Consider the following 137512-nt stretch of genomic DNA (forward strand, 5'->3'; position numbering starts at 1 on the left):
TCCAACCCAGGCTCCCGTCAGCTATCTCCTGATGCTTGTTTGGGACTCCACTCCTCTAATAATCCACTGTTCACAGAGCAGTGGGATCATGCCTCTCTCTTGCTTAAAACTCTTTCTCAGCATCTTGTTGACCTTAGAATGAAATTTAAAGGACTTTCCTGACCCATAGGGACTGCATGGCCTGTCTGGCACCTGTTTCCCTTCAACTTCACTTTCCATTGCTTTCGCCCTCTTTCATTACAATTGCAAATAATGGGCTTTCCTTTTGTTTCTTAAATCTGTCCGTGTCCTGCCTCAGGGCCTTCTACCTTGTTAATCCATTTGCCTGACACACCGTTACCCTGCCTAACTTGTCTGTCATTCCATTCTCAGTTCAGATGCCACCTTTTCTTGGAGAATTCTCTCCATCATCCTTTATAAAGTACCTTTCCCAAGTCTATTACAAAGCAGCCTGTTTTAGTACCTTCATAGTATTTATCTCTCTGATATTAGCCAGTTAATTTTTTTGAGGATAGTGTAGTTTACACCATGGGTTGGTAAACTTCTTCTGTAAAAGGGAAGACAATAAATAGTTCAGGCTTTGTGGGCTATACGGTGTCTGCAGCAGCTATTCAACTCTGCCTTTGCAGCAGGTAAACAGCTACACCTGAATGAACTAGCGTGGCTAGGTTCCAATAAAACTTTATTTGTGGACACTGGAATTTGAATTACATGTAATTTTCACATGACACAAAATACTATTACTTTGATGTTTTTCAATAATTAAAAATATAAAAACTATTCTTAGCTCTCAAGCTATACAAAAACTGGCCACAGGAGAGCTATAGCTTGATGATCCTTGGTTTAGAGCACAATGGACCCATATTGCCTGGGTCTGTAATCTTGGCTCTGATATTTACTAGCTGTGAACAAGTTACTTAACCTTTGTGCCTCAAGTTTTGCAACTGTACGATGAGAACACTATAAAAACTGCCTCATTACATTGTTATTGTGAGGGCTAAATGTGTTAATTTATATGAAGAATTTATAGACACTTAGAACTGTGCCTGTCACATAGCAACCACAATACAAATATTTGCTATTATTTGTGAGTGTATCATTTGCCTCCCCCAAACAGCAGAAACCTTGTCTTTCTTATTTAAAGGCATAGCATTATGATCAGCTCAATAAACAGCTGTGAAATAAATGAGCAGCACACTTACAACCCCCTCCTATGGGGAAGACAGGATAGGAAGGATCTCTGAGTAAGGTGCCTAGACAAACAGAACGCTGAGGAAGACGGAGGGGGTATTCAGTGGAGGAGGCAGGAAAAATCAACCCGGCTTGGAGATGGAGTACCTGGTCAGCAGGAATGCTGCCCAAACCTAAGGGCACTGTTACCTGCCTTGCAGTGCCATTCCTTGACATCAGAGCCCCAGATAGCTCAAAGCTCCAGATAGCTCAAAATCTGCAAGAACTAGGAGACTGAAAGGACAGCAGAAAGGATGGAGAACAGACATAAGGACAGTTAAGATCAATGACAGCAAGAAATGGCTGAGGAGCCCCAATGAACACAAGACTCTTCCCACCCTTCCCACACTTTCCAGGTCCCCCCAACCAAATGATGAGCAGACCCAGAGCAAGGCACGGTGTGCCTTTATTTCTCTCAGTTATGCTTGCGGCTGGCATGGGGGCGAGGGAAGAGCCCATGGCCCGGGCTCCCTGGAGACCAGGGCTGATGATACCAGCTGCCATAGGTGAGGTACCAAGCAAAGGTGCCTACTGCAGCGCCCACCACCTTGTGAGTATACTGGTGGAAATAGATAACTGTACAGAGCAGCAAGAAGTTCCAGAGGCCCAGCAGCAGCACATTGAGCAGGAAGACAAGGCGCAGCGGCGCACCAGCAGGCAGCCCATGGGCCAGGTACTTGGCGAACACTGCCGCTTCCTCAGCCATGAGCAGGCAGCAGAAGGTGAGCAGGAAGGTGTGGGAGGAGACTGTGTAGCCCCGCCACTGGTGGCCGGCCGCCAGGCAGCTGCGGCGGTCGGGCAGCTCGTGGAGCAGCAGGCCTTGGGGCAGAGGCTCGAAGCAGGAGCCGGTCAGGTCCTCAATGAGCAGGAAGGCGCGGCCGGCTCCCCGCCACACTGCTGCCCCGACTACCAGCCGGCTCAGGTGCCGGGCAGTCACTGCCACACGCCGTGTAGCCAAGAACACCACCAGCAACACGAAGCCCCCCAGGAAGGTGCATGTCCAGCCCCATGCCGAATTCACAAACTTTCTGTGGCAGAGAAGAGGGGAGGCTACTGAGACCCTTCAGCTCCAGCTCCCCACCCTGTTCTGTTTTCCCATCACTGCTCTGTGCCTGGTTCTGTTTCTGTGACCTCCACCCTTCAGCCCCATCCACTTAAACTTTGCCATGTCCTTAGAGGCCCATTTGGTCTTCTGGGGTCCATATTTCCTCTTCAGCCCTGCTCCTGACTTCCCCTGTACCCCATGACTCTGTCCCCTCCCCCTCCTGTGACTTTCTCCTCAACCTCCTAGCCAGCCTATTTTTAGTGTCTGGACTGGCAGGAGGACAGATGCCTGAAAGAGGAAGCTGGGATCCCAGAGTACAGGGAGCGGGTGCCCACGGCCTTGAGTGGACTCACATGTTGAAGAAGTTGCTGTGGCTGGCGAAGATAGTCCGAGGGTTGACATGGAACTGCAGAAGGGGCCCAAAGATGACCACTGCTGCCAACCAGGCGTGGTAGAGGCGCCGTAAGCAAGGGCTACCCAAGAGGTGGGCAGCCTGTTCACTTCCAAAATATAGCAAGGCAGAGGCCACCCAGAGCAGCACCTTGACCAGGCAGCCCAGCAGTACCTGGATTCCGGCTCCGGCACCCCGCCCTGCCCCCACCACCGGCCCCCGCTCCATGTTCCCTCCCCTTCCACTAACCGCTTGCTCTGCTGGGCAGCTGAGGAGGGGCTGATGGGGCCCCCTCGGGACAAGGATAGGCAGTGACAGGTGTGGTAGACACAGGGCAGAGCCCTGTTGGCAGCTGGCAGGCAGGGGAGAGGGGCGGGGGGCAGTAAGGGGCCAAGACGGAGGGGTGCCACGTCAGCAGGGTCCTAGTCTTGGTGTGTCCTGACAGTGGCCTGTGTCCTTTCCTGTTAGCTCTCTGTCCCTTTGACTCTCTAGGTATGTGTCGCCAGCTCCAACCATGTTCTAGTTCACGTCTCAGGGCCAGGCGCGCTGTTCTGGGTTGTCTTTGTCCAGAGTCTGCTTGGTCAGTCTATTTAGTCACCAGCACCATACCCCACCCCAAATTTACCATGTGTTTGCTCCATGGGGAAATTAGGGGTCATGAAGATTAAAACTGACCTAATCTTGGAAGACATTAAAAAAATCTCTCTGCCTCATCATCAGTGTGGTAAAGCCCCTCTTCTGAGTTATGAGCACAAGAGCCTCCCACTACAGGACGTAGCACAATGGCTGCACACAGCACTGTGTCCAACTCAGGCCCGGGGAGGCCTATCAGCAGGGGTACCCACTTTAGTGTGCTGTGACCTCAGGGGCGGTGCCCAGCCCCAGAGGTATCTGTCGGAGGGGCTCAGAGGGTTAATTTGTCACCAGGGCTGAAGTGTAATGGCAGTGGCTGTGAATGCATAAGACATCAGATCTAAAGGGGACCACTCTTTGGTATGTTTATTATGATGGCCAACAGATGAAAGAAAGTCAAGTGTCCTGAGGAAGGTGCACTGTATGAGATGGTGCAGCCTGGGTTAGACTCTCAGAGCCCCAAAGATTAAATTCTAGACACTGGGCAGGTGGGGCCAGAGAAGACTCTAGAAGGAAAACCCCCAGCCTGGGGTCCATCAAAACTTAAGATTGTGTTCTGCAACCAATTAATTACTTTGGGCCTTGGCCACATGAGACTTGACCTCACAGCTGGCCACTGGGGCTGGAGCCACAGGGCAGAGAGCAATATACCCACGGAAAGGTCCTGTTATGAGGTAACTGTTCTGAAATCCCTTTTTCTCTTCCTCATTCCTCAAAACTGGTAGTGGGATTTCAGAGCACAGTAGAGGCCCAAGAAGTAGTGAAAGGAATGATCAAGTATACCTAGGCACTGGGCCAACTGTATGACTTTGGGAAAATCAGCTAACTCATCTTGGTCCTCTGTGTCCTCATCCCTAAACAGATCAAGATGGATCAATCAGGCTCCTTCCAGAGCCTAAAGCCCACAACTCAGCACAGTTCCTGCTAATGGACTGTATACATGAAGACCTGCAGAACACCACATTAGGTTGACAAAAAAAAAAGCTATTTATATCACCCTTTTAAATATATTCCATGGATTTTAACAGTACGGTGATGACATATCTCATCATTATGCATTTAAAAATCATTTGACAGGATCTTAAAGTCAGAAATTAATTCCATTCTACTTCTCTCCCAGAATTTATCCTGTTTTTATGCTTTGAAGTCTTTTATTGATCACACTTTTCTGCCAAAAAAAAGTATATATAATTTTCAAATACTGCCTGTAACCCTAAGGCCCTAAAAGTTAAACTTTTTTCTTCTGAATTGAATTTTCAAAATTTTTAGTACAAAATGTATTACTAGTACAGCAAACGTCTCACACATTTTGATGATATTTAAAATTGTATTGGACATGCATCTCTTAATGTGAATGGTTGGTCCTTGGGGCCTTGATTAAATGAGGCTTTGAAGATACTAATAATTTTAATTTGCTTCTAACTTTGGTGCCCTGGGGATATGCAGGTTGTGGGTGAGATGGGTGGCATCCCTGGGGTGAGGTGGCAGAGGGGAATGAAAGGGGCCGATGGAAAAGGACATCTGGCATGATAGTCTCACATTAGGCAGATCAAGTTGGAGGCCAAACATTTAGACAATTTATTCTTTTAAAACTACCTGTTTCCCTGTGGAACACATACTCCTTTTACCCCTTGCTGTGTCTTTGAGAACCCTTGGAGGTGTGTATCCCAGTTTGAAAACTGCCTTAGTGATAATGAACTGTCATGAGGAAAGTTCTATCTGAGCTGGATGTGAACATGTGTCCCACTGACTGTACCATCAGTTTGCTCTAGGGCATGTTGCCTGACCACTGCTTGTCTCTACTTCCTCACCCACACAAAGGGTGGCTCTAAGGGTGATGAGGTCCCAAGTGTGGAGCACTCAGATGGTGCCTTGGCTTCAAAGCCCACCAGATTCTCTCTGGCTCCAGGTTATTTCTTCTTGTAGACCAGACCAGGTCCAGTGCCAGCCCCAGAGCACAGCTGATGCAGTGTTCTGGGCTCTAATCTAAAATGTGCTTATTTCCTGCTATCTCCATTCTGACTTCCTGGGAAGTTTCCAAGGTCAGTGAGGGAGTACCTGTTACAAAGCTGAGTAAACAACTGATTTTGGTATTTCCCTTCATCTTGGAGCATCCCAGGTATGTTTTCTCCCACAGAGGAGCATATCTGAAGGCTCTGTTAATACTATGTCCTGTAAGTAAGAGGAAAAAAGATCTCAGACAGACAAGGGAGAATGAGATGGAGACAAACACTGAGCCAGGTTCCCACAGAGAATTTATTAAGGGAGTGGAAGGACGGAGTCCTGCTCCAACATCTCTCCTTGAGGCTGGTGGTCTCCAGCATGAGGGAACTCTGGGAGGGGAGCACCTGCTCTGTGTGAGGTCACATGGAGTCTTTCACACCACAGCCTGTCCTACCCCAAAGACCCAGACATAGGAGAGAGAAGACATAATTCCCTCCCCAGGAGCTGCTGAGGACACACCTTAACCATCCCATCCTCCCCTAGAGGGGTAGGGCTCCAACCATCAGGACCTCTGCAAGAAAAGCCAGGACACTGATGCCTGGCCCTTTGAATGACCAGTCTGTCTAATCCTCAAAGTGAAGGCCTGGGCAATGGGTCTGACAACTCAGTTCAGACCTGGCCCCAGGCAGCTACTCTAGGAGCTAACACTTAACATCCAAATATGATTAAAAACACTCAGGGGAGCTCTCCTGCTGACAAAAGTCACACTCCAGACAAAGACAATCCTGCCAGGCTCTGGCCAGAGATAGAGATCCAAGCCAATAGGGTATGAGCACGTGAGACCACTCTGTCCCTGGGGAGGCTCTGCCAGGGCTCAGCCAGGGGTCTGAAGCCTGGGCTTTGGCTTCTCCCCATCCAATGCCAGTATTCCCCAAAGATCCCCCCAGGAGGGAGAAAGGGAGGCAGCGGATGGCTTGTCAAGAGGCTCACCATGTATGGGGCTGGAGGGCAGGTCTATTGGGGTGAGGAAAAGGTTGTAGAGGGGTTGGGCACCGGGGCAGGGATGCTGTGGTATTCCTTAGACTTCGGCATGTCATCCTGGAAGTACTCAGCCTGGCGGTACTGCCAAAGACGCAGGTTCCCATCCCACTGCAGGGCAGAAGATGGTAAGTAGTCAGGAGTGCTGCCCTCCCTGCCACCAGATCCAGGCTCTAGACACACACTGGGCCCCCAACCCTTGCAACCTCACCGAACTGCTAACAATCTTCTCTTCAAAGGGGTGCCAACTGACATCACGCACACAGGCCTTGTGGTTGGTGAGCTTCTTCACAATGTGACCACTGAGAAGGTCGTACACTGTCCAGGAAAAGCCAAGTGGAGAAAGGCTGCCAGAGGACCTCCTAGCCACCACTCACCTCTTCCCAAACAGCACCACTTCCCTGCCTTTCAGGCACCTTCCCACTTCCCTTGGGGAGCAAAGCCCATACCAGAGGATGGTGTTATTCTCAGTTTCTTTTCCCTTTTCCCTACCTCAGGTTGATCTAGCAGAGCTTGCATATTTCTGGCCCTTGGCTAAATTTGACAGAATCTGCAGTTAAGAGGATGCAATGTGGCTTTAAAGCTTTTAGCAGCCATTTTCTAAAAGGCCCACAAGAAATGGATGATCTGACCCTGCTATTCCTTATCTGGTTGGTGTTACACCTTTCTCTCCCTCTGGATGGGTCTCCATCTGAGTGTCTCCTGAAGTAGGGAACTGTCTTAGGTTCCTGTGTCTTCTTGTACATCCCTCCTGCTTCAGTGGCTGCATGTCCTTCACCACTAGCTGCTATCTTTTTGTGATGTTCTTTTGGTCTATTCCCTGCTACCTGTCATCTGCAATCTCTGTCCTTGACTGGCTAAAAAATAGAACTAAGTATATTTTTGGTAATCTATTATATTTACTGGCTAGAATCTATGTTCCTTTCTTAACTTAAAATTCTGATGAGTAAAATGCTTCCTATTTGTTTAAGCCTCTTCTGCTCCAAGCTAAATTAAATTTCACTTGTAGCCACCCCTGGCTTTTTTTTAAAGTGGTCACTGGTAGTTACAGGTAGAAGGCCAGCGAAACATTCCTGCACCTCCTGAAGCCCCCTGTTCTAACACATTCCTTACCAACCACCTTGCCAGTAGAGCAGCCACTGTAGATGAACTGCTGGCCGGTGCTATGGGTAGGTGAGAATCGGCAGCGGATGAGGGTGTGCAGCACCCCATGGCCCCGGTAGGTCATCAAGGAGCTGTCCCCTGGCAGCTTCAGCTTCCGCCAGGCTGGCCAAGAGTGCAGGGAGAGCCCTAGGTTAGGGAGTCTAGATTCTCCTGTATGACCAGTCTTTAGCAAAGACCAGTGCTCACACACAATTGCCTTACCAGTCCCCGCCTGAGGGCTCTTTCCCCACCTCCTAGTCAGCTGATATTCACTAGTATGGCTCTGTTGGTTATTAAGATACTGAAATACTTTTGTATTGGTTGGTTCTGAGTGATCCCAGCCCCCAACTCTGAGAAGCCCTGGCTCTCCCAATGGTTCAGCAAACAGTCGAAGCTTGGCAAAGAGTTGCTGAGGGGAGGCTCCAGGACTCAGCTCCAGGCTATCGCCACATCTACTATGCCCACGTCAGGCCTTATCAAGGGATTAAATATTTTAACTACCACCCCTCATTCTTCACTCCCCAGATCGCAGATTCTATCTTCCACTCTCACCTTTTTTGGGTACCTGCTGCCAGCGGTAATCCCAGTTTTGCTGTGTGGCAGCCTGGCGTGAGGCTTCCATGCCTTCCCGGCTGGAAAAGCGTCGGATATCCCAGAGCTTGATGGTCTGGTCTTTGGAATTGGAGATGAGATATCGGGCATCACCCTAAGAACACCAGGATGGATAATGAAGCATCAGAACTTGGAAATGCCAGTGTGTCAGTACAGCTCTCCTGCTCCAGTTGGAGGCTAAAAATGCCAGTCTTTTCGGGTAAGATTCCTCAAAGGAGGAACAACCTAAGACAGGCACAGTCGCAGGGGGGCCATCAGGTGAGAAATTGGGGATCAACAGTGGTGAAGCTTAGAACCTCACCCCCCCTGTTTTGAGAGAAATCTTCTGCATCCATGGATGTTTTAATGCCCTTGTCTAGCTTGGATTAACACATAGTCTACAGGCACACACCTGATCATCTACAATTGCTCTCTTACAACACTAAACTATGTTTTCTACCTTTATCTTGCATCTACCTACCACTTTGCATTTTATTAAAAATAAAAATAATAATAATAATAATAAAGGGAGAAATGTGGGATCCACATACAAATCAAGTATAAAAATCAAATGAATATTCATATTTGACCTGATTGTTTATAGTTAATAATGCATGATCAAAACCCAAAGTTTCTGTGATGACTGCCCTTGTACTGTTCACCATGTAAGAACTTATTCACTATGTAAGAATTTGTTCACCATGTAAGAACTTGTTCGTTATGCTTCAGAAGATTGGAGACTGACGAGAATTAGGCTTGAGATGGATTAATGATTGTGCATTGAGCATTGACTCCCCTATACAGAATTTTATTGTTGTTAACAACCATTTGATCAATAAATATGAGAGATGCCTTCTCAAAAAAAAAAAAAAAAGCCAGTCTTTTGACTTTGCTTGCCTTTTTCTTCCTCCAGGTGAGCTATCAGTTTTCTACCACAGATCCCACCCCACTGGCTAGGTTTCACCTTCTTTGCCCAGGGCACTGACTGGGCCTTTTATTCTTTCCTGGATTAATTGTCTTCTCCTTTACCTTGTACAGACAGCCCCACCCTGCTCCTTAAGAACTGGTGGGTAGAAATGATCTCATGTTTCCTGGCTTAAGCCCCTTCCCTAAACTCGAACTCTGGCAAACTTTGGCTAATAAGGAGCTTGGTGAGTTGACACGCTCCTGGACAACTGTAACCTTAGCTGCCTGACTGTGCAGTCCTGCCTTCCTGCCCACCTTGCTGTCAATGAAGGTGATGCCATCCTGGTGTCCAGCCAGTGCACCCACAGGCTTGGGGTCATCCTCCCGCATGGTGCGTCGATCCCACACTTTGCAGATGGCATCGTCACCCCCAGAGAATAGGATTTGGGAACTTATGTCAGCAAAGGCCACTGCATTCACATCATCCTCATGGGACTCAATCTAGGGGAGAAGGAAGCCAGGGAGCATCAGAGCTTGGAAATTTAGGGCCTCTTTCTAGGCCTTCTAAAAGGGCAAGGACCAGGATGCAGAGGCTTTAAGTCTCAGAAGCAATACCTGAAGGGTACGTCGGTTTTGTTCCCTATCAAAGACATACAGGCAGCCATCATTGGCCCTGAAAGAGAAGGGATAAAGAGGATCCTGGAGTGCAAACTGAGAGGACACTAATGCCTGGCCCTCTGCATGTGTGCTCTGCAGAGTTCCTGTTGTGAAGTCCTGCTGACAGGCAAGCTCTGGTCTCTACTTATATGGGAGATGGAAGAAGAGTTAGTTGTGCTTGCAAGAAGATTTGAGACCTCCCATTTCATACTGGGGAAATAGTGGGCAAGAGATGAGGCAACTCATAAACCTTGATCTTGGAGAAGGGCTGGTTGTTCTCCACAGCTGCCTGGGTAGGGGTGTCCAGTGCAGTCCCTGTAATGGCAGAGCTGGTCTCCAGGAGGAAGCCCCCCAACCAACACACTCACCCTCCTAGCACTTCTCGTCCATCTGAGGAGACAGCAATGGAGAAGACAGCAAAGCGACGCTCATCTGGCCTGAAAAGAGCAAAGGAAGAGCTGGGTTTTATGGACACTTATGAGGGGAAAAAGAAGTCCTGCCAACACGTGCCAGAATGGAGATCACATCATTGAGAACCCAGAAATAATCTGTAACCATCTATTCTACCCTGGTCTCTGGCTGACAGGATGGGTGGCTCCCTCCCAGGCATTCACACAGAAAAACTTGCAACTAGTACACTTTTCCCTCCAAGCAGGAATTGTAGTTCAAGAAGTTTGCTCCTGGAGAGGAAGTTTCTTATGAGTCCAATCAGGAAAGGAAACCAGTACCTTAGATCCAAGGCAGTATGTGTGTCTCCTTCCCCATAGATGTTGCAGATATGAACTAGGAGATGCAAGAGAAATAAGAATCTTTCAGGGTTGGGGGAAGGAGAGTGGAAGCGAAGCTAGGTATGAGATCTAGGTATAAGGTATGAGATGACCTTGAGAAAGGTCAAGGATATCAGCCCCTGGGAGTGAAGTTCTGGCATAGAGGAGATGGGCGTTTAGAGCCTGCAGGTCCCAGGCTGGAGAGGCGATGGAAGTCTAGAGTATACTCACTGTAATCAGACCAGCTGGAGTATAAGAAGTGGTTCCCATCAGGGGTGAAGGCCACATCCAGGACACTCCAGCCTACATCCCGGGCCTTGATGCTCTTGAATTTATGGAAGCGGCCAAAGCGGCAGTCATACAGTCGGATTGTCTGGTCTGTGTGAGGATCAGGCAGAATTAGGGAATACCCCCCACTGAAACCTCCCTCAAGCAGACCTTTCTCCCCCAGTGTTTCTTTGGTATCATTCTTTGATAATGGGAAACATGCTCTGGCTAAGCATCTCTAACTCAGGCTCTGAGCTCCCTTGGTCTGGGGCTTTCTAGCTTCAGTTGGGGGCACGTTCCTGTTACAGAGAGGTACACAGGACCACAGTCAGGTACCTTGGCAAGCAGACATGAAGATTTGACCATCTTTGCTGTAGATGCCACAGAAAGCCTTCTGAGAGTAGGTATCAGTGAAGCCCAGATCATTGGGCAAGAAGCTGGGGAAGCAGAGGGAAAGCAAGGATACGGGGAGCTTAGAAGGAGGAACAACCCGATTAGTAGAATCCTAGCAGAGCTAGATATGAGCACAAGGGACTTCTTCCCTTTTGGTTTTGGGTACAACCCCCCTTCTTTCATTCACTCTAGCATCCTCTCAATTCCTACACTTTTCCACTTTGCTTAAAGCTTCAACCCCATTTAACCTAACCTTAATATCCCTGAGGATCCTTTAACACCTACCCCTTCAAAGTTTAGGGGATAAAGCCTATCTGGCCCTTAAGAGTCTCTCCACCAAGCCCCATACTCACTGAGACATCACTCGAGACTGTTCTCCGAGGGAGAAGCTTCCATGGTGGCAGAGGCCCCGTTCTCTCTAAAGGAAGGGATTGGGGAATATTGCTAGTAGAAACAGAGGGCCACCTCAGCCACACGAAGCCCCCTCCTCCAAAGATATGGCTCTTGCTACTGAAATGGACAGCACACACAGTACTGTGTTCCATAAAACTGATGCAGGCAAGCTAAGAACTCTCCAGCTGCAGCATGTGAGGCTTCCTTGGAAAGTTTACTTCCCTCTTCTCAGGGGCTGGCAGAACTTCTCCAGGCTGGCTAGAGGTAGAGAGGCCTACCTGGTGCAGCATTTGAGGAAAGCTGTGCTCCTGGCTTGCTCGCCTAAGTCCCAGCTGCCCTGTGGCCAGTTCCACTTGTGTCTTGATCTCATTGCATTCCAGCTCCCGGGTGTCAGGGGTTGCATCCACTGTGAGTACCAAGGAGAAGGTTCACCCTAGGTCTTCCAGCCCCAGAGGACAGCAGAACTGTGCTCAAGCCCATTCAATGTGGCTGAATATACTGGGGCTGTAGTATACTCATTCTCTAAATTATCTCATCTTTTAGTTTAACCCATTGTTCTTTACCAGAATAAAAAGAACAGTTTTCTAGTGAAAGTCTCCTGAAGTTAGGGTCTCAGTCTGCTTTTCCTCTTACCAGGTGGGTTGTATCGGTCCCCAAGACGACCATCCCAGGCACTGTCATGCTCTTCCTCTGAGTCTGAGAGGGCCTGGATGAGCTGTAAATTTGCTGCACCTCCTCCCTGCACCAACCTCACTTGGCCTCTGTGGAGAGACCCCACGCCCCCACATGATAAAGGGGAGGATCCCTTCCCCAAACGAACCAAATTCAGAGTCAATGGCTATCCAGTTCTTGGACCACCTGCTACTCAAACCCTCATACTGTCCCCATTTTGAGGCTGACAGGACTTTTGCTGTTACTTTCAGTCTCCTATAAGACACAGTAGCAAACTAATTCAGACTCTTACAATTGAAGTAGAGAACCCCAATATTCCATGGTGGTTGACACACCTACTCCGTTGACTTCCCAGAGAGCTAAAAATTCTGAAAGCATTTCCTTCTGAGCCTCTTCCTCAAGAACCCAGCATAGAACACAGTATTCTGAGGGGATCCCCAAACATTTCTTGTTCCCAAGTCACAGTTAAACAAAGACAGCTGCACCCATTTCCAGTCAATTCCTGGTGGCCACATCCTTCAAAGCATTCTTTCCTCAAAAACAGGGTTGGAGTTAGATTACTTTAAACTTGTTTTTCAAGGATATTCACGTGGCCTTGGATCACGTGTCAGTAACTTCACTAAGTTCAACATCCACCTCCCCAACTCACCTTTTTACATCATTTCTTTCCCACCAGAGCCGTGAGTTTTTTTTTTTTTCACTTATTTGGAAAATAGATTACATCTGTGTAATCATAGCTAGAGAGGCTCCCTGAACAGTGCCTTCAAACACAAGAGTTGTCTTGGTGACCCTCCCTAGGCAAGAACCACTCTTATCTGGCATGGAACTGACAGAAGGGAAGGTTGTACTGCTCAAATAGAGCAGCTGTCCTGGGCTAATCTCATTCTCTGTCCTCTTTAACTTTCCTGCCTGGAGTTGGGATCAAGGGAGTGTGTTGGTGCCTGGTGGAGACACACCAGAGGGTAAGTTACCTGCGGAGGAGATAGGCCAGTACCTGGGCCAGATCCACATCTTCATCCTCCTCTACGTCTTCCTCACTCCGACCCAGACCAGCACCTCTTCCGGGTAAGCCCTCGGAGGGGTCTCCGGACCCAGTTCCTGCGCTGCTGCTATTCCGTGATCCCATCTTCTGGTCACAGCATCCTTAGGTCCTGTACGGGGACTCCTCCTGTCACCTCCTTGGGTTTGGCGAAAGCAAAGCCTGCTCTACAAATACCAGTGTCTCCTGAGATAGGGCAGTAGCTATCTCTAGGAGGGTGACCCTTCCTAGGAACTGAGGTCCCTTCTCTTTAGCCTGTGACAACTCCCAAAGCTTCAGGAACACAAACCTCCAATCCTGTGAAGCAAAAAAAGCACAGAGTGAAGCCTAAAGCGCTACCTTAGATCACCAATGAGAATCCTTTGAAGAGGAATTTCTTACTTTTCTACCTCAAACTCACCTATCAAAGTCCGGGGTTCAGGGTCGTTGAATTACCAGGCAACCTCTCTGGCCGACCAATCAAAACTCCTCGCGGAAGAAAGCGCCTCATTAGCTTATCTCATCTAACCTATCAGATACCTTAGGACTCAGAGACCCCACCCGACACCCCCTGTACCGACCAATCAGAGCACTACCTTGCGAAAGCGGCGGCAGCGACAACCAATGAGGTTAGAATTCGGCCCAACACCCCTTCCTGTCCAGCCTCACGCCCACGTGGTGTGCCGGGGGTGTGTACGTCAAGGGGAGAGGCAGAAGGGAAGCCCTGTAGTACCTCCCACTGAAGCCAGCGGTTACCGCCCCGCGCAAGACCACCCACCAGACAGGAGCAGTGGCAGGACCGCAGCACCGCTAGGCCTTGTTTACAACGACTGCTGCAGCACCGTCGGCCTACCGCTCCTCCGTCACGCGCCTCCTTCGCCACGCCTCTCCCGGCTTTCCTGCTAGCGGACTTCAGACGTCACGCTACGTCTCTGTGGCTCCGCCCCCTTGGTCCCCTAAATGGACAGCTGAGCATGGTGATTGACAGGTGGGCGGGAGAAAGTGTGTGCACGGACTGTTAGGGGAGGAGAAAGTGCGCGACAGAAGGCGTTCGCTCCTTGTTGGGAGAAGTGGGAAACTGGCGGTTTCCTGAACCAGAGACGACGGAACTACGCTTACTGTGAGGGGCGGGGCTTATAAAATAAGTTGGTAGTTCGCTACCGAGGGGTGTCTTCTCAAGGGGAACTGTGTGCTGTCGATATCTATAGTCCATTTGGCTTCGCTCTTCCAGACGATTTGTAAGGGCCTCCTCTTTCCTCCCCGCCTTCCACACCCGGCTCCAGCCTTATTTTACTTGTCTGCAGCTTCAGTCAACCCTGCCGTAAGGGGTGCCTGGCGCCTTGCGGTTGTGTTCATGTCACAGATGGGGACCCAGGCTTCCAAACCCTCCCTTCCGGGTTTAGCTCTCGGAAGCCTTGTTTTTGAGGGAACCTTCTTGTACTGACCTCCCTTAGCCTCTTCGGCAACTTTTCAGATGACCCCTGTTTTCCCTCCTCGTTTGGAGACGCTCCTTAACACACCAGTGAATCGCTACGGGCCTTTCCGGTTCCGTTAGGTACCCTGAGACGCTCCCCTGGCGCTCCAGGATTTGCAGATCTTCTCTAGACCCTCTGTTCTCGCGGTGCTGCCCCTCCGCGGGTTACTGGTCCGGGGAGGGCACGCGCGCCGCCTCTTTTACCTTACTCCAGGCTTATGGGTAACCCGCTGAGTCCAAGGTTTGTCACGTGTCGGGACCCTCGCCCACGCTGCAAGTTGAGTGATCTATCTCCGCTGTTGCAAGGGCCCTAGGTCCAAGTTGCGCTTGAGGTCTCTCAGCCCGCGCTGTCTTAGACGTGCTGTGAGCACTCCCTCGCGAAGGTGTGGTCCGACCTTCGGGCGACGACTCTTGGTCTCTAGACCGCTAGACTGGAGCCTATCACCTCTGGTCGCGAGGGCAGGTTTCCTGTTGGCGTGCGACCTGTAAAGGCTCCCGGCGCTTGGTTTAATGTGCTGAAATCATTGTCTTGAAATTCTTAATCGTTTTTTGAAGGAGCACCCCGCATTTTCATCCTGCTTAGGGCTCTCCTAATTATGTAGCCTGTCCTGCCGGTCACCCATCTTTGTCCAGATTACTATCTGTACCCTGTAACGTTTATTGAAAGCTTAGGATTCTGTGTTTTGTGGGTTATCCAACCTGGAAAATCTGGAATCACTTAAAAAGTGACCATTTCCTCCTCTTTGCCCTTTAAATTGAATTCTTCAAGTCCTGTACATAAACGTCAACTTGTTGACTTCCTGCCCCAACTAGCCTTGGGTTGTTTCCTGCTCATTAGCATCTCCACTAGATGGCGGGCTGGGCTAGAGAGGACAGAAGGAAAGGAGGTTTGCTTTCTCCTGCTCTGTCCTCCTTTTCCCCACATGAGCAACCAGCCTGGTGACTGCACAGAGCTCCTGGGACACGTGTACAGCTTTGGGCAACACAAGGGAAAGTTCTGTCTTCTGAAGTAACCGATGACATGTGTTCATGTTATCTTCTTGTAGTATCCTCTGTAGGAGGAAAGGGTGAAGTATGCTAATTTACCCAGTACTTAAACGTGTTCACTATAAAGCAATTGAGTAATTATGGGATTTCTAATATTATCAAGTCCTGTATCCTGAGAACCTGATTTTTTTGTGTGGCAGATAGGAGGCACAGCTGTGATATAGAAGTTAAAAACCCCTTAGCCCTGAGTTTGAATAGGACTATCAGTATGAATTCATGAGGTATTTTATCTTCTTACCCCATCCACCAAAAAGGTCTAGAAACTGCCCAATCCAGTAGCAATATTTCTCCCACCCAGATCTTAAAATACCTTTACCAACAGAAAGAAACTAGAGCTTGGAGAAATGACTGATTATAGGTCTGGGGCAGGAAATGTACAAGATGAGCAAGGAACCAGATAGCAAAGACGCCAGGAGACACTATCAGGTTAATGTCAAAAGGCCTCAGGAGTCAAGCTTTCACGGCCAACGATGGGACAACTGAGCATTAATAAAGGTAATTTAATAAACACTAAGTATGTTAAAATCTATGAGTTCATAATAGGGTATGTAAGTGTATGTGTAACTAATTGGTCACCTTTATAGAAGATTGTAGGAAACCAAATGATTATATTGACTCTGTATCTTTATGTGTAAAATGGTACCTACTCAAAGAGTTGTTTTGTAATGTGCTTAGAACGGTGCCTGGTGCACAGAAGGTACTATAGAAATGTAAGCTGTGTTAATATTGAATAAGCTTTCATGAGTACTCTCTGAGTCTCAGATTCAGGTCAGGCAGGAGGAAGAAGAGGTTTGAGAATCGACTGGAACTGTGTTACCAGGGAATGGGGTTATAGAGACTTCTGCATCTCTGAATTAGAGCTCAGGAATTTTAGGTCTGGAGGCTGTACTGAGTGGCTTTTCAAACCTCACCTTTTAATACCTCAAGACACAGAGTAGACTATGCCATCTTCCAGCAATTCCTACTTACATGGTACAATGGGAGAACTTCCTGTGAGAGAGATCCTTGATACCACCAGGCAGCACTAGGCCAGGCTGCACTGGGGATCCAGCTGCTTGTATGTGCTGGAGAAGATGACTGTGAAATTGTTAGAGGGAGGTCTGTGAAGACAGGCAGGAAATGAAAACAGCACAAACGTTACGTAAAATAAATGAGCATCTCATTATTGGACAGTGTGTTGGAGAAGGTTTGTGGCCTGGTCTCATGGCACTCAGAAGATATTAGTTCTATCAGATTGCTCATATTTTCTGCAAGCCTGGTGGCTCTCCTATTTCTAGATGGGGGGCAGGGTGCTGTGCTCTCTAGCTTTCCTGGAGCCTCAGGTCACATTTTGCGCACACGTGCCTCCAGGGCCTCCAGCTCAGCCAACACCTCCTTGGGCAGATCCTGGTTGACCTGCTCTGTCAGGTAGCTCCGAATGTCATGAACCTCCTGTTCCCAGAAGTCCTTGGGGAGTGAGAACAGCTGGGTAGTGTCTATGGCTCCCAGGCCTCTGAGATCCAAGGCACCTTCCTTTGGCACCAGCCCGATGGGTGTCTCTCGGGCACTGTCTTCTCCCTCTAACCGCCGGCAGATCCAGTCTAGCACTCGAGCATTCTCTCCAAAGCCTGGCCACAGGAAGCGACCTGCCTCATTACGCCGGAACCAGTTGACATGGAAGATGCGGGGTAGCCGGGCCCCCTTGTGCTCCTCCATGCTCAGCCAGTGTTCTAGGTAGCGCCCAAAGTTGTAGCCGAAAAAGGGCCGCATGGCAAATGGGTCGTGCATAATGATCTTCCCTGGGGAGAGTAGAAGAATGGGTAAGGAATCTTCCTCCTCACTGGAGAAGGGCACCCTGTATCCAGCTGGAGGAAGTTGTGAAATGGTGGTGGTTCTGGCATCTCCTCAGGTCAGGGTGAAGGAAAGAGATCAGGAAAGAAGATACATGTGGAAAGGGGCAGCAAGAGGTTTGGCCCAGGAAGGGAGAGGAGGCAATGTGGGCACATGGGAGGGGCAAAGGGAGGGCGCTCACCTTTGTGTTCAGCTGCAGCAGTAGATTCAGAGCGCATGGCGCTGCCCACAAACACTCCATGGCGCCAGCTGAAGGCCTCATATACCAGGGGTACTCCTAAAACACCAATGAACGGGGTCTCAGGCTGCTTTTTTCTCTAGACCCTCACTTCATGCCTTCTGGTGATCTTGACTCCTAGTCTCTCCTAGGACCTCAGCTTCCCTCCAATTTTGTGTTCTCCAGGGGACAGCTCTAGAGAGAGACAGTGGGTCATCCGGGCTGAGGCTCTCTGAATTTTAAGAACAACAGGGAGGTGGGTCCTGATACAGAGCCAGACCCTCTACTGAGAAGGCATGGAGCTCACTTGATGTTTACCTTTGGGTCTGCGGCCTCCAAAGATGATGGCATCAATGGGAACACCCTCGGGGGCCTCCCAGGCTGGGTCCATGATGGGGCACTGGCGAGCCGGGGCACAGAAGCGAGAGTTGGGATGTGCACAGGGCTCCTTGTCACCTGGCAGAGGAAATACAAATTCCATCACTTCCAAGGGCATGTATATGACCAACACATACATACATTTGTTTGTACTCTTGCACATTTATTTTTGCCTTATCAGTTCCCTGCAATCTCATGTGTTAAGGAGCAGGGAGAAAGGAGCCAGGATATTTCCTCCAAAAGACTAAGTTATTTATTGAGAATGGTGCTGCCAGCTGAGCTATGTGAGGAAAGAGTGGGAGAGGAATTGGAGTTCAGCAAGATACTAATGTGTATGCCAAGCTATAACCACTTGGCACTGACTAGTGCCCAAGGGAATAGGGTACATACTGGCATAAGGTTATAACAGAAATTTTCCCCCAGAAACTATTTCTTTATGGGATTATTATTTAAATACTCAAACCCAAAGCAAAAACTGAGACCATCAGGTCAGTATTTCAGACAATTGACTTTCTATCAGCAAATGGGGGAAGACAGAATCTCCTGAGCTATCAAAATGCAAATAGGAATTGATTTTAATCCTAGCAGAATTCTGGTGATTTCTCTGGGTCTGCTCAGACTGATGGAGTGCGAGTGCTTAAAGAACTCAGACAAGGATGTAAACTGAGGAGCCCAAGTCATCTGGCCCCTTTAGGTTACCCTGGAGAGGGGATGGGACCAAGTCAGTGGCATAAGTGTAAAGCACAATCATGAGGGACCTGAATGGACATGGTACCTTCTCTGCTGGAAGTTGCTGGTCAAACCTAGGGGCAAGGGAGTCAGAGCCAGCCCCCCAACCCCACTCCTGTTCCTGCCTCCATTCTCATATAAGAGCTGTCCCTTACACTTCTCTCTCGCACTTTCATCAGCCCCCAATCCAGGACCCTAGCACAGGGTATCTTATTCTGGAAATTGAAGCTGGGCAGGACACACCCTAGTCATAGCCCTGAATCCAGAAATGATGAAAGGGTTGGGGAACGAGCCTTCAGGGAAATATGAACACTTCTTGGATTTCCCAGTTGGGTGGGGAGGCTGAGGAGGGTTAATGATGGTGTAAGAGAAAATGAAGGGTGTTAGATGAGGAGGCTGACTGCTAGGCCAGTCCGGAAAACTTGAATGTAGGCTTCAGTGACCACATTGACCATCCCCTGCCATGTTCTTCCTTGTTCCCATCCCCAGGTCTGTGGGTTCTCTGGCTGCCAAAGGCCAATGAGAGCTGAAGGTCCAGAGTGCAGGGCAAGGGGGAGGGGCAGGGCAGCAAGGCACCAGGGGTAATGACAGGGTTTGAAACTAGCTTCTAGAAGAGACTAAAGAACTGGCCTGATTTCATTTGGAGAAGAATGGGGGTGTATTATTTTGGAGGGACAGGGGAAGGGTAACAGTAACATCACCGACCTTTAGACGATGGCTGTTAGGTAGAAGGATGGTGGAAACCAAGTGGCATGGGGAGGGGCAGGCTTCCTCCTTCCTAATGGGTTGAAGTTTTATGGATTGTGCTTGGAGCCCAATTCCTTCTGTAATAACTTTCAAGTTATTCCCTTTCTTTTTCCTTTTTAAAAAAATATCCAGCTTATTGAGGATTTACCACCATTTGGCACTGTGCTAAACCCTTTGCATGCACTATTTAATTAAATCCCCCAACAACCTGATGAGATAGGTACTATAATAACCACCCAACCCACTGATGGGGAAACTGAAGCTCAGGGCAGTAAACAACTTAGCCAGGTCACAAAACCAGTGCTTGGTGGAGTTCGGTGGTGAACTGAGATCTTGCCTGGGAATGGAAGCTGAGCATTTATAACTTCTTGTGCTTCCCAGTGTCCCTGAAAGATGGCTGCAGATTGTTGAGAAGGCTTTTACATCATCAAGGTGCCAAGCCCTGGGGGCAACGTCATGACTCCTGTACCCCACATACCAGGTTTCCAGGGTTTGCCCAGCCAGGAAGTCACAGTGATGCCAGGTGGAAGGGGCTGGTCAATGCCCTCCCAGTACACGCCGCCATCACTGGTTTCAGCCACATTGGTGAAAAGAGTGTTACTCTGGATCGTGGCCATGGCATTGGGATTGGTGGTGGCAGAGGTGCCAGGGGCCACTCCAAAGAAGCCATTCTCAGGGTTGATGGCCCGGAGTCGACCTGTCAAGAGAAGTGAAAGAAAGAAAGAGCCAACCAGGAAGAGTTGAGCAACGTGGAAGGTCCTGTTGTGCCCCTCCCTGCCATGAGCTGGACTCTGTATCTGATGATAAAGGCTTTGTGTCTCTAGGGCAGCTGGGCTGCCAGGAGGGAACAGGCAGAGTCAATTGTTTAGGAAAAGGTTCTTACTGACAAAGTTCACCATGAGCAGTGGAGAAGAGACTCCTATACCCTGATAAGTGTGGACCCAGGGCCTCTCACCATCACTGTCAAACCTCATCCAGGCGATGTCATCCCCCACACACTCCACTTTCCAGCCTGGCAGTGCTGGCTGCATCATGGCCAGGTTCGTCTTGCCACAGGCACTGGGGAAGGCAGCTGCCACATAGCGCTTCTTTCCCGTGGGGTTGGTAATACCCAGGATCTGACCGTTAGGAGAGAAAGAACGAGGAGGTCACTAAAGGTCTGGCATCTGATTCACTGAACAGGTGTGCCGCCTTGCCGCAGGGCCTGGGGTGGTGGGCAAGGGGAAGCCCCTGACATTCAGCCTAGGGTGAAAGCTTTGGGCATTTGGAAGAGTCCCTGTCCACCAGCCTGGCCTGGCAGCTGGCAGTGAGGAGGCAAGGCTGAGGCTGAGTGGTCAGGCCCCGCCCCTGCCCTGACCCCACAGCTACCCAGATCCTCACCAGGCCCTCACCAGCATGTGCTCTGCCAGCCAGCCCTCATCCCGGGCCAGCCGAGAGGCGATTCGAAGGGCAAAGCACTTCTTGCCCAGCAGGGAGTTGCCACCATAGCCGCTGCCGAAGGAGACGATCTCCCGCTGGTCAGGCACGTGGCCAATCAGGGTTTTCTCTGGGTTGCATGGCCAATGGCTCACTGGCTCCCCTGGGGACAATGGGGTATTGGGGCTGCTGGCAGGAGCAACAAGAACTGGGGTGTCAGGGGCCCTGAAGGGATCAGGGGTTGGCAGGAGAGATACTAGGGAGCAGTGGTGGTGCCAGTGGGTGGCTAACCCCCCCAAAACATCCATCAGTTTCCCATACCCCTATTCCTGGACATAGTAATTGATTTTTCTCAGTCTTGTTCAAACTGTCCTACCAACACAGCTTCACCCCCAACCCAAACTACTGCCCTAAATCTTGGGAATTAGGTGTCTCACTAATTGGGATGGATAGGATTTGGGGTTCCCTCTGAAAGCAAGCAGACCTCTGGGTCCTCCCCTGGGCAGAGCAGGCACTCACCTTGCCCAGTGAGGGGCTGGCCCACGGAGTGCAGACACTTCACAAAGTTGCCATTTCCCAGAGCCTGAAGGATAGGCGTCCCCAGCCGGGTCATAATACGCATGCTTGCCACCACATAGGCTGAGTCAGTGAGCTGCACTCCGATGCGGGACAGTGGGGAGCCCACAGGACCCATGCTGAATGGAAGCACATACATGGTTCGGCCTGTGGAGGACAATGCCATCTGGATGAGGGTTCCAACCTGTTCATTCCTTCAGCGCCCCTGCTTCTGTGTCCCTGCCATGGTTACCCTGCATGCAGCCTGGAAACCTCTCATCCACAGCTTGCTGGAACTCAGCTGGGGACATCCAGTTGCCCAGCTGCCCACGGGCCCCACCAGCCGGGAGGGGCACTGTGTCCCGTTGAGAAGGAGTTACAATCACCGTCTTGCTCTCTACTCGCGCCACATCCTTGGGGTCTGTGCGGGCCAGCCAGCTGGGGGAGAGGAAATTATCAGGAAGACATGGCCAGCAGATATGCCTCATGCCCAGACCCATCTTCCAAATCCAACTTTGACTCTAGGTCTTATGTTGGCCTTATTTTTTCCCATTGTTTCACCTCAGCTGCTTCCTCTAGGTTTTGTCCCATCTAAGGGGTACAGAGGGGTACTAGGCCTGAGTTCCCTCAGCTCTAGCCCTCCAAAGGCCTTTGCCCCTAGCCAAAACTCCCTGAACTTGTGAGTTTAAAAAAAATTAAAGAAAAGAAAGAGCAAAGGCATTTATTAGTAGCTTCTTCACTTAACATAAAAATACAAAACAACCCCAACAATTCCTTATTCTGTTTCCTCCCAAAGCTCCTACTTTGCTCATTCCATTGGGATGGCCTAGGGGGGGGATCTGATTTTTTCTTAGTAAACCCAAAATAGCCTCAGTCAAGGCAGCTGCCCCCACCTTGTGGGACACTGGGCTCAGGGCTTACCAGTTATTATATTTGGGGAGCTTTTGGATGAGTCCCTGCTGCTCCATCAGGGCCAGTGTGGCAGTGTTCTCGGCCTCTGTCCCATCACAGATGTGGATGCCCTCTGGTTGGCACAGGCGGGCACTGCGTTCCACAAAGTCTCGAACCCCAGCAGGCAGCTGGCCCAGATTCCCATTGAGTACCTGCAGGGTCTGGACACTGCGCTGTGATGACCAGCCCCAGGGGCTTAGCCCATGCCAGCTAAGCCTGCAAGAGAAGCAGCAGAGTGGTAATGAGCCAGGTGTTAGGAAGGATGAGCAAGTCAAGGGGATAGAACACTTGGGCTGCTGGGGAGCATGCTAAAACAGGTCTGGGTGCAGGTGCCATGAAGAACAGGTTGGAGAAAGTGTGTGGGATGAGTTTAGGTATATCCTGTGGCCTCGATGAGGCTTCATGAGGGAGTCTCCTAGTTAGCAAGGGACAGGTATTGCCAAATGAGGGTAAAGGCCCATGCATGGCTGTGTGGAAGTTTATGTGCTGGCATGCTGATGTTACTCTTAGCTTAGCCCATGCTCATTTTTAACTATGTCTGGTCAATTTTGGAAATAAGCAGATGCCCTATGGCCCAGTTGTCAATAAAACTGTGCCCAGGTGGCAGTTCATGTGTCCAGTGTTTGAAGTTTTCACCCCTGTTCTTTCCATTCTTAAGAATAGTTTTTACAAGCTAACAAGGCATCAGTTTTCATTTTTCCTTCTGGTGTCTATGCTGTAAGCCTATGAAAGCCTCAAGCAAAGGACCCAGTCTTTGAAATGGTACTGTCCCAGGTTTCTAGATTAGGACTCCTGCACAAAGGGTAGGTGATTGGATGTTGAGGTTCCAGGCATCAGATTTGCTGCTGTCCACCTGGGCCAACAAGGATTGCATGAAATGTCGTTGCTGGATAGGTATTTTTGAACCCTGTAGAAGGGTGACTGTTGGGGAATGTCACTGGCTGAAGTTCATGCCCTGGTTCCCAGGAGAGCAGGGTCCCTGTTGTCTATTCCCTCACACCCCGGGAGAGGGAGAAGCTGAGTCTGCTCTGATTGGCCTGGACCCAGGGTGGAGTGACCCAGAGAGCAAAGGCCAAGGGACAGAAGTTTCTCTCCTCCTATGCCAGGGCCTTACCCACAAGAAACTGCTGCACACACCCAGACCACGTGATCCTGTCCCTCCCCTGGCTCTCTTTCCCAGAGGACACATGCCTGGAGAGCTTTGGGTGTCCATGGTAAGGTGGACCATCGGATTGCTGGAAGTTCAAACTCAGAGGGTGTAAGCCTGGGGAAGGGAGAAAGCTCAGGCCATGGATGCAGGAGCTGGAACCTGGCTGGAGCGGGAGCTGGGGCAGCTTCCACCAGGCAGAGCTGGCCCCAGGGAACGAAGAGGAGGGCTCCTAGGACTTGCTGCGTCAGACAGTTTTCCCAGAGCATTAATTTTAAAGGCATACAGTCTTGGGGAGAGCCTCTCTCCACAAGGGGCTTGGCTCAGGAAGTCTCTTGTGAGGCTCCTCCTCTCAGCTTTAGTTCCCTAAGAGGGCCCTTCTTCTTTTCCTCTGCTCCAGAGACCACCCACAAGGGCTGGCCAACTGGAGCCAGTTGTGGTGTTAGCTCAGACTATGGGATAAAAGCTGGGGAGAAGGGAGGCTACAGAGGGAAGACAGGAAGCTGTGAAAAGGGGCAGAGGGCAGGGCCTAGGGACTACCGTCCTGGACAGGGGAGGAAGTCAGCCATGTAAGAACAGAGGGCAACTTAGCCCTCTCCCCCACCTCGCTCCCTCCTTCCCCTAGCCCCAGGTTCCTAGGGCTGCTGCCCGGCCTCCCGCCAGACTTCAGTCTGCGGGAGGCCAGAATGGATGTTTACCTTCTACCTTCTTTCGGGAGCTCTGAGCTCAATACCCCAGGGCCCTACTGCTCCCCGTCGCAACCTGGGGCACAAGAGTTACATCTGTAAAGGGAAGGAGACCCAGAGCTAGGGCTCAGCCGGGAGCGAGAGCGGAGGGGGAAGGAAGTTCTGAGAGTGGCAGACAGAAACAGCGCGGTCAAAGACCAGCAAAGCAGAGTTGGGGTGGAGGGACGGAAACCGAGAGACCCGGAGCGCCTGAGGCCGCCCCTGATCTCCGGAGAGACGCACGGACCGAGAGGCCTATGATCGAGAAACACTCGCCCCCTGCCCGTCTCCTCCTCGGCTGACTGGCGAAGGCGGGAGCGCGGGACAGCGCAACTGGCAGCCCCGAGGGGGCGAGCGCGGTGGAAGGTGCGGGTCGGTCCCGGGCTGGGGATCACTCACCGCAGGCCGGGGCGGTACACAGCGGCCATGGCACCTGGGGCTGCGGGAAGGCTACAAGAACCGTGCGGAGCCGGGTAGATGTGGAATGCGGGGAAGGAGGGAGAGCGGCGAAGCGAGCGGGAGCAAAAGGCACGGCGGGAGGCGCTTAAAAAGGAGGCGGTCGGGCAGGCGCAGGGGCGGAACCTAACAGGGACCCTCTCCCCGCCCCGCCAGCCTGCTAGCTCTCTCCGCCACGGGGCTCCAGGTCCCAGGTCCGCCTGGCCGCCGCCCCAGCCCCCCAAACCATCTCTCCCATTGGAGAACTGGGTCCTGTCCTCTGCTCCCCCTTCTCCAGGCCCCGCCTCGCCCTTGCACATGATGTAACTTTGAGGACTCTTGCTCCTGGGAGATAGTAACAGGGAGACATTGGGTGGTAAACAAGCTAGGAATGAGGGGGAGGCCAGGGACAGAGGACCCCCGGAGGCTGGAAGTCTAGAGGCCCGCGTTTGGGCATTGCCTTTCCCCTTCTTCCTGGGACCGAGCACTCGGAGCCCCAGGCTCTTCTGTTTTCAGGCCCCCAAAGCTAAGGTCCCCTCACTCCCCAGCTCCCACGTACTCATTTCTTCACTGCCTGATGAGGGCTCCCTTCTGCTTGCCATCAAATGGTGGTGTCTGTCCACCCCAGAATCTCCTCTTTGGGCTTCTCCCTTGGTGATCCTCTGCCCATTCTACTGAAGAATTCACCTGCCCCACCCAGCCGCCACCATAAAGTTCTCAGGTAATTAATTACTCAAGTATGTCTCTGTCTGGACATCTTGAGGCAACTGGGTATCACTCCAGATGCCACAGCACTTCAAACTCAACTTGTCCATGGTAGGCATCTGCCCAGCATCCACTTCTCTTTCCTGGTAACGTCACCCTGATGTTCCTTCGAGCAACCACCTCTGTCTGTGTGGTCTTGTGGGCCTTCTGCAGGCAGAGGCTCTGTTTGGCCAATGTTGGCAACAGCAAGTGGGAGTATTTGGGGATGGGCATGAAATACCACTCTGGGAATTTTTCTGCAAACTTTCAAACTGAGCTCTTTTCATGCCATAGTTGCTGAGCTGGTAGTTGACAGGCCTGGAGCTGCTGGGTGTCAGCTTGTCAGTGAGATGCAGGAACCTGCCTGAGATGCCTAGAAGAAGCAGAGCAGAGGGATAGAGCTAGCCACAGATACCTGATTTCAGTTAGAGGAATCAATACATATCTTCTCTTGCTTAACCTAATTTTCAGTGAATTTCTGCCATTTGCAACAGAAATGATCATGATTCTTAGATTTCTCAGAGTTCTGTGCTGAAACATAGTAGGAGGAGAACTGGCATTCAGCCTTGGGCTTGTTGCTGGCTCTTATCTCTTCCACCCAGGCTCCATCCTGGACTCTTCCCTCCAATCCCCACATCTGAACTGTCACCTACTCTGCTACAAACAGCTACCTCTGTGGCTACCCTTTGGGATTAGAGGTGTGTACATCACTTCCATAATCCTGTACCTGCTTCATGACTCTCATATCTCAGTGAATGGCACCATAAGCTACCCAATTGCCCTAAAGGAACCTGAGTCAGTCTAGACTATTCCTTTCTTACATTCCAATGACAGTCAGACAACAGGACCTTTGGATTTGTACTTCATAATTAGCTCTCAAATCTGTGTCTATACCCATGGCCACTGCCTTAGTTCAGGGCTTATCTCTCACCTGGCTTTAGGTGATAGCTCCTGTCTTGCCAATGGGTTTCAGCCCCAGGCAAGTTCACTATGGATTCAGTGTGACCAAAGAAAATGACAGCAAAACATTCTTGGGGTGAAAGGGTTATACCCAACTTTATTTCCAGGTGGCAGGTCAGTAACTAAAATCCCGTTCACTCAAGCAAGTCTGTATGCAGCAAGCCGGTTTCTGCCTCTGGGCCCCTCTGTCTGCACAGCCATCCCACACAGCCATTCTCCGGCCTCTCTGCACGGTTGTCCCACACAGCTGTCCTCTGGGCCTCTGTCCTCGGCGCTGCCACCACTCCAGCCTCTGCTCTGCTCTCCTGCAACCTTGCAGCCCTGCCACCGTGTTGCGCAGAGCACTGGGCAGAGCTCTTTTTATAGAGTCAACAGCTGTGTATTGCCCACAGGTGTGCAGTGAGCTAGTCAACCATGGCCAGGTGAGAATCCTGGCCACAGGAACTCTCATTTTATCCACAGCTCCTAAGCCCCATCTTGCCCTCCTGCCTCTCCAAATGGTACCCCTCCCCTCCCACCAAGCTACAATGCAAACTCTGCATGTAAGTTCACTTTGTAGAGTTAAGAGAGAGGGATAATGTTTCATGGGTAGACAGTAGGTGGCAGGCTCTGCCAGCAGCTTTACATGCATCATCCCATTCAGTTTCACAATCATCCTGTTTTACAGATGTGGACACTGAGGCTTATAGAGGTTAAGTCATTTACTCAAAGTCTCATAGTTGGTCAGCAGGAGAAATGAAATCTGAATCCAAGTCTTTCTGATTCTAATTACCAAGTTACTATTTTCCTTGCACAATCCTGTACTGCTGCCTTGGTTTGCCATTGAAAAGAAAAAGATCATATCACTCTCAGGCTTACAGTCCCTTCCCTGTGAGGCTTCCTATCCCATAGGAGCTGATGTCCTTCATAATCTGGCGCGTATTTATCCAACATTATCATTCCACCTCCCTACTTGCTGCCTTCTCTCCTATATACCAAACTCTGCAGTGTGCAGAGCACTTCTGTGAGTCCTTTCAGTCCTTCAGATTTAAATTAAACATCACCTCACAGGTGAAGCCAGTTTGCCCCTTAGACTTACCTAGCTCATCTGTATTGCTTCTATGCTGTGTACATACCTGTACTTTTGGACTTACCACACTTTCTTATAATTGTTTTTGTGCCTTCAACACTTGAGCGTTAGCTTCTTAAAAGGACCCAAAATAAGTCTTGTTTTTATCCCAGCTCTTAGCAGAATCTGGCCTATAACAGGTAACTAATAAATGGTGGTTGAATGAAAGAATGAACAAGTCGCACATTTCTGAATCCTTCTTCCCTATTCCAGTCTTCCTTAACTTTAGGCAGAGTGAGCAAGACTCCTGTGAGGATTCCCTGTGGCCATATTTTTGTTCAGTTCCCTGGTGCTCCTCCCCCCTGGCCTACAAGCTGGCCCAGTGTCCATGGCACACCACCAGGGGGCAGAGGGTGGCCAGCTTCGGCCAGGTCTTCATTTTCTCTTCCCAGGCCCTGCGTCTGGCCCTGTGGTGGGTGCTGTAGTGTGCTGCCGAGATCCCTCCTTCAGGATCTTGGTGCTCATTGTCCCAGCCACTGAGTGTTGGCAGCTGATGGCTCACAGCTGAATACTTCCCTGAGAACTACCTGTGGCTGAAGGCAACTGTCTTGCCAAATGCAACACACCTTTCCTGGGGTAGCAGGTACTCAGTGACTGATTGATGCAGGGGTACAAAGGCCTTGACCCTTTGCCTCAGTTTCGGACAACTCTGAAGGTCTCTCCCAGCTCTAGGGCTCCTGTGAAATCAGTTGAAGCCTCTGTTGCAACTGAAATGCATTTCCACCTGCCTCGTTCTGCTCTTCCACTCCTTTGGAAAGTCTGCTCCAATAAACAACCTGTACACAAGTTTTCATCTCAGAGTTTGTTTCTACCTTAAGATATTCCCCAAACTCAACATGAATACTGTATTAGTGCCCCAATCTGACTCTGATTCGATTTTTGCCTTCCTCTGTACTAAATCCAAAGTGATCTTTTCTAACACAATCTGATCATGTCACATCCCGTCTGAAAATCCTTCAGTAGCTTCTCACCGCTCTCAGAATAAAGCGCAAATCCTAACCTTGGCCTACAAAGTTCTGCATGATCTGGCCCCTGCTGACTTCTCCCCGCTTTCCACCATCCTTCCCACTTCCTCGGTTCCTACTCTCTGGCTATCCTGGTCTTTTTTTATTTTGTGAACATGTCTGTCTCTTTCCTGGCCAGAGCCTTTACATACATGCTTTGTGCGGCTTGGAATCCCTGCCTTCTCCAGACCTCCAGATAGGGTCACTTCGTACTCACCTGACCAGTGTCAGTTAAATGTGACTTCCTTAGGCAAGCTGTCCCTACAGTGCTACCCTCTCCCATGCCCCCACATTAGACTGGGTCTTCATGAAATAAAGTCTCATATGCAGCACCCTGCCCTTCTCCTTCATAGCACTCACCTCAGTTATAATGGTTGTTTCCATGTAGGCCCATCCCTAATACATGTAGGGCCTGGGGTAAGAGTACAAATAGAGGCTTGTAAATCTTGTGTTGAAATATTTAAAATGCAATACTCAAGCTAACAAACTTAAATAAAATATGTTCTATTCTACCTTGACAAGTACATACGTAATGGTCTGGTTCAACTCTGGATTCAAATTTGGAATTTATTTGGACTCCTCAGGATTTTACAGCAGAATGTGGTGGTGTGGGGAGAGGCAGCTTTGGGCCACTGGCCCTCAAGTGTACTTCTTTTCCCACCCATCATACCATCTTGTACCACAGGGACATACATGTGGGACTACATATCCCAATTCTGTCTGCAGCTTCCTGCCACTGTCAACAGTCACCCCTTGGCCACCCTTTGGATCCAGAGATATGTGTACTAGTACTGTGGCCCACCCTTGGGAGGGTTGAACCCAAGGAAGGGGTCCATGTGGACCTTAGAAGTGGGCTTGGGGTCCTTTGGACAGGGAATTTCTGGGTAGTTGGAGTGTGGTCCAGAAGCAGATTGGCTGCGGTCAGAGGCCTGGACTCTTTTCCCCAGAGGGTGTGCCACAGTCACAGGAGGGCCAAAGTGGAGCCTCCAAAGCACAGGGCTCATGGCAGGGACCACTCTTGCCCAGGCCTAAGGGCAATACATTGATGTTTCTCTGTTTCATCAGCCTGTACACTCCACGGAGGCAGCCTGCTTTACTGAGTCTGTCTGATGTACTGGGATATCCCTAAGGCCTAGCCCAGAGCTTGGTGCAGAATAGATGTTGAATAACTATTCATCAAATGAATGTAAGTGGTAGACCACAAAGAGGTTTGAGGGTTTGGATCCACTACCAAAAGCCAGAACTAGGAATGAGATTGGGTGGGTCATACAGGGCTCCAAAAATGGGTGTGCAGGGCAGAGGAATTAACGATGATATGTAGGAATACTATATCCTCTCTTCTCCTTCTTTTTAGTTTACTAGCCCACTTCTCCAGACCCTTTGCCTGCCTGGCCCTCTCTCCTCATGGCTTAACATCCTTCTGCCCATATCTTTCTACCTTTTTGTCCTTTGGCCACTGTTCTTCCTGTGTGGTCTGACCAGCTGTCTATCTGTTCCTCTGTATTTGTTTCTAGTTCTCAGTCTCCAGTCTTACTTTCCTTTGTTCCTTTCTTTTTTATTTTATTTTTTTAATGAAGGTTTCACATGAACAACAACATGGTTTCAACATTCACTCATATTATCAAGTCCACACCCACCTCCACCATTGCAGTCACTGTCTATCAGCGTAGTAAGATGCTCTAGAGTCATTACTTGTTTTCTCTGTGTTGTACTGCCTTCCCCATGATCTGCCTATATTATGATTGTGAATTACAGTGCCCTTAATGCACTTCTCCTTCCCTCCCCACCCACCCTCCCAAACCCCTTTGGTAACCACTAGTCCCTTCTTGGAGTCTGTGAGTCCACTACTATTTTGTTGCTTCAGTTTTGTTTTGTTGTTATACTCACAAATGAGTGGAGTCACTTAGTACTTGTCTTTCTCCACCTGGGTTATTTCACTGAGCATAAAAACCCTCTAGCTCCATCCATGTTATTTCAAATGGAAGGATTTCTTTTCTTTTTATGGCTGAATAATATTCCATTGTATATATATATATATATATATATATATATATATTCCATTGTATATATATATATATATATATATATATATATATATATATATATATATACACCACGTCTTCTTTATCCATTCACCTATTGATGGATGCTTAGGTTGCTTCCATATCTTGGCTATTATAAATAGTGCTGTGACAGTGACTGTAGTGGGGTGTGTGGGGGGGACTTGGTGAGGGGGGGAGCCTGGTAAACATAGTGTTCTTCATGTAATTGTAGATTAATGATAGCAAACAATAAATAAAAATAAACAAACAAACAAATAAATAAATAGTGCTGTGATAAACATAGGGGTGCATATGTCTTTTAGAATCAGGGATCTGTTTTCTTTGGGTAAATTCCTAGGAGTGAGATTACTGGGTCAAATGATATTTCTATTTTTAGTTTTTTGAGGAACCTGCATATTGCTTTCCACAATGGTTGAACAAATTTACTCTCACCAACAGTGTAGGTGGGTTCCCCTTTCTCTGCATCCTTGCCAGCATTTGTTGTTTCTTGTCTTTTGGATGTTGGCCATCCTAACTGGTGTGAGGTGGTATCTCATTGTAGTTTTAATTTGCATTTCCCTTATTATTAGCAATGTGGATCATCTTTTCTTTGTGCCTATTGGCCATTCGAATTTCTTCTTTGGAGAAGTGTCTGTTCAGATCTTCTGCCCACTTTTTAATCTGGTTGTTTTTTGGGTGTTGAGGCGTCCTTTGTGCCTTTCTTCTACCACTTTTCCACTTGTAGTCCTGTGCTCCTATTACCTATTTTGTTACCACTTCCGCCCTTCTTGGTTCCCTCCCAGAAGCCTTCATTTCTCTTAGTCCCCCATGGCCTTTTGGCCACCTCGTCCATGTGCCTATATCCCTCTGTCTCCTTTAACACAAATCCTTGGGGATCTCCGGACTTGCTCCACTCTCTAACCCAAGGCTACTACCTCCTTAGCTAAGTCTTCTTTCCTCCTTTCCTCTGCCTGTCATTCCTGGAGTCCATCTAGCTTCATCTTCTTCATCCCCAGTTTCCTGTCCCCAGATGTCCTTGAACCAGTCAGTCTTTGTATGTATTTTCTAGCCTCTGAGTTCAGCCCTGCCAAGAGGACCCATTAACCCCCTCTACCTCCCCACTGGCTGTCACAGCCTCTCCTTTCTGCCCTGGGTCCTTTTCTGTGGACCAGCCCTCACTTTCCAGACTTCCTTCTCTGGTCAGTGGTCCCTGATCTGGGCCCTGACCGGCTCAGCTTGCCTGAGCTTGTTTAGTCTGACTCCTTTAGCCCATTAGCAGCTTAGCCCTCCCGCCTCTCCTTTGAGCTCTCCAGTAAACAAGAAGATCAATGTAGACCTGACAGCTGCTTGGGGGCAAGTGTCTGGCCAAGCCAGACCAGGCATGAAAAAGGGCCTGTATTCAACATTTCCTGCTCCTTCCTCAGCTAGGGAAGTTCTGGAGTCTCTTTCCTGACTATTTGCCTCAGAGATACAGTTCATTGGCTTGTGTGGGGGATTCTGTGTCTCCATGATCCCTATTCCCATTTTGTGGCCTTATTCCTAGGGCTTCATTCTTCTGTAAAATCAGCACCAGATCCAGGCAATCGCACCAAGGAGCCTTTCTACCTGAATAATGACAATGGTCTCTGCTTGACAAAATGCAGGCCAGGTGTGGGAAGAGAATGATGTCATCTGATCTAGGTCATCTTCTATGTGTGTAGAGAGCATGGTAGGAGAGACCACTCACGTACACACACACATCCCCCACAAGGGAAGCTGAGTTGACTGTAGGCATTCTGTAGACCAGTGGTTCTCAAACTTTAGTGTTCATCAGAATTGTCTGAAAGGCTTATTAAAACATAGATTTTTTGGCCCCATTCCAGACCTTCTGATTCAGTAGAGGAGAGGCCAGAGATTCTGCACTTTTAACAAGGTCCCAGGTGCTGCTGGTAAGGCAACCACACTTTGAGAACCGCTGTCTTATCTGACTTTACTACACCCAACACCTAAGGCTGGGACCAGGTTAATTTTTTTTTTTTTGAGAGGGCATCTCTCATATTTATTGATCAAATGGTTGTTAACAACAATAAAATTCTGTATAGGGGACTTAATGCACAATCATTAATCAACCCCAAGCCTAACTCTCAACAGTCTCCAATCTTCTGAAGCATAAAGAACAAGTTCTTACCTGGTGAACAAGTTCTTACGTAGTGAATAAGTTCTTACATGGTGAACAGTGCAAGGGCAGTCATAGCACAGAAACTTTCGGTTTTGATCGCGCATCATGAACTATGAACAATCAAGTCAGATATGATTATCCATTTGATTTTTATACTTGATTTATATGTGAATCCCACATTTCTCCCATATTTTTTTTTAATAAAATGCTGAAGTGGTAGGTAGATGCAAGATAAAGGTAGAAAACATAATTTAGTGCTGTAAGAGGGCAAATGTAGATGATCAGGTCTGAATTTTTTTTTTACTGTGAAATTATTGTGTTTAATAAAACAAGTTAGAATTCATATTAATTTCATGTTTAACCAATGAAAAATGTTTAACTAAGGATAGTTTTCTCATTATACTTCCAGTTTCACACAGTCATAAAGAAAATTACAATTTTTTATACATGTTTTGTTTTAATCTGAAAATAGCATGAGTCGTTTCTAGAAAAGAACAAACATTTTTTACAAAAATAAGTCTTTCATTTCTCTTTTATACTTAAATCAGGGATTGTAGTTAGTTTCAATATATGATGCTAGCTATATTAAAGGTGAGAAAATCAAAAGTACATATATTTATTAAATGAGAATTTTTTTAGTTCACTTAACTATTAGAATTATTAGAATCACATTTAACCACATTTATTTTTATTTTTATTTTGGTATCATTGATCTACAATTACATGAAGAACATTATGTTTACTAGGCTCTCCCCTTCACCAAGTCCCCCCCACATACCCCTTCAGTCACTGTGGGACCAGGTTAATTTTTATAATTGATGAACCTTGGGGCTGATGAACACCTAGCTCCCTTTGGGTGGGGAAAGAGGACCCATTAGCCCCATGGGAATGTTTGGGTACTCTCAAAAGGTAGGGTAAAGCCTTCAACTCCTGGAGTTCTAGTACAGACCCTATTTAAACATCTTCAGACAGGTTTAAACATCTCCGTGGCTAATTCCTAGTATCCCTGTTCCTACTTCCACTTGGGGATGACAGCTCTAAGAGGTGTTAGGGGATTAGGCTGGACATGTAGGTCACCCCCCAGCCATCTGGGAACCAGGAGGAGTGAGAGAGGAAGAGAGAGGTACAGACACACACACGGGGAAAAGGCAAGAGGAAGCAGAGGGCATGTGAGGGCAGTCTTCAAAGTGCCTCAGATGGATTGGTGGTGATTAGATTTCAGTGTCCTGCGGTGGCCTGGAAGGAAGGAGCAGACTTGCCCATTCTCCCTTTTCCTGTTTCTTCTCCTAGCTGGGATACCTGTCCTGGACCTGGGTCAGCAAGTATGGGAGAGAGGCTGAGGACTGGATGGCCATGTCTGGAGATTCACTGTGGGGATGGTTCCTTATCTTTCAGATGCAATAGCTGTGAGAGGCATGGGGCTAGTCATGGTGGAAGTAAAGCAGGGGACAGAATGTGTGGGATGGGAGGGCTTCTATCCCCCAAAACACTGACAAGGGGCTCCAGAGCCTCAGCAGGTGAGGGCTTGGGAGCTTTTCTGGCCCTCTTTTCCAATCTCAGGCTTTCAGTCTCTGAGCCCTGAGGACTGTGTTTACATGCGGGTGGCAGTCACTGTGTATGAAGCTCTCTGTACTGGGGAACTGAGCTCATGAGGGTGGGACCATCTGGGAGGAGCTTTATTGGGGAGGACGTCCCCTCTCCTTCCTTGAGAACAGGTATTCTTGTCCTCTCCTCTCATTCCCCTCAAAACCCCAGGCCAATGAGATATGCAAATGATCCCCTTACCTCATTGGTTGGAGGCCTGAGGCCCACAGATGACCTCAGAGAGCCAGTTCTTTAAGAGTGTCCTGGGGGCTCTGTGTCCACAACCCCTTGTTCTGAGCACTAGGGCACTAGGCCCTGCTCAATGGGGCCTCCAGTCTCTGGGGAAGCTGTGCCTGCTGGCCTGTGACACTGACCACATCATCTCTGCCATCCCTAAAGTGAGTATGTCTGGGGCCTAGCTGGGTGCCAGGCCTTTCACCTAGAGCTCCCTCTGACATCTGCTGTCTGCTCACTGTTGTCTGTTTTCAGGAATTCTCACATTTCTGTCCCCTGCCCCACTCCCACCCTGACTGGCTTTTTGTCCCTCACTGCTGTCATATCAGAAAGATAAACTACTCCCCCCGCTCTCTGGACACCCTTCTCAGTGTCTTACCTTCTTCCTTCCAATAATCAGTTCCTTCTATCTGTGTCTTTCTTCCAAACCCTCTGTCTACTCAAGGGTGAGCAACCTTTCCATGTGGCAGGAAGAGCAAGAGAATTTGTCCTTCCTCCTGTCTCTCTGGGCAGAGCCTGAGGGTCTGAGGTGTGGTTGGAAAGAGGGCTACCTAGGCTTGGAGCACCAAGATGGAGCTGAAGTCTAAGCCCCACGATAAGCATTCTCTTTCTTGCCCCTTCTGGGGTTTGGTGGGGGCGAGGGGAGAGAGGGGTGCTTTTGGAACTGGGAGCTGGGCTAGGGCTTGGGACATCCACACTGGGAAGGATCTTTGAGGTTATCTAGCAAGAGGTTCTTCAGGTGAGCACATGCTCCATGGTTGATAACACGAGAGGAGAGTTCCTTGGTGACGTAAGTTTGGGACACCCTGTATTGAAGTTGAATGTATGGTCTACTGAAGGACTTCTCAGATTGATATGCTATGGTGCTTTGTGAATGTGCAAGAGGTGGGGATGGGAGGCAACATTTCTCAAAATCACCTAAACACAGACCTCTTCTTGGGTATTTCTCAGACTTAGTGTTTCACAGAACACTCTTTGGGAAATGTTAAAGTCTAACTGCCTTCACTGAACAGAAGGGGAAACTGGAGTCAAAAAGGGTCAGGTGATCTGCTGAAGTTCACATAACATGGCAGGTGCTGAACAGAAGGAGAAAAACCAGTCTTGGTTGGTTCCCATTGGAGAGATTGGCCTTGGGGAAAGATGGTCACCACTCAGTCCTGATCTTTCTATAACTAATTCTAGTATCATTCTTGTTTCCTTGGGAAGTCTTTTGCTTCTGTAAAAGGGATGAATTGATTGATTAATCCATAGGACAGAACACTGAGGGTCTTCTATGTGCAAGGCACTGGACTGGGTGCTCTGAGAGACAGGTATAACAGTTTGTTATCCTTATATTTTAAAATTCACAGCATATATGCCATTGCATTGTCCTAAAATATACACATGCTCTGCTACAGTTAATTAAGCAAAAAATTGTAATTGCTTAGAAATGGAATGATGCCTCTTGAGATAACAGAGCCTCTCAGCATGTCCCAGTGCTGGAGTTGGGAGCACTGCCACATTCCTCTTGTTTTTCATAGGTCCCAGAGGCACCAGTGGGGCCAGAGGCTGTGCTATGTGCTATCCTCCCCCTCATTCAGGCCTTTAAGCTGCTAGCCCTGATCAGGAGTCCATGCCACCTGTAATGTTACCCCCAACCCAGAGGTGAATATTCAGGGAACAAGGCTTAATAATGACCCTGGATTTCCAGAACTCTGACTCCCCAGGGCACTTGGGTTTTGGGGGGAGCAGTTGTTGGTGAAGAAGGCAGGCAGGCAGCCTGCAGGTGCTCCAAAACTCTCTTTTTTTGCAGGTGCACCCCACCCCTCCCAATCCAGCCCCAGAATGGCACTGTCTCCCAGCCCCCTGGCCATGGAATATGTCAATGACTTTGACTTGATGAAGTTTGAGGTAAAGCGAGAACCCTCTGAGGGGCGATCTGGCCCCCCAACAGCCTCAATGGGCTCCACACCTTACAGCTCAGTACCTCCTTCACCCACCTTCAGTGAGTCAGGCATGGTGGGGGCTGCAGAGGACCCCCGAGCAGGCCTGGAGGAGCTGTACTGGCTGGCCACCCTGCAGCAGCAGCTGGGGACAGGGGAGGCTCTGGGGCTGAGTCCTGAGGAGGCTGTGGAGCTGCTGCAGGGTCAGGGCCCAGTCCCTGTTGAGGGGCCTCACAGTTACTACCCAGGGAGCCCAGAGGAGACAGGAGCCCAGCATGCCCAGGTGAGTGATCAATGAGCTGACCTCTGGGCGGTGTGGTGAGGCGACAGCCCAGGAGAATGAGGAGCGTTGTTGCCGGAGAGGGTTACTGACTGGAGACAGAGGGCAGGAAAAAGAAGGGCCCTTTAAGAAATCAGAGAAAACTGAGTTCTGTGCCTCCCTTTTTGACAAATGGAGGGAAATGAATAGGTCAGACCCCAAGAAGAGGGAGAAGATAAGGTTACAAGAGGATGGAAATGGAGGAGTTGAGAATTAAAGGGCATCAGACAGCGGCTGACTACGGGGAGGTAAATAGCCGAGGAAACCAGGGAAAGGCTTGTGTGTAGAATGGGGTGGAGTTAAAGCTGGGAACGGGAATGAGGTTGGCCTTTTGGTGACTTCATGCCTCCCCAGCCCCCAACCTTCTCAGGAAGGATTGGGGCTCATCGTATTAATTATAGACACAGATGGGGTTGTTGAGGACATTCGGACGTAATCCAAATCCTCTGGGGTCACAGGATTCCAGCCTTCCGTACAGGGCAGAGCAGAGAGGTGTGTTGGAGGGGCGGGGTCTGTCTGGACCCGGGTCCAGGGCCACGTGGGTTCCTGGAGCCGGATGCTAGCACTGCGCAGGGGCGGCGAGGGGCTCAGGTGCGCGATTGGCTCACCTGACCGCGGGGGGCGGGCATTCAGTGCGGGGCGGAGCAAAGGGGCTAGGTTCCGCCGGCTGGTACCTGTGGAGGTGCCCGGGCGAGTGAGGGTCTAGACTGCGAACTACTTTGATTGGAGGAGCGAACATTCAGGTCCAGGTGGGAGCCGGGGACCGGCGCTGGCCCGGACTCTACCTGCTTCTTCTGCAGCTGGCTGAGCGGTTTTCGGACGCGGCACTGGTGTCGATGTCGGTGCGGGAGCTAAACAGGCAGCTGCGGGGCTGCGGGCGCGACGAGGCCCTGCGACTGAAGCAGCGGCGTCGCACACTGAAGAACCGCGGCTACGCGCAGGCCTGTCGCTCCAAGCGGCTGCAGCAGCGACGCGGGCTGGAGGCCGAGCGCGCCCGTCTGGCCGCCCAGCTGGATGCACTGAGGACCGAAGTGGCACGCCTGGCGAGGGAGCGGGACCTCTACAAGGCTCGCTGTGACCGGCTGGCGTCGAGCGGCCCCGGGTCCGGGGACCACTCCCACTTCTTCCTTTGAGTCGCTTGGGGCCACGGAGTGGTGGACTGGTGGCGGGGGGTGGGGACCACCCAATAGGCACCTGTACCATTCTCCAGATGGCTACTGAGTGCCTTCAGGTGCCAGGCGCTCCCTTGTATGACCACGCGTTTCCCCAAACTACCTGGACTCGCAGGGCATGGTCCGTAGGTTAGGTGCTGGTTATTTTCTGGAAGAGGGGTCTCGTCCCTTCACCCTCCACCTCCTTCCCCACCCCACATGATCGGGACATAGATCTGTAGGAGCCAGTGCCAGGCACTTGGGTGGAGGGTGGCATGGCTGGGTGACTGGTGATTGGGAGGTGAGGGAGTGGTGCAGCTCCTCCCTCAGTTTAGATTTTAATTCAAGGTTCTCAACCTATAGTGCATTAAGGTGGTAATTAGCAATGAAGCTATATTTTCATTCCCAGGCTTGTAACCTCCCCATTTTAAGATTTTGGCATTTTCAAGATTGCAGTTGCCAATAGCAATACAGACTAGAACTCTATCCAAGAGGCTTTCTTTCAACCCAACCCAGTTACCTCCAGGGCCCAGAGCAGCAAAGGCCAGAAGAGCTTGGGTGGTTGGTGTGGGCTGGGAGAGAACCCTAGGCAGGAGTCTGGTGACCTGGGTGCTAGTCCAGCTCTGCCACAGATACCTTTGTTACCTTGTGCAAATCAGCTCCCCTGGTCTTGGTTATTTCTAGTCCTCATTTTGATTGAATGACTTCTGACACCTTTCCAGTGCTGGCATCTCCTTAATGTGCAGTCCCAATGGTCTCCCCAAGATAACCTCACCAAAGGGACTTTTTGTCCTACTCCAGCTTTCTAACTGCAGTCTAGGCAGGGGATGGGGCCATGCACTGGGCTCTGGGCTGCCTTAGCCTCCAGACCTGAATAGGGTGCCTCTGCTAAGGGCTGAAGTGAGACTATTCCCAGCATGACAAGGAGCTGAGAGAATGCAGCTTTTGTGAATTAAACTTTAAGTCCAGGCAGAACTTTACACTATTGGTTAAATGTTCCTGCAGTTTAAGGATTTTTCATTTTTTATCCTTGCTCTGAGCTTGTGTGTGTGTGTGTGTGTGTGACAGAGAGGAGAGAGAAAGGGAGGGAAGGATGGAGAGGAAGACAGGGAAACTGGGAAGTGTTACCTGGGCTGAGTGGTGCATCTCAGTTCTGGAGGCCCAGTGAAAATGGGGTTGGGGGGTGGGAATTGAGCCACATGGAACACCCCCTTCTTCCCCCACCAATGCACTGAAGCCCCGGAACAGCAGTGACGAGGCCAGGCCTGCCTATGGCTGTCCTGAGGTCTCACAGTTGCTATGGTTACCAGCCCTCTCCGTTCATCTGCCTAGGGAGAGAATGGGTGGGGGCTCTGGGAAGAGCAGAGGCTTTGAGCTGGGAGCAGCTACTTCACCAGCCACTGTTGTAGGTCGGCTATGGAACATAACAAATGGGGAGAAGCAGTTAGGGGTAGGGAAGAGGCTCCCATATGTCTTCCTTTCTGCCCCCTCTATCTACCCTCACCCCATCTGCCTCTTCCCATCACAGTTCTCATTCTCTCCCCCTCCTATAGCTCATCCCTCCTCCACTCAAGAGCCTGTGATGGGAAGCCTCTCCTCAGTATCCCCCAGGATTTTTTTCCCTTCTCCCTCTTTCCCACCACTGGCCACTGGCTACCCTTTCTGTCTCTGGCTTATGGCACCTTTAGCCTCTTCTTCATCCCCTTCCACATGCATAGTTGAAGGGAGAGGCTGGGGCAGGGAGGGTCAGTCCAGGAGCTCAGTTCTTTTTCCTTGACTCTGGACATCACCTGTGTCCTGCTCTCTGGAGCTGTAATCCAGACCCAGTACTGCTCTTGCACACCCTCCTTAACAGTTACACACATGGGCAGAGACGCCCATCTACAAGGCACCTACACCCATACATACAATCAGCCACATATACATACACCTGGGTCTCAACATGAGGGTTACACCAAAGTTGCACAGAAGTGGTTAAGAGTGTGGGTACCTTAGTCAGATGGGCCTGCACTCAAGTTCCAGGCCTACCAGTTCTTTGACCATGGGTGAGTTTAAATCAAATTTCACTTGACTTGTCAGAAAAACAGGGAAAATAATGGTAACTACCTAGTGACAGCAAATGCATTTAAAGCACTTAGCACAAAGCATCTCAGATGCTAAACAATGTTTGTTTCTGTTGTTAATGTCCAGTCCACAGCTGACTTGCTGAACTGAGGCCATAGTCATGGAGAGTCAGGGAGGTGCAGTGTGTAGACATGCACACACATTCACATACCCAGGAACACCAGGCTGCACAGACCTGAGATTCATAATTAACTGGCAGGTCTGCTGCCCTCCTTCAGTGCCCCAGCACCTTTCTTGGCCTGCTCCACAGCTGTGTGGGGGCTGGAGTTCAGCCTGTGGGGGACTCAGCTGGGCTTCTCTGGAGACAGCTGTGAGAGGCATCAGCCTACCCCCCTGACAGCCCCTTATTATCCCCTCATCTCTGGTAATTAAGCCCCATGGTGCCTGCGCCCCCTGGCGTTGAGAGGTGAGGGCAGACTCCTCAGATCCCAGTGGTGTACGGTTCGGGTGAAGCTGGAACATAGAGACATCAGGCTGCCTGGGAGCTCTGACTGATCTGGAACCATGCTGGCCTCCTTCATTAATGGTGTCTATGGGGGTGCTCTGGACTGCCGAGTGGGCATCTGAGGCATGATAAGTGCAGGCTGAGGTGCTAGGAGTGGGTCCCTTTATTAACTGCCAGGAATTCAGGATCATTGATAAAGTCACTGAGGGGCCACACGGCTGAGGGGTATGGGGCCTGGAGAGATGGGCAGGGCTCACCACTCACTTCTGGGACCCAGGGCACACAGCTGGTCCAAGAGGGAGAGGCACTGGTCACTCGAGTCACAAGGGTCAGGACAGGCACCTGGAAGAGGGTGGGATATTCATAAGCACTCTTCTTTACGCTAAACCCAGCCAAGATGGGTTCCACCAAACCCCACATGGCATCCCCTAATGTCCACCCCATTGGTCCGCCAAGGACTCACTGAGAGGCTGAGGGAATGTCTGGTCCGGTGGGAGGCAGTCATGGGCTTGGGCTGGGGGTCGTGGCCGGCGTGCAAGGCCTCGGAGCTCCGGGACTGATGCCCTGGCTGGCATAGTACTCCACCACCTGCCGCGGCACCTCGGCCAGGACGCACTTAGCTAGCGCAGAGGGTGCGGCCTAGGGAGTAGGGGAGGACCCAGTTAGAGGCGGGAGTGGGGGAGGCGGAGTCAGGTAAGGGGGCGGGGCTTCGGGGTGGCCCGCTGGGCTCCGCCTGAACCTGGTGGCAGAGACGGCAAATTTAGGGGCAGTAGCTGAGGAGTCCTTTGGCCTGGAGGGGGACTCTGGACACTCACATCCTTAAAGTCCCGGAAGGGCACGAACTGGACGATGTCACGGGCTGCCGGCACTCCTCGTGGGCAGCGCAAGGGACCGTCGTCACCGTCCAGCAGCCGCATGTCAGAGAAGTCGGCATTGCCAACACCCACGATGATGATAGACATGGGCAGGCGGGAGGCGCGCACGATGGCAGCGCGGGTCTCGGCCATGTCGCTCACCACACCATCTGTGAGCACCAGCAGCACAGAGTACTTCTGCCGACAGGCAGAGGGGAGGAAGGGTTGGCTCTGTGTACAAGGTGGTTGGTACCCACCCCAGCCCTGCACCCTAGCCCTGGCCCCACCCAAGGACACCCAGGGCAGCGCCTGATTGCCTGCTCAATTTCCTCACAGTGGCTTGGCCGGTGCTCTGTTCCCGCTGGGCAGGTCCCGCCACACGGTTGATGATGGGGGCCACATTGGTGGGGCCATATAGCTGGATCTGGGGCAGGCAACGACGGTAAGAGGCTATGACCCCGGATATCTCTGTGGGCAAAAAGGTGAGGCCGGCAGAGATCAGGAAGGAGCCCTTCCTGACACCCCTTAAAGCAATGAAGGAGCTTCCCTTTCTCAGGACTGCCCCACCCACTTAGTTTTCACTAAGCAGGACAGTTGGATGGTCCAGGCCCTGGGGGAGTTGAGGGAACAGATGCTGGCTGGAACCAATTGAAGACACGTGCTGGATGGGTGAAGGGGCAGGGAGCTGGGCCTGTGGGAGTGGAGTCTGTGCTTCTGCCTGACTTGTGCAGCAACCTGTATGGGGAGAGGTGGGGCTGGTGGGGATCTCCCCTCTTACCTTCACATTCAGGATTTTCTGGGTCAAAGTTGATAGCAAAGTCATGGGACACCTTTGAGGGGAAAGTGAGGACGGTGAGGGGATGTCATTCCTGTCTGACTCTCCCACCATCTCCTCCCTTCCCTTCCAACCCAGCCTACCTCGAAGTTGGGGGGTATTCGAGCCCCAAAGCCGAATGCTGGGAACCGCTTATCACTGGGGAGAAGGAAAGGCTGTGAATGGGGAACCGATGGGCAAGGCCTCCCTGCCTGTCCCACTCCCGCCTCTCACCTCCTACCTGTCATAGTCCTGGCAGATGCCTCCCACTGCCCGAAGGGCTTGCAGGTAGTGGTTGGGCTGGCGGGGGCTGAGGCAGTGTAGGGACTGGCTGCTCCTCGGGTCACCGTTGGAGGCGGTGAAGTCGATGGCCACCTGGTGGAAGTGGGGAAAGGGTGGTGCTGCATCCATGAGAACCAACAGAGAGGCTAGGCCAGAGCTAGGGTCTGTAGGACTAAGATGAATCTGGGGGAGTCCCCAGGTGGCCTCCTCATGATGGGTTGGTGTTACAAGCTGACAATGTTAAGGCTCATGAGAGGCCCAGGTAGGGGCAGTGGAGAGTCCAGGCTTCTTCTGTTCACTTTGTATTCAGGCCCTCCCTCTTGCCCGGGTCCCTATACCCTAGCTTACCGTGAAGCTGATCTGGCAGCCACCCATGATGTAATCCAGGAAGGTGTGGACCTTCTCCACCTAGCAGGAGGTGGGTAGGTAAAGTGGTTGGGTGGCCCTTTGAGGAGGGAGATGGGTGGGACTTCTGTGGGGTATGTGTGTGAAGGGACCAGAGTTTTTGAGGTTGACATTCACAGTGGGATAGGGCAAGGATTCTCATTTCCCAGAAGCAGTGAAACAAGGACAGGGCTGAATTAGTTTATGGCAGGGGATGAGGCTGGGGCAGGGCTGGAGGCTGGCACTGGGATTTACCGTGCACTGGGCCAGCACGACTGTTCCTGAGCTCTTGTAGTTCTTTTTCTTGTCCCGGTACTTGGGGTTGATACAGTCCCACTGCATCTAGACCCCACATAGTTCACAAACCAGGGTCACAATACCATCAGGTGACCCCTTGACCTCCTTCCAGAGGAACCTCCCGGAGCAAGATCACCATGGCTCAGTCCTTAGGCCGAGCCTGGGTGCTTTCTACCCTGTCCACCTCCTATCATGTATAGTGGTCTCTTCAGCACCCTCAGGATTCTCCCAGGAACCTGGGTGGGATTCTGGGGGTGGGGCAGGGCCTTTGTGATACCTCCTGCCCAGGACTTGCTGTTCCTTCCTGCATCTCCTGGAAGCTGCTGGTGAACTCGCCGATGAAGTCATGCTTCCCACTCGAGTCATAGTCATACACCAGGAACTGAGAAGGCAAGGTGGGCTCAGGGTCAGGGCTGCTTTGCAGTGACTTCTGAGGGTTGGGGGGAGACTCAGGGAGGTTGGGGCTTCGCATTCTCTCATGCTAAATAGATGTTCTCAACCTGTCCAGAGGCTACCTCCTGAACTTCATACTTTGGCTCAATCTGGCAAGGACTTTAGCTCTTTAGCTTCTGATAAAGGCACGCAATGTAGGAGCATTGAGCTGTGACCCCCTCTTTATCCTGTGGTGGGAAGGGCTTATCACATGGGGGAGAAGGAAGGGGCTTGCCACACTCAGGGGGGGAAGGTCTCAGACAGAGGCGAGGTGCTCCAGTCGGCTGCCTGTGCTGTGCTGGGCTTTACCTTGAGTGGCCGGTGGACGTCACAGCTGCACAGGGAGTGCAGGGACAGGCGGAACGGCTCCCAGCTGGGGTTCAGGTTGTTCTTCACCACCTTGAGAAGGCCCCAGAGAGCTGGTCACTCTATTAGATTTCCCCACTCTGCTCTCCCTCTCGCCTTGTCCATGTCCCCAGGCACCAACCTCAGTCCTCCAGACCAGCTGGTCACTCTGGTCCCCGTTGGTCTTATAGATCTCCATGAAAGGGTCAGACTTGCTGAACAGATCCTGGGACACAGGAGAAAGAGCCCAAGAGCCTGGTGAGGTCTGCAGGCAGCTCACACTGACAAGGGAGCAGCACTGGGACTTTGGGGTTTGTCTTGAGCTGGGGGGCCTAGGCTCTCTAGTGGGAGATTCCCAAACTCTGGGATTCCAACCTTGTTGTCCAGCTTGTGGGCTCTGAAGGTGAGTTGCACATAATCATTGGTGCCAGATACCTCCTCAGCCACGATCTGCAAGGGGGACACAAGTGGCAGGAACCCCCCTCTCCCCTCTCCACCACTGGGCTACCCTATGCCCCTTCCCTGAGGTGAGAGCCAGTCCTGGGCATGATGTCACCATGGATGTCGATGCAGGAACATTGAATGCCCTACTCAAGGGTGAGTACAGGTGACCTTGCCTACCGTGATGGTGGACTTGCCCGCCGTCTTCCCGTTCTTCAGCAACAATGGCTTAGTGACCTTGGTTTGTGACACAATCTGGGAATGGAAGTGCAGGGAGACCCAACTGTGAAGTCCCCACCTGTTTTGGTCAGGGTACAAGGGATGGGGTAATGAGTGCCCTTTTGAGTGCCCATAGGGGCTGCACCTGGGTTAGGGTTGGACTTAATTTCAGCAGCAACCTTGAAAGGTAGATGACTCCCATTGTTTAGACGAGGTAACTAAGACTCAGAGAGGTTAAGTTTTTTGTCCAAGGCTGCCCAGCCAGTGAATGATGGAGATGGGTTCCAAACCCAGACTGACTTGCTCCAGAGCTCATGATCTGCCATGTTGGCTATCAGAGGCAGAAGTGGATGGGGGTGGGTTGGGAATACAGACCTGACCCAAGGTGCATTCTGTAGAGCCGAGGAAGGTGTCATTTCGGGGACTGGTGGCTCCATCCTCGGCATCAAACACATGGAACTGCAGGGGCTGTTTCTCCTCAAAAAAGTACTCGAGAGCCAGCACCCGGGAGAAGACAGGACTGGAGCAGGAGCGCAACACCTCCGTGCGCTCCACCTGTGGCAAGAAGGGTGAAGGCCCTCTGGGAACCCAGGCTACTTTTCTCTGCCCTGGCCTGCCCCGCTCGTGCCAGGTTTCCTTGGTGCCCATCCCGAGCAACTAGGTCTTCCCTCCCTAGGCTGAACCCTGAGATCAGGGTGCTACCAGCCCACAAGCCCAACAGCCCCCTGGGGTGCTCTTAAGGCCTTTGGGAGCTGTGCTGCTGCTTCTGGGGTGATCACAGGACCCTCTGGGATCCTGTGGGCTTTAGAAGCTTTAAAGCAGTTTGTGTTTGTAGTGATGGCACACGTGTCTCCAGGGTTACCCTCGAAGAGGTCCCCTGGAGTCTTCACATTCCCCAGTGAGGCTTTCGTTGCCCCACATAGCCTCCCTCCTTCTCAGGCTAGGAGGTTAGTTAAGATAAGACCAGAGTTTACTCTTACCTCTACCCACTGCTCGTCAGAGTAGAGCTTGAGCAGCACGCAGGGGTAGGGCTTGGTGAGTGTGTCTCTGTCCAAGAGGCCATGGCAGGACACCCGAAGCTCCACCCGCGAGGCTCCCAGTGTCATGGTTGGGGGCTCAGGCACCCATCCCATCTCAGGGTCCGACATGTCACTGAGAGGACAGAGCAGATGGTCTGGACACTGGGAAGGGAACACCTGCTAAGGGGGGGCTCTGCCTTCTCAGAGCTTGCCCCCCAGTCCACCTCTGCCCTGCTTTCAGAGGCCCTGGGATCTCATGGACCTCCTGCCCCCTCCCCACGCCCCGCCCCAATCTCTGCTCAACATCCCTGGAGCTCTGAGCAGTGGAGGGCAGAAGATCTGAGGCTCCCACACCTGCACAGCCCTGTGGTTCTGTCACTCCTGCTGGCCTGGTATGCATGGATGGGGCTGGAGAGGGCTGGAGGGCTGAGGGGGTTCCTGGCAGTCTCACCTTCTAGGCCATCTATTGATCCTTGCTTTCTGCTGCCTCAGCACCTTCTGCTATTTCCCAACTGATGTTTGAGCCAGCACTGCGCTCAGTCTTGGCACAAGGGAGCTGAACTGGGGCGAGGGGGTGGGGAAGTGGGTAGGGGGGCCCTCGGAAGTCATAAGAGGAAGAGCCTTGGAATGGAGTTAGGCAGGAGGAGGCCGGCTGTAGGGTGCCCTGCCAAGCTGTCCCCTATACAGCCTCACTCACCCTCTGGTTGGCTGACAGACAGGGAGGGGTGGTGGGCTTGTGGAGTTAGAGGCAGAGCCCCAGCCTGCCGATAGCTCCTTCAGGCTTCTGGCAGGGACTCCCACTAGGACAGCTCTCGCTTCCCGCCCCACCTCCCCTGTTCTTACCCTTCTTGGCAGCACTGGCATTGTCTCTTAGCGACAGGATTTTTGGGGATCCTCAGCCCCCTCCATGCTGCCTGTGGGCTGCACACATGCCACCTTCCCCCAACAGTGGTACCAAGTCTCAGGCAGCAGCAGGCAGGGGTCCGCTGGCCCGAGTTCATGGCTGGTCTGTCCATCTATCTCTGTTTGTCCACATCTCAGGGTGAGGCTGTCTGATCCCATGTTGTGCTTCCCCCAGCAAGTGTGCGTTGGTGTGTCTGAATGCCCCACCCTGTGTGTCTGTCCCCTAGTTGTGTGTGTTTCTCAAGGAGGATGTGACAGTTCCCTTACCTCCCTCAGAACTGGAACCCTTCTGTGGCTGGGTAACCCTGTTATTCACCTCATGTGCCTTTCCTGATATGCGAGGGAGGGTAGGGGTGGGGTGGGGGGTCTCTGCCTTCCAGGTACGAGTCTTCCAGTTCTTGTGCGTCCCCTGAGATGGGCAGGGGCATGTGGTGGTGAGAGGATGGGGCAGGACTGGAGACCTCTCTGGGGGCTGGGGGACAGATTGTTATGGAGACTGGGCCAGGCAGGGCTGGGCAGGGCCTGGGCTAGGAAGGCAGGGTGGGCTCACCTGGGCTGTAGTCGGGAGCTCCTCTCTCCAGCTCTCTGGCCCTGGCCCTTTCTCCCTCGCTGCTCCAGCCGCTGGCGCCAGCTCGGCTCCAGCTCTGGCTCCGGCTCTGCTGCTATTTATGGCCTGGATGGGTAGGGGTGGGGGGGCCGCAGCACCAGCTCCCCCCCCACCCCGCACAGACCAGTTGGGAGGGAGAAGAGGGGAGGGCAGGGCCACCGCCTGGGAGGGAGCCACAGAACTGGGGGAGGAGGGCGGGCAGGGGGTGTGGCTCAGAAGCAGGACCCCCACAGACACAGTGACACACATCTTCCCCTGCATGCCACACCCACATGCAGCATCAGAAAGATGCACACATTGTGGTGGTGCGTGCGCACACACACATTCACACCAGGAAATGATGGAGACACATATACCCATGACTCACAGGCTTGCGCATGTCTTGACATGCACAGGTGCTGCACATAAACCCACCATGACACCACAGATCCATATGACAGTTCCAGCTCTGCAGATCCATATAGGGAAACACGGTCAGTCTCTCAACACTCTCCACATCATGCTTGTTAAGGATATTCGCAGGCACGTATAAGAGAACACTGGGCTGTACTTGTCACACACACACACACACGCACACACACACACACACTCCTCACTTATGCCAACCCAAGTACAACAGAATGGAGATCTTCACGTGCTCCTTAGAAACTGTCATGTGCCATGCTGAAACACAGAGCTTTGAGAATGAGGTCCATTTCCCCAGCCACCTTGTAACAGGGAGACAAGGAAATGGACACAATTGTTTAAGGGCACACAGCCTCACATTCTGATCACGTAGCCCCCTGAAGACAGGAGCTGCTCAGTGGGGGCAAGTGGTGAAGGATGTATTCATGAGCCATCATCCTAGTGCCCACAATTCACCCCCATCCCTGAGATCCAGCCCATGTGATCACAACCTTGTGGGAGGGGCCACTCACAGATCTTAAGGAAACAAGATGTTAGTCATTCCCTAGTGAGACCAGGGGAAGTGAGCAGTTGCCTGGGGAGCTGGACACCACATGTGAAGACATCTGGGTACATGGTGATCTGGGATGAGTATGCAGGAGGGTCCAGCACAAAGGCTTCACCCTCCATCCCCTAAGCACTCATATATTAAGGTAGCAGCCATTTATTGAGCATCTCCTGGGTGCCAGGTACTGTGCCAGGGGCTGGGGCTATACAGGTGATTTAAGACACAGCTCCTATCCCTGGGGGAGGTGCACATATGTAGAACAGACAGACCCACAGAGAGATGATAAGCCAATACACAAATGCAATTTAATGTGACAGGTGCCAAGTTATGGACCTGTACAGGATGTGGTGGGCCACAAAGAGGGAGAGTTCAATGTAAATATGTTGGGGGAAGGCATCAGGAAGGGCTTCACAGAGGAAGAGGATCTTGAGCAGAGTCTTGAATGCCAAGGTCATACTTGTGCACCAATGGGAACAATTATTTTAATCATTGATCTTTTCACACCACAGATACTTCCCTTCATCTTCAGGTCCCTTTATTGCTGAGATTTCTAACTATTGATGGTGCCCCCAGGATGACACACCACCATCTAATTCCACCATCTCTGAGCCTGCCTGTGTGTAAACATATACCCCCAACCCTAGAACATTGTTCCCCAATCTCCTGGGACACTGGTGTCTTCTAATCCTACTGCACCTGCCAAAACTGGACACACACTGGTGTTGTTTCTGTCATTTTTGTCCCTTCTCTGGCCAGCTCAGATCCTGCAAGTAACAACCACCCTGGTGTGGGGACTTTTCAATTCCCTCCTGTAAAGCAGTTCTCTGGTCTTTCCCTTTCTGCTCAGGGCCCCAGCCCCATTTCTCTTCTCCACTGTGGCTGAGCACTGAAGGGGAGGAAATGGTGGGGCACAGGACAGTGAATGGGAAAGATAGCAGAGACATGAGGCAGGCAGTGATTTTGTTTTTTTTATTTTATACAAGTGGGGAGAGAGCCTCTGGTGATAGAGGGACAGATCTGCCCTCCCAGGAGAGGAACTGGCCCCACCCTGAAGCTCTCTACAGAGCGAGCGAGGCATCTCTCCAGATTGCTCCCTCCCTTCCTGTCCCCCACCTCCTTCCCCCCATGCCCCATCCTGCTGTCCTGCCCCTGTGGGACAGGCTGGCAGAAGGGCCTGGAGGTACAGAGGTGGGTGGGGGTCAGAGTCCTTGTGAGGCACATATCAAGAGGAGGCCTGGTGAGGGTGCCGAAGCAGCTGTCAGTCTGTTCCGGGCTCACTGGTCCCTGCTGGGGACAAATCCAGGGAGCCCTGTTTCCTGGGCAGGGAGAGCCAGTCACCCGGTGTGAGGCATGCCATGTCAGACAGATGGGTGGGAAGTGGGACCGCCCTCTTGTCCACCCCACTGGCACCTGTAGGGTCAGAGAGCTGTCTTCTGTCAGGCTCCAGCTTGTCACAGGACTGTGCTCGTCGTGTCCTCTTGGGCTTCAGGGGAGCAGTCCGGCGGCCTGGATCTGGGGGCCCTGAAATGACAGTCAAGCCAGGCCTGGCACATGAGTGGAGCTCACAGGCTGGGTGCTCATCCGGGCTGTGATTTGTTCCATGCCCGGAAAGGAGACCCGATGTGGGCAGCAAGGTCCCAGAGGTGCCCCGAACCCCCTCCAGTCAGGTGGCAGACCTTGGACCTCAGGCTCCTCTTGGTCCTGCTGTGAGCCCAGCCTCAGCCAGGGGTTATTCATTCCTAGGGCTGCACCCCCAGCCTCGGCCTCCTCCCTGCCCCCTGGCTCATGGGGGGGATGGCGGCCCCTGGGCACAGCCACTGGCTTGGGAGGCCGTGGAGCTAAAGGAGGGTCCTGCAGCTGGCAGAAGAAGGAAGATGCTGGGTCACTTAGTCCTTTTGCCTCATCAAAGTACCTTTCCCATCTGCTCACTGGCCCTCACCTTGGCATTCCTGGCTGGAACCGTCCTTTCTGGGAATAGGCCCCTCTCCTTCTCCCCATCTTGGGAAGCTGGGCTGGGGCTCTGGCAGCTGTGGTTGGGGGCACTTTCCTCAGCTGTGGATGAGAAGAGAGGAGAAACTTCAGGAAAAGGCTGTGTGTAGCTCTGTCTCCTATCCCTGTGAAGCCCTGGAGGCCAGGACTTCCCCCTTCCAAGGCCATTTGCTCCTATGTTCTGCCTTGCATGGCCCCTCTGCTCCCACATTTCCTTAGCCCTTGGTCCCCAGGATTGCCCTAAGCCTGTCACCTTGAGGGAGGTCTGGCCTGGCTGCTCCTCCTGAACATCAAGGCCAGAGCCCATTCCTGCCAGGGCGAGCCAGGGCCCAGGGCCTGCTGGGTTCATGGGCAGGGCTGCCCATCCAGGGCTGCAGTGTCCCAGGCTCCTGCCAAGGCTGCGGACTGGCATTCCCAGGACTCTGCCTGCCAGCCTGATTTAGATGGTTTAAGAGCCTTGAGGTGAGGTGCCCTGGCACTCTTACTTCCCCCTTCTCCTTCCAATGGTTTTATGCAGCCTGAGGCTGAGGGGATGTCACCTGGAAGGTGTTGTCTGTGTAGGGATCTGTGAGATGTGAGTGAGAGGGACCTGGAGGGTGCTGGCAGTGGGAGTGTGCACAGTGGAGCATCTGACTATTGTGGTTTCCTAAACGAAGGGCAGAGGCCCACTTTAACTAGCTGTGTGGGATGGCACAGAGCCCCCAGTGGCCTTGGAGAAGGGCCAGGCAAAGGCACAGGGCTGGCCTGGCTCTTACAGCCTCCTCCTAAGCTAGCCTTGGGGTGAGAGTGGGCAGGCGAATAAGCATCAACCTTGACAGGGAGATCAGTCCATGTCTATTGCTGGAGGGTCATAGTCCAGGCCTGTGGGCACTTAAGTTGATGTGGAGCTGACCAGCTTTCCTGCAGAAGTTCACTAAGTGAAAGGTGCTCTGAACTCAGCAGAAGGGAAGCGTCATATCATAATCCCCTCCCCCCTTTATTCCTCCGGAGTCATAAATGACTTGGTAAAGGTCAACATACACTGGTGGTGACTGAGCAACAGGGAAAAGGCCATGTGTAGCTCTGTCTCCTATCCCTGTGAACCCTCCAAGAAAGTGTTCTTGCTGCTTCTTTGTGGCACCTTTCTGAGTGAGCTAAGGATGGCTTAGTGAGCTATTTGTGGAGGAGCCTGGAATGTTTGAGGTGGGCCTGATATGGCTGTACTTGCCCATCCTCTCTCCCAGTTGAGGTGCAGAGGAAGGCCATTTTTGTAGCAGTGCTCTGCTGGTAGCAGCCCCAGGGCCTGCCCTAGAAGGTTCCCTGGAACTGACCACAAAACATTGTTTCTGTCTGCAAACACTGGTAAAGCCACTTTCCTTCTGCAGAACATTTTGGGCTGAGTTGTCTGTTATTTTTTGGATGTAGCTTTGTAAATATCTGTAAGCATTTTCACTCTGGTGACTTCTCACTGCCCCGCCTTGCTTATAAATTCCCCAATGTGGGGGCGATGGCTTCAGTTCCTTTGCTGCACTCCAAGCCTTCAGTGTAGCTGTCCGACAAGAAGTACTCCATACCTATGTGCCATGTGGCCTCTGCTCGGCGCATGGCACTGAAGCTTGGCTTGGTGCTCTGGGGCGGTGGTGGGGGCTTCCAGGCTCCAGGTCCTGGAGTGGGGAAGGGATGGGAAAGGAGGAGGAAAGGCAAATTAGGAGGGACTCCTGAAAGAGGGGCTAAAGGAAGGAGGTGAGGGTGACCATTCTCACCTGCATCATCTGAAGAGCGCCGCTTCTGCCAAGCCTGGACACTGCCCTCCAGGTCTGGGCCCAGGCCCTGAAAGGACAGCCGAGTCAGGTTGTAAGAAAGTCCCCTCCACGTGAACAAGGGGCTTCTGCCATGTCATTGGTTCCCCCTTGGGCCATTTTTCCCAAGAAGTCATACCCATCCCACTCTGGGACCATAAGAAATGGTTTACATTAATGAATATACTGTCATTTTAATAGTTATGTGGGTAGGAAAAAACATGACTAGCATGACAAGCCTGTGATTTTAAAGGTGATAAGGCTTAAGTCCAGACTAAGTTAAAAAGTGAGTTGACTTAAAAAAATTATGTAAATAATAATACAGGTGGTATGTGGAGAAGGTAAAAATCAGCCAGGAAGGTGCTAATCAAGTCCCTAGAGTGTGCGAAACAGCTCTAGCAGTATTGTTATGACCACCCATTTTATCACCCTTCCTTCCTTTACGGAAGTAGAGGCTCCAGGAGGTTAAGTAACCCATCCAGGATTCATGGCAAGAGTGTGGTTCGGGCAGAAGGGCAGCTAACATCTTCAAATGGTAGAATGTCCCTCTCCACGGATCCACCAGGGAAGGTGGGAGCGGGAGGAGAGGGTGGTAGACAGGGACCCAAAAGACCCTCAGTTCACAGTCCTGGGTGCTCTCACCTCCTGTTTCCCATCGAAACTCCAACCCTTGGCTCTTCCCAACCCAGGGAGGGCAACACCGCTGTGGACCCTGGGCTGCTGTGCTGTCCCAGGGGTCTGGCTCCCCTCTCCTGGCTCTGCACCATCGGTGCCCTGGATAAGGTCTCAGGTTTACAGGCAGCTCCCATGGAGGAGGGGCTCCACAGGCAGTAACAGAGTCGGGGAGGGCTCCTGCTCCTCGGAGCCCCTGGGCCTAGGGAAGGAAGCCCTGCCCGACTCTCCTATGCATCCTTCCACTGCCCTCCCTGACATGCAGCACTCCCAGCATGCTCTGGGTCACCAGGCATCACCTGCCCCTCAAAGAGCAGGCAATTGGGATGACCTAGAATCCAAGCCCTAGCACTCTCCCATTAATTGTGTGGGGTGTGTGGGTGGGCTATGTGTCGGACAGAAAATGGGGAGGATGCAGCACCTGCCTCACTTACCATTTTCCTGTGGAAGGAAGGCCCATGGCCCCCTCCAAATCCAGGGAGGAGGCTGCTCTCCTCTTTTGGGCTCCAGCAGGGGGAGGAGTTAAGGCCGAGGCTGGGGAGGTCTGGACTGGGGGAACTCTCCTGAGTCGGGGGTGGGGGTGGGGGTGGAGGGAGGAGGAGCCCGGTGGTGGGGGACCCGGGCCCCCTGTCCCCCTTGAAGCTCCGGGGTCGGCGAAAGTGAAACAGGCCTCGGCGCCTCTTCTTCTGGAGTGGAGGCAGCGGCGTATCTGAGAGGCCTGGCCGTAGGGTGCGCAGGGTCGGAGGGTAGCTGGGAGGGCCGGGGTAAGTTAGGGACAAAGCCCAGGGGATATGCAAATGCCAGATGCAGAGGTTGCTCAGGGTCAGGATGATGCTGGCGATAGTCCTGACCTGGGTCTAGTATACCTCCCACCTCTCTGTCATCTAGTCTCTCCTGCTGCTGGGGAATCCTTTCCACCCTTTCCACTCAGCTCTCAGGGACAAGGGCCTCGTCAACTCCCATGTCATAATCCTCTGGCAGCCTCTTTCCCCCCATCGACTCTTTCCTCCCAGGCACCCCTCCACTCCTCTCCTCCTAGTCTCTCCAAGTGACCATCTCCTCTGGGCAGATGATGGTGAGTCTGTGCAGGACAGTGACAGAATATGCCTTCCAGGCCTCTTACCACTCACCCTCATCCCACCCCAGGGCCTGTGGCCACCCCGCCCCACGACTGTGGGCCCCATTGTTTCTAGCAGTCCTCAGGAGATTCAGAGAACATGGGAGTTATGCGCTGGGTGGGGAAAGATGAGAATGTGGGGGAAATGTCCTGAGAGGCTGGCTTTGAGGCACCGCCATTGGAGAGGCCCCCATGATTGCCAGAAGGACACACAAGCCCTTCCACAGTCTCAGGGCTGCTGAAAATGGGAGTGTCTAGATGCTACACCTGGAACTTTCATCCATGACCCTCCGGGTGAAGAAGTCCTCCAGCCCCTCGTCCAGGCGGGTGGCCGCCCCATTCTCCTGGCGAGTCCCGGAGACCGGCACCTGCTGGGGGTTAAGTCCCACAGGGCATCCCACGTGGGTCAGGGGGCTCCATTACCCCACTCGGGGCCCCCTCTGGACTTGGACTTGCCTCTTCTTGGCCCCATGGAAATTAAGCCTTCAGTCCACGTGGGTATTTCCAAAGCTTGGTGGCTCTGGCTCTGTCCCTCAGCAAAATGACAGCTGCCACTGACTGGCAGACAGAGGTTTCCCATCTGTGACATGGTCTAGCTTCCATCCAAACTGGCTAGTCCTTCTTCGTTTCAGTGGCCTGCCTGAGCCCCTGCCCCATCCCCCAAGGTTGGTGTCTCTGGCATTTGGGTCCTAAGGCTGGACCTTCTGGCTCTGGTATTGCTAAGTGAAGTCAGTCCTCTTGTGAGACCTTAGGGACTTACACTGGGCCGACCAGGTCCTGGAGGGGTAGTCCTGGGGGGTCGTGGCCTGCCTTGTGTTTGATGCCGTAGTTTATAGCCATGAGTGGGCAGCTCGGATAGACCTTCCCAGGAGCCACTAGCTGTGGGTTGGCTGCTCCCAAGTCCTGAGAACCAGCCAGGGGGGATCCCCAGGCTCCCCAGCTGGCTTTCCATGTCCTGAGAGCTCCCACCTGTGGGGACAGCAGCATTAGAAGGACTAGTAGGAGGCACAGGGAGACCGAAAAAAGAAAGGGTACCAGGGCCTGGGAAAGGTGTGGGAGCCTGAAGGACACTTTGAGGCTGGGGACTCACTAATGAAGGCAGACACTGGCCGGATCTTTCGGCAGCGTTTCTGCTTTTTGATGGCCATGGTGTCCTGCAGAAATGGAGACGAATGGTAGGGCCAGTCTGTGAGTCTCAGGAAGCTCACCTAAGCCTCCCACTCCTAATAATGCCTTTTCTTTAGAGTCCTTCCTGCCTCCCTCTCCTCAGGTGGCTGATGTACTGGGATGAAGGAGGAGGATGGGCTAGATTGGGGTTGGTGGGATGAGACCAGGCCCGGTGAGCAGGGAGAGTGGAATCCAGAGAAGTGGAAGGGTATGGGGCTTTGTGGATTCAGGGGCAGGACCCAGGTGAAGGAGGGGGTCCAGGTGGGGACGCTCACAATGTTGGTCCCCAGTTCATCATCTGTGGTCTCCTCATGGTCATGGTTCCGGCCTTGGCCCTGGGAGGACAGATCCTGCCCTTGGCCTGGCCCCCCTGCTGGGTCTGATAGTGTCCTTAGCTGGGCGAGGTGTCGGGCCTGGGGAAGGACAGGTGTGAATAGCATATCAAGGAAGCTGCCCACATCCCAGGGCCTTTAGGGGGGATGGCTGATTGGGGTGGAGGGCATGTCCGAGCCTGGCCAGCGTGCAGAAGCCTTACCAGGCTCTTGTGGGAGTGGTACAGCTCCTGCAGGATCTCATCCACTATGGAGTTGGTCAAGTAGGTGACGACTGAGAGCTTCACCTCACTGTGGGCACAGGTTGGGCTGGTCAGCCACTCCCTCTCTGGTTCCTGAACCTTGGCCCCACCCTCCACACATGCCTGAGGGAGTGGGCCAGCTGGCCTGGCCACCCAAGGAGGCACTGTGGAGCCACCACACTCATTTCTCCATAAAGGCACGCCCAGGCTCCCCCACCGGTCCCCAGCCTGGGTGTGCATGCATCGGGGGTGGGCAAAGAGGACTGAGGAGGAGCAAGGGAGCTCCAGGTCAGGCCCTGGGGCTCTGGTGGGTTGGGGGCAGGGTAAACTAGGGCCCTGGGTAAACCCTGCTGGTCTCTGCTGTGGGAGCAGGAACCAGTTCATCCTGGGCCTGGCATACTACTGGTGTGTGTGATCATTTTCCTTTGCTTTGGTGAATGGTGACACCCAGCATGAAAGAGCCTGAGAGCGATGAGAACTTCGGGGGAGAAAGTATAGTTCACACACACCTACTCACAATGATTTTCTTCATCCAAGCCTCCAGGGAGGCTGTGCTTTGATTCTGGGAGGTGATTCTTGGTGTATGTGTGTGGCTGTATGTGTGTGTACACATGTGTATGCACTGCCCTGGCTCCTAAACCCAGGCTCAACAGTTAGATTTCTAGGACAAAGACCAGTCAGACCCTAAATAGCAAGGTTGCAATTGGTTAAAGATTTACCCCATGTAATGGAGATTATGCCATTCATTATTCATTGCTGATAGCCAGGCCCTGAGTCCCTAAGTGCGCTGGGACAAATCCGGCCCTGCCCCCAGCCCTGCCCCAGCACTGCCCCGCCTCTCACTCCAGCTTATTCTGAATGTCCTGCCCCGCCTGCTCCAGCAGAGCCCCTCGAATGAAGTTCCGGGGCACGGTGACGCGCTCTGCCACATTGCTCAGCATCTTATTGTGCCCCTGGGCCACCCGCATGGCCACGGGGCATAACTCCTGTGTTAGGCTGACCATTGATTCGAGGATCACCTAGAAGGCAGGGAAAGGAGGCCAGAGCCCAAAGGGGTGCAAGATTAGGACTGGCACCACAGCCGAAGAGACTCTAGCCTCTACATTCCAGCCTCCAACGGTCACACTGAGGTCACAGGGCCAGTGAGCAGCAGAGCCTGGGACAGGCTTTCCCACGTCTTGGTCAGTGCCCCTTCCACCCTACCACAGTGAGTCAGTCGGAGGATCAGAGCCCCAAGTTGAGAGATCAGAGTTCAGGGACCAAGATTGAAGTTAGCAGAAAAAAAATCCGAGCCTGGTTTTCTCGCAATGCTTCGGCACAGCAGAAGTATGGGTGATCTCGGTTCTGCATTTCCTTCTTGCCCCCAGTAATCTCCCTGTGCTGACCTCAGCCCTTGGCCTAGGGGCCTGGTCAATACTGGGCTCCCTCCCCCAGGACTTGCCTGCAGCTCCTTGTCCACAGCCTTGGACACCTCACTGGCTACTGACTCCAGCCTCTGCCTCACAGGCCCGTCATTGGCCAGCACGTGGCCCAGCTCATAGAGGCTGGGAAACAGCTGTGGAAGGAAGGGGCTGTCATCAGAAGGTCAGAATCAGCCTTACTAGGTCTCTAAGGCGCCTAGGCTAGGAGGGCAGAGGCATGGGTCAGGGCTCGGACCCTCCTGGGTTAGCATGGCTGCTTTCTTGGGGTCTCTGGAATGTCTGTGAAGGGTCAGGCTGTGGAGGGCTTACTGCTCTGGAGTTCTTGGCGTCCTTGATGAGGTCCCGAGCATAGAGCAGCTCATCCTGCACGGGCTCTAGGGGGCACAGCCTGAGGGCCCGTACCTCCTCCTGCACTCTTCCACACAGCCGCTGCAGCATCTGGAGCACAGCCCACAGGAGTGTCAGGGGCCACCCTGCACCCTCGTCTTCCCAGATGGGACCCAGGCGCCCTGCCTCTGGGTCCCCTTGGGCACTGCAACCTGTGTGGCACTGACAGGGGTAGTGGCGATGTCTCTGGCTGGCCTGTTCTTTTCTTTTGGGGTGACCCTTGAATGCCCAGTGGAGCACCCCTTGTCTGGGGGCCCCCACGGTTTGCCCATATGTTCTCTCCTGTTTGGAGACCATATATATGAATGTCCTGTCTTTCTGTTCTCCCCAACGTTCTGTGCAGTTAGGGACACCACAAGATGCCTCTCTCATGTACCCTTGCATGTGCATGCTCACTCTGACACATCCTGTCACATTTGTGCCCTGCATGCCCCAGGCGTGCCCCACGTGTCCCAGAGGGAAGTGTTTACTTGCTCGGCGCTGCTGGTCACCAGGCCCTGCTGCAGCCTGAAGGCCTGCTCCTGGGGGCATGTCTGGGAGTGGTTGTTCCTCACCAAGCACCACTGGATCTGCAGATGATAGGGTGGAGTGGGGGTCAGGGCTTGGGGATGTGGGCTGGCCCCTGCTACCACTCCACCCTGCTCAGGCTGCCACCTTCTGCCAGACGTCCTCGGTGCGCTCAGGGGCACTGCGGTAGGCTTGGGAGATGTCACTCACAGGGAAGGACATGAAACGCAGTGTATGGTTGCTGTAAGATAGAGCAGCACAGCTGGGTGGGGGAAGAGGTGAAGAGGAGAGGCCCCTGCTCCCCAAAACCCACCCCCTGCTGATTATTTTCTTCTTCCATGGCCCTTCCTAACATTTCTGTGCAAGTAGGGGTGGGGCTGGCATAGCTCAGGCTTGGTCCAGGCACAGGGGTGCTGGGGGCTTGGGTTGGGGTGGGGCCTTGGTCCACTCACCTCTCTAGGGCCCTTGCAATGTCCAGAAAGCCCAGGGCAGACGTATTGTTCCGATCCCATAGGATAGTTCTGGGGAGAGAGGGTGAGCACCAGCTGTCACCCTTCCCTCGGGGTCCCTGTTAGGTGCACACAGCTCTCTTCTGGAGCCCTCCCCGCCTTTCCTGGGTAATGAGGCTAACTCAGTAATGATGGCTCTGAGACTTAGGGTCTCCTGGAAGCTGGGATCCAGAGCAGTGAGGCTAGCAGGCAGAGCATGTATGCATGTGTGGGGATGGTAAATCAGGGGTCCAGGTGTGGGCCTCACCTGAGGGAGGAGTTTATCTGCAGGGCCTTGGACAGCATCTTGGCTCCGATGTCCTCCATGCCATTGCCGCTCAGATCCACCTTAGCCAGGCAGGTGTTGCTGCCGAGGGCGTTGATGAGGATGCTGGTGCGAAGCTTCAGCCGGGAGTCTGCCACTGAGAGTGACTGCAGGGACTGTGAAGGCAAGCGGGGGGTTGGGCCCAGGACCCGCAGCCCCGGCCGCTGCAGGTCCCCTCCCGGGCCCAGTCACTCACACAGTCCTCTTCTTGGATCAGCAGTACCAGCTTGTGGAGGATCTCCTCCAGGGTCCTGTGGGAAGTCAGGGCTCAGAGTAGGAGTGGAGGGGGCTGGGGTCGTGCTACTGGAGGAGCAGAGCGGTGGCTTGAGCAGGAAGGGGCCAGAGGTAATAGAGTGTGCCAAAAGGATAGGTGGATGATGGAGTGAGGTCTGTGGGTATGGGGAGGGGGCCTCACTTGGCCTTGACATTGAAGTTCTTGCCCAGGAACAGGTGCTTGAGGGACTTGTTCTTGCCAAGTGCGGGCACCAGTGTCAGGAGGTCTGAGTCGAACCCTGGCCAGGAGATGGAAGAGGCCTGGCCTTGAGGCTTGAGGCTCATTGGAGTCTTTTCAGGGCTTCTCCCTATGCTCCAGGCCCGTGTCCCCACCTGGCCCCAGGAAGGGAAGTGCCCCCACTCACCATTATCTGACAGATCCAGGCTGCCCACACAGGTGACAGCCCTCAGCTGCTCCTGCAAAGCCTGGGCTCCTGCTGAGCGGAGCTGCAAGGGACACAGTGGGGGTGGGATGGGGGAAACAGGGTTTGGGTGGGGGAGGTAGGGCACCATTAGGAGGCATGCCAGGACTCAAGGTCATACCAGGTTTCAGAGTGTAAAATCAGGAGGCCCCTTCTCCACATTAAGATCCTTCCCTAGGGTTCTCTCTCCCCGCCCTTTAGCCAGAAAAATCTCCAGACAGCTTGCTCCTGCCCTCTGGTGGGAAAGCCTGGTATCTCCCACCCCAAAGCTTTAAGAGGAGAGGTGTTGGAGATTAAAAATGACCTCTGAAAAGAGGGGCAGGGGAAGAAGGGAAATGGGGAGGTGTGGTCAGGTTAGGGGTGTCACAGGGGTAGTACAGGGCAACATGAAACTAGAGTTTGACATAGGTCAGAGAAATGAAAGTAGCGGATGGATAGGGACAGGCAGCAGAGCTGGGGGACGGAGGGCTCACCTCACAGCTGCTGAGGTCCAGGTGCAGATCGTTGAGGTGACTGTTGAGGGAGAGGCCCTGGAGCAGTGCCCTGTGGGAGGAAGGTCAGCAGGCCCACCTTTACCCCTCACTCCTTTCTTTCATGGTTCCCCCTTGGACGCCCCCCAACCCTGCACACACCCGACCTGAGGGCCTCCAGGGGCAGCCTTGTGGTGGACAGGTTGACGTGGCTCAGTGTGTAGGCACTGCTGAAGAACTGCTTGAAGGCTGGTGGCATCTCCCGGCCCTTCCTATGGAGACCCCTGGGGTCAGCAAGAGAAGGGGGAGCCCTTGGCCTGCCCCATTCCCCCCTGCACCTCTTGTGCTCCCACCTGTGCGAGCAGCTGTTGCGCGCCAAGTTGAGGTAGGTTAGGTGGGAGCAGCAGCCATGGAGCAGGGCGCCCAGAAGCTGTGGGGAGAGTCATGGTGGGTCTCACAGGGCCTGGGAGGGGCGTGTGGGGGCAGCCAAGGACTGCTCCTCCTTCCCCATTAAGGTCCTGGCTCTTTACCTTCTGAGTGAGCCCCACTCAGAAGCCCCACTATGAGCCCCACTATGAATGCCCACTTTGTCTATTACTGCCTCAGTTTCTCTGTGTAAAGAAGGTCTACTCCCTCCCTGGCCCCAGGGGTGGTGGAGAAGCTCACAGGCAGTGGATGTGTAAAGCCAGGTCCACCATGGGCTCATAAGGTGCCTTGTTCAAGTTAGGGGAAGCATTCTTTACTCCTGGTAGACTCAGCCCTGTGCCAGGGTGCACAGCCAGGGAATGGAGCAAGGGCTGGATTTGAGGCACAGACCGCATAGCCTTGGGCAGTGACCGGGATAGAGGGCCACACAGGTGTGAGCTGCGGGCATTGCTGTATAATTCCGCTGAACCTGGACTCATCCCACCAGCTCTGTCCACCTCCATGCTCAAGGTGAGGGGCGGTGAAGCAGGGACTCCCTATATCACCTCAGGTTGGCTTCCCCATCAACAAGCCCTCACCGAGTCGATGGCACAGTCAGTCCCTGAGAGGTCCAGGTGCACCAGAGCATTGGGCTGGGCCAGGAAACTGTAGAGAGCCTGGAACAAGCACAGAGGGGCTGCAGGGAAAGGAGAGATAGAGCCCCTCCACCTCGCACTACAGGACAGAGACTCCCAGGTCCTGAAGCCCGAGTGTGTTCCTGCAGGACTCAAGGCTACGTTCCGTGGACTCACATTGGCCTCGTCTGTCGTGAGCAGCCCAGGGTTCTTGCTTAGGTCCAGGTATCGAAGGGAACTGGCAAAGGCCGGGTTGGCCCCGAAGGTCTGGCCCAGCGCCTGGAGCCCTGAGGACAGCGGGCACTGGGCTGGGTTGGCCCCCATCTCCACCTCTTCCCCTTCTACACAACTTTTCCCCACTCCCCAAATATGGCTCCTTTCTCTTCCTTGATCCCCAGGATGCTGTGTGAGTATGTGGATACACCTCTGGAACTCAACACCCCAGAGAGGACTGATGGAGGGCCAGAGGTCAGGGGTCTTGGTGCAAGTACCTCGAGGAGAAATGGCAGTCTTGGCCAGGCACAGTTTGGTGAGGCCAGTGGGGAAGCAGAGCAGCTGCTGGCTCAGACTGAGGAAGCCTGGGGAGTGGAGAGAAGCAGGTGAGTGAGCAGCTGGGCTGGGGCACAAGTAGTGCAGAGTCAGAGCTCAAGCAGGGTACAGGCCTGGGGTCAAGGATGGCAGTATTGGGGCAGGGGCTGGAGTTAGGTTGGAGAGCCCCTGTTCAGATCTGGGTTGGGTTCTAGGCTGGGGCAGGGGTCTGCATTATGGTGGAGGTAGGATTCAAGGCTGAGGCTCACCCTTGTCCTCGATGGGGTTGTGGGACAGAGTGAGGGCATGCAGCACACAGCTCCCGTTCTCCCCAAACACCCCGGCCAGCTTCTGGACAAAGTCCCTTCAGGGAAGGGGAGGAAGGATTTGTTTGTCCCAGCCCCTGGCCTCCCCTCTTCCTCTACCTGCCTGCCTGGCTGAGACTGCAAAGGTCAGAGGCTTCCACAGGTGGGGAGCAGCTAGGGGCCTGCCAAGGAGCCTGTCACCACTCCATAGTACCTGGGAAGTTTGCTGAGACAAAACCCAACTTAGGCTCTTTGAGACTACAGCAGCCCATCCTGCTCAGGAGTTGATGAGGAAGGGGATGTCATGGAGCTGGGGGTCAGGAGACTTAGGTGTGAGTCCCAGCTTCATCACTGGCTTGATTTATGCCCTCTCTGGACCTCACTATCCTCTTCTGTTAAATGAGGAGCTAGAGGAAATAGCTCAGAGACCTGAATCGTGCTCTGAAGTTTTGGGACCCTAAGACTACATCAGGGGGGGCACCACTGCCCAAGGAGGAGGTTGGCCTCACGTCTTAAGCCCGGCATTGTCCAGAACCAGCTCTTCCAGGCTCCCCGACTTGCTCAGGGTATGCAGCACCTGTTCTAGAACTTCAGAGCCCTGCGGACAGAGCCGGTGCTGTGATCTGGAGCCAAAAAGGGTGCTACTCTCTGTCCCCCCTGCTCCTCCTAGTCCCTACCAGCCGCAGGTCCTTGCAGTAGAGTTTGGTGAACCACTGGTTGTAGGCCAGAGCTGCTACCATTAGGGCCAAGTCTCTGTGGGGAGATGGAAGGGGGCAGGGAAGTGGTGAGCAGGTAGCTGGAGCAGGGGTGGCTGGGGCTGGGAAAGCTGAGGTGGGAAGAAGGCGGTGGAGGGTGGGGCTGGGGAGTTAATACTGGGGCTGTGTGTGGGACTAGAAGGAAAAGTTTGGAAGGGCCAGGGTTGGGCTGAGGTTGGAATGGGGCAGTTGAGTCTCTACCTCATCTGCTTACCGGCTCTCCAAGTGGCTGAAATCCAAAAGATTGAACTCCCGGTTATCCTCAGCATGATAGATGGTGTCCACATCCTTGGAGAGGTGGAACTGGCTCACACCTGCTCCCCTCCCGACCCTGACCCCGACCCTTCCCTCTAGGCCCAACCTGCCTGCCTGATAGGGTCCTTGCCCAACGTACCCATTGCACCTCATCACGGCAGTGCAGCCCATTGTAGTCACACAGGGCAGCGTAGGTCTCAGAAAAGCCACCTGTGGGACAGGAAATGGGCTGTCTCCAGGAGGAGTAAGGGGTGGGGAATAGGCTTGGGGTTCAAGGAAAGGTCAAGGTCATTTTATGTGCCAGTGTCCTGGCTTCCTGCTACACCATGAACCTCTGAGGTCAGGGAGCTGTGAAGTCTTCAGGGCAGGCAACGCCCGTACACAAAGGACTCTGGACAAGGGGCAACAGAGTTTAGGTCCCAGTTCCTTTAAGCCTGCCCCTGCTCACCACAGACACTGTGAGTGGTAGAAGTGGAAGTCTCAGAGTTGGGGGATGTGTCTCGGGGCCCTTCTGGGGTATCCGCATTTCCACGCCGGATTAGACACCTGGAAAATGAATGAATCCATCCCAGAGAGGGGTGGAAAGAGGCTCTCAATTCTTCCCCTCTCACAGCTTCTGGATCCCCAAGAAAAAGCAGGAGTGGGGACAAGAGAGCTCCTCTCCTCAGTGTCTCAGGAGCTCAAGTTCAGGGGAAGGAGGGAGGGAGGGAAAAGTGTCCTTGTTGTCTAACCCCTTGAAAGACTCCTCCTTTGCCACTCACCCAGGGCCAGGGCAGACCTTGGAGAGGGCAGAGCTCACGTGCCGTGTCACTTGGTCCACGCTCTCAGCTGACGGCAGCCACATGCTCACCATGCCACGCTCTGTCTCCACTAGGATCTGGGGGAGAGTGAGCAGCAGGGCCTTGGATGTCAACTCCTTCCTCCCCTGGCCCAACAGTGGGGCCTAAGCCCTGGTGCTCACCTGGTTCTGACTGAGCGTGTTGAAAGCACGGATCTCCAGGACATTGAAGGAACTCTCCACCTGGAGGGGAATGGGGATGCTCAGCTCAAGGTAGGACCTGGCTGCCAGGCTTGGGAGGGAGCATGCCAGGTATACTCCTGCTCCTCAGCTCTACTCACCTTGGCTGGGAGTTTAAGGGGGAAGAGGTGGAGGCGCCAGGAGGTCAGGGCCTTCAGAAGAAAAGAACATCAGCAGCAAATGGCAGCTTCCTGGGCCCTAGTCTCCCTGCCCTCCTTTAGCGCCCTCAACCTATGCACAGTCCCTGCCAGCAGCAGCCTGCTGCTCTGGGAGTGCTCCCCCTCTCTCACCCCAGCCTAGGCTCCTGGGCATCCTCCCAGTCCTGCCTGCCTCCCGCCTGGGCTTTGTCTCCTCAATTCTCCCCCAGCCTGTCTCCCCTGCCCTCAGTCTTCTGGCCCTCACCAGGCCAGCTGTCCCTGGTACCTCCCTAAGCCCAGTGCCCTCACCAGCACTCGGTCCTCAAACTTCTTGGGCTTCGTCTCCAGCTTCACGCGATGTTGTTGGAGCACAGTCCCTTGGCTCAGGCACCTCCGGATGCTGTCTACAGGTGGTTGGGGGCCTGCTCAGAGTTCCCCTTACCCTGGGCAGCCCCTCCTCCCCGGGACTCTCCAGGGGCAGGGGCAGATGGGAGGAGAGAGAAAAAGAGAGACAAAGGACAGGGGCAGAGACCTTTCCTTCTTGGGTGACTTTTCTCTCCCTATTTGAAAGGGAGGGGAGTGAGACAAAACTCTGGCTCTGGATGTCCCTGAGTCAGGGGACAGTCGCTGAGTGACACTGTCTGTGGGAGGGTATGTCTTACACCTCTGAGTGTGGGAAGGATTCTTCCAACCCATGCACTCCGGCAGCCGTCAACACATACACAGTGAGTCAATGTGTGGGGGTGTGGGGGTGTCCCTTTGACTATATTCTAGGTAGTCTGGGTCTGCCTTTTACTATACGTGTGTGCATACCTTCTGACACTGATGGGGATGGATGAGTGTGAATGAGTATGCTGTGCTTGCAGTTGTGAAAGGGTCACAGAGCCAGACAGTTCTGGTGTGTGTGGGGATTGGGGGAGGGAAGGAGTTAATGTTTAAGTGAGCTCCATACCAATCTGCTGGCAGAATCATCCAGATATCCCAGTGTGTGTGTGTGTGTGCGTGTGTGTGTGGTGGGGGTGCAGTTTCTGTAAAGATGTGTATATACACATCTTATGATTGTGCTCGTGTGGGAAATCACCACGGTGCAGTATGCCTCTGATATCCTTGAGAGGCCTGGGCTTCGCGTGGGGTAGCCTGTGCTCCCGCCTCTGCGGGTCAGGGTTGTGGTAGTGCTGGGGGGGGTCGGGTTTGGTTCGGGCTGAGTCTAAGAACCATGCAAACAGGAGACGCCTTGAGGTATTGGCGTGAACAGCGAGGAGGGGCAGGCTGGCATGGGGCGGCTGCGGGAGGCGAGCTGCTGAGACCCTGCTCTTCGTTTTAGCTCCAATCCAGTTCCTCTTCCCTAACTCCCTTCTTGCCCCACTGGCTAGTAAAGGAGCTCTCCAGGGTCAGTTCCGGGGCGCGGCTGGAGAAGGAAGGGTATTGAGCCAAGACGCGGTCAGGACCGGGGGCAGCTCCCATGGCCCCGCCCGGTGGGGGAGCCGGAACTCTCCGGAAGGGAGCCTGGACGCCTCCCCGAGAGGTGGGCCAGGATCGCTGAGAGTCCCAGGGAGAACAAGGGGACTGCACCTGTCACCGAAGATCGGGACGAACGGCTCCGGGACGGGAAGGTCCTGACAGGGTGAGGCGCGGTGGGCAGCGGAGGATGCTCCGGGGACAGCAATGCCCCGGGCTAGAGTGCAGGGTGGCGGTGGGTGCCTTGGAGCCGGATGCAAGGGGGCGGGAGGCACCGGGGCTGGGGTGTACCGCGAGGAGAAACGCACTGGGTCTGGGATGCTACCGGACGCGGCGTCCCGGAGACCACCGTAGCCTCGTACCTTGCAGCTCGCGGGTGAGCTCCGCGCTGGGCTTGGCCATGGCGGCCGCTGCTGCCGCCGTTGCTGCAGAGGAGCCACCGCCACTGCGAGCCGCGGCACATGCTAGACCCGGCTCCGGCAGGGCCCGGGCGGTGAGCGCTGCAGCAGCCAGGAGCCCGCTCCTGTCAGGGGCGGCTGCGCGAGCGCTCCTCCCCCCGCCTCGGAGCGCCGGGTCTCCCGCCCCGCCCGGATAGGTGCTGGACTGAGCATGCGCGCCGCGCCTCGGAGCCGCGTGAGACCCCGCGCGCTCTCGCGCCCACCCCTCCCGCCGGTTCCCGCGTGCGTAGCCTAGTGCGCGGCGCCTGGAACCGGGGTCGTCTCCCGGGTCGGGGACAGCGTCTCCGCTTTCCGTGCCACCCACTCCTTTGGCACTGTAAGCAGAACCCATTCCTTTATTTTTGTGGGCCTGGGTACCCCTTCTAGGGTCATCTTTGCAAGACCCCTCTCTTTTCCCCCGCTTGCTTGCGGCCAGTCCGGCTCGTCCGCCCCGTGAGGAAACTCGGGGCCAAGGCCAAAGTCAGGAGAGGATCTGGCCTGATCTAGGGAGTTCGTCCTTCCTTTCCCGCTGGCCCAGTCGCGGGGATCCCCGGGGCGACCTTGGCACCATCCCCTCCAGTATGAGGCTGAGATTAGCACCTGGGAATTCCCCTGCCACCTTCTCTCAGCTGCCAGCTCTGCAGACACCTCCGCCCTTGAGCATCACGCTCAGGTCCTGGAGACAGGGAGTACGACTAGGGGGATGCGAGATCCAGCCCACTGACTTACTATGCTTTCTGCTTGACCACCACACCTATGCACCCCACACAGAAAAATGAACACATTGATCCAAAGCAACACAACCACCTACATTTTATTTGTACCTCATTTGCAAGTTGTTCATTTCCAACCCTGCTTTTTCCACTGAGGTTCCTTTTCTCCCACCTCCCTCAGATTCCCCATGCACAGGAAAAAAATGTTAGTTGGTCTTTGCTAAGGTAGACTCAGCCCTTCTCACTGGACCTGCCCTGTTCTCAGGGGAAGTCTTTTTCCAAGGCTACAGCAGCAGCAGGAATCCTTATGGGACCACACCTTGATTGCAGAGAAGGCTGGATCTTTTAACAAGGCAGAATTGATTCTAGGGGGTGGGGTGTAGGTGAGCGGTATGATAAACAGAGGGGGGAAAGTATAGTTCAGTGAATGCTAGAACAGGACCCACCAATTGGAGCCCAATCTCTGCTCTGGTGGGCTCTCTCCAGGTCCTCAGAGGTGGGATGGGGTCCCTCCCCCTACTACCACTGTCTCTCCAGTGATGTAGCTGGCGTCTTCTGAGCACAGGAAAGACACGATGCCGGCACACTCCTCTGGCTTGCCCATCCTAGGGAATAGGGGAAACAAGGAAGGGAGTAAGAATCAGATGGCCAAGCCTATTGACCTGGCCCACAGGGAATGAAATTTGCTTAATCAAAAAAATATCACAAGATTTTTCAGGACGAGTGTACAGGTTTCCAGTTCATCAAATAGGGTAACAATGAAGGTAAGCTGTTAAATACTTAACTGCAAAAACCACTACACATCATATTCAAGTAATATAGAGGCACTTTGTTTTTTAAAGACTCAGGGCGCCAAAATCCAGTTTTATAGATAAACTGGTGAGCAGCTATTTCACACTTCAAAGAATGTTTCACATGTCTGTGAGACAGTAACGGTTTAAAATGATTCCATTTGTATAGCTTAAATTCACAGACAACTTTTCCAAGAGTCTATTTTTGTCCCTTAAAGTCAGGTTCAATTTGTGAGAATATGCTAAGTCTCAGTGTTTGTGTTAGGCATTGCTTGGTTATGGAACACGTTCACCTAACTGCCATAGAATGCTCTAGAGGTGGGCTGAGTGGGTGCCTCAAACCCAGAAGGTCTAGATTAGTTCTCCTTTGTGACTGCACACTCTAGTCATCTAGGAGGCTCAGCTTCCTCTCTCCCCATCCCCTTACTCCCTGCCAAAAAATGGTCCAAAAAATTGGACCAATTAAAGAGGAATCTCTGTAGGCAGGGCCTAAGCGTCTGTAGTTTCATAAGTGCCTGGCTGCTTCTAATGCACCTCCAAGATTGAGAAGCATGGGGCTCTAGAATGACATTGAGGCTCTATCCACTGGGACTCTAGGATGACAATACCCTGACTTAGTGAGTTGTGAACTAGGCCTGCAGCTCACATCTTAAGTCAGAATGGCTTTGGGAGCACTTGAGGGAGTCCGGGATGGTTAGATTAATAAAGTAGGCACTGATCGCATGTGTCCTTGAGGGGACAAGGTGAAGAAGCTAAAGACAAGAGTTCCTAGAAGCCGGAAGCTGGAGACAGGGAACTCAAAGGAAAGGAGCCAGACGAAGGTGCTTGAACAGTTCAGCCAGCCCGAGGCTAGTTTTCTTAGTAGCAAGGGGAATTTTGGGACTTAGTAAAGCTCTTCATTCCTTTTATTTGGACTGTAGGATCACCTACCTGAACTTTGAAAACATGACTCTTTTTATTCAAGGGGCACTAAAGAAGCATGAATTTGCTTTCAGTTTCAGTCCCTGGAGACTAAGGATGCCCAGAGGTGGGGGCAAACACCCAGGTAGAGAGAGGAGTCATGGCCCAGAGCAATGCTCTGCTGAGGCCTGGACACCTGCGTATGGTTTTGCAATGGGAGTGGACTCTGTGCACATGCCTCTGTAGTGATGGCAGTGTTCATGAACTTATGAAGTCTGTGTGTTTAAGGCAGAGGAGAGAATGCCCATGTTGTCTGTGGGGCCAAAAGACAGTGAGCTGTGGGCTGTGTGAGGGACCAGACCTATGGTCTGTATCTCTCCCAGCCCTCCCCTGTGACGGCCTTACCTTCTTATCTGCATGGTTTCTTTGATGCTCTCCTCTTTTGCCTTGTCCATCCACAACTACAGAGAAAGGGAAACCTCTGTATGTGAAAGAGGAGGAAATGGGGATAGAGAGGGGAGAACTGCCCACCCCAGGTAAACTCAGAGGAAGGACAGATGGAGAAACACTTCACTACCTAGTTCTTCCTGGCTACCAGTCCTTCCCTATCGCTACCTCTGTTTCTAGTGAGGCATTTTGCTGGGTCTCTGAGATTCTCATTTGCTTAAGGTGATATGGAACAGCATGCATAGAGTCTGAATTTCTCAGTCTCTACCATACACCTCAAGAAGGGAGCATGTTGGGGTCTGGTCTGGATAGGGCTGGGATGGAGGGGGAATACAGAAGAGCGCAGGGAGTGGGTGGAAGTGGGCTTCCCCCTTCAGGAAGATGCCCCTTGGGGTCCCAGAGGGAGGCAGGACTCTCCTTCCTCACCACACGGCTGAAGTTAGTCTTGATGAGGCCAGGCGCCAGGCAGTTCACCCTAATGTTCCTTTGAGCCAGCTCTAAGGCCAGATTCTTGGTGAGGCCCAGCAGGGCTGTTTTACTGACATTGTAAGGGCCCAGGCCCTGGGGAAAGGAGATGATGGGTTAGTCTCTTCATTTCTAGTTCATTCTTACTTTTATTTGAAGACAAAAAAGGCAGTGGATAATAGGGCATCTCCTGTAAGGGAGTGTCTCAGCTGGAAGAAGGTGGCTAAACCTTCCCTAGGTTAGGGTTCCTTGAGGCAAGGGAAGGGACTCTTTTGTGGGAAGGGACTCAGTGGTGTGATTCCAAAAGGGGACATAAACTTTGTAAGGTAACTGGATGGGGGTGGAGGGAAGGTCAGGAAAGAGGAGGGGTTGAAGGTAACAGAGAAAGGGGTTCTTACAGGAAATGCATTGTAGGCTGCTATGGAGGCCACTATCACTACTGAGCCACCTCTGGAAAAAGAAGAGAATTACCCTCTTCCAGTGGAGCCCCCCGCCCTCAGTCCATGTGGGGCCCCTAACCCAGGCCCCACTGCACTCTCTGTACCCTCGTTTCTCCATCTCTGGTACCACTGCCTTTGTCATCAGGGCGGCGGCCTTCACATTAATGCTGAGAATCTGAAAAGTCAAGAAGAAGGGGAGGAGCATGAGGGGGTTGATGGAGAAGGTGGCGCCGAGGAGACACTGTGGCATTCTTGTTTGTTAGGGTTGGTGGAGGTCTTAGAGGTGATTTACCCACACCTGACAAGGCAGAAACTGTGGCCCCGGGAGAAGTGTCTTTCTGCAGCACATTCTCCTAGGGAATAGCAGGATCAGGTGAGAAAGAAGGGGGCCTGCTTCCTCTTATTTCCCAACAAGCCAAGTATGATTTGGCTCAGCATGGACCTACACTCTCAGGGTTGCTTTGGATTTGAGCTGGATTTTCTGTGTTTCTTCCAACAAGGGAGAGCCTAGAATAGGGCTGGTCTCCTGGACCAGCCTGAGTGACTTGTGCTTCTCAGGGAAAATGTAGCCTGACCTCAGGCACCGGAGGTTGTTCCAGCACTTCTCTGGCTTCTGAGCTTAGGGAGCAAGATGTTCTTGGCCCTCCAGGACAGACCGTCTAGCTGGACTTTTATTGGAAAGTGAATCATGAGGAGGCACTTTTGGGGGAGCTAGGGCATAGTCTACAATCAAAATCTGACAGTCATAATTTAAAACAAGTGCATGACCCTTGTTTACATTGTTCTGGGCACTGCTGGGATGTTCCCTTCCCAGGCTCTCCATGACAATTTCTTATTTTGAAAATTTTCAATCTTACAGAAAAGTTGACATGAAAGTACAATGAATATCTAGATATTCTTTACCTAGACCACCAATTATTCACACTTTGCCCCATGGGCCCTATCTATGTATCTATATAGTGTTTCCCTGAACCAGTGCAGATGTTATAAGGTTCTATCCCTAAATACTTTAGCATTATTTACAAAGAATAAGAACATACTTATATACCACAATCCATTAACACCCTAAGAAATTTAATGTTAATAATGTTGATTTTTACCTAATATGCTATCTGTAATAAAATTTCCCCAACTGTCCCCCAGATGTCCTATTTAAAAAACCCAGGGTTCAACCAAGGGTCAACCACTTTATTTAGATTTGATGTACTGTGATACTTTTAAAAAATGTAAATTAAAAAGACAAATTACTTGGTTTAAAACTGATTTTCATGTGTTCTCTGTACACACTGCTCATGAATGATGTCTCTCTACTTTAAAGAAATCAATCAGGAACTGATTCATTGAAGAGCATTTGTCACTTAAGTCTTTACGGTCTGTGAAACACTGATAAACTTACTACAGTATTTTAGTTTCCTTAAACTTCAGTGTTGAGAAATTACCAATGACATCAAGAGTAAAAAACAAAACCAGGGGAGATCATACAAAATTTAGCATTTCCAAATCATGTGGGAACATTAACCTCAGTAAACAAAGATAGATATTTTAATTAAGGCTTTATAATTAAAGAGTGTAGGTGCATGAACCGTATTATAAATAAAATCTAATTACACATGCTCACATAAAAACCAATACTCCACACCAAATTTAGGCATCTGGGTCTCAGACTTTCTTGACACTGCAGTTAAGAAGAAAAGAGCACGGGTCTTTTACAAAGGCTGTAAGTTATAAAGCAGCAACTTAGGTCATTTCACCAGAATTAGTATTTCACTGAACTAGCAGCTATTAAAGTTTTCCAACAAATGAGAAGTCATTCTTTGGCAGCTGAAGAGAGGATGGGCGATGTGTCAGTTTAAGTGTACTAGTTATTCGCATATTAGCTGCCATGTCTCTGCTGGAAATAAACCAGGAAAAGCCTGGATAAGCATGTGGGGGGAGAGAGCTGGGGAGGCATGCAGGAGAAGGGTAGCAGGGAGCAAGTGGAAGACATGGAGCAGAGATGAGAGAGAAGGGCAGGGATAGAGAAAGCCACCTCCCGCTCACCTTTTACCAGGAGCATTGCAAATGGCAAATTCCTCCCATTTACATTGCACAAAGGCATTCTAAAGACCGAGTTTGTGCTGTCTTCTGAGGTCCGTCCCTGCTGCTTTAATCCCTTCTCACCTTGTCCCACACATCCTCAGTGGCATCCAATAGGTTTCCAAAGAAAGGGCTGACAGCAGCATTGGAGATGAGGATGTCAATGCCTCCATAAAGGTTCAGAGCCTAGAGAGAAGAGGAAGGTCTGAATTATGGCTGCAGGTCGGTAAAGGAGGTGCAATTGTAAATGTTGATGAACAATTCCTTCTTAGGAACAAAATGTCAAATGACTTCTCTTTTTCCTGGAATGGTTCTCTCCAAAGCTACCCTACATTCTGCTGCTAAACATTTAGGGTTGTCTAATTTTTTTTTCTGTCTTTTCTTCCTGCCCCCGCTTCTTCTCAGGCTGTTCCTGGCCCTTTGCTCTTTACACTTTCCCTTTAGGGAGCTCCTCTATTCTCATGGCTCCAGATCCCAGCTCAAATCCACTTCTAGACCCTTCCTCTTTCACACCGAGTTGCCACCCCCCATTACTGCCCATTTCTCCTTGATGTAGTTTCCATTATTTCAGAACTCAGCCTGTCCACACCTACCTGAATGGAGAAAATGGTTTAAATAGGCCCATAGGAAGTTACCACCTTACCAATTTACTTTCCTGAAGGAGGAGTCTTTACATCACCTAGCCCAGAGTCCTCAGGGTGAAGGGGATGAAACAGGCCCAGAGAAGTTATTTTCTCAAGGTCATACAGCTTAGTAATGACATATTAGGGCTGGCTGAGAACAGAAGGCCTGCTTATTCAGTCTTCGGGAGAGGAAAATTGATGTGCTCAGGGCACAAGCCTACTTAGTGTGGCAGATCTGAGGTTGATCTCCTTTCTAGCACAGAGGCAATCCATAAGAGCTCTCTGGAAGTGAGCTGGTCAGTATGAAACTGGATACCGAGAAGCCATGATGGGGAAGACATTAGCCTTGGCTTAATGAATTTCCACTCTGATTGTGATGTAATTTTTTCTCCCCTCCCCACCTTTATTTGGCTTGGAGGTATGGAAGATTTAAGGCAGAAACTGAGATTTAAACTGGCAAAGCCAAGAAAGGCAACATCTCACCTCTTTAATAAGTTGTAAGTAGGAGGTGAAGACATGTGCCCGAGTAAGAAGTGGCCGAACAGAATCTGCCAATAACATGGGACCTGAAAGCAGATTTTTCACTTGCCCAGAACTGGCAATCTGGATGCTGTGGGCAAGCAGCACTGAACGGGCCCTCAGTCAGCTTTGTGCTTCATGATTTGGCGCACAGAGAGGTGTTTTTAACAATGTGTACCATCTGCTAGCTCCTGTTCTAATTATTTTTGCTAACTAGGTGCTAAGCTCAGTTGCTTCTACAGGGCTGAAGGAATGCCTGGGCTGTCAGCAGGGAAATTTGATAAAATTAAAACCACATGATCTTTGAAAACCAGTATCAATCCTTTTTCATGCTTTCTAAATGTTGGTGTCTTGGCACAAAGATCCATCACCTGCCGCGGCTCTGCATCTGTCCTGTGACTTATGACAAGGAAGGTGCAGAGTAAGATAGAATGTGCTGTGTGCTGTGTGTGTGTTTGGGGCTGGGGAGAAGATGGTGGCTTGCACAGGAATCACCCAGACTTTTTTTCATTTTCGCTGTGCATCCCATCTGGCTTTCTTTCCAGGCCTGTGGAGAAGGGAGGAGGCTGGGTTTTGACTGAACAGAGGCAGAGAAGATTAATGAGAAAAGTTCTGTGACTACTCTGGCGTCTTCTTTGCCTTGCTCTAAATTGTGTGTTTGCTATGCCAGAGTGGTTAGGAGTTGGTTGCTCTGTTTTCAGATAGGTATATTTTTTAGCAGAAGTATAATCAAGTGGAGATGTGGCAGTCTGGTTTCTGCTCAGCATGCCTTTGAGAAGCTCTGAGGTGTGGATCTGGAAGCCACTGAGTGGAAACCGTCAGGGGGCAGCAGCCTTCCTTGTCGCAGGGGAGGCCTGGTAATAAGCAGAGCACATCTCAGACTGTCAACAAGCTCTCTTCCAGTCTCCACCCTGACATTGGTCATACAAATTACCTGGAGTTGTTTTAGACTAATCTCTCCTACTTCCCATTTATTGACACCAGTTAGACAAAAAAAAAAAAAAAAAATCTTGGTTAGTTCCCACTAAATGTCTCTTGGGTATATCCATTCTGGTCCCACTGCCGCTGCTCTAGACTTAAATGACAGTAACAGCTTCCTCCCTAACATCCTTGGCTCAGAGCCTTCTCTATTCCAGTATATCCTTCCTATCAGTGCCAGATGACCTTTCTTTAATATAACCATTTTCATCTTGCTAAAAACCTCACATGGCTGATTTCCTCCAAGAACATCTAAACTCCCTTGGGAGGCCATAGAGGTCCTGGCCCCCTTCCTTCATACCCAGCCCCTTTCCCACCAGCCCTGCTGAGTCTGTGCTCTCTGCCATGGCCTCACAGTGCTCCCCTCTCTAGTTCAGTCCCTCCTTGGCTGTCTGCTCATTTTGCACCGTTATGTGGAACCCTGTCCCTGCTCCATCTGTCCAGTTCCACCCACTCCTCAATGTCTAGCTCAAGCCCCACTTCTGGCCAGGGCTGCAGGACAGGTTATGGGACAAGAGGTTGTTTTCCCAGCAGAATTTTGACATTAAGTTGCTACATAAATTCCATATGGCTAATCACTAATTGGCCCAGGATCCCAGGTAGCTCCCTGCACCCTCAGGATTAAGGTCCCAGTCTCATGTTCTGTCCAGCAGCCTATGCAAGGTGACTTTCTTGCACTCATATTTGGCTCTCTCTGATGCACATTTGAGCATCTGCCAAATGGTTCCTTAAAAAAGGAACAACTGATACCATCTCGAGGAGGAGCCAAGATGGCAGCATGAGTAGGGCAGCGGAAATCTCCTCCCAGCTCACATATATTTTTGAAAATACAACAAATATAACTGTTCCTAAAAGAGAGACCAGAAGATACAGTACAACAGCCAGGCTACATCTACACCTGCAGGAACCCAGTGCTTCATGAAGGGGGTAAGATACAAGCTGCAGCCCAGCGGGACCCGAGTGTGCTCCCCACCCCAGCTTGCCGGCAGAAGGAGAGGAGTTGGAGTGGGGAGGGAGTGGGAGCCCAGAACTGCTAAATACCCAGCCCTAGTTATCCGCACTGGGAGTGCAGACACACAGTGCATGGGGTGCAGGATACTAGGGAAACGGGACAGTAAAACCTTTGAGCAGGTTCCCACAGCTGGAGCCCCTGGGACAAAAGAAAAGCGAGTGCTTTTTGAAAGTCTTAAAGGGACAGGAGCCTCACAGCTGGATGGAAGTGTCCCAGCACACTCAGCCCAGCAGCTGGGAATCCCAGGGAACTCTGGGTGCCCTAACCCCCTGGGCGGGAGCACAGCTCTGAGGCTCCTCACGGCAATAAACAGCCTCCTGCCCATTCCCCCTCTGGCATGGTCCAGCCATAGCAAAGCAGCAGCCTGAGACCAGCCACGCCCACAGCAGCCGTGCAGAGCCTCCTCTGCAGCTGCCCGGGCCAGACTCAGAGGCCCTGTCAGCGTGCAGCTGCCCAGCACAGCCGCTAGGGGTCGCTGTTCTCACAGGAAGGGAAGGTGACAGGTAAGCAGGAAGGGACTTTGTTCTCCCAGCTGACACACGTGCCAACTGCCTACGACTACTTCTATCACCATGAAAAGGCAGAAGAATTTGATACAGACAAGGATAACAAAGATCCCCTGAGAGGGAACCTGGGGTGATAGATTTAACCAATCTTCCTGAAAAATAATTCAAAATAAAGGTCATAACTATGCTGATGGAGCTGCAGAGAAAAATGCAAGAGTAATGGATAAAGTTGGGAGGGATAATACAGAAATAAAACAATCTCTGGAAGGACTTAAAAGCAGAATGGATGAGCTGCAAGAGGCTGTTAATGGAATAGAAATCAGAGAACAGGAACGCAGAGAAGCTGATGCAGAGAGAGATAAAAGGATCTCCAGGAATGAAAGAATATTAAGAGAACTGTGTGACCAATCCAAATGGAACAATATCTGCATTACAGGGGTACCAGAGGAAGAAGAGAGAGAAAAAGGGATAGAAGGTATATTTGAAGAAATAATGGCTGAAAACTTCCCCACAGTAGGGGAGGAAATAGCTGCTCAGACCACGGAAGCACACAGAACTCCCAACAGAAAGGACCCAAGGAGGACAAAACCAAGACACATAATAATTAAAAAGGCAAAGATCAAGGACAAGGACAGAGTATTAAAAGCAGCCAGAAAGAGAAAAAAGGTCACCTACAAAGGAAAACCCATCAGGCTATCATCAGACTTCTCAACAGAAACCTTATAGGCCAGAAGAGAATGGCATGATATATTTAATGCAATGAAACAGAAGGGCCTTGAACCAAGAATACTGTATCCAGCATGATTATCATTTAAATATGAAGGAGGGATTAAACAATTCCCAGACAAGCAAAAGTTGAGGGAATTTCGCTCCCACAAACCACCTCTACAGGGTATTCTAGAGGGACTGCTCTATATGGAAGCACTCCTAAGACTAAATAGGTGTCACCAGAGAAAATAAAATCACAGCAAAGAAAGTAGACCAACCAAATACTAACTAAAGGCAAAAAATAAAATCAACTACCCACAAAAGCAGTCAAAGGAAACACAAAGGAGCACAAAATAAAACACCTAGCATATAAAGAATGGAGGAGGAGGAATAAGAAGGGAGAGAAATAAAGAATCATCAGACTGTGTTTATAATAGCTCAGTAAGGGAGTTAAGTTAGACAGTAAGACAGTAAAGAAGCGATCCTTGAACCTTTGGTAACCACAAATCTAAAGCCTGCAATGGTAATAAGTACATATCTTTCAACAATCACTCTAAATGTAAATGGACCATATGCTCCAATCATAAGACACAGAGTAAAAGAATGGATAAAAAAGCAAGACCCATCTATGTGCTGCTTTCAAGAGACTCACCTCAAACCCAAAGACATGCACAGACTAAAAGTCAAGGGATGGAAAAACATATTTCAGGCAAACAACAAGGAGTGAAAAGCAGATGTTGCAGTACTAGTATCAGACTAAAAATAGACTTCAAAACAAAGAAAGAAACAAGAGATAAAGAAGGACATTACATAATAAAGAGGTCAGTCCAACAAGAGGATATAACCATTATAAATATATATGCACCCAATACAAGAGCACCATATGTGAAACAAATACTAACAGAATTAAAGGAGGAAATAGAATGCAATGCATTCATTTTAGGAGACTCAACACACCACTCACTCCAAAGGACAGATCCACCAGACAGAAAATAAGTTAGGACACAGAGGCACTGAACAACACACTGGAACAGATGGACCTAATTAACATCTATAGAACTCTACACCCAAAAGCAACAGGACACACATTCTTCTCAAGTGCACAAAAACATTCTCCAGAATAGACCACATACTAGGCCACAAAAAGAGCCTCAGTAAATTCCAAAAGATTGAAATTCTACCAACCAATGTCTTGGACCACAAAGGTGTAAAACTGAATTAAATTGTACAAAGAAAGCAAAAAGGCTCACAAACACATGGAGGCTTAACAGCATGCTCCTAAGTAATCAATGGATCAACGACCAAATTAAAATGGAGATCAAGCAATATATGGAAACAAATGACAACAACACAAAGTCCCAACTTCTATGGGAGGCAGCAAAAGAGGAAAGAATATAAGAGGAAAGAATATAGCAATCCAGGCATATTTAAAGAAGAAAGAACAAACCCAAATGAACAGTACAACGTCACAATTATCAAAATTGGAAAAAGAAGAACAAATGAGGCCTAAAGTCAGCAGAAGGAGGGACATAATAAAGATCAGAGAAGAAATAAAAAAATTGAGAAGAATAAAACAATAGAAAAAATCAATGAAACCAAGAGCTGGTTCTTTGAGAAAATAAACAAAATAGATAAGCCTCTAGCTAGACTTATTAAGAGAAAAAGAGAATCTACACACATCAACAGAATCAGAAACGAGAACGGAAAAATCACGACGGACCCCACAGAAATACAAAGAATTATTAGAGAATACTATGAAAACCTATATGCTAACAAGCTGGAAAACCTAGAAGAAATGGACAACTTCCTAGAAAAATACAACCTTCCAAGACTGACCAAGGAAGAAACACAAAACCTAAACAGACCAATTACCAGCAATGAAAGTGAAGTGGTAATTGAAAAACTACCCAAGAGCAAAACCCCCAGGCCAGATGGATTTACCTCAGAATATTATCAGACATACAGAGAAGACATAATACCCATTCTCCTTAAAGTTTTCCAAAAAATAGAAGAGGAGGGAATACTCCCAAACTCATTTTATGAAGCCAGGATCACCCTAATACCAAAACCAGGCAAAGACCCCACCAAAAAAGAAAATTACAGACCAACATTCCTGCTGAACATAGATGCAAAAATACTCAACAAAATATTAGCAAACCGAATTAAAAAATACATCAAGAGGATCATACACCACGACTGTAAGGTTGAAGGCACTGGGGGGAGGGGGGAGCATGTCAGACACTGATGACGTGCCAAAGTCCCCGGCTGCTGCCCCATCCCAACCTGAAAAATGTGCCTTAGGCTAGCCAATTCTCACACCGCTGTAAATCTAAGCTCTGCCTCCCCCTACCTTCTTTAAAATCTCGCTGCCTGTCTACTTTCATGTGACTTCCCTGGCCTGTGACTGCCAGGCCATGGAACCTCGCCCAGGGGCATTCAAATAAATTACCTGGCCCTCTGTTGCCTCTCTTTGCCTGCTTATTTCAGCTAGAATTTATCTTACAATGACCAAGTGGGATTCATCTCAGGGATGGAAGGATGGTACCACATTCAAAAATCCATGAACATCATCCACCACATAAACAAAAAGAAGGACAAAAACCACATGATCATTTCCATAGATGCTGAAAAAGCATCTGGCAAAATTCAACATCCATTCATGATAAAAACTCTCAACAAAATGGGTATAGAGGGCAAGTACCTCAACATAATAAAGGCCATATATGATAAACCCACAGCCAACATCATACTGAACAGCAAGATGCTGAAAGCTTTTCCTCAGAGATCGGGAACAAGACAGGGATGCCCACTCTCCCCACTGTTATTCAACACAGTACTGGAGGTCCTAGCTACGGCAATTAGACAAAACAAAGAAATACAAGGAATCCAGATTGGTAAAGAAGTCAAACTATCACTATTTGCAGATGACATGAAACTGTACATAAAAAACCCTAAAGACTCCACTCCAAAACTACTAGAACTAATATCAGAATTCAGCAAAGTTGAAGGATACAAAATTAATACACAGAAATCTGTGGCTTTCCTATACACTAACAATGAACTAATAGAAAGAGAAATCAGGAAAAAAATTCCATTCACAATAGTATCAAAAAGAATAAAATACCTAGGAATAAACCTAACCAAGGAAGTGATAAACCTATACCCTGAAAACTACAAGACGCTCTTAAGAGAAATTAAAGAGGACACTAACAAATAGAAACTCATCCCATGCTCTTGGCTAGGAAGAATTAATATTGTCAAAATCGCCAACCTGCCCAAAGCAATATACAGATTCGAAGCAATCCCTATCAAATTGCCAACAGCATTCTTCAACAAACTGTAACAAATAGTTCAAAAATTCCTATTGAACCACCTAAGACCCCGAATAGCCAAAGCAAGCCTGAGAAGGAAGAATAAAGTGGGGGGTGGGTGGATCTTGCTCCCCAACTTCAAGCTCTACTACAAAGACACAGTAATCAAGACAGTTTGGTACTGGCACAAGAAAAGAGCCACAGACCAGTGGAACAGAATAGAGACTCTAGGCATTAACCCAAACATATATGGTCAATTAATATATGATAAAGGAGCCACGGAAATATAATGGGGAAATGACAGTCTCTTCAACAGTTGGTGCAGGCAAAACTGGACAGCTACATGTACGAGAATGAAACTGCGTCACTGTCTAACCCCATACACAAAAGTAAATTCAAAATGGATCAAAGACCTGAATGTAAGTCATGAAACCATAAAACTCTTAGAAAAAAACATAGGCAAAAATCTCTTGGACATAAACATGAGCGACTTCTTCATGAACATATCTCCCTGGGCAAGGGAAACAAAAGCAAAAATGAACAAGTGGGACTATATCAAGCTGAAAAGCTTCTGTACAGCAAAGGACACCATCAATAGAACAAAAAAGCATCCTACAGTATGGGAGAATATATTCATAAATGACAGATCTGATAAAGGGTTGACATCCAAAATATATAAAGAGCTCACACACCTTAACAAACAAAAAGCAAATAATCATATTAAAAAATGGGCAGAGGAGATGAACAGACATTTCTCCAAAGAAGAAATTCTGATGGTCAACAGACACATGAAAAGATGTTCCACATTGCTAGTCATCAGAGAAATGCAAATTAAACCACAATGAGATATCACCTCACACCAATAAGGATCGCCACCATCCAAAAGACAGACAACAACAAATGTTGGCAAGGTTGTGGAGAAAGGGGAACCCTCCTACACTGCTGGTGGGAATGTAAATTAGTTCAACCACTGTGGAAAGCAGTATGGAGGTTCCTCAAAAAGCTTAAAATAGACATACCATTTGACCCAGGAATTCCACTTCTAGGAATTTACCCTAAGAATGCAGCAGCCCAGTTTGAAAAAGACAGATGCACCCGTATGTTTATCACAGCACTATTTACAATAGCCAAGAAATGGAAGCAACCTAAGTGTCCATCAGTAGATGAATGGATAAAGAAGATGTGGTACATATACACAGTGGAATATTATTCAGCCATAAGAAGAAAACAAATCCTACCATTTACAACAACATGGATGGAGCTAGAGGGTATTATGCTCAGTGAAATAAGCCAGGCGGAGAAAGACAGTACCAAATGATTTCACTCATATGTGGAGTATAAGAACAAGGAAAAAATACTGAAGGAACAAAACAGCAGCCGAATCACAGAACCCAGGAATGGACTAACAGTTACCAAAGGGAAAGGGACTGGGGAGGATGGGTGGGAAGGAGGGATGGGTGGAAGAAAGAAAGGGGGCATTATGATTATGTATAATGGGGGGGCATGGGGAGGGCTATGCAACACAGAGAAGACAAGTAATGATTCTACAGCATCTTACTGTAAGGTTGAAGGCACTGGGGGGAGGGGGGAGCACGTCAGATACTGATGACGTGCCAAAGTCCCTGGCTGCTGCCCCCTCCCAACCTGAAAAATGTGCCTTAGGCTAGCCAATCCTTGTGCCGCTGTAAATCTAAGCTCTGCCTCCCCCTACCTTCTTTAAAAACTTGCTGCCTGTCTACTTTTGTGTGACTTCCCTGGCCTGTGACAGGAAGGCCATGGAATCTTGCCCGGGGGTATTCAAATAAATTACCTGGCCCTCTGTTGCCTCTTTTTGCCTGCTTATTGCGGCTAGAATTTATCTTACATTTGGTGCCAAAACCCTGGGAAGGAGTGTGAGTGCAGGGCCCTGACCAGCCACCGATGGCTCCGCCCCCTCCTTCCCCGACCCGGGACCTTAGCCTGCTCTCTGCTGCATGGACTATTTTCTGGTGCATCCCTCAGTTTCCCCCGGTCTGCTTCCCTTCCTAACTCCGTTTCACCTGGTCTGTCAGAATTGTATGTACGTCCAGGTCTGGCTATTCAGCCCATCCGTTGCGAGTATCCGGGATACTCGCCTCTGGCCCTGTGGTGTGGGAGATGTCCCTCACCCAGGCTCCCAGGCCATCTCCCCTGACTTGGTGTGCTTGGGATGCTGGGCGCTCCTCTCAGTGGGATTAGTTGGGAAGTGGCGCAGACATGGGGAACCAGCCCTCGAAAGCAGAGGCTCAGACCCTGTTGCAGTGTCTCATTTCTAATTTGGCTACTCTCTGTTTGTTCTGGTAAGTTTGCAAATGGAAGCTAGTCTTTCTTTGCTGAGGCCAGGCCTCAGTATCCTTTGGACAATCAATCTCACTGGCCCCCTGAGGGAACTTTCAATTTTAGCCTCCTTACCACCTTGATTAATTATTGCCACTGGAGCAGAGAGTAGGGTGAAATCCCATATGTGCAGGCTTTTTGGACTTTGCACCCCCCGCCCAAACCTTTATGTAAACATTAAATAACTCAGGTTCTCCTGGCCTGATCTCCAGTTAAATATTGTCAGCCTCTTACTGTGCCCAGTCCTTCCTTTTCAGATCCACCAGAAAACCTCAGTCCCCTGCCTCCCTCAGCTCAGAATCCCCTCCCCCTCTCTCTACCACCATCTTTAAGTCCTTTCTCTTCACACGTGTCGCCTCCATCTTAAAGTCCTACATTCTCAACCATGCTGTTGTCCTGCTCTCCTCTTCCAGTGGCTGCACCACCCGCTCCCCATCTCCTTCCACCTTCACCGCCCTCTTCCCCCACCAGAACACGCTCCTCCCGCCCTCTAGTTCCAGAAGCCACAGACAAGAAGCTGAAGAAAAACAAATCAATTAGGTATCAGTAACTCAAGTCTTTATATCAGTTTGTCTATCTGTGTATATGTTTTTATGTAAAAAGTGTTGCTGACTATAGTCGTCGTGTCTGTTTGTATGTTTGTGTGTCTAGGTGTGTAAATGAAAAATATTTTCCTACCTCCAGATAGTATCAATAAAAATTGATTTAAAAACAAGCGCTTGTGAAAATTAGGCATTTTAAAACTTCCAGAAAATCTAATAAAAATTGTTAAGCATTAATGCTAATTTGAATTTGAATATTAAAAAAATTGTAATGATTTCTCTAATTGTTTTATGAAAGCAGTTTCTCAAGCTTAAAGTCTCAATGAATTGTCAGAATATTTAAGAAAATGAGATCTTAATATTAAAAGGACTAAAAGCTAAACTTTGCTAACTACTGTGCAACCTTCTTTATTTGCCTTTGAGGTATTTTGTTGTCATTCTGGTTAAATAGATAAGTATTTCTTCATGGCAACCTATAATCCTATTTAAGCAAGTGCCAAAAAACAAAAACCATCAAATTCAAAAAGGTACTTTTACCTCTAGTTCACTCTGATATTTTCCACAGGGCCCCTGGAACATGTCAGAAGAATTTTTTCTCTTCAGTGAAGAAAATATTTGGCTAATTTGGCTTATTTACCTGATATATAATTACCTACTTAATTACCTAGAAGGCACTATCAAAGGGAATAATGCTAAACTTTGTTACTGAATATTTTGTGTTACAGCAATATCCAAATTCCCTTATGTCAACTGTCTTACAGTAAGCTCTCATCAGATCTTTAACCATTGTCATTTGTAAGTCTTTTGTCATCTATATTCACTGTTTTATTATTCCTAAACTAGTAAAAAACTAGATTTCAGCAGAACAGGTATTAGTTACATAAGATTAAGTAAACTAAGGAAGATGATTTGGTGGCTTTTTGTTTCAAATGTTGTTGATAAAGTGTTTTAAGCTTTTTCTCTTAAGCTGACAACAGTTTAGTAAATGACTGCCTTTATAAGCAGAATTAAAACTTTATCTTTCTCTCTACCTGATCCCTCCAGAATTTAAAAACTCCTAGTAACTATTTTTATATTTCATGGCAGTATGTTTATTTGCACAAGTTCAATAAGAATCTGCTTTCCTTGTAAGAAGACCAATGAAAAACACTGGTTATATTACCAAGGCTTTGACTGGAACATCATACCAAGAGACACATGCATAAACTCGGATATGAACAGCTTTAAAGAACTAAAGTTAACTATATAAAGCCAACAAAGCCCCTTGGAAGAACTGGCCTGGTACCTTGCTTACAGGGTTCCCAGCAGCCTTACCAGGTGAGTGAGGAAGGTCACTTCCTGGCAGGTGCAGGAACCTCAGGATGTCTTGGAAACCTCGAGAAGAGAGGAATTCACCCAAATCTACAGGTACTGCAGGCAAAACCTGATGGCAAGTCTGGCTTGGCTTTCTGGCCTCGAGAGGCCTTTAAAAGTTCAATCTGAAATTCCTTACAAAAAGTTCCAGCAAAGCACATTTAAAAGAGCCTATGTAATCAATTGCTTTTCTTGCTGCACTTATGCAAATAATAAAGCCAAGTGTTAATTATTTTCTTAATCTAGCTACTTCTAATAAAAATAAGGGTGCTTTTAGAGAAAAGTATTGTTTCAATAATGCAGTCTTATCTATACTAAATCCTAATACTAGTCATTGAAATGTAAACTCAATCCAAAATTTTAGTTTCCCTGTAATACCTAGCTATAATTCTCAATTAAACTCTTCATATTTCTAGTTCTCATATTCAGCCATGCATTCTTAATCTCATCAAATTTATCCTTCCAGAATAAAAGTGCCAACTTTCTGAGGCCCTCTCAACTGACCAGTAATAGAAACCTAGCTGCACCCTTTACTGCGCCTCTTTTCAGCATGAAGCAGCCAGAGCGGTCGTCGCCCCTTTTCCCTAGCAGCAGCTAGAGTCTCTATCTGTAGAAAAGAAAATGAAACAAAAACCATGAGCTTGGACAGAGTGAAGTGAGAGCCTCTAGAAAAAGCAGAGTGAGATGTTTGCAGTCAGAGCAATATAGCTACATGCTACAACCCCCCCTCCCCCACCGCCCCACAACGCCCCTTGTCAGCCAAAAGTAGCCAGATCAGGTCGTTACCCATTATGACCAAAAGGCTGAAATGTTAAGGTTGAAGTCCACGGCTACTGCCCCCTCCCACCCTGAAAAATATGCCTTAGGCTAGCCAATCCTCGGGCCGCTGTAAATCTAAGCTCTGCCTCCCCCTACCTTCTTTAAAAATTCGCTGCCCGGTCTACTTTTGCGTGACTTCCCTGGCCTGTGACAGGAAGGCCATGGAACCTCATTCAGGGGTGTTCAAATAAATTACCTGGCCCTTTGTTGCCTCTCTTTGACTGCTTACTTCGGCTAGAATTTATCTTACACTTACTACGCTGATGGACAGTGACTGTAATGGAGTTTGTGGGGGGGACTTGGTGAAGGGGGGAGCCTTGTAAACATGTTTCTCATGTAATTGTAGACTAATGATACCAAAATAAATCACACCATCTCAAAAAAAAAAAAAAGGAACTATACCATCTACCATTGTTTAAGATATACCTCTTCTAAGATTACCCAAATTAAATTATTTCTGCCAGCCTTCCAATCTGTTAGCACGATCCCATACTTCCCATCTTGGGTGGATTCTCCCTTCCACTCTTGGGAATAAAGTGTGTGCCTTGAGCTTGAGAGAAAAGCAGCTTCCTTTGCTAGATGTTCATATTTTCTTGTGTAGCTGGAAGGCTGGTGCCAAGTACTAATTCTGACCCTGGCTTAAATGGTTTATTTGAGATTAAAGTCCAAGGCTTGGCCTGACACCAATCAGGAAACTCCTTGTAATCTGCAGACAACTTGGCAGGACTGGGATGTTGCTCCAGCTTTCTGAACAGAGTGAGAACAGGAAGAACAGTCCTTGTCCTACTTGGGTTTTTGTCAGGTTTAGAGAAGCCCCATGTAAGGCTCTGAACAAAGTGAATGGCACACAGGAGGTTGAAACATGGTGAGCTGCCTCCTGTAGCTTCCCAGGGATTTGATTCAATGAACTGAAGGACAGGGGATCATTTGTCATGGATGGGAACATCAATTTTGTAATTGTATGTATCCTTCTCATCTGCTCAAGTAGACTGGAAATTACTGCAGAACCAAAGCCAGCTATTTTTTTGGGTGCCCCAAAGGGTGATGCAGAGTGTTTTTTGTTTCTCTGCCTGGGATGGGATGGTTCTTGGGGACATAAGAGAAAGGCACACATACAAATGTGCTGGTGGTCTCTGTGGGTATGCAGAATGCACTGTTATGTTTTAGTGAGTAGTGCTGGCTTGGATCACACCAATGTTGTCCAGGAAAGCAGGGTAGGAGGCTCAGGCTAGATCCCTTCTGCCACCTCCTAGCTCTGTGACCATATCCTTGCTGCTTACCGTGGCCACCAGCCGCTCCCGGTCCTCTGCCTTCCCCACGTGGCACACAGTGCCCATCACGCTCAGCCCCTCCCCCTGCAGCGTAGCCACTGCCCGGTCCACGTTCTGCTGCTTCCGGCTGCTGACCACGACATGCGCCCCGTCCTGGGCCAGACGCCGGGCAATGGCAAAGCCGATTCTGAGGGCAGAGAGACAGACTGCACGGTTGGTGGGGTCGGGTCAGTATAGGGAAAGGTTGAGAGCATGGACTCTGAAGTCATATTGCCCCATTTGAAAAACAGCTCTCCCTCTGTATGACCTCCAGGTGTCTGTATTCTGTGTAAAATAGGGCTAATGGCCCAGACCATTCAGATGGACTTAGCACATCTTTGGCATTCCTTCACTTACTTTTCTTACAGTTTTGGCCTTCAAGCTAGGTTACCTTGTAGGTATTTGACATCTAGGAACTGACATTACTTTCCACAGGCCCCACCAAGGGGCAAAAGGTTCTGTAACTGTAGGGACTGAGGGAAGAGAAATGGCCTAGAGGTAAAGCAGCAGTCACTTCCATGATTGGAGGGTTTCACTCAAAAGAGCTCTTGCCCCCAAATATCTTCCTTACTAGTCAACATCATCTCAGAATTCTATGGCTAGTTATGTTTTGGGGTGCATGTGAAAGAGTGGGTCTCTGGTTAAAAATGTGAATTTTTTACATTACTCCCCTGGGAGTAAGGATTACACATTTTGCAACTGTTAAGCCATTAGCATTTCACATACATTTGTATTTTAGATTTGTATATAGCTGGCATCTAGCAAAGTTCTCTGGGAATGTGAAACAGGATAGATAGACAAGAATAGTGGGTGAGAACTAGGCTGGGCAAGGGGGCCAAAAGGGATGAAGCTAAACAAAAATCTGGACATGGGTCTTGTGTCCCATCTAGGTAAGGGGTGGGGTTCTGTGCGACTTGAAGGGGTGTCCAAATGGGGTGTCTAGAACATTTCCATAATCAATGGGGGCAGTGGGACAGGGTTTTAGAATTCTGGACTGTGTGGATTGCTGGTGTCTGTTCTTTGCAGACTCTAAGTGGAGCCAGTGGATTGGGGAAGCCCCAAGACTTAGACACTGGATTGATAAGGTTGCACTGGGGTGGCCAACTGAGCTAGAAGCAGCAGTGACAGAAAACTGGCAGCGCAGGGGCCGGAGGATTCGGAAGGTTGTAGGCGGACCACGTAATTCCTTTCTTCCGGGGTTGGGCTTCGCCCACGGGCCTGAGTACAAGGCCCGATAGGCAAAGGACACGGGACTAGTAGCGGGGTCTCAGAGACTCCAGTCCGGGCACTCACCCTTCCGTGGAGGCCGTTACTAGGGCCACCTTATTCGCGAGCGGCTCCCGGCGTGCCATCCCGGAGCTGGCCGTCCTCACCGACTTGCACGCCTGGGTATAGCCTCTCAGCAGCAGCCCTGCTTTTTGCATGACGCTGGTCGGCTCGGCGCCACCAAGGGGAAGTGATTGGACTCAGGCGATGGGCGGGCACTTTCCCTCTCCACTCCCTGCAGCCGGACTGCAAATCCATGCTATGGCTAGCGCCGCCCCCTTGCACCGGAGCCGGCTGATAGCGGCTGGGCGCCAACCAGCCCGCGGGGGCGGTTGTGCGAGAGCCCGTGTGTGCGAGAGCGGAGGGTGCAGGTTCTCTGTAGGGTCGCCCCGCTGCAGCAGCCCACAGACTTCCCAGCCCTCTCCCAACCCCTCAACATCTGCTTGCCCCCTTCATTCTTCCGGGGAGAGAGGCAGCTTTGAACTTGTTTTTACTGCCTAGAACCTCAAGATGGACCTCCTCCAAGAAAGTCTGGGTCGACGTATGTGTGTGACAGCCCACAGGAGGGCGTATATTTTGCGATTGTCCGTGGAGGTGAGGCCTGTGGTCTCCACTGAGTCACCATGTGAGGTCTCAGGTTAAAGTGGAGGAGCCTGGGAGAGAGACATGATAGGGAGCAGCTGTCTAGGCCCAGCACTGCCCTTCACTCTGGCTCAAGGTCTCCCCCAGCCTTACAGGGCTGGCAGACAGACTGATCACATGTGATAACCATGTGCAAGGATGAAGATCCAGACTGGACACGACCTCTTATACCGTCTACCCCAAGAGGACTTCCCCATAGTACAGAGCCTAGATGTTAGCAAGTGGACTAGAGGGTCCCCCAACCAGTGGTGCAAAAACAGAGAATTCAGGAGCATTCAATTCTACACAATCACCATGTCCCAGGTCTCAGCCTCCATCCCAGTTCAATAAATATTTGTTGAATGTAAAGGCTCTTTATGAACAGTAGACTACTAAACACAGAGTAATTATTGCTATCATAATTATTATTGCTACCACAGGCCAGGCATTTCTTCCATAAACTGAGGATGTGGGAGTAGATGATGAATTATGACCTCTCCAGCTATAAATTCTGTGTCCAAGGCTTCAACCTCCACTTCTGCCAAGTGGGCTGAAATAATCTCCCTCCTGGGTTTCTGGGAGAATTAATAAATCTGGATGGCTTATGGTACACTGTAGAAAGGCCCCAACAGACCCAAGTGACAGTGCCTGCATTCGTCTAACCCATCCCCCAAATGCCAGACTGAGAAGTAATGCTGATCGATGGCTAAGTTTTCACTAATAGGAGGCAAAATGAGAAAGAGAAAGACAATATAATGTTTCATAAACCTAAGCTTATTTAACTTAACAGATAGGTCTTAATTCTGGGATATGCTTTTGCTCCCCCCCTCCTTTCTTTCTGATGTTAGCCTTTTTGTTAAGAAAACATGATGAAAGCAGAATGGTAGGTCGAGAAAAGCATTGTTGTTGAAATTACCAATTTGGCAACTGTATGTCAGTCCCACAGTTAGAGGAGAGAGAATCCTGGTCTGTGAAATTCAGTTCTGGGGATCTCTATTTAAATAGTAGAATTCATACTTGCTAAAGATGCACCTAGTGCATGTGTAGGTCAGCTGAGCAGCTAAAAAAGGATTTCAGCATTCAAAAGGGTAGCAAGTGGTATAAGAGTCATGCATTGGATTTAGAGTATATCCCTCAACCAAGGAGTTATAGCTGCAGTAACTCAGCTTTGGTACTTAGCACATCCTGATGAGATAAGAAAGCTAAAGTCTAATTTTCCTCATGTCCTAGGAAAACTGACTCTCCGACTGGTGTCCTTCAGTCTGAATCTCATGAATTATAGACAACATAGGCTGGATAGCATGGCACTCCTCTTCCTCTTCCCTTGTTCAAGCTAATGCACTGTGGGAATGTTACCCAGCGCTCTCTCCCCAAGTGTGGGGCTGGAGAGAGGTGTGTAGGAGGACTGACCTTTAGGGCATATCTCTTCTCTTTTCACCTCCTGCCTAGAGGTGGGCAGCCCAGATCCAGGGGCTGAGTTTGGGGTGAGGGTGGGGAATCTGTGAACAGAAAAGGGTAGAGAGCAGGCAAAAAGTGTGGGAAACTCTAGCTCCGACTCCTCATCAACCTGGTTTGTTGGAGATGAGGGTAGGAAATCTTTGGTGGAAATGCATGTGTAGGAGTCTCTTTGAAATGGGTACTCTACTAGGCAATGGGATTGTTCTTGTATGGAGGTGGTACCATGCCTCCCTAACTGAGGACAATGCTCCCATCTTTCCCAAGGGCTGAACTGTGGTCTACCTGGGATGGAATTTAAATATTGCATTTTGCAATAACCATCCCAGATTGGTGATTGACACAAGTCAGGATTAGGCAGTGTGGCAGGGCTGTTTGATATCAGCAACTCTGAACACTTACTAAGTGTGGCAAGTGTTGGGTGCTTTTCATAAATTTTATTAAATTTTTCTGGTCTGGTGAAGTAAGCATTTTTATTTCCATATGTGAAATTGTTTTCAGGCAACTGCATCTGGGGAGGTCTCTCTCTGCGCAGTAACTGAAACCTCAACTTGGACGGGGGAGGGTTCTTGACTCTGAATGACAAAAAATTCTTGAACAGGTCAGACCAGTGTAGATAAGGAAGGAATTCATCAAAGTGAGAGTAGCAACAAATGGCAGCTACTTTGCAGGCAGCAGAGAACAAGGAAGAACAGAGGGAGGAAAGGGAAGCTCACTGAACTCCTGCTCAGCATGGGGAAAATCCCTTGCCAACTCCTGAAGCCAGGGTCACCTGGCATCCGATGTCTGTTTGAATCTGCACAGCCTGGAAACCAAGTCCCTACCACCCCAGGATTGGGGAAGCCATTGAGCACGGATAGAGTGAGATTATGTTCTGAGCACTTCCGCTTCCCTACTGGTCTGGAATAAAACCGAGAGAAAAAAGAACTATGTTAAGACTAGAAAGCTGAATGAAATAGCAGATGGAGGTGAAGGTCACCGAGTTCTTGTCTTTATCATGGAGAAGAGTTCAGAGGCGAGTGCAATCAGCTTATGCAACAAGGAAGTTTGCCAGATGAGAGTGCAGGTGACCCCAGAGAGGAGGTGCACTTAAGGGTTTAGGGTTTTGGGTTTTATAGGGCCTCTTGGGTAGGGGTCAGCATAAGGCATGATGTATACAGGTGATGTGTAATTCCTTCCAAGTTTTGTCTTAAGAATAGGGTTATTTAGGTGACTGTGTTGTGGGGATCCTGACATTCTTTATCCACACAGGTTCATCTACACTTGGGAGGTCATTTCCTGTCCTGGTTACAAAGTTGCTTAATTGATTAAGGGGCTGGTAGAAGAGGAAGAACAGCATATAGATTAAGTTAAAGAATAAACTGGGCCTTTTTCTCAGGCTAAGTAGATTTTGCAATGGCATGACCCTTTGTATCTCAAAATCAGAGTGAGTCATGACAACCTGACCCGCTGTATTTGTTGAACAGGTATACTTGATTTTTCTGATATTCTTAGGGAATGACAGTTTTCATAGAAATTAACTTTTTCTGAACTGGATCTTTACTTTCAACACCAATGCATTTTTGTTTTAATCATTAAATATTGAGTCTTTATAAAAATAGCATATGTTCAAGATTTTAATAAGAGACAGAAGGCTATAAAGTGAAAAATAAAAAAGCACCTCTTCCCTGTGCTTCTTTTACCTGTTTCCCATATAGCTCTTGGTCTCATGTATCCTTCGAGAGGTTTTCTATGCATCTTCATGCTTTTTTCCATGAATTTTCCTTGGAAATGTTTTCCTTAAAAACATTTCCTTAAAAATGTTTCCATGAATAGGATAACATTGTCCAAATTGTTTGCTTCTTTCCTTTCCTCCTTCCCCCATTCTTGCTTTCATTTAAAAAAATTCATTCTTGTAGAATGTTCTGAGTTCTACGCAATAAATCTACTTTATTCTCTCTCTCCTTTTTAAAAATTGGTGTACAGTATTCCATTGTGTGGATATTCCATAATTTATTTAGTCAGTCTTCTGCTGATGAACATTTAAGTAGCTTCCTGTTTCAAACAATGCTATAATGTACAACCTTGGCTACATATATATTTTGTGTGATTGATGCAAATTCATTTGTACTCTGGGTCAAATGTTTTAAATTGACAGCTATGGTCAAATTACCTTAAAAAGAGTCTGACCAGTTCAGATGGATTTGTTTTTCTAAAGTGAACTTACCTGTTGTCCTACTCTCTTATACACACTACATACCATGGTTTAAACTCTGGTTGATGGCAGAAGCTCAGTACTAAATGGCGGCACAATACTTCCTGGCCTCAGTGGCTCAGAGTCCACAGGGACTAGAAGGCCCACTGACCTGCATCTTACAGACCTGAGGCATCCTCAGTTCCACGCTTGTTTACCACTGCAGATGCAGCTCAGTGCTGCCAGATCTTAGGATTTTTTTTTAAAGCAGAAGGCAGAAATCTGGATTTTAATATGAAATATTTGGTGTTAAAATGTTGGCAAATAATTTGCTGAAAGAAAAAAACAATAAAAACGAAAGCAATGAGTGGATCTGTAGGTGCCAAGGACTGATGCCATCCCTGCCTATTTACACACAAGATGTTTTAATTCTGTGACATATTGCTCTATCTAGAATCTCATAACTGCAATGTATAGCTTATTCAATTTCTGTTTTTTCAAGTTTTGTCCCCAGTTGCCCTGTATTTAGGTAATTGTTTATGAACACCATTTGGTTTCATCCATCTGGTCTTTGTACAGGAACTCTGGAGAGCAGCAGGCAAAGGGTTCTATGAAACAGGCATTGGCTTCTCTTTTCCTTCAAGCCTAGGATTGCTTTCTTCTGCTCTATTTAGAAAGGGGTGGTGGTGGTGGTGGCTGACCCTCAGTCTGTTTTCAGGTAATAGCAGGCTCCACCTTGGACCTCTGTGCTCTCTGCTGCTGGTCACTTTGGGGAACTACAGGATTATAGCCCTTGTGTGGCTTCTGCATGGACACTGAGATGCAGGCGTTGGGGCAGGGACAAGATGGGGAAAGTCACACTTCTCCACTGCCTTATCCTTTATTCCTCACTATGCTATTGCACCAAGAGATTCATTGAAGATTTGGGGGTGGTATGAATTACAGTATAGAGGGATAAATACCCTAAATAGAATGCCTAATATGACTTCCCATTGGGTCCCCTAGGGGCACAACCAAATTCCTAGCTCTGTTTTCAAAATCATGGTTCCTCCTTTGCTCCCTCAGAGACAGACATGGAGATGCAGAGTACAGCTCAGATCCTCCTCAGAAGGACTGTGCTGGCTACCAGGAGTGTGATGAGCTGCCAGCCTGTAGCTGACAGTGGGCTTCTCCGGGGGGCCCCAGCCAGTGACTGAGCAGGCCGGTGGTACAAGCCCTTCTCCAGTTCTGCCCAACCCAGGGCTCCTCTGACTGGGCCATCTTTGCCTGGAGCTTCCCATTGGGCTGGCATTTATCAGATCTGCACTGTGTGGTCTAACAGCAGCTCCTTCTCAATCCTGTTCATCCCTTTTCTTTTCATAGCTGTTACCCTAACTAAACCCTTTGGACACCTAACTCCAGCCAGGCATTTGCTTTGCTGAGGACTCATCGACAATCTCTTTTCTTCAGAACCTTTCCAGCCTAAGACTTCGTTTCCAGCACACAGGGGATGTTCGCTCAGAGGATCTGTCCTTTCCCGGGAATCTAAGCATCAGGGCACACTGGAGCTGCAGGCTTCTGTGGGGGCTTTCGCAGAGAACTGCAGGACGGGCACGGGCAGTCTCATGTCAACACTGTTGGATTCTCCCAGAGGAGGACGCCGCCCCAAATCACTCACAAAAGGCGTCTCTTGATGCAACCAGCAAGAGAAATTTATTCAGGAACCAGCTAGCTGGGGTCCAAGTGTTAGCCCGATGCAGCAGGTCTCAACAAGGACCCCGAGCAGTCAAAGTCGGAGGTTTTTATAGCATTTTCTAAAAAGACAGTATTGTTCTACAAGCACGTAACAGGGTTTTTTTTCCAAGGACGCATAAATCTTCAGTTGGCGCCATATCCCGGGGGTTTCACGAGATAAGAACACCCTCAGCCATACAGTGTTTCAGCAAGATAAGCTTGGTATGTATGACTAACTGACCAAGGTTAGCTGTCTGAAGGCCGCAGCTGCCCACCACCTGGTGTTCATGATTAACTTGTTTTTCACCTTGTTTTTCAAGGGCTTTCTGAACATATTCAGAAAATGGCCTCTGGGTTTCTTAAGATGGCTGTGCTCAGGCTAACCTGCTGTCTTCACTGAATGTTTAGGTCCTACAACACAATAGTGCCAGTCTAGTTCTGGAGCTCCGCGTGGTTTTCCTTGAGATCTCTCTGTCAGTATGAGATGAAGGAATGTCCTCTCAGCCCCCCTGAGGTGCTACATTTTCCTGTGAGGAACTTTGGAATCAACTGAACACACATGTGCTCCTTTCCCAGCTGTGATTTTTGGGGACAGTGCAGTCTAAATCTACATTAAGAAAGAGAAGCATTTCCCTAGAGGTGCTAGCATACCTTCTCTGGAAATTACACTTGACATTATTAGGCAAAGCAGTTTCAGTTCCCCTGTCCTATTTTAGAACAGTGTGAGAGGCCAGTGGAATGAAATGAGTAAGGCCCACCATAAACCTTGCCAAAGGAGAGGGCTGTTCACTTCCGGGCTCTCTCTTTGCTGGGCTACATCAACTTCTGGAGGAGAACTTCACCTTTTAAATCTCTGCCATGGAAGTGGGAGTAGCTTGAGAATTATTCTCCTTCTGCCTCCAGCAAACCCTTAGGAGTGGAGTGGGTGGGGCAGTCCAGTTACAGGGCCTCTACCCACGCATTTGAATTTGATGACAGGATTGTTCTTACTTTTTTGACACTTCATAAAAAAAACAAACAAGGAATCACACAATACACAGTCTTGGCACTTTGTTTCTAAAAAACTTTTTATTTTGAAGTCATTATTGGCTCATAGTAATTATAGACTCCCTTTTAAATATAGTTGACCAAAGAGATCTGCTGAATTCTTATTCCTTCTTTTGTTATCTGGACGAACTGTCATTTATCATTTCCCTATTTAATCCCACACTAGTTAGTTACAGCTTTCTCTAATACATATGATGTTGCAATAGTGTCCTTGTACACAGACTTAGGAGTACTTGTACTAAGTCTGGTAAATAGTTGCAGTAATGGGGCAAAAGTTATGTGTCTTTGACATTTTGATTGATTGCCTTTCCAGGAGAGCTGGGCCCTTTTCTAGTTAGTGTAATAGTGTTCCTCATGACACCATTTTGCCAAACATGTTAATTTCTGCCAATCTGGGCGAAAAAAAAAGTTCTTTGATTTACATTTCTTCATTTTAAGAAGCCTGAGTTTTAAGAAGCCTGAGTATTATTTCATATGCTTACAGGGATTAGTATTTTTTGTTTCACGACCCGCTTGTTCATGTTCTTTGTCTACTTTTATTGGGTTGGTTACTTTCTCTTATTTAGTCTTATAAATTCTTTATGAAACAAAATTAACCATTTGACTGTCATGTGTCACAAATGTTTTTCTCAGATGACTTTTGAATTTATGTCTATTTAATATCATGTAGATGTTTTTAAAATTTCATGGAATAAATTTGTTTATCTTTTCTCTATGGTTCCTGAGTTTTATGTAATGCTTCAAAAACACCTTTCTTACTCCAAGAGTCTAAAAGATTCATATGTTTCCACATAATCATTCAGTTTGTGTGTGTGCTTGTTTAAATCTTTGGGTCATCTTATATTTGTTCTTGCACTGCAGTGAGATAGAGATCCAGGTTAATTTTTTCCCAAATGGCTGACCAGTTATCTCAGCACTGTTTAAGTTATCCCCCTATGCCTTTATTACTTTATTATTCTCATATGTATTTGAGCCTATTTCTGGATTCTGTTTCATTCCATTGGTTTGTATCTGTTTCCAAGTCAGGATTTTAATAGATACTGTAAAGAGGAAAAAAAAAAGTAGAAAAAGTACCATAAAAATAATTTCCAATAGAATGGCATGGCAATTCAAAGGAGGGAGAGAGTGTTTTTATTTGGGGTGATCTGGAAGAGCTTCATGCAAGAGGGACATTGAAGATGAAGCTTGAATGAAGAGCAACATTAATCAAAGGGAATTTAAGGGCAAAGGCATGGAGGCAGGAGGTAGGAAATATTTGTGTTACATGCCTGCTGTAAAGGAGCCCATACTCTACCACTTCTGTTTTTTAATGCATGCATGCTTTGAGTACAGTCAAGAACATACAGAAATTTTTTTGTATTACTCTTTTGAGGCATTTTGAGGATACATTTATTTATTTTATTTTTTGTTTATATTTTCATTTTTTAAATTTTGATATCATTAATGTACAATTATTTGAACATTATGGTTACTAGACTCCCCCCATTATCAAGTCCCCCCCACATACCTCATTACAGTCACTGTCCATCAGCGTAATAAGATGCTATAAAATCATTACCTGTCTTCTTTGTATATACTGCTTCCCCATGTCCCCACTCCCCTATGTTATATGCGCTAATCATAATGCCCTGTTTTCCCCCTTATCCCTCCCATCCCACCCATCCTCCTCAGTCCCTTTCCCTTTGGTATCTGTTAGTCCATTCTTGGGTTCTGTGATTCTGCTGCTGTTTTGTTCCTTCAGTTTTTTCTTTGTTCTTATACTCCGCAGATGAGTGAAATCATTTGATACTTGTCTTTCTCCGCCTGCCTTATTTCACTGAGCATAATACCCTCTAGCTCCATCCATGTTGTTGTAAATGGTAGGACTTGTTTTCTTCTTATGGCTGAATAATATTCCATTGTGTGTATGTACCACATCTTCTTTATCCATTCATCTACTGATGGACACTTAGGTCGCTTCCATTTCTTGGCTATTGTAAATAGTGCTGCAATAAACATAGGAGTGCATATGTCTTTTTCAAACTGGGCTGCTGCATTTTTAGGGTAAATTCCTAAGAGTGGAATTCCTGGGCCAATTGGTATTTCTATTTTGAGTTTTTTGAGGAACCACCATACTGCTTTCCACAATGGTTAAACTAGTTTACATTCCCACCAGCAGTGTAGGAGAGTTCCCCTTTCTCCACGTCCTCACCAAGATTTGTTGGTGTTTGTCTTTTGGATGTTGGCCATCCTAATTGATGTGAGGTGATATCTCATTGTGGTTTTAATTTGCATTTCCCCAATGATTAGTGATGTGGAGCATCTTTTCATGTGTCTGTTGGCCATCTGAATTTCTTCTTTGGAGAAGTGTCTGTTCAGATCCTGTGCCCATTTTTTAATTGGATTATTTGCTTTTTGTTTGTTGAGGTGTGTGAGCTCTTTATATATTTTGGATGTCAACCCTTTATCAGATCTGTCATTTATGAATATATTCTCCCATACTGTAGGATGTCTTTTTGTTCTACTGATGATATCCTTTGCTGTACAGAAGCTTTTTAGTTTGATATAGTCCCACTTGTTCATTTTTGCTTTTGTTTCCCTTGCCCAGGGAGATAGGTTCATGAAGAAGTTGCTCATGTTTATGTCCAAGAGATTTTTGCCTATAAAGAGTTTTATGGTTTCATGGCTTACATTCAGGTCTTTGATCCATTTTCAGTTTATTTTTGTGTATGGAGTTAGACAGTAATCCAGTTTCATTCTCTTACATGTAGCTGTCCAGTTTTGCCAACACCAGGTGTTGAAGAGGCTGTCATTTCCCCATTGTATGTCCATGGCTCCTTTATTGTTTATTAATTGACCATATATGCTTGAGTTTATGTCTGGACTCTCTATTCTGTTCCACTGGTCTATGGCTCTGTTCTTGTGCCAGTACCAAATTGTCTTGATTACTGTGGCTTTGTAGTAGAGCTTGAAGTTGGGGAGCGAGATTCCCCCCACTTTATTCTTCCTTCTCAGGATTGCTTTGGCTATTTGGGGTCTTTTGTCATTCCATATGAATTTTAGAACTATTTGCTCTAGTTCATTAAAGAATGTGGTTGGTATTTTGATAGGGATTGCATCGAATCTGTATATTGCTTTGGGCACGATGGCCATTTTGACGATATTAATTCTTCCTAGTCACGAGCATGGGACGAGTTTCCATTTGTTAGTGTCCCCTTTAATTTCTCTTAAGAGTGACTTGTAGTTTTCAGGGTATAGGTCTTTCACTTCTTTGGTTACGTTTATTCCTAGGTATTTTATTCTTTTTGATGCAATTGTGAGTGGAGTTGTTTTCCTGATTTCTCTTTCTATTGGTTCATTGTTAGTGTATAGGAGAGCCACAGATTTCTGTGTGTTAATTTTGTATCCTGCAACTTTGCTGTATTCCGATATCAGTTCTAGTAGTTTTGGAGTGGAGTCTTTAGGGTTTTTTATATACAATATCATGTCATCTGCAAATAGTGACAGTTTAACTTCTTCTTTACCAATCTGGATTCCTTGTATTTCTTTGTTTTGTCTGATTGCCGTGGCTAGGACCTCCAGTACTATGTTAAATAACAGTGGGGAGAGTGGGCGTCCCTGTCTTGTTCCCGATCTCTGAGGAAAAGCTTTCAACTTCTTGCTGTTCAGTATGATGTTGGCTGTGGGTTTATCATATATGGCCTTTATTATGTTGAGGTACTTGCCCTCTGTACCCATTTTGCTGAAAGTTTTTATCATGAATGGATGTTGAATTTTGTCAAATGCTTTTTCAGCATCTATGGAGATGATCATGTGGTTTTTCTCCTTCTTTTTGTTGATGTGGTAGATGATGTTGATGGATTTTCAAATGTACCATCCTTGAATCCCTGGGATGAATCCCACTTGGTCATGGTGTATGATCCTTTTGATATATTTTTAATTCGGTTTGCTAATATTTTATTGACTATTTTTGCATCTACATTCATCAGGGATATTGGCCTGTAGGTGGGTTCTTTGCCTGGTTTTGGTATTAGGGTGATGTTGGCTTCATAGAATGAGTTTGGGGTATTCCCTTCTCTTCTATTTTTTGGAAAACTTTAAGGAGAATGGGTATTATGTCTTCTCTGTATTTCTGATAAAATTCCGAGGTAAATCTGTCTGGCCTGGGGGTTTTGTTCTTGGGTAGTTTTTTGATTACCATTTCAATTTCTTTGCTCGTAATTGGTTTAACTTTTGTGTTTCTTCCTTGGTCAGTCTTGGAAGGTTGTATTTTTCTAGGAAGTTGTCCATTTCTTCTAGGTTTTCCAGCTTGTTAGCATATAGGTTTCCATAGTAGTCCTTAATAATTCTTTGTATTTCTGTGGAGTCTGTTGTGATTTTTCCATTCTCATTTCTGATTCTGTTGATGTGTGTTGATTCTGTTTTTCTCTTAATAAGTTTGGCTAGAGGCTTATCTATTTTGTTTATTTTCTCAAAGAACCATCTCTTGGTTTCACTGATTTTTTCTATTGTTTTATTCTTCTCAATTTTGTTTATTTCTTCTCTGATCTTTATTATGTCTCTCCTTCTGCTAACTTTAGGTCTCATTTGTTCTTCTTTTTCCAGTTTTGATAATTGTGATGTTAGACTATTCATTTGGGATTGTTATTCCTTCTTTAAGTGTGCCTGGATCACTATATACTTTCTTCTTAAGACTGCTTTCGCTGCGTCCCACAGAATTTGGGGCTTTGTGTTGTTGTTGTCATTTGTTTCCATATATTCCTTGATCTCTATTTTAATTTGTTCGTTGATCCATTGATTATTTAGGAGCATGTTGTTAAGCCTCCATGTGTTTGTGAGCCTTTTTGTTTTATTTGTAGAATTTATTTCTAGTTTTATACCTTTGTGGTCTGAAAAGTTGGTTGGTAGAATTTCAATCTTTTGGAATTTACTGAGGCTCTTTTTGTGAGCTAGTATGTAGTCTATTCTGGAGAATGTTCCATGTGCACTTGAGAAGAATGTGTATCCTGTTGCTTTTGGATGTGGAGTTCTGTAGATGTCTATTAGGTCCATCTGTTCTAGTGTGTTGTTCAGTGCCTCCGTGTCCTTATTTATTTTCTGCCCAGTGGATCTGTCCTTTGGATTGAGTGGCATGTTGAAGTCTCCTAAAATGAATGCATTGCATTCTATTTCCCCCTTTAATTCTGTTAGTATTTGTTTCACATATGCTGGTGCGCCTTTGTTGGGTGCATATATATTTAGAATGGTTATATCCTCTTGTTGGACTGACCCCTTTATCATTATGTAATGTCCTTCTTTATCTCTTGTTACTTTCTTTGTTTTGAAGTCTATTTTGTCTGATAGTAGTACTGCAACCCCTGCTTTCTTCTCTCTGTTGTTTGCCTGAAATGTGTTTTTCCATCCCTTGACTTTTAGTCTTTGCATGTCTTTGGGTTTGAGGTGAGTTTCTTGTAAGCGGCATATAGATGGGTCTTGCTTTTTTATCCATTCTATTACTCTGTGTCTTTTGATTGGTGCATTCAGTCCATTTACATTTAGGGTGACTATTGAAAGATATGTACTTACTGCCATTGCAGGCTTTAGATTCGTGGTTACCAAAGGTTCAAGGTTAGCCTCTTTAGTATCTTACTGCCTAACTTAGCTCGCTTATTGAGCTGTTATATACACTGTCTGGAGATTCTTTTGTTCTCTCCCTTCTTATCCTCCTCCTCCATTCTTTATATGTTGGTTGTTTTATTCTGTGCTCTTTCATGTTTCCTTTAACTGCTTTTAGTGGGTAGTTGATTTTATTTTTTGCCTTTAGTTACTGTTTGGTTGGTCTGCTTTCTTTGCTGTGATTTTATTTTCTCTGGTGACATCTGTTTAGTCTTAGGAGTGCTCCCGTCTAGAACAGTCTCTCCAAAATACCCTGTAGAGGTGGTTTATGGGAGGCAAATTCCCTCAACTTTTGCTTGTCTGGGAATTGTTTAATCCCTCCTTCATATTTAAATGATAATCATGCTGGATACAGTATCCTTGGTTCAAGGCCCTTCTGTTCATTGCATTAAATATATGATGCCATTCTCTTCTGGCCTGTAAGGTTTCTGTTGAGAAGTCTGATGATAGCCTGATGGATTTTCCTTTATAGGTGACCTTTTTCTCTCTAACTGCCTTTAAAACTTTCCTTGTCCTTGATCTTTGCCATTTTAATTATTATGTGTCTTGGTGTTGTCCTCCTTGGGTCCTTTCTGTTGGGAGTTCTGTGTATTTCCATGGTCTGTTTGATTATTTCCTCCCCCAGTTTGGGGAAGTTTTCAGCTATTATTTCTTCAAAGACACTTTCTATCCCTTTTTTCTCTCTCTTCTTCTTCTGGTACCCCTATAATATGGATATTGTTCCTTTTGGATTGGTCACACAGTTCTCTTAATATTGTTTAATTCCTGGAGATCCTTTTATCTCTCTCTGTGTCAGCTTCTGTGTGTTCCTGTTCTCTGGTTTCTATTCCATCAATGGCCTCTTGCATCTTATCCATTCTGCTTATAAATCCTTCCAGAGTTTGTTTCACTTCTGTATTCTCCTTCCAGACATCTGTAATCTCCCTCCGGACTTCATCCCTTAGCTCTTGTATATTTCTCTGCATCTCCATCAGCATGTTTATGATTTTTATTTTGAATTTTTTTTCAGGAAGACTGGTTAGGTCTGTCTCCTTCTCAGGTGTTGTCTCTGTTATGTTGGTCTGTCTGAAATTTTGCCTTTTCATGGCGATAGAGATAGTTTGCAGAGCTGGCATGAGTGATGGCTGGAAGAACTTCCCTTCTTGTTGGTTTGTGGCCTTCCTCTCCTGGGAGAACAGCGACCTCTAGTAACTTGTGCTGGGCAGCTGCACGCAGATGGGGCTTCTGATTCTTGCCTGGCTGCTATGGAGTTCATCTCCGCTGTTGCTGTGGGCATGGTCTGCCTCAGGCTGCTGCTCTGATATGGTGGAGCTGCATTGGAGGGGGAACGGCTGGGAGGCTATTTATCTCCACGAGGGGCCTCTGTGCTCCCTGCTGCCCAGGGGGTTAGAGTGCCCAGAGTTCCCCAGATTCCCTGCTGCTGGACTAAGTGTCCCAGGATGCTTCCATCTTGCTGTGCGGTCCCTGTCCCTTTAAGACTTCCAAACAGCACTTGCTTTCCTTTGTCCCCAGGGCGCCGGCTGCAGGGACCCGCTCACAGGTCTTACTGTCCTGTTTTCCTAGTATCCAGGACTCCACGCGTGCACTGTGTCTGCGCTCTGGTGCGGATGGCTAGGGCTGGGTGTTCAGCAGTCCTGGGCTCCCTCTCCCTCCCTGCTCCGACTCCTCTCCTCCTGCCAGGAGCTTGGGGGAGGGGCGCTAGGGTCCCACTGGGCTGGGGCTTGTATCTTAGCCCCTTTGCGAGGTGCTGGGTTCTCACAGGTGTGGATGTGGTCTGGATGTTATCCTGTGTCTTCTGGTCTCTCTTTTAGGAAGAGTTGTTTTTGTTGTATTTTCAAAAATATATATGGTTTTGGGAGGAGATTTCTGCTGCTCTACTCATGCTGCCATCTTGGCTCCACCTCACAGTCAGGGCTTGTAAAGTGGAACTCCTGGGAGAGGTCATGTGTTCATGATCACAGACATAAAGTAGCCATTTGCAAGGATCCGAGCAGACGTTCTTGTGCTGATTCAATTCGCTTTTGTTTTTCTTACTGATTCCACCTCAGTATACTGGCACAGGATGTCTTGTGTTCTGTAAAATCAGCTTTCTGTGTTATCTCTGACCCCGAGACTCAGAAAATACATCACTTTCACATGCATCTTCCTCTATGACAGTACCATTTTAAGAAACTTTTGCTTCATTTATACAGGTGTGTGTATGTGTGTGTTGTCTGTGTCTTTGTATTGGGCTGCCATTTAACATTAATTTTTTTATTGTGAAGCCAAAATATTTGAAAGCCACTGTCTTTCGCGCATTAAACTAGTCTATTTGTGTACAGTTCACTGAGGTGGAAAGTCTCTTGGATACTCCCGAATCAGATCAGATTCCAGGTCTTATTGCCTATTTGAGTACAGCAACTTAAGAATATATCATATAAAAAGGTGTTAATCATGGGTCTAGTGAACACCATTAACTTTGACACAACTAGCCAGGTTGTTCTTCTGTGGGCAGTCAAGCCTGCCAAACAGCTCTCAAAGTCCAGATTTCCCTTTGCTAAGGCTGACAAATGTGGTATAAAAGTCATGATGGTTGATTCTGAATTTTTTGCAGACTAGCAGAAATAGGAAGAACAAATAAATAGCAGGGTAGTCATCCCAGAACTCAGGCCCTAGGCTTGGCTAAGATGGAAAGAGGTGGGTGTTCAGAATTACTCTGTATTTATCCCTCAAGATACTGCAGCTAAAGGAAGGGAGAATAATAGGCCACATCACTAACAAGCAATGAGACCTAGAGGAGAGGTTAGGCAAGTCTCTGTTGGTTGGATCTGTGGTGATCCCTGGGCAGGCCTGGCTGCCAGAATCCACAGGAGGCCATGACAGAGGGCAGAGGGCACTGATTCACAAAGCACAGTGCAGATGGAATTTAGAAGGTTGTGTAAAGAAAGGACAAGATCTCCATCTTCCCAGTGAAGATGGCAGTGAGTCCTGCCATCACAGTGTCAGCTGAAGATCCTTATTTGTCAGTTCTTGATACAGGATTGGTTCCATATTTAGAAAATAATAAAAATCTGTTGAAAATCCAATAGAATGATTAAGAAAAAAGGGAGGAGAGCTCATCGAGTTTAGTATGAAGACAGCTGAGAGCTAAGAATTTATAGGGTCTGTAGTGTTGTCTCAGGGAAGAACCATGCTTTCTTATCAGTATAGTCAAGGTCTGAGTGGGGGGTTCTTCAACACAGGCCAGCTCCCTCTCTCCTGATTCCATGTTCATTCCACTGCTTTCTGGCTTACTCCAGGTAGGAGGTAGGATCACAGACAACACCTTTTCTCATCACTAGAAGGGCATATTCCCCACCAAAACCTAATCCATTGGCTTTTGAGACTAAATCAGTTTCATGTGAGTTTGGCTGTGAGAATCAGTATCCTACACCATGCAATGTGGTAACTATCTAAGTTCCTGGCTGACCAGCTTAAGAGCCATGCTGCGGGGTCAGGACCCTTTGAAGCCCAGCCTAACAGGGACAGTTGGATCTCACAGGCTCCATGCTCCAGAGATAACAGCAAGGCTGAGCTGAGTACCATGGGTGCAGGCAGCACAAGCTTATTCCTGCCTGGGAGCAGCATCCTTTGACTGTTGGTGCACTTTAGAGCTCAGCAGGAAAGGGGAGTGGGTGAGGGAAAACTTTGATTCTAGGGAACAGAGCAGGGGTGGGAGTTGAGGAGGTAAGTTTTACCCTAGTTTCTGTCTTGCCAGCTGCCCCTGGAAAGTTAGATGAGAAGGAGGGTGGTGAGCTCTGTATACAGGGAAGGTCTGCTCAGTTCCAGTGGAGATGAAATGCTCCCTAGCTCAGGATTCTATCTGTCCCACATAGGGTGGGGTGGCTCCTCTGGGGCACAGTGGGGTGGGATATGGGAGAGATCCGTGCCTCATTGTGGAGAAGTATGAAATATTTTAAACTTGTGCTTTCACATAAACCTTATACTGTAATTGTTGCAAGGATACACCACTTTTTTCCCCACAGTACATTTTAATTAATCAATAGTATGCTGATTAAGCATCTGCAGAAGAAGCACAGTGCTGAACACTGTAGGAGAGTACAGATTTACATCATGAACTTAGTCCTTGCACTCAAAGGAGTTTACAATCCAGCTGAGGAGATAGGACATGTCAATGAGACACCTAGAAAACAGTTGCCTAAAAAAAGTGCTAAACATTATTTATCTGGCCTCCTTCCCACCCTTCCACTGCATCTCCCCTGCAAGGAGGCTCTACCCTGCTCAGAGGGCAGAACTCTGGGGGCACAGACAGAGGATACAGGTCTTCCCTCGCATGCCCCACTGACTCCTCATTCCATGGGACAGTATCCTGCCTTCCCACAGGGCAGAGTGGGGGTAGCTGGGAGGGTGTTAGCATGGAGATATCTTCAGAAACTGTACCTTGCAAAGGTGATCATACTAGATAAAAATAGGCTTAATTTTTCTGATCATCTCTTAAAATTGAATGGGTATGGTTGGTTGAATGGGTAAGATATACCTTGATAAATTGATAGGTATCTGCTGAGTCTCACACATTCAGAAGGAAGATAAAAGCCCATCAGGAGACCTGGGTGTGGACTTTTTCCAGGGCTCCTCTTGTTGCTTTTCTATGTTCTCTCACTATGCCTTTATACCCACATTCTTAAACATCTCCCCCAGCTTGTGAGTGCAATCATTTGCATACGAGCCTTTGAGCTAGTCCAGTTCATGAGAGTGACAGAAGTATTATGGATACCAGCTTCTGCTATGGGGCCAACTTTTCTCAACAGGGGCTCCAAGAGAGAACTGAGATCTGTAAAATATTAGTTTTGAGTGACTATTTTCTCATTTCTTCCAAGGATGGTACATAGCTAGTACCATTCCAGAAGCAGAAGAGATATGCATTAACTCCTTACATACAACAGATGCCTTAGAGCATAGGGGCTTACTTCTCTTATGGAACCCAAGCTATACCTGATCTCCCTCTTTTTCGTGGCTTGCCTCATTTGCCACAACTGATCTGTAATGACTTCTGGAGTTAGGAGTTTTGACAGTGTACATCAAGTGTTGCTGGAATCCAAGGGAGAGGCCAGAGCCCCATGGATGGTAATATATTGAGTTACAATGTTATGAGACATACTCAGATCTAATATTAACCTAGACTGGAAGTGAATCTGGAGGGAGGAAAAGACTCTCAAACATTGCTCTCTCCCTTATTCCGTATCAGGCAACTCTGCAAGACAGGGTGGCTTGGAATGGCCATACATTTGAGTAATGACTTTCTCCTGCAGTATGGAATTGGAAAACAGCCCTTCAAAAAAATACTTTGGATCTTGTAAGCAGTGGTTTAAATAGAAAGGTGAAGAAAGCATGCCTGCCCCATCTAATACATAAATTCAGAGCTTTTATGGTTTGACAAGAAGAGTCAAGGTATTGAGTGAATCTGGAATTTGTCAGGATCAAAGGGATAGACAGAGAAGGTAAGGGTGGCTTGTGCTCAAACAGACAACAGAAACATGTTGGGACAAAAGAGCACAGCAGCCAGCTGGCTCTCCTATCCTCATTCCCAAACATCCGAAGCTAGGTTGGAGGAGACCTGGGAAATACTGTGATATCAGAGCTTAAATGTTTGGGAAGGTATTTTCTCAGAGTCAGGCTTGACCTGGACGTTGCCTAACCCCTGTGATATATTCCTCAAAGATTCTGGTTTCTCCCCTGGTGGACCAGGCAGAGCCTAGTTTTCTTGGGCCCCAGTAGGCTGTCAAAATAACCCATTCCCGCTTCTCTGCTGATATGGTGCATGGAATCCTCTTGAAATCCCTAAGTTCCTCCTTTCACTAGGAACCTTTCCTCTCTTCCCTGATGGATCCAGGGAAGATAAGAGGTAGTGTGACAATTGCTGGCTGTAGCCATCACTTGTGGGGCTGTGGCTCTGTGTAAAGACTTGCTTAGTAGGGTTCCTGGTGTCACCTGTGGAACTACAAAATTTATTCTTATTTTAGGTCAGGTCTCTCTGATGTATGTTCTTATGTACTTTCCTTTTGAAAGAGTGATTATTTTTATTGCTAATACTTTCCCCCCAATAGACTAGGAGCTCTGCTGATATGGTGCATGGAATCCTCTTGAAATCAGGATTGGGACCTGAGCTTGGCTTGCTCACTGCCATACCAAAGTACAACAAAGTCATCCTGGGCATTTCAGAGAGGGGATTTATAAAAAGGGCTTGGCTGGACAGGTAATGGAAAGAGGTGAAAGAAAGAATGGGCTAAAGAAACAGCCAGATATTGGTGACAGCAGGAAGCTACTACCACCATGAAGGCTTGAAGGACACAGGGAGGGATGGTGTCACCAGAAGCAGAAGCTGAGGCTGCACCATGGCTGGGACTGCCAAGGACCCTGCAGAGAGTGGCTTTCTGATGAGGGGCTGGAGCCACTGTCGGAAAATGATGCTAGAAATTCAAAGAGAGGGACAGAAAAAATAATCTGGCTTCTCTTATTTTTCTTCCTTCAATCTCTTGCTAGTGCTTTCCACTGGCCATTCAGGCAGACATTTGGCAAGGGTAACTAGGGAACAAGGTTTTGCTAAGGTCAGGGAGGAGATCTGAGAGCAAACAGGCAATGATTGGTGGAGTATGAACCAATGAATATTTGTTACTTGCATCAGTGAATAGGCATACAGACACATACTAAATATTGACTGCTCAGTAATTTAAAGTAGCCACAGTGCTGCATTTACAGCCTGTTAAAACTATTTCATCTCTCACTTCTCTGCCACTAGTTGCCCAGAGGTCTCCTTGAGACATGGGTTTGGAAAGTGAAACTAAACTAAGTGTAATTGAAGTTCAATGGAGAGACAAGAGCTCTAGGGCTGGAAACTTCACTTTGATTAACTTCATTCTGAATTACTTGAATTAAAAAAATTTTCTTCAGCCAGAAGTACCCAAAATATTAGTAAAGATGTAGGACATTTAACATTGTCCAGTTTTAAATCCAGCCTAGCTTTCAAATCTAACAGCTGCAGGGATAACGTGCCTCAGAATGACACAAGGCACCATTTCTGAGGCAAAGACTTAGTTTGTCCCTCACAGGTAGGCCCTTGGTTAGGGTTTTAGGTCACTGTGGCAGAGACACCCAAGCTTCCACCCTAGATGGGCTCAGTACTTTTCTGATCAGAGTACGCTGCAATTCTACAGTGTGTCCACCAGAGGGCCACAGTCTCCTCTCACAGGGTTCCCTCCCCTCACAGGCTCCACAGGAGGCTGACTTGGAGCCTCACCCTTGCCTTGGTAGGGTGCTGCCTTGTGGGCTCTACTGTAATTCATGTGTAGGATCTGTTAGGCAGGAAAGTGGATATGAAACGGTGGAGAGAGAATAAGGCCAGTAAGGCCCACTTGGACTCAAAGAGTTAAGCAGATAAAACTAGAGAGCCAGAAAAGACACACAGGGTTAATGTTGAGCTCCAAAGGCCAGGAGTAACTTGGAATGTCCAAATATTCTCCAGATAAAGAAAAGTATCTCAGCATAGCCTATGTCTTCATTGCCTCAATTAGATCATGCTATTGTAAGATTTACTTTAGCCTGCTAAAAGGCCCAGCTATAAAGAGCATAATAAAGACAGGAAGAATTCCACCTTAAAGGTAAAATTGCATTTTAAAACCCAGTAAGTTAAGAAGTAAGATTGTTAACATACTCTTCAGCAAACAGACAATAACTCAACACAACTTGGAGGTAGGGCAGGCGGTCTTGATTGATACTCTCCCAGACCAGGAAGCTGCTACCCTGGGAAAGAATCAGAGCAGTAAATTTCTTGTGTTAAGCTAATTTTACAGAATTACCTGGAGGACTGATAATAAAAGAGGCTTAATGTCTCATCAAAGATAAACATCTTGAGACCACTTAACAAGTCCACACTTCTAGCCCTTTGTCATATTCCTGAAAAAAATCCTTGAAAGAGGGAACCGCCAACCTTTCAGGGTGCTCCTCTCTCTGGGGTCACCTGCACTTTCTAAGTGCATAGCCTTAAACTTTTTCTCAACCTTTTCAGGGAGTGCACCTCTCTCTGAGGTTGTCTGCACTTTCTGAATGCATAGCCTTAAACAGAACTTTTTCTAAACCTTTCAGTGAACCTCTCTCTGAGGTCTCCCACACTTTCTGTAAGTGTATAGCTTTAAATAAACCTTTTCCCCAACCTTTCAGTGCCTCTTCTCCAAGGTAGCCCACCCTCCCCTTTCTCTGAGTGTGTACTTTCTCTCTTTAAATAAAACTTAAACCTTTCAGGTCACCTCTCCTCCCAGAGGTTGACCACACTTTTTCTCTCTTAAAGTACATAACTTTAAATAAAACATTCACTCTGCTTCACTACTGTGTCTCTGCCCTTCAATTCTTTACTGCAGTGGGGACAAGAACCTAGGAAAATAAACAATGCCCCCCTAACAAATCAGATCTAGGGGAGCAGAGGCTGCCCTGATTACAGAGGGAGGGATTGCCTCATTTCCCTTTCACTGGTTCATTTTATTTTTAATAACAGTTGATATGAAAAATTTACAAGTAGAGAAATCAAAATAAGTGTGTATGCACATGTGCACAAACACGTATGTGCACATTTTGAAGGTGGAATAGCAGGAAGTAGGGATAATTCTGGTCATATCAATAAATGCCTGAGTCTACAGCTTAAGTATTTTTTAATGTTGTAGAAATTCAGGCCTGGAAAAATGAAGGGCCCCCACCCATAAGATGGCGAACTCACCCCTTGCCCCCCCTAATCCCAGCACCTAGCCAATAGCCACCAGCCTCATAGAAGTGACACCTCAATCAGCTCATGCCCCTTCCTATATAACCCAGCACCTTTCCCTAACAAAGCGGAACTCTCCGGTGAATTGCTGCTGTGAGTTGCTCCTTTCCTTTCATTGGTGCCGAAACCCGGGAGACAGGACACCCCAACTGGGCCCCGTCTTCCCCCTGACACCAGTAGCAGCTTGCCCTCATCCTCTTTTTCCAGTGCTGGCTCCTCACACTCACCACTCCTCTTTAGCCTTTGGGTAAGTTTTCCCCCAGAGCGGGCTGCTCTTCCCTGAGCTATCACAGCACCATTGACTGTGATCGTCCGGCAAAGCCCTGATGCTCAGGGACGAGGAGGGAACTCTACCCGCCTCAGGTCTTCACGGCTGCGGCGGACCCTCAGGCCCCCCTCCAACAGCCATAAATCCCCACCATAGGCCTTCACAGCTGCGGCGGACCCTCAGGACCCTCCTCCAACAGCCATAAATGAGGTGACTCCTTTGTGGATGAGAACGCTCCCTTTTTCCCCCTCCTCCTTTCGTTCCTTCCGCCAAAAATTCCTTCCGCTGAAAATTCCTAGTACTAGGTTCCTCGTGACTCCGGCACTCTGCCTTCTTAGAGAAGTCTGGGTGATGACCCACACTTCCTAAGAAATTCCGACTCGTATACGAGTTTCTGCAGACCACCAAGGATCATCAGGGACGCCCTTTGTCTCCTTGCGGTCTGCTCCCAGTCCGAGGATCTCCGTTCATCTTCCCCTGTTTGTCTCCTTCTCTGTCCTTTAGCCATGGGAGCCTCCTCATCCCTCCCTAAAGATTCACCTCTTGAATGCCTGCTCAAGTATCTAGCCACCCTCTCCCTGAAACCTGATATAAAACCAAAACTTCTCCGTAAATATTACTCCCAAGATTGGCCAACATACCACCTAGACAATAACAACCAATGGGCCGCAGGGGGAACTCTTGATCCTAACATTACTCACGATCTCTTTAACTACTGCCAGCGCCTGAAAAAATGGAAGGAAATTCCCTATATCGAAGCTTTCCACCTCCTCCTCCCCCCGCCTCCCCCCAAGTTCTCCTAGCCAGCAAGCTATCTCCCCGGCAGAAGCCTCCCGTTCACTCCCTTCCCCCTCCTCCTCCGGCCCCCCTTGCCGCCGCTGCCTCCTCCTCCCCCCACCTCCCCCCAAGTTCTCCTAGCCTGCAAGCCATCTCCCCCGCAGAAGCCTCCCATTCACTCCCTTCCCCCTCCTCCTCCCGTGCCCCTTGCCGCCACCGCCTCCTCCTCTCCCCACCTCCCCCCAACTTCTCCTAGCCTGCAAGCCGTCTCTCCCGCACAAGCCTCCTGCCCCCCCCCTTCCTCCTCCTCTCCTACAACAGCCCCTCCCCTTTCCTCCACTACCACCACTGTCGTCTGTGCCACCTCCACCCCCTCAGAAGCCTCCACCCCACAGAAGCCTCCGGTTCACTCCCTTCCCCTTCTTCTCCTACAACAGGCCTTCTCCCTTCCTCCCCCACCATCTCCTCCCCCATCTCACCTCCTCTGCCTTCCTCCCCCTCACCTGCCCCTCCCCCGCAGATTGAGCCTGAGCCTTCCAGCCCCCCTTTAACTAAGTCCCGGGGGCCTCCTCTGTCTTTGCCCTTATCACCTGTTTCTCCCCCACAGACGGAGCCAGAACCCTTCAGTCCCCCTCAGACTTGGTCCCGAGGGCCTCCCAAAATTATCGCCCCCCTCCGGGAGGTAGCAGGATCCGAAGGCATCATACGCATTCACGTCCCTTTCTCCTTAGGAGATTTAGCCCAACTTGAGAAATGCCTACGTTCCTTTTCCACTGATCCCATGACATATATCAGGGAGTTTCAATTGACCCTCCAGTCATACAGCCTCACACATCATGACATTTTCATGCTCCTGGCCACCTCAGCCATTGGGGCAGGATTTTCAGGGGGAGCCTTGGGTCACTCTCTATGGGCAATTAGAGATCTCAACACCAAACTTGAGGGAGCCCTGACATCCACTGCCGATTCCCTGGCCTCTCTCCAAAGACAGGTCACTTTGCTAGCTAAGGTTACCCTTCAAAACCGGCGGGCCTTAGATATGCTTGCAGCCGAGAAGGGCGGCACCTGCGTCTTCCTCCGGGAAGAGTGCTGCTATTACATCAACGAATCCGGCATTGTAGAAACTGACATTACCAAACTCACCGACCTTGCCTCCAGCTTCCACTCTGCTTCCAATTCCAACCCATTCTCTTCAATACTAACAAACCCTTTCCTCACCTGGCTCTGGCCCACTGCAGGCCCCATAATAATCATTCTTCTTACCTGTCTCTTCTTGCCTTGTATAGTAAAGTTTATCAAATCCCAAGTTGGCAAAATCTCTAATCAAACTTTCAACCAGCTTTTACTCAGGAACTATCAGCTTCTGGCCACAGAAGATCCCTCACCCTCAAGTAACCTCCTCACCATACGCTGAGATGGACCCCTCTCTCCGTTGGAAACTGTTCCTGGAAACACTGGCCGCAGACGCCTGGCTTCTGGCACCCATATCCTCTTGGCACCACTGGAATCAACAGGTCCTCGACCTATAGTTACAGGGAACCTTCATTGATTTCCAAACCTAAAGAAGTCCACATCTACTCGTCCTTACTGTAGGGAGTCCTATCAACTCTTTCCTCCCAATCCTCAAGCCCTCACTCCCTTCTCCACCCCCGTTCAGCAGGAAGCAGTCAGAGAGAAAGCAACCCCATAGAGGAGAAAGGGGGGAATGAAGGGCCCCCACCCGTAAGATGGCAAACTTCCTGCTTCTCTTCGGCATCCTCGGTTCCCGCCGGTGCCACCTGAAGCCCAATCACCTCTCTCCCCCCTCCCAATCTCAGCACCCAGCCAATATCCACCAGCCCTGTAGAAGTAGCACCTCAATCATCTTATGTCCCTTCCTATATAACCCAGCACCTTTCCCTAATAAAGCGGATTTCTCCGGTGAATTGCTGCTGTGTGTCTCTCCTTCCTTTCAATACATTAATACAGTATTATTAATATGCTTATTTGCTACACTTGTTTACTTATTTTTAGCAACCATGCTAGATTACTTAGAAAACTTTTACTAAACATTAGACAAAGTCAAGCTTTTCTTTAAGCATCTTCTTGAAATGTTTAACAGGTAACATCAACTTAAATGACTTTAAGTAAACTTTGGCAGCTAATAACTATAAGGACATGCACGCCTCAGCCAAACCCAAATTAGCATTAATGCTTAACATTTTTTATCAGATTTTCTGGAAGTTTTAGAATGCCCAATTTTCACAAGCGCTTCTCTTTAAATCAATTTCATTAATACGATCCAGAGGTAGAAAGAGATTTTCATTTACACACTTAGACACACAAACATACAGACCGAGACATAATAAGGTTCCCTCTGGCAGCCATCCGACATTGAAAACTGGCTACTCGCTAGAACAAAAAGTCTGCCACCAACCCTTCTGGACTTCCACACTGAGGTTGTTAGCTCTTCCCCTGATATCTTTAACCTGTAAAAGAGTGGTTAGATTAAATGTTCCCTCCGGCAGCCAGCAAACGTTAAAGGATGGCCACTCGGAGGTGCAGAAAACACGAAATTTTCCCTGACATCCATGCTCAAATTGTGAGCTCTCTCCCTAACGTCTGAGAAAAATGGTCTGTCATGAGAGAGAAGGGGGTTGTCTGAGTCTGTCTCATTTCTTCTGTCAACAAGGCTTAAGACAAACACGACAAACAAACAGGCGCCTGCATAGAAGAATCTGCCACGGCCGCGGAGGCAAAACTGAAAGTAAGTTGAGGGCCTGTCGGACTGCAGCGGCAGCCAACTTTCCTCACAGATGAGGACCTCGTCCTCCAGACGGGGGCAAGGGATGTCTCCCTTGCCAAGACCCCCGGTCGACGACCTGCCAGCGTGTTTGCCTAAGTCAATGCTGACTCTGATACAGATTGGAGCTCCTACTGGCTTATACAGGCTTGTTCGTGAACAAAAACAGTGAGACACAAAGACAGACAGATAACTGAGTGCACTCACCAGCTGGCACAGGGCTGTCTGGGTTGGGAGTCCTGGGGGTCTCTGGGATCCCAGATGAGCCCCCAAATGTTGTGCCCAAAGTCACGAATCCCAGAAGACCACCAAGGAGCCAACACTGATGCAAAAGCAAAGAGCCTTTATTCGAGCTAGCTCGAGCTCAATCTCTCATCTACACCAACGCAGTGGCAAGATGACAGAGAAAGAGAGTGCGTTTTCCCCAGAACAAAGGTTTTATGGGCTCCCAGGGCGGTTTGGGGGGTGATGAGTCATGGATTTGGTCAATTGGCAGGGTCTAGGGGTGGTGGGTGTACTTCTTGCTGACTGGAGGGGAGAGAGACCAAGCTCCAATTGGGTGAAATAGGATCTGGGTCCCAATTGGCTGAGGTAGGATCCGGGTCTCAACTGGCTAAAATAGAATCTGGAAGCTTGCCCTTTCACTTTAACTGGAGATCAGGCCAGGAGAACCTGAGTCATTGAACACAACATTAAGGTCTAGATGGGAGTGCAAAGTCCAAAAAGCCTGCACATATGAGATTTCACTTTACTCTCCGCTCCAGTGGCAATAATTAATCAAGGTGGTGAGGAGGCTAAAATTGAAAGTTCCCTCAGGGGGCCAGCGAGATTGATTGTCCAAGGGATACTGAGGCCCAGCCTCAGAGCAAAGAAAGACTAGCTTCTATTTGCAAACTTCTCAGAACAAATATAGAGTAGCCGAATTAGAAATGAGACACCACAGTGGGGTCTGAGCCTCTGCTTTTGAGGGCTGGTTCCCCATGTCTGCGCCACACCCCAGCTAATCCCGCTGAGAGGAGCACCCAGCGTCCCAAACACGTCAAGTCAGGGGAGACGTCCTGGGAGCCTGGGTGAGGGACGTCTCCCATACTGCAGGGCCAGGGGTGGACCAGATGCCCGCAGACATCCTGTGGCCTGGGGTAGGGACATCTCCCATACCGCAGGCCCAGGGGTGGATCGGATGCCCACAGACATCCTGGGGCCTGGGGTAGGGACATCTCCCATACCGCGGGGCCAGGGGCAGGCCGATGCCTGCAGAGGGTGGGCCACCTGGACGTACGTATGATTTCTAATGGACCAGGTGAAATGGAGTTAGGGAGGGAAACAGACCAGGGGAAACTGAGGGACTCACCAGAAAATAGTCAATGCAGTGGAGAGCAGGCTGAGGTCCTGGGTCGGGGAAGGAGGGGGCGGAGCCACCAGTGGCCGGTTGGGGCTCCGCACTCACACTCCTTCCTGGATTTTTCGGCACCAAATGTAAGATAAATTTTAGCCAAAATAAGCAGGCGAAGAGAGGCAACAAAGGGCCAGGTAGTTTATTTGAATGCATACCGGGGTGATGTTCCACAGCCTGGATATTACAGGCCAGAGAAGTCACACCCAGTCAGGGAGGTGAGGGCTTATAAGGGATTAGGAGAGGGAGGAGTAGGCAAGCTGTCCAAGGGGGTGTGGAGAGGTATGATTGGCTAAAGGTGACATAATAGACAACTAGAAACTTTTTTTCCTTCCAAGAGGGAGGAGGCTGACATCCGGGACTTAGTTGGCACATCAGAAGGATGGAATTCAGGAAGAGCTGTCCCCTTTCCATATAAGGCATGGATTTTGAGGTCTGGTCTGTTCTCCCCCTATGGCATCTCTCTGTTCTGTTTGCATGTCCTTGTTTTTCCTTCCTCCAGCCTAACAGTATCTGCTTCATATATTTGAAAAGAGACTCCAACCACTTTCTGATTTCTGTGTGCAGTTTCCTGCAGTTGCTCTTTCAGAAGTAATTAAAACACAGTTTTCTGTATGTTTTTCAGTCTTTTCTGAGTGGTGAAACTTTTTCAGGGAGCCTGCATTAATTTTTCCAGTTTAATGCATTCTCCCTTAAGCAGTCTTAGTGACTGATCTCTGCTGTACTGCTGAAAATTCTTTAGCAAAATTTGTGATTGATCTTAATAGACTCTGTGATTAGGAGTTTGACTTGATTTCTACTCACTCCCATCTTCCTGGGTAATTTTCCTACTGTGGGTAAAATTGTAACATTTCCAGAATATCTCACCTGGCTTTAGTATATTTGTATGTCAATAGGCATTCAGAGGTGGAAAGAAGTATGGCTTTAGTGCAGTTGCATCTTTCCTCAGGGGTAGAGAAGTTCATCTCCATTATCAATGGGTGATTACCTGGGTAACAGAGGGCCTATCTGTACCTGAGAGGGGAGGGGGAGGGCTGGTGTGGTGGTTGCTGTAGCAGAGAAGAAAGATGGCCTGGTACTGCAATTTCTGAGAAATAAACGGGTTTTAAACTTTATTTCTCCCTTTGACTGATTTTGGTTTTTAGGGGTATTTTGCCCCGGGATTTCCTTTCCCTGCACTGACTCCTACCATGTCAGGTCTTTCTATCCTCTGATTCAATAGAGTCTAGAATGAAACTGAAGACCAAAGATGGGATTAGAACTAGAGAGCCAAACATTGTAAATAAAAAGCTGAAAAAAGTATTTTTGTGCTTTGTTGCTGCTGTTAGAGTTAAAACTGGGCCTAAGAAAGGAGGAGTGTGGATGGAATAACGGAGTAAAATCTTACCACAAACCACTTAATAACTCTATTTATTACCTACATTCCCAGAGTTTCTGAACCTTCCAGACATCTTGCAAGCAATAAAGGCTACATTGGATTCCTTAGCTACAAATGAAGGAGATGCTGAATTATTTCCAAGGTCTTTTTTGAAAGGAAAGGAGCGACACACAGCAGCAATTCACTGGAGAATTCCACTTTATTAGGGAAAGGTGCTGGGTTATATAGGAAAGGGCATGAGCTGATTGAGATGTCACTTCTACGAGGCTGGTGGCTATTGGCTAGGTGCTGGGATTAGGAGGGATGAGGGGTGAGTTCGCCATCTTACTGGTGGGGGCCCTTCATCCCCCCCTTTCTTCTCTATGGGGATGTGGACGTTGCTTTCTCTCTGACTGCTTCCTGTTGAACGGGGGCAGAGAAGGGAGTGAGGGCTTGAGGATTGGGAGGAAAGGGTTGATAGGACTCCCCACAGTAAGGACGAGTAGGTGTGGACTTCTTCAGGTTGGAAATCAATGAAGGTTCCCTGTAACCATAGGTCGAGGACATGTTGGTTCCAATGGTGCCAAGAGGATACGGGTGCCAGAAGCCAGGCATCTGCGGCCAGTGTTTCCAGGAACAGTTTCCAGCAGAGAGAGGGGTCCATGTCAGCGTGTGGTGAGGAGGTCACGTGAGGGTGAGGGATCTTCTGTGGCTAGAAGCTGGTAGTTCTGAGTAAAAGTTGGTTGAAAGTTTGATTACAGATTTTTCTGACTTGGTATTTGATGAACTTTATTATACAGGGTATGAAGAGACAGGCGAGAAGAATGATTATTATGGGGCCTGCAATGGGCCAGAGCCAGGTGAGGAAGGGCTTTGTTAGTATTGAAGAGAATGGGTTGGAAGTGGAAGCAGAGTGGAAGCTGGAGGCAAGGTCGGTGAGTTTGGTAATGTCAGTTTCTACAATGCCGGATTCGTTGATGTAATAGCAGCACTCTTCCCGGAGGAAGACGCAGGTGCCGCCCTTCTCGGCTGCAAGCATATCTAAGGCCCGCCGGTTTTAAAGGGTGACCTTAGTTAGCGAAGTGACCTGTCTTTGGAGAGAGGCCAGGGAATCGCCAGTGGATGTCAGGGCTCCCTCAAGTTTGGCATTGAGATCTCTAATTGCCCATAGAGAGTGACCCAAGGCTCCCCCTGAAAATCCTGCCCCAATGGCTGAGGTGGCTAGGGTAATACCGACCATAATGGGAAGGAAAGCAGCCCTTCTTGTGCGCAAGGGCAAGGGAGGTTGGAGCTCAAGAAATTCTGCCATGCTGTAAAGTGTAAACTGTGGGATTAGGGTGACGAGAATGCAGGGTATATTGGAGTTGGGAGGCAGTGAGTTGAAAAGACTGCCATTACACTAAAAGAAGTATCCTGGTTGCATAAAAGTCTTAGAGCTGGAGGTAGGGGTGTAGATAGAGAGGCAGTGAAGTGCGCTGGAGGGGGGTGGAGTTGGGCCTACACAGTGGTGGATGGTGAGATTATCTGCATATTCTGATTCCCATAGGGGTATGTCTGCCAGGAGACAGAGGGGTTGTCCTTCTGCATGGAAGGAGTAGTTGGAAATATTAAGGGGCACGGCGGCCAGCAGTGGGCACTGTAGTGATGCGCACAAGAAACAATTGGCGGTGTTGAGGGTGTGGTTGAGAAAGATGATGAAGTCTTGAATGAGCTGTAACCAAGAGTAGGAGAAATTGGAAGAGGGCAGGGATAAGAAGATGAAGAGGCGCCGTCAAGAGTCTGGATAATAACTTTTTCGGAATGTCTGATATCGGATGCAACTTGAGAGATCTGGGAATGAGAGAGGGAACATACTCTCGAGAGATATGAAGGGTACCGTGGGGGGTCGAGGACCCCCCGTAGTAAACTGAGGCTGTGACTCTGGCAGCCCTTCGAGAGTCCCAGGGATCTGGGATTGATAAGGAAAATGATCCGTTGGGATATTTCATGAAACGGTTGGAGGAGTAATACTGTGGGTACTGGAAGTTACCCATGTAGTGAATGGCGCAAGACCAGTAGGGACATCCTCCGTAGGTGTCTTGCCATCACCTGCAACAGACTTGTCTTTGGTCACAGAGGAAGCAGAGGTAGGGAGAATAAAGGTAGCTGTTAGTGAACACTTCAGTGGAGGGGGGAAAGTGGAGGTATAAAGGCTCAGAGCAGCCTTTCAGAGGGCAGTCTGATGTGGCAATGAGGGCAGTAATTTTTGTTTGATGCTGTGTGTAAGTCTGTCTGACTTTGAATTGCCATACAAATGAGTCTGGGGTGGCGGAGAAGACAATAGGAATGAGGAAAAAAAGCGAGAGAGCAGTAAAGGAGGAAAAAATCATGATTCGGGTGTGGATAGCAAAGGGTGTGAACGGGAGATGCGGAGTTTCAAGGGATCAGAGGGATGAGGCGTGGTAGAGTAGACAGCATCTTGGGCTGTATCCGAAGGACTCTGAATTGTGACTGATGGGTCTTGGGTGTCCAGAGAAGGTGGGTCCTGGGAGCTTGGTTTCAACCTGGAGATATGAATCCAAGGGGTGACAGAGTTATCAGGCAGTGAGAATTTGGCAGCCGAGGGGGTGCAGAGAATAACTGGGTGTGGACCTTCCCATTTCAGGGTGAGAGAGGGCCTATCCTCTGGCAGCTTATAAAACACTAGTTGGCCGGGCCGTTAGACAGGAGGATTTTGGGAGGCGGATGGATCAGGAAGGAGCCAATCCTGATATTTCCACAATTCAGTGTGGAGGAGAGAGAGTAGTGGAAGGGCCATATTGGTAGGAATTGGTCCTTTGTGGGTAGGGAGCCCTGGGGGTAGAATCAGGCAGCCGTACATGATCTCAAAGGGCGACAAGAAAGAAGGTTTCTTTGGAAGGGCCCAAATGCGGAATAGAGCTAAGGGAAGTAAGCGAACCCAGTCAAGGTGTAGTTCTAGAGATATTTTGGTCAGGATGTCTTTTAGAGTCCTATTGGCTCTTTCTACTTTTCCCGAAGCCTGTGGTCAATAAGGACAGTGTAGATGCCAGAGGAGTGAGAACGACTTGGAGAGGTTCTGAATGATTTGGTCAGTGAACTCAGGGCCGTTATCTGATTGGAGGGAAGTGGGCATCCCGAACCTAGGAAAGATCCGGGTGAGGAGGATAGAGGTAACCACGGACGCTCGTTTGTTAGTGGTGGGGAAAGCTTCGACCCATCCTGAAAATGTATCTACTAACATGAGTAGGTATCTGGTATGCCATACAAGGGGCATGTTAGTGAAGTCTATTTGCCAATCTGCGGCGGGGACATTACCCCTTGCTTGATGAGCCAGGAAGAGTTGGGCCTTGAGGGGGGTATTAGGGTTAGTGCTTTGGCAGATGGTGTACCTGCAGGTGATTTGGTCAAGTAGGGTTTTGTCTTCAGGAGAGAGAGAAAAAAAGGATTGTAAAAAATGGATCAAGGATTGTTGGCTAGTATGGAACAGATCGTGTAAGAAGCGGAAGAGGGACTCTTTGTCCTGGGAACAGAGGGTGTCTTGTGATAAGGCTAAAACCGCAAGGGCAGACGGATTGTTGTCTGGTGTGTCTTCTGATAGGGCAACTGACCAGGCTACTCTGTCAGCTTTGTTGTTACCTCTTGCAATGGGGAAGTCATCCTTTTGATGTGACTTGCAGTGGACTATGCCCAGTCGGTGTGAGAGTTGTGAAGCCTCTAGGAGTTTAATTATTAAGGCTGAATTAGTGATGGAATTTCCTTTTGTGGTGAAGAGGCCTTGTTCTTTCCATACTACAGCATGAGACAAGAGAATGTGCAATACGTATTTGGAGTCAGTGTACAGTGTGAGAGATGTGTCATGGGCCAGAGAGCAAGTTCTGGTGGCTGCAATGAGTTTGGCCTGTTGATTGGTTGTACCGTGGGGTAGGACTCGTGCCTTGATGATGTCTTTGAGGGAGACTACTGCATATCCTGCATAGTGGGTACCCTCATGTTTAAAGGAGGACCCATCAGTAAACCAGATGAGGTCGGAGTGTGAGAGGGCTCCTTTGGAGATCGTGGAGTGGCACGGAAGGAAGTTGTGAAGGGCTTCCAGGCAATCACGCGAGGGAGTATGAGGAGAGTAGGGTAGAGGAAGAAGAGTAGCCGGATTTTGGTGGGGGGGCAAGGGAGGAAAAAAATGTCTGGATTTTGGAGGAAAAAGGATAGTAAGGTCAGGAGTCTGGAGGGAGGGAGAATCTGTAAACTTTTGTAGGTTAAGAGGTCCTTTAGGTGATGTGGGGATAGAATTGTAAGGGGCGCCCCGAATGTTAGTTTATGAGCTTCCTTCTGCAAGAGCTGTCCAGTGGCTAATGCCCGTAGGCAGGGGGCCCATGCCCGAACTGTGGGGTCTAATTGCTTGGAGAGCTAAGCTACTGGGGCAAAGGATGGGCCATAATATTGGCCTAGGACTCCTAGTGCTTGACAGGACCTTTCATGGATGTATAATGAGAAGGGCTTTGACAAATCAGGAAGATGGAGAGCTGGGGCTTCCACAAGGGCTTGACAGAGCTTAATGAAGGAGTGTCGGGGTGAGGAAGATAATGGTTCTTCAGGGGGGCCCTTGCTGACGTCGTATAGGGGTCTTGCCAACAGGGAGAAGTTAGGGATCCACGCTCTAAAATACCCAGCTAGGCCTAGAAAGGAAAGGATTTCTGTCTTGGTTTTGGGAACAGGCAGGTCAGAGAGGAGTCGTTTTCTGTCTAAGGTAATGGACTTTCTTTGTTGAGACAGAAGGATTCCGAGGTAAGTGACAGAAGAGGAAGAGATTTGAGTTTTGATGGGGGATACCCGGTAACAAGCTAGAAGGTTAAGTAGGGAGGCAGTGTCAAGTTGAGACTGTTCCCACGAGAGACTGCTGAGTAGAAGATCGTCCATGTATTGTAATAAGGTGGACTCGGAGTGATCATGATGAAACTGTTCGAGGTCCTGAGCTAGGACCTGTCGAAAAATATGGGGACTATCTCGGAAGCCTTGTGACAAAACTGTCCAAGTGAGTTGTTCAGAATGTCTTGTGTATGGGTCCATCCAGGTGAAGGTGAAAAAATCTTGGGAGGAGGGGTCTAGAGGGATGGAGAAAAATGCGTTCTTGAGATCTAGGACTGAGAAGTGGGAGGCCGAGGCAGGGATTCACGATAAAAGGGTGTACGGATTTGGAACCAAGGGATGGATAGGGATGACGGCCATGTTGATGAGGTGAAGGTCTTGGACAAGGCGGAAAGATCCGTTGTTTTTTTCAACAGCTAATATGGGGGTGTTAAATGGGGAGTGAGTGGGACTGAGATAATTTTTGTTTAAAAGATCTTGAATGATGGGTTGAAGGCCTATGAGGGCTGAAGTGGTTAGGGGGTATTGGGCCTGACAGATATACTGAGAGGGGTCACGTAATTTGATAGAGGCAGGGGGACATAGAGCCACAGGGGGGCTTGTAATGTCCCAAACTTTGGGATTTACAGGGTGTATGAGAGTGGAACCAGAGCTTTCATTGAATAGAGGGGGTCGTCGGCTATGAGGGCCATCAGAAAGGGAGTACTGGGGGCTGTGGGAGTGGATAGTTATGGAAACGTGGAGGAGGGAAAGGATGTCCTGTCTTAGTAAACGGATGGGACACTGGGGCATAACCAGGAAGGAGTGGGAGAAAGGTATGGGATTGTCTTGGATTGTGCATAAAAGGGGGGAGGTTTAATGGGAAAATCTGTTTACCTCCTACCCTGACTATAGGAGTAATGGCAGGCGTGGTAGGGCCCTGGTATTCTTGCAAGACTGAGAAGGTGGCTCCTGTGTCTAGGAGGAAGGAGATGGGGCGACCGTCTGCTATTAAAGTAATACTGGGCTCCTGTTTGGTGATGGAAATGGTCGGGCGAGAAGCCCCCGGGCCCCGTCAATCTTCTTCTGCCAGTCCCACTGCGGTGGGCTTAGGATGGGGGTTGTTCATTCAGTCTCCCCTTCGGGTGGTTGCGCAATCAGACCCCCAGTGGCTCTTTTTGTGGCATCTGGGGCATGGGGTGGTAGGAGATCTGGGGGAGGGGCACACCCTTGACCAAAGTCCTTCTTTTCCACACTTGAAACAAGCTCTGGGGAGGGGCTTGTTTGCATACGGGCGCCCAGGTTGTGGTTTTATCAGCTGGGCCAACATTTGGAAGTTGGCATGATCAGCCTTTTGTTTCCAGTGTTCTTTCTCCTCCTCCCAGTTATGGAAGACTTTAAAGGCCACTGTTAGGATCTCAGTCTGTGGGGTAGCGGGGCCCTGTTCTAACTTTTTGAGTTTAGCTTTAATGTTGGGGTATCTTTGAGCTAGGAAGTATGTCATAAGGACATGTCTTCCTTCAGGTGTTTCTGGGTCTAGGCTGGTATACTGTAATAGGGCTTGAGTGAGTCTGTCTAAGAACTCTCTCCTTTGAATTATGTCTTGGAGCTTTTGAAAATTGACTACTTTACGAGCTGCCTTTTTCAGACCTGCTATTAAGCAGCAGGCAAAGATATCTCGAGAGGGGAGACCCACGGTGGTGTTATAACCCCAGTGTGGGTCTTGTTTGGGGACAGCGGTGGGGCCAGTGGGATAGGTGGGGTCAGTCCTGTGGGTTTCGGTAGCGTGCGTTTGGGCGAAGTCCCAAAGTTGTCTATGCTCTTCAGGGAGGAGGGTATTGGCCAGGAGCATGAAAATGTCATGATGTGTGAGGCTGTAAGACTGGAGGGTGGTCCATTGAAACTCCCTGATGTATGTCGTGGGATCAGTGGAAAAGGAACCTAGGTGTTTCTCAAGTTGGGCTAAATCTCCTAGGGAGAAAGAGACATGAACGTGCACGATGCCTTCAGGTTTGCCACCTCCCGGAGGGGGGGGCGATACTTTTGGCAGGCCCTCGGAACCGAGTCTGAGGGGGACCGAAGGGTTCTGGCTCAGTCTGTGGGGGAGAGACAGGTGATAGGGGCAAGGACAGAGGCGGCTCCTGGGACTTAGTTAGAGTGGGGCTGAAAGGCTCAGGCTCGATTTGAGGGGGGGAAAGGCGAGGGGGACGAAGGCTTAGTGGGTGAGGTGGGGGAGGAGATGGTGGTGGAGGAAGTGGGAGGGGCTGTTGTAGGAGAGGAGGGGGAAGGGAGAGGACGGGAGGCTTCTGTGGGGGGAGGAGGTGGAGGCAGCGGCGATGGCGGAAGAGGGCAGAGGGGTTGTAGGAGGGGGAGGGGCTGAAGGGGGAAGCCTGTATGGTGGAGGTTCATTGGCTGGGTCAAAGGTAATCGAAGAGGGACTGGGAGTGTGTGGAGGAGAGGGAGACGGCTTGCAGGCTAGGAGAACTTGGGGTGGGGAACAGGTGGTGCAGATGCTGGGATTTTGAGCTCGGAGGCGAAAAGCTTCAATATAGGGAATCTCCTTCCATTTTTTCAGGCACTGGCAGTAGTTAAAAAGATCACAAGTAATGTTAGGATCAAGAGTTCCCCCTGCAGGCCATTGGTTGTTATTGTCTATGGGTATGTCAGCCAATCTTGGGAGCAATACTTACGGAGAAGTTTTGGTTTTATATCAGGTTTCAGGGAGAGGGTAGCTAGATACTTGAGCAGGCATTCAAGAGATGAACTTTCAGGGAGTGATGAGGAGGCTCCCATGGCTAAAGGACAGAGAAGGAGATGAACAGGGGAAGATGAAAGGAGATCCTTGGACTGGGAGTAGACCACAAGGAGACAAAGGGCATCCCCGATGATCCTTGGTGGTCTGCGGAAACTCGTATACGAGTTGGAATTTCTTAGGAAGTGTGAATCGTCACCCAGACTTCTCTAAGAAGGCAGAGTGCTGGAGTCATGAGGAACCTAGTACTAGGAATTTTCGGCAGAAGGAACGGAAGGAGGAGGGGGAAAAGGGAGCGTTCTCATCTGCAAAGGAGTCACCTCGTTTATGGCTGTTGGAGGAGGGGCCTGAGGGTCCACCGCAGCTGTGAAGGCCTGAGGCGGGGAGAGTTCCATCCTCATCCCCAAGCGTCAGGGCCTTGCCGGATGATCACGGTCAATGGTGCTGCGATAGCTCGGGGATGAGTGGCCCGCTCCGGGGGAAAACTTACCCAAAGGCCAAAGAGGAGTGGTGAGTGTGATGAGCCAGTGCCAGAAAAAGAGGACGAGGGCAAGCTGCTGCTGGTGTCGGGGGGAAGACGGGGCCCAGTTGGGGTGTCCCATCGCCCAGGTTTTGGCACCAATGAAAGGAAGGAGCGACACACAGCAGCAATTCACTGGAGAATTCCGCTTTATTAGGGAAAGGTGCTGGATTATGTAGGAAGGGGCATGAGCTGATTGAGGTACTACTTCTACGGGGCTGGTGGCTATTGGCTGGGTGCTGAGATTGGGAAGGGGGCGAGAGGTGATTGGGCTTCAGGTGGCGCCGGCGGGAGCCGAAGACCCGGAAGAGAAGCAGGAAGTTCGCCATCTTATGGGTGATGGCCCTTCATGTATAACAGTAAGCATATATGCAAACAGCCTGAGAATTTTTGTGATAACTAAAATTTTTAAAGTTTGCTAAGTTATATAGACATATTTTGTGCCTAATGAGAAATTGTGTTGTAAAGCACATTTCCAAAAATGATAATATATGTTCATAGATGTATCAATCTGAAGAATGGTAGTGTAACAGTTTACGGTGGCCTATTTTTCAGTGTTCAGTGAAAGTTAAACTATCAAATGATTTTAAGTTCTAATGAAAACTACTTAAATAAGGAAAACATTTCTCTATGCTAAAAGATGTATGTTTTAATAAGAGAAGGTATAAAGAATGAAAACTCGTCTGCATGCTAAAGAAAGTGTTTTTTGATAAAAGAAAGTAACTTTGTTCTAAAGTACAGCTGTTTATTTAAAATGGGACAGAGAGACAGAGACAAAGAAAGAGAGAGCAGTGTGGTGTAGCAGCATGGTGCCTTTTGTTGTGGTGGATCAGCTCAGCCTGTTGCTTTGGGGGAGGGTCAGGATGTTTAGAGATAAGCGGTGATAAACCCAGTCAAGCCCCAGGCAAGCCCAGGCATAATTCTCACCGGTTTATGTGCTTGGGACCATGGGGCAAATGAAGAATAAATTACTATATTCTTACAGATATAGTCATGCTATGTGAAATTAAAGCAAGTGAGTCTTGATATCAAGTGCACAGCAAAATCAGAATTTTGTTTCCAGTTTAAAAAAAAAGTTTTCTTTAACTGTTAGTCTGCTCTTAATGTTCAAAGATTGCAAAAGGTTCTCTAATTGTTTTATCAAAGCAGTTTCTCATGCTTAAAGTCTCAGTGAGTTGCCAGAATATTTTTAAAAAATGAAATGTTAATATTAAAAAGACTAAAAGCTAAAGTTTGTTAACAACTGTGTAACCTTTATTTGTCTTTGAAATATTTTGTTATCATTCTGGTTAAATAGATAAGTATTGCTTCATAGCTGAAAGGAAAGGAGCAACACACAGCAGCAATTCACTGGAGAAATCCGCTTTATTAGGGAAAGGTGCTGGGTTATATAGGAAGGGGCATGGGGTGATTGTGGTGTTACTTCTATGGGGCTGGTGGCTATTGGCTAGGTGCTGGGATTGGGAGGGGGGAGAGAGGTGATTGGGCTTCAGGTGGTGCCGGCGGGAACCGAGGATGCCGAAAAGAAGCCAGAAGTTTGCCATCTTACTGGTGGGGGCCCTTCATTCCCCCCTTTCTCCTCTATGGGGTTGTGGACGTTGCTTTCTCTCTGACTGCTTCCTGCTGAACGGGGGCCAAGAAGGGAGTGAGGGCTTGAGGATTGGAAGGAAAGGGTTGATAGGACTCCCCACAGTAAAGATGAGTAGATGTGGACTTCTTTAGGTTTGGAAATCAATGAAGGTTCCCTGTAACTATAGGTCGAGGACCTGTTGATTCCAATGGTGCCAAGAGGATATGGGTGCCAGAAGCCAGGCGTCTGCGGCCATTGTTTCCAGGAACAGTTTCCAGCAGAGAGAGGGGTCCATCTCAGTGTGTGGTGAGGAGGTTACTTGAGGGTGAGGGATCTTCTGTGGCCAGAAGCTGGTAGTTCCTGAGTAAAAGCTGGTTGAAAGCTTGATTAGAGATTTTTCTGGCTTGGGATTTGATGAACTTTATTATACAGGGTAAGAAGAGACAGGTGAGAAGAATGATTATTATGGGGCCTGCAATGGGCCAGACCCAGGTAAGGAAGGGGTTTGTTAGTATTGAAGAGAATGGATTGGAAGTGGAAGCAGAGTGGAGGCTGGAGGCAAAGTCGGTGAGTTTGGTAATGTCAGTTTCTACAATGTGGATTCATTCATGTAATAGCAGCACTCTTCCTGGAGGAAGATGCAGGTGCCACTCTTCTCGGCTGTAAGCATATCTAAGGCCCGCCGGTTTTGAAGGGTGACCTTAGCTAGTGAATTGACCTGTCTTTGGAGAGAGGCTAAGGAATCGGCAGTGGATGTCAGGTCTCCCTCAAGTTTGGCGTTGAGATCTCTAATTGCCCATAGAGAGTGACCCAAGGCTCCTCCCGAAAACCCTGCCCCAATGGCTGAGGTGGTCAAAGAGATACCAGCCATGATGGGAAGGAAAGTAGCCCTTTTTGTGCACGAGGGCAAGGGAGGTTGGAGCTCAAGAAATTCTGCCATGCTGTAAAGTGTGAGCTGTGGGATTAAGGTGATGAGAATGCAGGGTGTATCGGAGTTGGGAGGCAGCGAGTTGAAAAGACTGCCATTACACCAAAAGAAGTGTCCCGGTTGCATAAAAGTCTTAGAGCCAGAGAAAGGGGTGTAGATAGAGAGGCAGTGAAGTGCGCTGGAGGGGGGTGGAGTTGGGCCTACACAGTGGTGGATGGTGAGATTATCTGCGTATTCTGGTTCCCATAGGGGTATGTCTGCCAGGGGACAGAGGGGTTGTCCTTCTGCATGGAAGGAGTAGTTGGAAATATTAAGGGGCACGGTGGCCAGCAGTGATGCACACAAGAAACAATTGGCGGTGTTGAGGGTGTGGTTGAGAAAGATGGTGAAGTCTTGAATGAGCTGTAACCAAGAGTAGGAGGAATAAGAAGATGAAGAGGCGCTGTCAAGAGTTTGGATAATGACTTTTTCAGAATGTCTGATATCAGATGCAACTTGAGAGATCTGGGAATGAGAGGGAACATACTCTCGAGAGATATGAAGGGTACCGTGGTGGGTCGAGGACCCCCCATAGTAAACTGAGGCTATGACTCTGGCAGCCCTTCGAGAGTCCCAGGGATCTGGGATTGATAAGGAAAATGATCCGTTGGGATATTTCATGAAACGGTTGGAGGAGTAATACTGTGGGTACTGGAAGTTACCCATGTAGTGAATGGCGCAAGACCAGTAGGGACATCCCCCGTAGGTGTCTTGCCATCACCTGCAACAGGCTTGTCTTTGGTCACAGAGGAAGCAGAGGTAGGGAGAATAAAGGTAGCTGTTAGTGAACACTTCAGTGGAGGGGGGAAAGTGGAGGTATAAAGGCTCAGAGCAGCCTTTCAGAGGGCAGTCTGATGTGGCAATGAGGGCAGTAATTTTTGTTTGATGCTGTGTGTAAGTCTGTCTGACTTTGAATTGCCATACAAAGGAGGCTGGGGTGGCGGGGAAGACAATAGGAATGAGGAAAAAAAGCGAGAGAGCAGTAAAGGAGGAAAAAATCATGATTCGGGTGTGGATAGCAAAGGGTGTGAACGGGAGATGTGGAGTTTCAAGGGATCAGAGGGATGAGGCGTGGTAGAGTAGACAGCATCTTGGGCTGTATCTGAAGGACTCTGGATTGTGACTGATGGGTCTTGGGTGTCCAGAGAAGGTGGGTCCTGTGTATTTGGTTTCAACCTGGAGATATGAATCCAAGGGGTGACAGAGTTATCAGGCAGTGAGAATTTGGCAGCCGAGGGGGTGCAGAGAATAACTGGGTGTGGACCTTCCCATTTTGAGGTGAGAGAGGGCCGATCTTCTGGTGGCTTATAAAACACTAGTTGGCTGGGCTGTAAGACAGGAGGATTTTGGGAGGCAGACGGATCAGGAAGGAGCCAATCCTGATATTTCCACAATTCAGTGTGGAGGAGAGAGAGTAGTGGAAGGGCCATATTGGGAGGAATTGGTTCTTTGTGGGAAGGGAACCCCAGGGGTAGAATCATGTGGCCGTACATGATCTCAAAGGGTGACAAGGTATCTGGTATGCCATACAGGGGGCATGTTAGTGAAGTCTTTTTGCCAATCTGTAGCGGGGACATTACCCCTTGCTTGATGAGCAGGAAGGGTCGGGCCTTGAGGGGGGTATTAGGGTTAGTGCTTTGGCAGATGGTGTACCTGCAGGTGATTTGGTCAAGTAGGGTTTTGTCTTCAGGAGGGAGAGAAAAAAAAAGATTGTAAAAAATGGATCAAGGATTGGGGGCTGGGATGGAACAGATCATGTAAGAGGCGGAAGAGAGACTCTTTGTCCTGGGAACAGAGGGTGTCTTGTGATAAGGCTAAAACTGCAAGGGCAGATGAATTGTTGTCTGGTGTGTCTTCTGATAGGGCAACTGACCAGGCTACTCTGTCGACTTTGTTGTTACCTCTTGCAATGGGGGAGTCATCCTTTTGATGTGCATTGGACTATGCCTAGTCGGTGTGGGAGTTGTGAAGCCTCTAGAAGTTTAGTAATTAAGGCTGAATTAGTTATGGAATTTGCTTTTGTGGTGAGGAGGCCTCATTGTTTCCATACTGCCGCATGAGACAAGAGAATGTGGAATATGTACTTGGAGTCAGTGTACAATGTGAGACGTGTCCCGGGCCAGAGTGCAAGCTCTGGTGGCTGCAATGAGTTTGGCCTGTTGATTGGTTGTACCAGGGGGTAGGGCTCGTGCCTCAATGACGTCTTCGTGGGAGACTACCTCGTATCCTGTGTAGTGGGTGCCCTCATGTTTAAAGGAGGACCCATCAGTAAACCAGATGAGGTCGGAGTGTGAGAGGGCTCCTTGAGAGATTGTGGAGTGGCACGGAAGGCAGTTGTGAAGGGCTTCTAGGCAATCACGTGAGGGAGTATGAGGAGAGTAGGGTAGAGGAAGAAGAGTGGCCGGATTCAGGGGCTGGCAGGGGAGGAAAGAAATGTCTGGATTTTGGAGGAAAGAGGACAGTAAGGTCAGGAGTCTGGAGCGAGGGAGGTTCTGTAAACTTCTGTAGGTTAAGAGGTCCTTTAGGTTATGTGGGGACAGAATGGTAAGGGGTGCCCCGAATGTTAATTTATGAGCTTCCTTCTGCAAGAGCTGTCCAGTGGCTAATACCCGTAGGCAGGGGGCCCATCCCCAAGCTGTGGGGTCTAATTGCTTGGAGAGCTAAGCTACTGGGGCAAAGGATGGGCCATAATACTGTCGTAGGACTCCTCGAGCTTGACTGGACCTCTCATGAATGTATAATGACAATGGTTTCGACAAATCAGGGAGATGGAGAGCTGGAGCTTGCACAAGGGCTTGATAGAGCTTAATGAAGGAGTGTCAGGGTGAGGAGGATAATGGTTCTTCAGGGGGGCCCTTGCTGACGTCGTATAGGGGTCTTGCCAACAGGGAGAAGTTAGGGATCCACGCTCTAAAATACCCAGCTAGGCCTAGAAAGGAAAGGATTTCTGTCTTGGTTTTGGGAACAGGCAGGTCAGAGAGGAGTCGTTTTCTGTCTAAGGTAATGGACTTTCTTTGTTGAGACAGAAGGATTCCGAGGTAAGTGACAGAAGAGGAAGAGATTTGAGTTTTGATGGGGGATACCCGGTAACAAGCTAGAAGGTTAAGTAGGGAGGCAGTGTCAAGTTGAGACTGTTCCCACGAGAGACTGCTGAGTAGAAGATCGTCCATGTATTGTAATAAGGTGGACTCGGAGTGATCATGATGAAACTGTTCGAGGTCCTGAGCTAGGACCTGTCGAAAAATATGGGGACTATCTCGGAAGCCTTGTGACAAAACTGTCCAAGTGAGTTGTTCAGAATGTCTTGTGTATGGGTCCATCCAGGTGAAGGTGAAAAAATCTTGGGAGGAGGGGTCTAGAGGGATGGAGAAAAATGCGTTCTTGAGATCTAGGACTGAGAAGTGGGAGGCCGAGGCAGGGATTCACGATAAAAGGGTGTACGGATTTGGAACCAAGGGATGGATAGGGATGACGGCCATGTTGATGAGGTGAAGGTCTTGGACAAGGCGGAAAGATCCGTTGTTTTTTACAACAGCTAATATGGGGGTGTTAAATGGGGAGTGAGTGGGACTGAGATAATTTTTGTTTAAAAGATCTTGAATGATGGGTTGAAGGCCTATGAGGGCTGAAGTGGTTAGGGGGTATTGGGCCTGACAGATATACTGAGAGGGGTCACGTAATTTGATAGAGGCAGGGGGACATAGAGCCACAGGGGGGCTTGTAATGTCCCAAACTTTGGGATTTACAGGGTGTATGAGAGTGGAACCAGAGCTTTCATTGGGTAGAGGGGGTCGTCGGCTATGAGGGCCATCAGAAAGGGAGTACTGGGGGCTGTGGGAGTGGATAGTTATGGAAACGTGGAGGAGGGAAAGGATGTCCTGTCTTAGTAAACGGATGGGACACTGGGGCATAACCAGGAAGGAGTGGGAGAAAGGTATGGGATTGTCTTGGAGTGTACATAAAAGGGGGGGGGTTAATGGGAAAATCTGTTTACCTCCTACCCCGACTATAGGAGTAATGGCAGGCGTGGTAGGGCCCTGGTATTCTCGCAAGACTGAGAAGGTGGCTCCTGTATCTAGGAGGAAGGAGATGGGGCGACTGTCTACTGTTAAAGTAACCCTGGACTCCTGTTTGGTGATGGAAACAGTCAGGTGAGAAGCCCCCGGGCCCCGTCAATCTTCTTCTGCCAGTCCCACTACGGTGGAATTAGAATGGGGGTTGTTCATCCAGCCTCCCCTTCGGGTGGTTGGGCAATCAGACCCCCAGTGGCTCTTTTTGTGGCATCTGGGGCATGGGGTGGTAGATCTGTGGGAGGGGCACACCCTTGACCAATGTCCCTCTTTTCCACACTTGAAACAAGCTCCTGGGGCAGGCTTGTTTGTAGAGGGGCGCCCAGGTTGTGGTTTTATCAGCTGGGCCATCATTTGGAAATTGGCTTGATCAGCCTTTTGTTTACGGCATTCTTTCTCCTCCTCCTGGTTATGGAAGACTTTAAAGGCCACTGTTAGGTTCTCAGTCTGTGGGGTAGCGGGGCCCTGTTCTAACTTTTTGAGTTTAGCTTTAATGTTGGGGTATCTTTGAGCTAGGAAGTATGTCATAAGGACATGTCTTCCTTCAGGTGTTTCTGGGTCCAGGCTGGTATACTGTAATAGGGCTTGAGTGAGTCTGTTTAAGAACTTGGAGGGAGTTTCCTCTCTCCTTTGAATTATATCTTGGAGCTTTTGAAAATTGACTACTTTACGAGCTGCCTTTCTCAGACCTGCTATTAAGCAGTAGGCGAAGATATCTTGAGAGTGGAGACCCATGGTGGTGTTATAATCCCAGTGTGTGTCTTGTTCAGGGACTGCGGTGGGGCCAGTGGGATAGGTGGGGTCAGTCCTGTGGGTTTCGGTATTGTGCGTTTGGGCGATGTCCCAAACTCGTCTGCGCTCTTCAGGGAGGAGAGTATTGGCCAGGAGCATGAAAATGTCATGTATGAGGCTGTAAGACTGAAGGGTCCATTGAAACTCCCTGATGTATGTTGTGGGATCAGTGGAAAAGGAACCTAGGTGTTTCTCTAGTTGGGCTAAATCTCCTAAGGGGAAAGGTACATGAATGCGCACGATACCTTCGGATCCTGCTACCTCCCGTTGGGGGGGCGAAAATTTTGGGAGGCCCTCGGGACCGAGTCTGAGGGGGCAAAGATGGATGAGGCTCCTGGAACTTAGTTAGAGGGGGGCTGAAAGGCTCAGACTCGATCTGTGGGAGGGGGGGAGGTGAGGAGGACGGAGGAGGAGGGGGTGAGGTTGGGGAGGAGATGGTGGTGGAGGGAGGAGAGGAGGGTAAGTTATAGGACGGGAGGCTTCTGCGGGGGTGGAGGCAGCAGTGGCGGTGGTGTTAGAGGAAGGGGTTGTAGGAGGGGGAGGGACCGAAGGGGGAAGCCTGTATGGCGGAGGCTCGTCAGCTGGGTCAACGGTAATTGAAGAGGGACTGGGAGTGTGGGGAGGGGACGGAGATGGCTTTCAGGCTTGGAGAACTTGGGGTGGGGAGCAGGTGGCGCAGAGGCTGGGAATTTGAGCTAGGACGCGAAAACTTCAATATAGGGAATCTCCTTCCATTTCTTCCAGCGCTGGCAGTAGTTAAAAAGATCACGAGTGATGTTAGGATCAAGAGTTCCCCCTGTGGGCCATTGGTTGTTATTGTCCAGGGGGTATGTCGGCCAATGTTGGGAGCAACATTTACGTAGGAGTTTAGGTTTTATATCAGGCGTCAGGGAGAGGGTAGCCAGATGCTTAAGCAGGCATTCAAGAGGTGAACTTTCAGGGAGGGATGAGGAGGCTCCCATGGCTAAAGGACAGAGAAGGAAACAAATAGGGGAAGACGAACGGAGATCCTTGGACTGGAAGCAGACCGCAAGGTGACAAAGGGCATCCCTGATGATCCTTGGTGGTCTGCGGAAACTCGAAGTCGGAATTTCTTAGGAAGTGTGGGTCATCACCCAGACTTCTCTAAGAAGGCATAGTGCTGGAGTCACGAGGTACCTAGTACTAGGAATTTTCGGCAGACAGAATGGATTTTGGCAGACGGAACAGAGGAAGGAGGGGGGAAAAAAGGGAGCGTTCTCATCCGCAAAGGAGTCACCTCGTTTATGGATGTTGGAGGGGGGGGCCTGAGGGTCCGCCGCAGCCGTGAAGGCCTAAGGAGGGGAGAGCAACGGAGTCACCTTGTTTATGGCTGTTGGAGGGTGGCCTGAGGGTCTGCCACAGCTGTGAAGGCCTGAGGTGGGGATTTATGGCTGTTGGAGGAGGGGCCTGAGGGACCTGTGCAGCCATGAAAGCCTGAGGCGGGGAGAGTTCCCTCCTCGTCCCCGAGCATCAGGGCCTTGCCGGACGATCACGGTCAATGACACTGCGATAGCTCGGGGGAGAGTGGCCAACCCCAGGGAAATTTTGCTTAAAAAGTTTCGGCACTGATGGAAGGGATGGTGAGTGCGTTTATGACTGTTGGAGGGGGGGCCTGAGGGTCTGCCGCAGCCGTGAAGGCCTGAGGTGGGGATTTATGGCTGTTGGAGGAGGGGCCTGAGGGTCCGCAGCAGCCGTGAAGGCCTGAGGCGGGGAGAGTTCCTTCCTCGTCCCCGAGCGTCAGGGCCTTGCCAGACGATCACCGTCAATGGCACTGCGATAGCTCGGGAAAGAGTGGCCTACTCCGGGGGAAAAACTTACCTAAAGGCCAGAGAGGAGTGGTGAGTGTGATGAGCCAGTGCTGGAAAAAGAGGACAAGGGCAAGCTGCTGCTGGGGGGAAGACGGGGCCCAGTTGGGGTGTCCTGTCTCCCGGATTTCAGCACCAATGAAAGGAAAGGAGCGACACACAACAGCAATTCCCTGGAGAAATCGGCTTTATTAGGGAAAGGTGCTGGGTTATATAGGAAGGGGCATGAGCTGATTGTGGTGTTACTTCTACGGGGCTGGTGGCTATTGGCTAGGTGCTGGGATTGGAGGGGGCCGAGAAGTGATTGGGCTTCAGGTGGCGCCGGCGGGAACCGAGGACCCCGAAGAGAAGCCGGAAGTTCACCATCTTACTGGTGGGGGCCCTTCAATAGCAACCTATAATCCTATTTAAGCAAGTGCCAAAAAAAAAAAAAAATTAAATGCAAAAAGGTGCTTTTACCTCTAGTTAACTCTGATATTTTCCAGAGGGCCCCTGGAACACGTCAGAGGAATTTTTTCTCATTGGAGAAAGTATTTGACTAATTTGGCTTATTTATCTGATATATATATATTTACCAGGAAAGCACTGTCAAAGAGAATGATGCTAAACTTTGTTACTGAATGTTTTGTGTTACAGAAATATCCAAATTTTCTTATATCAACTCTTACAGTAAGTTCTCATCAAGTCTTTAACCATTGTCATTTGAAGTCTTTTGTCATTTATAGTCACTGTTTTATTATTCCTAAACTAGTAAAGAACTAGATTTCAGCAGAACAGGTATTAGTTACATAAGATTACATAAACTAAAGAAAATGATTTTGTGTCTTTTTGTTTCAAATGTTGCTTATAAAGTGTTTTAAGCTTGTTCTCTTAAGCTGACAACAGTTTAGAAAATGACTATCTTTATAAGCAGAATTGAAACTTTTATCTTTCTCTCTACCTGATCCCTCCAGAATTTAAAAACTTTCAGTGACTATTTTTATATTCCATGGCAGTATGTTTATTTGCACAAGTTCAATAAGAATCTGCTTTTCTTGTAAGAAGACTAATTAAAAACACTGGTTATACTACCAAGGCTTTAACTGGAATGTCATACCTGAGAGACATGTGCATAAACTCAGATATGAACAACTTTAAGGAATTAAGATTGACTTTATAAAGCCAACAAGCCCCTTAGAAGAACTGGCCTGGTACCTTGCTTACAGAGTTCCCAGCAGCCTTACCAGGTGAGTAAGGAAGGTCACTTCCTGGCAGGTGCAGGAACCTCAAGAAGAGAAGAATTCACCCAAATCTACAGGTACTGAAGGCACAAGTTCATGGCAAGTCTGGCTTGGCTTTCTGGCCTCAAGAAGCCCTTAAACATTCAATCTGAAATTCCTTACAAAAAGTTCCAGCAAAGCATATTTAAAAGAGCCTGTGTAATCAATTGCTCTTCTTGCTGCACTTATGCAAATAATCAAGCCAGCTGTTAAATATTTTCTTAACCTGGTTACTTCTAATAAAAATGAGGGTGATTTTAGAGAAAGTATTATTTCAATAACGCAGCCTTATCCATACTAAATCCTAATAATGTTAGGGTCCAGGACTCCAGGGTTTCCCAGGGAACAAGACACACGGACACGGAGATGAAAATCCAAGCAAAGTGTTTATTCAGCCAGCAAGCTGGGGTCGACAGCACCTCCCCTGACACGCAGGCCGAGTCCGAGCTGCCGACCCCCAAGCAACTTTAGGTATGGTTTATATGGGATTTCTACAGTCATTGCACCAGAGCCTGCACATTACCCCAACCAATGAATTTGAAACACATTCTATACTTTGGCCAATAAAATTGGAACAGGGATACACCAGGTGCCTGACCTTTGCACAAGCATTCCTAGGTGACTTATCACGAGTTTCAACCCCAGGGGGGTCGTTTACTTCCAGTTATCTAACTTAGGGCAGGGTCCAGGAATGTTAGCCTCACGTAGTTTCTATGAAAACTGGGTGGCTCAGCCCTGTTCCCTGCATTCCTCTACAATACTAGTCATTGGGACATAAACTAGATCCAGAATTCCACCTTCTTCAAAATATCTAGCTATGTTTTAGTTTTCTCCTGTCATGCAATTAAAATTTTACTATTTCTAGTTCATATTCAACCATGCATTCTTAATCTCATCAAGTTTGTCCTTTCAGAATGGAAAATCCAACTCCAGATGTTGCTACATAACCTAATAATACAATTTGTTTTATCTTGCCTAGAAGCCACAAAACTGCAAATAGTAATAGAAGTGAAACCCAGAATAGAAGCGCCAAACTTCTGAGGCCCTCTCAACTGACCAGTGATGGAGACCTAGCTGCACCCTTTACTGCGTCCCCTTCTCAGCACGAAGCAGCCAGAGCGGTCATCGCCCCCTTTCCCTAGCAGCAGCTAGTCTCTATCTGTAGATGGGAAAATGAGACAGGGACCATAGCCTTAGACAGAATAAAGTGAGAGCCTCTGAAGAAAGCAAGGCAGGATATTTGCAATCAGAGCAATGTAACTACATGCTGGAAACCCCCCTCCTACTAAAACTATGTTGAACATTAAGCTCTAGAATCATTCTTCAGTGAGATCAGTTAATGTTCCCCAGATAAAGAAGAGTAGCACATGTTTTATTATGCTAATCATTTGTAATCGTGTATTGTCGGGAGCCGTAGGCCATAGAAACAATGGTCTTGCCCTTTTCGCCTAGGTCTCTAGTTTCTCAAGCCTGCCCCGTTTAGGAAAGATTAATTGACCCAGTTTGCGATTAGACAGCTGGGATAGAGATTAAGCAGCTGCCGTGATAACATCTCCTCCTTAGTAAAACATTCTGTTTTTTCTCAGTAATCCCCCACCCATGATCTTTTCCAGAGAACATTCTTCAGTTAGGTATCCCAGCAACCTAGATAACCCTTGCCACTTCAGCTGGGGCTGTTTCCCCCTCCTAGCTCCTATATAATCTACCTTGTAAGAATAAACCTTGAGACCTTGATTAGACTTTCAACTTGGTCTCCTTTGTGTCTGGTTTGTCTCTGATCCAGGTTAATTTCCCCTCGAGCCCTTGTTGAACTCCCCGCGGGCTGGGGCAGTGTATAAGATTCACTTTAGCATACTAAAAAGCCCAGGCCTATGTGCTGTCTTTCCTCCTTCTGATCTAAGTGATTTTGCAAGCTGAGAAACTGACTTAGCATGCAGACCCAGCTGTAGATGACATAGTAAAAGGCAGGATTCTTTAGCAAATATACAATATCTCAGCCCACCTTAGAGGCTGGGCACGCAGTCTTTTAATGTGTGCATGGACCAAGGCACCAGTGTCCCAGAGAGAAATCAAGGCAGGAGATTATCTTTAATCAAGGACCCCTTGCCATCCTACTCCTTTTACTAACCCTTAAGCCCTCTATCATCAACAGGCTGGTCCAGATTGTCATAGACCACATGGGGGCCATCCAACTGATAGTCCTCCTTGCTCAATACAAGCCCCTAGTAATCTTGTTACTCCTGCTTACCTGATAACTTATTAAAAAAAGAGTTAATACAGTCCAGCTAATGGTGCTAAGACAACAGTATCAGCCTTTATCTCCTTACAACTGCAAAACCTTATTAGACCCATGATTGGGTCCCTTAGGATCCAGAGAAAGGGGGGAATGAAAGGGCAAGCTCCCAGATTCTATTTTATCCAATTGAGACCCAGATCTTACCTCAGTCAATTGGTACCCGGATCCCATTTCACCCAATCGGTCTCTCTCCCCTCCAGTCAGCAAGAAGTACACCCACCACCCCTAGACCCTGCCAATTGACCAAATCCATGACTCATCATCCCCCAAACCGCCCTGGAAGCCCATAAAACCTTTGTTCTGGGGAAAACATGCTCTCTTTCTCTGGCATCTTGCCACTGCGTTGGTGTAGATGAGAGATTGAGCTCGAGCTAGCTCGAATAAAGGCTCTTTGCTTTTGCATCGGTGTTGGCTCCTTGGTGGTCTTTTGGGATTCGTGACTTTGGGCACAACATAAGATTGTCAGCCTCTTACTCTGCTCAGTCCTTCCTTTTCAGATCCACCAGAAAACCTCAGTCGCCTGCCTCCCTCAGCTCACAATCCCCTCCCCCTCTCTCTACCACCATCTTTAAGTCCTTTGTCTTCACACGTGTCACCTCCATCTTAAAGTCCTACTTCTCAACCATGCCATTGTCCTGCTCTCCTCTTCTGGTGACTGCACCACCCCTCCCCCTCTCCTTCCACCTTCACCGCCCTCTTCCCCCACCAGAACACGCTCCTCCTGCCCTCTGGTTCCAGAAGCCACAGACAAGAAGCTGAGGAGAAGGAAGGCAATTGGATATCAGTGACTCAAGTCTCCATATCGGTTTGTCTGTCTGTGTATATGTTTTTGTGTAGCAAGTGTTGCTGACTGTAGTCGTATCTCAGTTTGTACGTTTGTGTGTCTAGGTGTATAGATGAAAAATATTTTATTTAAAAACAAGTGCTTGTGAAAATTGGGCATTCTAAAACTTCCCGAAAATCTGATAAAAATGTTAAGCATTAATGCTAATTTGGATTTAGCTGAGGCGGGCATGTCCTTGTTGTTATCAGCTGCCTAAGTTTACCTAAGGTCATTTCAGTCAATGTTGTCTCTAAATCTTTTAAGAATAAAATGCTTAAAGGCTTGGCTTTGTCTAATATTCAGTAAAGGTTTTGTAAGTAATCTAGCATAGCTACTAAAAATAAGTAAACAAGCCTAGCAAATAAATATCTTAATAATAATATTGTATTAATGTATAACAGTGTATATATATGCAAATGGCCTGAGAATTTTTGTAGTAACCAAAATTCTTAAAGTTTGCTAAGTCATATAGACATATTTTGTGCCTAATAAGAAATTGTGCTATAAAGCACATTTCCAAAAATAATAATATACATTCATAGATATATCAATCTGAAGAATGCTAGTGTAACAGTTTACAGTAACCTATTTTTCAGTGTTCACGGAAAGTTAAAGTAATAGTTTTAAGTTCTAATCAAAACTACTTAAAGTAGTAAGGAGGAGAACATTTCTGCGTGCTAAAAATATGTCTTTTAATAAAAGAAAGTAACTTTGATCTAAAGTACAGCTGTTTATTTAGAAGGAGAAATCCAAATGTAAAAATAAAGTAAAAAGTTTGTAGAAGAATTTAATATGGCATGCTATATAAAATTAAAGCAAATGAGTCTCAGTATCAGGTACACAGCAAAATTAGAATTTTATTTTCAGTTAAAAAGACAAAGTTTTGTTAACTGTTAGTCTGCTCTTAATATTGAAAGATTGCAGAGAGCTCTTCTAATTGTTTTATCAAAGCAGTTTCTTGTGCTTAAAGTCTCAGTGAGTTGTCGGAGTCTTTAAGAAAATGAGATCTTATTATTAAAAGGACTAAAAGCTAAACTTGGCTAACAA

General features: G+C 49.0%; 7 protein-coding genes and 1 long non-coding RNA gene across 49 annotated transcripts; 2 read left to right on the forward strand and 6 right to left on the reverse strand.

The window, feature by feature from the left end:
• Positions 1-1614: 1614 nt before the first annotated feature.
• FITM1 (fat storage inducing transmembrane protein 1) lies at positions 1615-3007 on the reverse strand. Its single transcript, XM_017649858.3, has 2 exons — positions 2629-3007; positions 1615-2258 (listed from the first exon to the last, which is right to left on the reverse strand). Exons 1-2 carry the CDS (start codon positions 2892-2894, stop codon positions 1646-1648), a joined length of 879 nt encoding a protein of 292 aa, XP_017505347.1. The 5' UTR covers positions 2895-3007; the 3' UTR covers positions 1615-1645.
• A 1846-nt stretch (positions 3008-4853) lies between these two features.
• DCAF11 (DDB1 and CUL4 associated factor 11) lies at positions 4854-14004 on the reverse strand. Of its 7 annotated transcripts, none has more exons than XM_073211456.1 (16): positions 13510-13593; positions 13042-13406; positions 12032-12159; positions 11677-11804; positions 11359-11423; positions 10949-11049; positions 10577-10723; positions 10307-10361; positions 9947-10015; positions 9537-9594; positions 9237-9422; positions 7977-8130; positions 7395-7547; positions 6493-6599; positions 6234-6392; positions 4854-5471 (listed from the first exon to the last, which is right to left on the reverse strand). In XM_073211456.1, the coding sequence occupies exons 2-15, from the start codon at positions 13194-13196 to the stop codon at positions 6258-6260; spliced, it is 1641 nt and encodes a 546-aa protein (XP_073067557.1). In that variant the 5' UTR covers positions 13197-13406; positions 13510-13593; the 3' UTR covers positions 4854-5471; positions 6234-6257. The 7 variants fall into 7 exon arrangements, with proteins under 7 accessions (XP_073067557.1, XP_073067559.1, XP_073067556.1 ...); XM_073211458.1 differs by lacking the exon at positions 4854-5471 and adding an exon at positions 5538-5688; XM_073211455.1 differs by lacking the exon at positions 4854-5471 and adding an exon at positions 5538-5693.
• A 111-nt stretch (positions 14005-14115) lies between these two features.
• NRL (neural retina leucine zipper) lies at positions 14116-38451 on the forward strand. 7 transcript variants are annotated; one of them, XM_073211468.1, is made up of 4 exons: positions 14116-14208; positions 15932-16104; positions 36366-36778; positions 37615-38451. In XM_073211468.1, the coding sequence occupies exons 2-4, from the start codon at positions 16080-16082 to the stop codon at positions 37945-37947; spliced, it is 771 nt and encodes a 256-aa protein (XP_073067569.1). In that variant the 5' UTR covers positions 14116-14208; positions 15932-16079; the 3' UTR covers positions 37948-38451. The 7 variants fall into 7 exon arrangements, with proteins under 7 accessions (XP_073067569.1, XP_073067570.1, XP_073067568.1 ...); XM_073211467.1 differs by having other exon boundaries at positions 14202-14326; XM_073211469.1 differs by lacking the exon at positions 15932-16104 and having other exon boundaries at positions 14122-14208.
• PCK2 (phosphoenolpyruvate carboxykinase 2, mitochondrial) lies at positions 16752-24861 on the reverse strand. Of its 2 annotated transcripts, none has more exons than XM_017649344.3 (10): positions 24704-24861; positions 22403-22648; positions 21735-21919; positions 21446-21649; positions 20902-21089; positions 20466-20628; positions 19989-20207; positions 17975-18112; positions 17621-17716; positions 16752-17387 (listed from the first exon to the last, which is right to left on the reverse strand). In XM_017649344.3, the coding sequence occupies exons 1-10, from the start codon at positions 24730-24732 to the stop codon at positions 16933-16935; spliced, it is 1923 nt and encodes a 640-aa protein (XP_017504833.3). In that variant the 5' UTR covers positions 24733-24861; the 3' UTR covers positions 16752-16932. The 2 variants fall into 2 exon arrangements, with proteins under 2 accessions (XP_017504833.3, XP_036873240.2); XM_037017345.2 differs by lacking the exon at positions 24704-24861 and adding an exon at positions 23624-23640.
• A 2228-nt stretch (positions 38452-40679) lies between the features above and the next one.
• CPNE6 (copine 6) lies at positions 40680-47316 on the reverse strand. Of its 3 annotated transcripts, none has more exons than XM_017649123.3 (17): positions 47075-47211; positions 45583-45754; positions 44978-45157; positions 44564-44638; positions 44318-44392; positions 44085-44168; positions 43907-43996; positions 43443-43547; positions 43124-43210; positions 42833-42892; positions 42444-42577; positions 42307-42361; positions 42167-42218; positions 41723-41856; positions 41350-41586; positions 40998-41173; positions 40680-40876 (listed from the first exon to the last, which is right to left on the reverse strand). In XM_017649123.3, exons 2-16 carry the CDS (start codon positions 45748-45750, stop codon positions 41036-41038), a joined length of 1674 nt encoding a protein of 557 aa, XP_017504612.3. In that variant the 5' UTR covers positions 45751-45754; positions 47075-47211; the 3' UTR covers positions 40680-40876; positions 40998-41035. The 3 variants fall into 3 exon arrangements, with proteins under 3 accessions (XP_017504612.3, XP_017504700.3, XP_036873241.2); XM_017649211.3 differs by having other exon boundaries at positions 45583-45783; positions 47075-47188; XM_037017346.2 differs by lacking the exon at positions 44564-44638 and having other exon boundaries at positions 45583-45783; positions 47075-47316.
• Positions 47317-49018: 1702 nt separating this feature from the next.
• CARMIL3 (capping protein regulator and myosin 1 linker 3) lies at positions 49019-66259 on the reverse strand. Of its 16 annotated transcripts, none has more exons than XM_037017578.2 (40): positions 65532-66259; positions 64021-64115; positions 63676-63726; positions 63518-63577; positions 63318-63433; positions 63005-63102; positions 62696-62766; positions 62516-62589; positions 62224-62299; positions 62056-62144; positions 61511-61605; positions 61205-61291; positions 60891-61000; positions 60678-60755; positions 60027-60103; positions 59841-59945; positions 59677-59746; positions 59147-59228; positions 58924-59020; positions 58705-58759; positions 58452-58624; positions 58148-58216; positions 57843-57936; positions 57659-57757; positions 57111-57239; positions 56822-56935; positions 56224-56399; positions 55342-55429; positions 55082-55219; positions 54730-54793; positions 54400-54608; positions 53907-54007; positions 52957-53272; positions 52493-52624; positions 51815-51881; positions 51626-51715; positions 50023-50135; positions 49760-49934; positions 49494-49604; positions 49019-49399 (listed from the first exon to the last, which is right to left on the reverse strand). In XM_037017578.2, exons 1-40 carry the CDS (start codon positions 65956-65958, stop codon positions 49053-49055), a joined length of 4818 nt encoding a protein of 1605 aa, XP_036873473.2. In that variant the 5' UTR covers positions 65959-66259; the 3' UTR covers positions 49019-49052. The 16 variants fall into 16 exon arrangements, 12 of the variants coding, with proteins under 12 accessions (XP_036873473.2, XP_036873472.1, XP_073067578.1 ...); XM_037017577.2 differs by having other exon boundaries at positions 49760-49940; positions 65532-65782; XM_073211477.1 differs by having other exon boundaries at positions 53907-54010; positions 65532-65782.
• Positions 65213-110740, forward strand: LOC140843110 (uncharacterized). Its single transcript, XR_012120601.1, has 2 exons — positions 65213-65335; positions 110556-110740. It is a non-coding gene; the product is annotated as an uncharacterized lncRNA (long non-coding RNA).
• On the reverse strand, positions 66395-113592 carry DHRS4 (dehydrogenase/reductase 4). 12 transcript variants are annotated; one of them, XM_073211485.1, is made up of 9 exons: positions 86768-86968; positions 85445-85622; positions 71523-71624; positions 69467-69537; positions 69321-69372; positions 68884-69018; positions 68416-68471; positions 66766-66924; positions 66395-66684 (listed from the first exon to the last, which is right to left on the reverse strand). In XM_073211485.1, exons 1-8 carry the CDS (start codon positions 86896-86898, stop codon positions 66810-66812), a joined length of 840 nt encoding a protein of 279 aa, XP_073067586.1. In that variant the 5' UTR covers positions 86899-86968; the 3' UTR covers positions 66395-66684; positions 66766-66809. The 12 variants fall into 12 exon arrangements, with proteins under 12 accessions (XP_073067586.1, XP_073067590.1, XP_017502958.1 ...); XM_073211489.1 differs by lacking the exons at positions 85445-85622; positions 86768-86968 and adding exons at positions 72545-72627; positions 113550-113592 and having other exon boundaries at positions 66395-66924; XM_017647469.3 differs by having other exon boundaries at positions 66395-66924; positions 86768-86962.
• Positions 113593-137512: the final 23920 nt, after the last annotated feature.

This window comes from Manis javanica, chromosome 8, assembly GCF_040802235.1.
Source record: "Manis javanica isolate MJ-LG chromosome 8, MJ_LKY, whole genome shotgun sequence".
Classification (NCBI taxonomy): Eukaryota; Metazoa; Chordata; class Mammalia; order Pholidota; family Manidae; genus Manis; species Manis javanica.

Coding starts and splice junctions, on each gene's coding strand:
- FITM1 (XM_017649858.3), bottom strand. CDS start 2,894: ATGGAGCGGGGGCCGGTGGTGGGGGCAGGGCGGGGTGCCGGAGCCGGA. Junction 2,259..2,628: donor CACAGCAACTTCTTCAACAT/GTGAGTCCACTC, acceptor TCTCTGCCACAG/AAAGTTTGTGAATTCGGCAT.
- DCAF11 (XM_073211456.1), bottom strand. CDS start 13,196: ATGGGATCACGGAATAGCAGCAGCGCAGGAACTGGGTCCGGAGACCCC. Junction 6,600..7,394: donor CTCTACTGGCAAGGTGGTTG/GTAAGGAATGTG, acceptor TTTCCTGGACAG/TGTACGACCTTCTCAGTGGT. Junction 6,393..6,492: donor AGAAGATTGTTAGCAGTTCG/GTGAGGTTGCAA, acceptor TCTGCCCTGCAG/TGGGATGGGAACCTGCGTCT.
- NRL (XM_073211468.1), top strand. CDS start 16,080: ATGGGACAACTGAGCATTAATAAAG. Junction 16,105..36,365: donor ACAACTGAGCATTAATAAAG/GTAATTTAATAA, acceptor CTTTTTTTGCAG/GTGCACCCCACCCCTCCCAA. Junction 36,779..37,614: donor CAGGAGCCCAGCATGCCCAG/GTGAGTGATCAA, acceptor CTTCTTCTGCAG/CTGGCTGAGCGGTTTTCGGA.
- PCK2 (XM_017649344.3), bottom strand. CDS start 24,732: ATGGCCGCTGTGTACCGCCCCGGCCTGCG. Junction 21,920..22,402: donor CTCCCCAAATATAATAACTG/GTAAGCCCTGAG, acceptor CCTCTCCCCCAG/CTGGCTGGCCCGCACAGACC. Junction 18,113..19,988: donor GGGCAAACCCTGGAAACCTG/GTATGTGGGGTA, acceptor TTCCTCTGCCAG/GTGACAAGGAGCCCTGTGCA.
- CPNE6 (XM_017649123.3), bottom strand. CDS start 45,750: ATGTCGGACCCTGAGATGGGATGGGTGCCTGAGCCCCCAACCATGACA. Junction 44,169..44,317: donor CCCACAAGCTGGACAACAAG/GTTGGAATCCCA, acceptor CCTGTGTCCCAG/GATCTGTTCAGCAAGTCTGA. Junction 41,857..42,166: donor AGAAAATCCTGAATGTGAAG/GTAAGAGGGGAG, acceptor TTTTGCCCACAG/AGATATCCGGGGTCATAGCC.
- CARMIL3 (XM_037017578.2), bottom strand. CDS start 65,958: ATGGGTTCTGCTTACAGTGCCAAAGGAGTGGGTGGCACGGAAAGCGGA. Junction 62,145..62,223: donor ACTGCAAGGACCTGCGGCTG/GTAGGGACTAGG, acceptor CTCTGTCCGCAG/GGCTCTGAAGTTCTAGAACA. Junction 49,400..49,493: donor ACAGCTCTCTGACCCTACAG/GTGCCAGTGGGG, acceptor CTCCCTGCCCAG/GAAACAGGGCTCCCTGGATT.
- DHRS4 (XM_073211485.1), bottom strand. CDS start 86,898: ATGCAAAAAGCAGGGCTGCTGCTGAGAGGCTATACCCAGGCGTGCAAG. Junction 85,623..86,767: donor GTAACGGCCTCCACGGAAGG/GTGAGTGCCCGG, acceptor CTCTGCCCTCAG/AATCGGCTTTGCCATTGCCC. Junction 71,625..85,444: donor GGGAGCGGCTGGTGGCCACG/GTAAGCAGCAAG, acceptor TCTTCTCTCTAG/GCTCTGAACCTTTATGGAGG.